A 144,179-nucleotide genomic window follows, 5' to 3' on the forward strand; every position below is an offset into this window, starting at 1 on the left:
AACTCTGCCTAAGCTTGGAGTTCAATTCTGACAAGGGTCAAGGCTGATTCAGCCTTCCATCCTTCTGAGGTAAGATGAGGACCCAGATTGGGGGCAATATGTTGACATTGTAAACTGCCCAGAGAATGTTGTAAAGAACAATGGGGTGGTACTTAAGACTGAATGCTATTGCTATAGAGATTTGAAAACAGTTGAAACAGTACTTCTGGTACTCTGAAGAATCTTCAGAAGATAACTCTTTTGTCTCTCCTAAGAATTAAACTAAGACAGAACATCTTGTAAATAAGACAGAATAGGCTAGGAGGCAAAGCTTCATCAAATTGATTTTTTGCTCTTATATCCAGCACTTTAAGGTCAACATCTTCTATTAAGAAAATGTCAACCTTCTTCAACTGGCATATTCTAAATATGCTGGATTACAAAATCCCTTATCCACAGCCAACATGGCCAATGATTATACAGGCTAAGAATAATAATCATAGTTATATCCAAGTTGGAAAGATTGATCACAGAAGATTGAAATTACTAACTCGGCAGCACCAGTTTCGATTTAAAGAGAAATGAAATAAACAAAGAAATGTTTAGCACATCATCCTTCATCTTTGAAAGAAGTACCTGGAGAAGATGCATTGGGAGCCAATATTTCTAATATTGAAAATGTCAATCTCCAACTGTCATCTAGCATAAAGAGTAGAAAATGTAAAGAAGGCTTTCCACTAAGTCATAAAAGGGGAGAAGAAAAAGATATATACATTTTAAACCTGAGAGTTTACAAGATGGATACAGCAGCATTAAATGTCAGAAGGCAATCAACTGAAGGGACTACAGCCCTGGTATACTGTAAAGATTTTTTTAGCAGATATGCCACATCATGTTTCTGGGAACTAACAAATATGTCCTTACCAACTTGAGGAGCACTTGATAGCATTACATCCTGGCTTTGAGGATGAAAGAGGTTCTTAGAGTATCACAGGCAAAGGATAACTGAAAAATTGAGAAGAAACTCAAACCAGAAAGATTTCCACTCCCTCACCTTTTCTTGCGACCCTCTCTCAATTTTTTTTACAAGAATCACTGACCTATCACAGATGGCAAAATTAACTCTTTTATAGAAAATAACCTATATCTATTTTTGTTTCTGCTTGGAAACTGCTTCTAGATTTTGTGCTCACAACAGAAAAAAAATAAAATCTTGATTTTGAGAATTGCTGATTAAATCAGTTTGTTGTTCTAGCAGTGGCTAATATTTACTAAGCATGTAAAAGTAAAACATAGAGATTATAATTTTCCTTTGTATTCTATTGTGCTAAAAATGTTGGAAGTCACTGGTTTTTTTTCTCATTTCCCTCCTATCTTTATTTTCATTTGTATTTTATATTATGAATAATCTTAATAAAAACCTTTTTAAAAAAATCACTATTTTTGTGATCCTGTTATAGGGATGACAGGCCAAGAAATTACAAATAAGATGATCTTGTGGTATTATTATGCTGCCTTTCAGGTGTAAAACCTAGAATCCATTTAGGAAGCAAACAAGTCAGCAGCAAACTTCCAAGTTTTTAAAATCTCATTTCTCTCCATCCAGTATCTCTGATTTTTTTTTCCGTAACAAAAATAGTTATTGGAAAGGGATAAATAGCTACCTGCCATTTTAAAGAAAGCATTTACTTTGTTTGTTCCTAACTTGGCATTTGAGCCTTGAGACTGAGCTAATGGTTTATAGACATACACCAATTTATTTGACAAATACATTTTTCTGCGCATGAACTTTTGGCAAACAATTTGTGAAAATGATTTTTTTTTCCCCAAGAAGCTTCCATGACTTCTGAGGGGTTATTTTCTGAACAGTTGTGGATAAATAATTAACTGCAACCTAGCGTTTACAAATGTTGTCAAAATAATTTTGGCAGACTGTTACACATACAATTCTGACTTCCAGTAACCTCAAGGGGTGCCATTTGAGCTTGGAACAAAATTCAGCTACTTGACTGAGTAGCACATTCAATAACATTGACAAGCTGGGGCTAACAGACTGTGTTATCAAGCTGCATGTGAAATGACAAAAACAGTGCATATATAGTATACATGTTACATTTTTATGGTCTGCTTTGGTGAAACATATGTGCAGAAGGATGAATTTATTCTTTTTATAATAACAAAGAACTTTGAGGCTATAACCAGAGGTGTCTACAAAATCCCATGGATTGAGCAATATGATGAAATTAGCACTGTAATATCACAATATAAACTCTCCCCCCTTTCTATATTTCATGCAATGTCACAAAGCACATACAAAGAAAGCAGAGTTTTCATAATGTGCACTCTTTGCTCATAGATATTGAATGTCAACTTGGAATGAGCTTACTCAAGTTACAGAAGTTTACCTTCAGCCATGAAAATTCATTGAATAACACCAAGACAGTCCCTATCTCTCAACAAAATTTCCCTCACAAATGTGTTGTTGTAGAGAAAAAATAGAAGGAGTACCATGCAAGTGTTCTTGGAGACAAAATAAGGTATAAATCTGAAGCAGCAGGATCAGGAGAATAAAGAAGAGGAATAGAAGAAGAATTTAGGGTTTAAGAAGAAGACAGTTCATTCAGAACTATGTGACCACAATAGGGACCAGAATTTCTGTTGCTAAATTACACAGTTGTTAAGTGAGTCATACCCAAATTTATGACATTATGTCCAATCAAATTTCTGCTGCTACTTTCCTAAGAGCAAAGTAGCCTCCATAATTCTCAAATGGAAGAAATTTTGCACAACCAGGACTCTTTTAAGAGCTGGTTGCCCAGTCAAACTGAGAAATTGAGGGAGAAAACCCTTAGCAAGATAGGTGACTAAGAACTTGATGGTCACTGTGACTGAGCTCCAGAGATGATGTGTGGAAATGGGACAGAGTTCCAGAAGTACAACCATCACTGCAGTCCTCCACCAATCTGGGCTTTATAGCACAATGGCTAGATGGAAGCTCTCCTCAATGTAAAACAGATGAAAGCCCACTTGAAGTTTGCAAAAAAGCACCTGAAAGACTCTCAGGCTATAAGGAACAAGATTCTCTGGTCTGATAAATCAAGATTGAACTGTTTGGCCTCAATTTTAAATGTTATATCTGGAGTAAACCAGGCATTGCTCATCATCTGTCCAATATAATCCCAACAGTGAAGAATGGGGGTGGCAGCATCATGCTGTAGGAGGTGTTTTTCATCAGCAGGGAATTTGCAGGCTGGTCAGGGTTGAGGGAAAGCTGAATGGAGTGTACAGGGATATCCTCAATGAAAACCTGTCCCACAGTGCTCAGGACCTCAGACTGGGCCAAAGCTTCACTTTCCAACATAACAACATTTCTAAGCACACAACCAAGACAACACAGGCTTAGGGACAACTCTGCGAATGTCCTAGAGTAACCCAGCTAGAGCCCTGATTTGAAACTCATTGAACATCCCTGAAGGAATCTGAAAATGGCTGTCATGGTCACCATCCACCCTGACTGAGACTGAGAGGATTTGCAAGGAAGAATGGCAGAAAATCCCCCAATCCAGGCATGTAAAGCTTATCACGTCACACCCCAAAAGACTCGATGTTGTAATTGCTGCCAAAGATGCTTCAACAAAGTACTGAGTGAAGGGTCTGAAAACTTATACCAATGTGATATTTCAGGTTTTTTTTCCTTTTTAATAAATTTACGGACATTTCTAAATTTCTGTGTTCCCTTTTTCATTATGGGGTACTGAGTGTAAATTAATGAGAAAAAAATGAATTGCAACAACTGTAGAATCAGACTGCAGCATAAGAAAATTGACAAAAGTGAAAGGCATCTAAACAATTTCTGAATGCACAGATATTCTTTATATAAGGGAAAAAACAGAATAACAGAATTGGAAGGGACCTTGGTATGTGTGTATTTGTGTCTCTCTGTATGTATACCAAAGTCCCTTCCAATTTTATTATTCTGTTTTTTTCTTATATAAAGAATATCTTTATAACACATTTTTATGTTCTCAGATTGTCATTATTTGAAAATTAAAAAATAAAAATTTAAGGCTTTCTTTGTCTTAATTGGAAATTCAAGGGAACCTGAAAGACATCATAAAATGTCTTACCATTAGTTATGCAGCCAATTTTTGCTTACATAATCAGGATTTAAACAGATCTTGACTAATGTTCTCTCTTGTATCCAATTTGCAAAATTATTAGCATGTGAGTAGATAATCTGAATTTCCAGCAGCCAACAACCATCATGTTTCTTCTGCAGGAATTAAATTTTATCCATCAGTGTAAAACTCATTTACAGAATTTCAACAAAAAACAAATAAAACATGGACAGGGAGCAGGCAGCATCAATTAGTGTTTTCCACAAAAGCAGTTAAATCAAAGCAAATCACTTATTGATAAATAAAATAAAATAAAATGAGATATAAGCCATTGTCCCTGATGCTGCTTGCTTAAGGGTTTCTATGAATCATTAGTTCTCCATTACTTTTTTTGCTTAAAATAAAATTTGTATATATTTCTGACAGAAGATCATAACCAAAGTTAGCTATGGTGTTTGAAGAAAAGGAGACATGACTCTTCTTAGGAAGTCAACTTTATCCAGGGATGAAAGGTTTATTTTATCCTTTCTTAAGGAAAATGTCCATATTATGTGTCTAATCTTGTTTGCTTTGTTTCACTGATCTACTCACAAGCCTTGAATATTCTGTTAGAAGTTCTACCATGTTGAGAACATTCTATACATGATAGGAAGACCCTTCCTTCCTTCCTTCCTTCCTTCCTTCCTTCCTTCCTTCCTTCCTTCCTTCCTTCCTTCCTTCCTTCCTTCCTTCCCAATTTCTTCTTATGCATAATGGGATGAATGATGAGGTCAGTTCTAGATATTTAAATATCAGGACAAGATTCTTTCCAGCTTCTTCTTTACCTGTCTTCCTGAAAGATATTCCTATGTATGTCAGCTCAAAACTCATAATAATTCATACTTGATATGGATCGTCCTCTAATACTACATCCTGCCTGAAAATATAAAAAAAAAAACTTAGATCTCTTGAGTATAATTTAACCTATAAATCAATATACTCTAAGAAAAACACCAATAACTCTTCATCCCTTTATATGATAGTTGCTTATCAACATACTTAAGACTAGCACTTCCCTGGAAGCAGGGGTGGGATTCAAATATGTGAACAACTGGTTCTCTGTGTAGATGCCATTTCAAGAAGTCCACTCTGGGCCTGGGCAACAAAAAATTAGCTACTGGTTCTGCTGAAGTGGTGCGAACTGGCTGAATCCCACCACTGCATTGAAGTTATTGGGATAATGGGACATCTGAACTACAGAACTATCACAGGTTCTTAGTTTAACTAGCTTATTATTCTTTATACTGACTGGACCATAGCTAATTAAAGCTTTAGTTTTGTTTGTGTGCTTAAACTGGAGAAATCAGGGTATAGACCTTGCACTCCAAGGCATAATGAACAAAATTCAGCATTCTACCAATAAGACAATTTCATTGCCCTTGATATGTCTTTTCTTCTTTTGCCTACAAACTATTTTTATATTTCTGGCCAAGAATCTTCCTCTTCAGATTGCTCTGGGGAAAAATGAAAATATTTCCTGAGAAAGGCATGAAGGCATGTCTCAGTTCAATGAATCTGAATCTTATGCTGAGGTTGAAAGCAAGGTACCTGGAAAAAACTTTAACTTGAAAAGGTAAGTATGTCATATTAATGTATTTGTGATTAAAATCAGAGTATTTTACAGAAATATAGCATTGTGAGAATCCAGGATGGAGAGTCAAATATATATTGTGCCGGGGAGTAGCTGATGACCTTGGTTCCCATGGGAGAAAATCTATTTAGTGTAGCGAAGCACTTGGTAAACCCCCTTCCCTCCATGCTATGTGTCAACTGAAAATGAGGAGGGAAAATGGCCGCAGCCATGCTCATTTTCAAAGTTGATAACTGTTTCTAACCAAGTTTCCCAGTTTCCCACTTTGCCCTTCATTCAGATAATGTTTTACCCCTATTACTGTTTTTGCTTCTCATTTGACTCACCCAATTATTCTCCATATCCAGCTGTTTTAATAGATTCTGTCTGTAAAGGGGGACGTGCTGGGATTGACTACCAGGAAGGGTCAATTTTCCAGGAAGGAGGGAGAACATACCAAGAAGATCTACAGCCAGAGCTGGATAGGAGTCAGAGGAAGAGATTTATATCCCCCACTTTTATATCCATGGCAACTAGTTTCTATCTTATAGAGCTACAAAGTCTATAGCCTCAGAGTGATAGAATCAGCAATTTCTTACTACCCATTGAATCCAACACAGTTAAGAGACATCAGCAAAGACAAAAGAGGCTAGTTTTAAAACCCTAGTACTAATTAAGCCTACTTGTAAGAAGGGTAGAAACAATGAACTCTAATTACTTATAGCCAAGGAATACTTAATTAGTTATGTCTCTTAAAATGCCAGGGGAGGAAAACCCACATTTGGGACAACAGTGCTTTGCAAGATGTAAACACTTTTATTTTTAAGGTTTAGCTGATCAAAATGCAGGAGATGGGAATGCTCACCTGTGCACACCTGTGTAGTTCCAAACAGCTTCTAAAGACTTTTGAATCAAACTTATTGACTTGCTGACTAGGTAAAGATAAATTTCAATAATTAAGCAGCAAGATTGGATGCATCTCTCCACCCTCCACCCCTGCAAATGGCCACTTATCCTTCAAATTTTAGCTAAAATCCAGTTCAGGATAAAGGATATTGATTGCAATCAATAGAGGGAGACACAGAGAAATTGTTATACAGGAAGGAATCAGAAATAGTGATGTTGCCCACACCATACATTTCAATAAAAATTATCCACCAACTGGAAACTGATTAAAGAGAGAAGCAATTTGGAATTAAGAGAAACCTCCTGACAATGAGGACAATCAACCAGTGGAACAGCTTACCCCCAGAAATCATAGGCACTCCATCACTGGAGATTTTTAAGAAGAAACTAGACATTCACCTGTCTGTGACAGTATAAGTTCTCCTGTTTGAGCAAGAGGCTGGACTAGAAGACCTCCAATGTCCCTTCCAGTTCTATTCTATTCTATTCTATTCTATTCTATTCTATTCTATTCTATTCTATTCTATTCTATTCTAACTTGAGCTATGAATTTTCAGTCTCATGCCCAATCCTAAAACCTGACTGAAAAGGATTCAGATAATCCATTTCCTTTAGGATAATCTACAGAAGTCTTCCTATCACTGCATGAACAACATTCTATTCTGAACAGCTCCAAATATCTGGATTCAAGGGGGCTGTCTTTAGAAGGTCATAAAGCATTCTCAAACTCAAAGCTTCAAGGAACACACTTTTTCAAAGCAAGCACTTGATATCTTCATGCATTCAGCTGACCATAGCGTAGCAGGAGAAAAGCAGACAAAAGTCTTCTCTTTTTGAGAAACCTATTAATAAGCCAGTATCACCTCATCAGGGTCCACAGACCAGAAGGAATCCATAAGTGGCATGGCTTGATGCTGCTGCAGGCACCACCATGGACTGCACCCATGAAGAGTCCAGGCTTTGGAAAATCTGAATGACTTCACCGAGACGTTATGCAAAATGGTCATGACTGCCAAGCAGGAAATCTATCAATGACTCTTTTTCCCAATAGGGAGTTGATTACCTTAAACAAGGTATCACAGAATCTTCCATTCTATCAAGTAGCTATCACCTGTCTTCATGGCCTTATATAGTATCACAGCAGACAATAGGTCTCACCCTACTGTTATAATAAAAACTGTCATTTGCTGCCTGCACTTATTTTGATGCATAACTACTTATAAGGCCACAGTGTCTTAATGAGGATGGTAAGTGTCTGATTCATTAATAAACCAGACAGCATGTAAAGCTGGCAGCCTTTCAGAGAGAAGGAACATGGTTGGTTTTATCAATGAATTTCTGACAATCAATAAAGCTTCAGCAAGACAAATGCTCCATCTTGCCAATGTGGAAATAAAGATTCACAGCAGTTTTATCACTAAATATGATGGTGATCCTTTCATGCCAAGCAACAATGACATTCTTGGGACAACTTATCATTACAGTTTCAGACAACAAGAACAGATATTGGTTCTTTCATTCTTTGGCCTTCAAGGGAATTAATGTACACAATTTTTCTTTAGCATCCCACATTTAATCTGCATACCATATCCATTACTGAGCTAAGAAGGATTCAGAGAAATGAAAATGGGTCAGAGGTGGGCACAAGGGGGCCAGAAACATAGTCATCTTACATAGACAGGCTTGGCATAGTACTGCAAATGGTGACAATTTCTATTGTTCTTCTAATGTTTGGAGCTTTGGTGTGGTTTGGGATGCTTGGCTGATGGATTGATAGCTTGACTTCTGCTTCAGAGGAAATTCTGCAAAGATATTTTTAGAACTTCCTACCTCTTAGGTCCCTTCCAACTCTGTTATTCTGTTAATTTGTCTCTGTCAAAATACATCTTTCTAAAAGGCCCAGCTTGGTCCTCCTTTTCTTTTTTCTATGACAAAAAATTTCTTCCTTAAGTTCAACCATGTAAGAACCTTTGCCAGAAAACAAATACCCCTCTAAAAGCACATTTGTACTTCTTCTCTGTCTTTGTGGGACAGAGAGAACATATTGTTCTCTGAATTCCCTTTGCCTCACTTGGTTCCATCTTCATGGTGTTTCCTCATTACAGGTGGTCTTAAATTCTATCCTACCCCAAAGACTGCAATCTTTCTAATGTCTGAAAACCAATTTTTTCAAAGTACATATTCTAAAATCATGGCACCAATATAGGGAAAAAAATCTACCTTTTGTTTCCTCCTAATTCTCCCAATAATTGGCACATTTAATCCATTCTACTAAAAACAAAGCATTTTCTCCATGGTAACATAGTGAAACAAAGCCTCATTATTATTATTTTTTTAAAAAAATCTGGATATGGGAAATGGGATGGATCAAACTATGCCTCAGGCATCTTGGAGTAGTTCAGCTAAAGCTCCAGCTTGATACTCTGATGTATATTAAATGGGGTTTGTAGAGCCTTGGTTTACAAGTTGAAGAAATGCCTATAAAATATAGGATCAAGGCCCATATATTAGAAGAAAGGGAACACAAAAGTATGCATAATGGAGTGCAGAAATGTATGGGGTTTTTTTTTGGGGGGGAGGGGTATCTTCAAGCCAGTCTTGAATCTGGCAACTGTGTGAACAACTTCAGGGTGATATTTCCAAAACCATTCCACTAATTTAGGGGGGAAAGATGCATCTTGTTCTATCATAATATTCTAGATGGTTGACACATTTAATCCATTCTACCCATATACTTTGCAGCCATTCTTATACAGAATGCTAACTACTTAGTTGTATCATTCCATGTAGGTTATTCCTGCCTGCATCATATGTCTTGGACTAGCTCTGAGGCACCTTGGGACCTGTCTAGTGAGGTATGGATCTGTGCTTAGTGCCTGTTCTTGTGCTGCCAAGTCATAACTCCAATGTTACAACTTCTTCTCAACAGTTGTTAAGCAAATAAATGCATTCTTATGGGTGTTTTCTACCAGAAACTGACTGAAAAGAAGGCTGGAAATTAGCAAAAAAGTCATAAATTGTGGTCACATAACATTTGCCAGTTACCAAGCACTCAAAATATGATCATTTGACTTTCTCTTTTTATTTGTGTGTGTGTGTGTGTGTGTGTCTGTGAGAGTGTGTGCACGTGTGCACATGCACACGTACAGCCATTGGAACTCTGGAACTGGGTTGTAAATATTTTTTTTGGGGGGGAGGAGGTCCCTCATAAGTTAAAATGGTTGTTAAGTGACTTTTCATTAAGTGAGGACTATTTGTTTTGACTTTTGCATTTTATGTAAATTTTGAAATAAAACACTGATAAGCAATAAGATGGCACAAGGGTGGAAAATAGACAAATGGAATATGAATGTGATGGGTCCATAACATCCCCTCATGGTGTTATTTTAAATGTGAACCACCATTTGACAAGACTCAATAGCCCAGCTTGCAGTGACTGGATTAGTTGCCTTTGACCATTAAAAAATATTCCTTTGCAATCAAAAATGGCTCATGGTTGAGGTAATGTAACTTGGAAGTCTGCAAGAAATGACTGGGTAGCCTAGAATTACCCCATTTCTTTCTTAAAAAATAAAGCACTGCAGCCAAATTGCCATCAACCTTAAAGTGTGCCGTTTAGGTTGTGCAGCTGTTTGAAAAGAAAGTTTAATTAATGAAGGCTGATAACAGTTAACAGCTTCTAATGTACTTCAAAAGCTATCAAGGAAATAGGGAGTGTTTTAAATGAGAATTTCACTCATTCACTTTCTAAATCTGAATGTGTTCTCCCCCACCATCATTTCCAGCCGCCTAATTTAGATTGTATATCAGGAGCCTATAATAAACCTCCCACAAAGAAATAATAGAACTCAGCTACATATTAGGAGTGGATTAACTCCCCTTCTGTAAATTCAGGCCTGGGCCTTGGCCAACTACAAAACAAAAGGAAATAAAGCCTGACAATCTTTCGGTAGCATTGGCCAGTTGGTTTTATCTGGGACTTGTTCTTCAAGAGGAAACAGTATCAAAGCTTGAGGAGACACTGCTTGGCTTCAACTAAAATTTCCATCATGGTGTCCCTTTAAATCAGTGGCCTCCAACCTTTTGGGCACAAGGGACCAGTTCCATGGAGAGAGGTTTTTCTGTGTTGTCTGCATAATGCAGGTTCACTTTTTTGCACTGTTTGGTTTCTGGCATACCGCAGACCAGTGCTTGTCCACGGACTGGGGGTTGGAGACCCTCCTTTACGTCATCTCCAGGTTTTGGCTACACATCTTTTTGCTTAAGAAAAACAGGTTATCTGCATGCACAGACACTGTTTTGCTCACAGCGAGATGGCTGTATTTTGTTACATTGGCCTAACCTCAAGATTTATAACTGAAGCATCAAAGCAGAGTATTTCAAACACACCTCATCAGAATTAAACATGAATTATACATTTCTAGAAGACTGGAATAGCCTGTTCCTAGTGTAGGATATAATTACAGCATCCTTATCTAAATAAACAGATAATTGTTTAGATATGAGACAACAGTCACATAAGAGAAGGGTAGGACTTTATTTATTTCATTAACAAAAAAAAAACATCCTATGTGAAACAACCTCTGTAACTGCAAATCTTTCCCACTTACACTCCCAATTCATTGAACATCTGATCAGATTGAACATGAATGTTTTCACTGGTGAAAATAGTAGAAACCTGTTTACAAATCCTTTTGGTTGGGAAAGATTCTGGAGCATCTTTTAAACCCCGAGGAAGACTTTTTGTAATCTGTGAATAAGGAAGAAGAAATGAAATATACTATAGCTGGCTATTTGTTATATGTTTGTGGAACATGGAGATATAGTTATGGGAAGGGCTATTATGTCAATATTGTCATACATTTGTCAGGCACTGAAAAGCTGCGGAGTTGTATTGTCCATCAAGTTAGGACTGGCAGAAGAAACATTCTTGTTTCTTTTAATCATGATTGTGGTCTCAACATGCAGATGGCAAATATATTTCTACCTGTTAGAATCTATCTGAAAGTTAGTAGATTTGGGGAAGTGAGTTTATAGATGACTAAAGTTAGTCAACTGGAAAGTTTTCAACCTGAAGAAAAAAACTACTGTTTTTTTTCTTTATATTTTTAAACACATATTTTATGAAGTATAAAATTTGGTGGAAGTTTATTGTTCTTCCATTCCTATAATTTGGAATGCTGCAAATACTGCGGTTCTGCATCCATTCAATCATGCAATTTTTTCAATTTCTGAGTCATACAAATTCTATCATTTCTCTACCTTTTTCCTATGGTGCCTGAAAATTCCTTTCAAAATTCTTCAAATCCATTTATTAAAATATTTATATACCACCAATTCCAAATGGACTCTCTCTGGTTCACAACATCTTCACACTGCGTTCATAAAACAAACTCTTAAAGCAATTAAAGTACCCATCAACATTTCTTGACTTCCAAAATCTCAGCAGCATCTGCAGATGAGAAGCTCTGCAAAACAGTTTTTTCTGCCATGGTCCTAAATATCATTAGGGAAGGCACCATTCAGAAGTTTTTCAAATGGAATGAAAGAAATAGTGAAGGTGGCTGATCCATCCTCAGATGCTACATAAAGAGGCCCTCAACATTCCATCTCAGAATGTATATGCTGGACTTATTGATTTGACTGGAAACAAGCATTCTTGAAGGTCTCTAAGTCCCAAACTATAAAAGGAAGGGGGAGGGGGGGGAGGGGGAGGGGGAGAGGGAGGGAGAAGGAGAAGGAGAAGGAGAAGGAGAAGGAGGAGGAGGAGGAGGAGAAGAAGGAGAAGGAGAAGGAGAAGGAGAAGGAGAAGAAGAAGAAGAAGAAGAAGAAGAAGAAGAAGAAGAAGAAGAAGAAGAAGAAGAAGAAGAAGAAGAAGAAGAAGAAGAAGAAGAAGAAGAAGAAGAAGAAGAAGAAGAAGAAGAAGAAGAAGAAGAAGAAGAAGAAGAAGAAGAAGAAGAAGAAGAAGAAGAAGAAGAAGAAGAAGAAGGAGCAGCAGCAGCTGGGAGAAGCTAATAACCCCTAGAGAGCAACTGAACAAGGAAAATCAGAATATTCATGTGTATTTTGGCCATTTCATCACCAGATTAGTACATTGCACATTCCACCAGTTACACACAGATACTCTTCCTCCTTGAAATGAGGTTGAACATGATATTCTTTTCCAACCAACTGAATGAAAAAACTTTAGGAAAAAGCATAATACTGCATCCAGTTTTGGTCACCACGATGCAAAAAAGATGTTGAGACTCTAGAAAGAGTACAGAGAAGAGCAACAAAAATGATTAGGGGACTGGAGGCTAAAACATATAAGGAACGGTTGCTAGAATTGGGTATGTCTAGTTTAACGAAGAGAAGGACAAGGGGGGACATGATAGCAGTATTCCAATATCTCAGGGGTTGCCATAAAGAAGAGGGAATTAAGCTATTTTCGAAAGCACCTGAAGGCAGGACAAGAAGCAATGGATGGAAACTAATCAAGGAGAGAAGCAACCTAGAACTAAGGAGAAACTTCCTGACAGTGAGAACAATTAATCAGTGGAACAGCCTGCCTCCAGAAGCAATAAATGCTCCAACACTGGAAGTTTTTAAGAAGAGACTGGACAGCCACTTGTCCGAAATGGTGTAGGGTTTCCTGCCCAAGCAGGGGGTTGGACTAGATGACCTCCAAGATCCCTTCCAACTTTACTAATATGAACATGTCCCTTCATGGAATTCAGTCTCAGGGACTCTTTGTTTTGGTCTGAAATGAAAAAATAAACTTGGCACAGCTGATCATTTTATATGGGTCATTCCCCTCCATTTCTCTTCTTTTGAGAGAAAAAGGTTGTACTCAAATCCTGGCAAGAACATTGGGGCTGAAATAACTCATTCTTGGCCTGCATTATAACCCATGGCTTATTTCTAGATGCCCCTTGCACAACACTGAACAAACAAAACAAAAGCAAGTGGCTTTAATAAAATCACACTCAAATCATTGGAATTATTGGCCAAACTGGATTCAGAAAAGAATCTGTTATTGGACCCAAAGCAAGCATTCTTCTTCTTTGTACATTTTAGGATATTTTCTCCATTCCATTCTAAATTTATTTTTGCTGAAAAAAAATTTTTTTTTTCTACTATGGTTATTGTTTGTCTATTTTTATCCACAAGAAGTAAAAGATTAATATGGATTTATTTTTAGGATGAAAGTTTTCTCCCTGGCTCTATTATGAAATATTATAACGTGTTCAGAGCTGGTACCTGTGACAAAATATTTTGATGGTTGACATTCAGTAGCAGCCAATATTTCTCAGTGTTAGTCAGTATGTCTGACAGCTGCCTTATCAGGGAATCTAGCATAGTTACAGTTAACTCTGTTCAGACCTTCCAAAGTTAATTCTTAAACTTTAAATGCACACACTTTCAACATAAAAATAGGGGCTTCTAAATATTATTTTTGGGGAAGAGGGATACAGATATAAAATAGACATAGACATAGATTTTTTTTTTTTTTTAGAGCTAGTGTGATATAGTGGTTAGGCATCAGCTAGAAACTGTGAGAATGAAAGTCCACCCCTAGCTTAGGCATGAAGCTATCTGGGTGATCTTGGGCCAGCCACCTTTTCTCAGCCCTAGGAAGAAGGCAATAGCAACAGCACTTAGCCTTATATACCACTTCAGAGTGCTTTATAGTCATCTCTAAGTGGCTTTGGATTAGATGACTTCCAAGATTCCTTCCAACATCATTTATTTATTTATTTATTTATTTATTTATTTATTTATTTATTTATTTATTAGACTTATATACCGCTTTAAGTGCAAGCACTCTCATCAACATCATCATCATCGTCATCGTCGTCATTATTATTATTATTATTATCAATCATCGCACAGTCAGCCAGGTGTTCAGACTGGATTTGGCATTTTGTCTACCTATCGAGTCCTTACCCAGGACCTGGGATAGGCAGATGTGGATGTTTGATGGTATTACAGGTATCGTCACAGGATGGAAGCAGTTCCTAATAAGGCCGCCTTTTGCAATTGACTAATAGCGAATTTGTCAATGCCAATGGTGTTCAAGTGGTGCTCCATTTGTTTTGGGATTGCACCCAAGGCGCCTATGACTATTGGTACTACCCTTGCTTGCTTTTGCCACAGTCTTTCTATTTCTATTTGTAGGTCTTTGTATTTTGTTATCTTCTCCAGTTCTTTCTCGTCTATTCTGCTGTCTCCAGGCACTGCCACGTCCACTATCCAGACTTTTTTGTCTTTCTTATTGACAATTGTTAAGTCTGGGTGTTATGTTGCAGGTGCTTGTCTGTTTGAATTCTGAAGTCCCAGAGCAGTTTAATTTTATCATTTTCTATGACTTTCTCTATTTTATGATCCCACCAGTTTTTGCTTACAGGCAAATGATATTTTTTGCAGATCTTCCAATGCACCATTGTTGCTACTTTGTCATGCCGCTGCTTGTAATCAGTTTGTGCAATCTTCTTGCAACAGCTTACCAAGTGGTCCCCTGTTTCTTCAGCTTCTTTGCATAGGCGGCACTTACTGTCTGTTGCTGTCTTCTCAATTTCGACTTTGTATGCATTTGTCCTTAAGGCTTGGTCTTGTGCAGCCAGAATTAGTCCCTCGGTCTCTTTCTTCAATTTTCCTGCTCTTAGCCATTGCCAGGTTTTATTATTATCTGCTTTCCCAGCGATTTTTTTTCATGTATTGGCCATGTAGTGCTTTGTCTTCCCATGCCTTATTCTGTTCTCTTCTTCTTCTTCTTCTTCTTCTTCTTCTTCTTCTTCTTCTTCTTCTTCTTCTTCTTCTTCTTCTTCTTCTTCTTCTTCTTCTTCTTCTTCTTCTTCTTCTTCTTCTTCTTCTTCTTCTTCTTCTTCTTCTTCTTCTTCTTCTTCTTCTTATTATTATTATTATTATTATTATTATTCTTATTATTATTATTATTATTATTATCTGGGTCCTCATTTTACCAACCTCAAAGCATGAAAGATTGAGTCCACCTTGAGTTGATGAAAATTGAACTGCTGGCAGTTGACAGAATTAGTCTGCAATACTGCATTCTAACCACTGAGCCACCACTGTGCCAGAAATGACAAACCACTTCTGGAAAATATTGTCAAGAAAATCACAGGAAAAAACCGAGGTGTGCGTGTGTGTGTATATAAGTGTGTATATAAGTGTGTATATAAGTGTGTGTCTGTGCATACAAAAACATGCAATTAAAGTTGATCAAAAATAACATCATTTAGGAAGCAAAGGAGAAATTCACAAGTAGAAAGTTTATACGATAAAGGCAAGCAGAGATTCAATTGGCTTACAACATCATTTTGTTCTTTTTAGTACAGCCTCTTCTTGAGAACAGATTAAAAAAAATTCATAGGAACTAAGGAGAAGGATCTATTGAAAGTATAGTCCATGTCCTGCTACATTCCCCATTTAATAAATTACCTTGGCAATTCTGATTTATTTTATGTATAGTTGTTATTATTGGTCCAATATTATTCCATTTATATGAACATGGACAAATTTTCAACTGAAAAGCTAGACACGCTTGATAGCAGCAATTATCTAGTCACAAACTGATTTATTTTGTTCCATCCTCTATTAATTTTGTATTCTAGTCAGTGACCAGAATAAAGCTATGTAGGTAGCTGATTGATTAAGTGCCATCAATTTGGTGTCAGCTCCATGATAATCTGTTCTAACTTTAAGGTCTTCCAATATAGCATCCATTGCCACTGTAACTGAGTCTATCCACCTTGCTGCATTTCATCCTCTTCTCTTTCCTTCCACCTTTCCAACATTAAATTCTTTTCCAGATAGCCTGATGTGTCCAAAGTAGGGTAATTTGAACCTGATGTACCTTGAATATTTATTATTTATTTAGTGTATGACTATATTTTGACTGTGAACTCTGGATTGATTTTTTGATGGCCTGTTGGTTTGTTTCCTTGGCTATCCATGGTATTCTCAGGAGTTTTCTCCAATACTAAAGTTCAAAAATGTCAATACTTTTCCTATTCCTGCTTCTTCAAAGTCCAACTTTCACTTTCATAAGTTATCACAAGGAATATCATGGCTTGCAATGTTTTGTAGCCATAGACCTATCACAGCATCTGAATATCTGATTAGAACAATTAATCAGTGGAAAGACATTTAGAAGTCTTAGTTCCACCCAAAACTAGTTCCATATAAATGGAAATAAGAAGAAAATAGACATATTGTACTGAGAAATGTCTAGAGATTCTCAGTCATCCAGGTATGGTTGTCCCAAAGGTGGCAACTGGACTTACTTGTTTTTCTTTTCTTTCTTGTTTTCCATGAAATGAGATGAGAAGCAAAACATCTTCAAAGAAAACAAGAAAGTCCAGTTGCCTCCTGAAAAAGCACCTTTGGGATTGTACAGAGAAGTTTCTATTGGGTTACTGGAATGATATATGGGAATAACTTTGGGAAATAGAAGGAAAAGCCTCAGACAGGCAACAGATAAGAAACTGGCCTTGGAGAAAGAATCAGGGCATAGCAAATATCAGAGAATGGATCACCACCCCCACTCCCAGTTTCTTGGACAGTAAATGTGAGGAGTGAGATATACTTTTAGACTGACAGGATCCTATTAAGGTAACCTTACAATAAAGTAAGAATAAGTTTATCTAGGTGTGCTTCTTGTTTGAACTACCTTGCAAGACTATTTAGCACAGTTAAGATTGACCTGGTGTCCCAAAGCAAGGATGTCTTCAATTAAGGTGAGGTTTCTTGTGACCAGTAATGATACTTCTGCAACAATGTGGACTTAGCTAAAGGGAAGAAGCCAGATGAGAAGATTTTGGATTCAAAGACTGAGTAGATTCTTATTTTCTTTCTTCATACGCATGTTGGAAGAAGATATGCCCTACAATATAATATTAATCTTACCCCCAACTCTTGCCCGCACATACCTGTGTACAAGAAGAGAATCCTGCATCTTCCATTCCAATATAATTGGCAGAGGTGGATAAGATCTGGTTAGATGAGGACCACAAATTTGTAAAAGGTTTGGGATTGTAGAAAAACAAGTAGAGTGTTCAATGAACCCCACTGAATGATAAAAGAGGCAAATAATTTTGCAAATCATTAATGGGTGGCTGAAGAGATAAAGGAACAGCAATAATAATAAGAAAATAAAGAAGTTACTTGAATTTATCAAAGCTAAATTTAGCTAAATCTTCTTTGAAAGATTGTTTATCTACCATCTATTTTTTTGTCTGTCAATCTTATGTCACTGTCTGTCTGTCTGTCTGTCTGTCTGTCTGTCTATCTATCTATCTATCTATCTATCTATCTATCTATCTATCTATCTATCTATCTATCTATCATATATATCTAGCTACTGTATCTAGCTGCAATCTATCACTCATCCATTACCATTACCGCCTGTGCTGTTTCAGTGTTATTTATAGGATCAATATTTTTATGGGATCAATTTACAGGGTCAATATTTTAAATTTATTGTTTCCTTTGTTTGCCTGTACGCTTGCTTATTTTATGATATAGCTCATATGACTAAGCATACTATTGTAAAGGAAATCTTACTGGCAATTTCACTTCTGCTTTTTTGCATCCATATCCATGCATTTGCATTGCGTTTTTCCTTTATTATTTTTTTCTTTAGAGAACCCATAAGGATTTCTGGACAAGCTTCTCCTCTAAAGTCAAGGTCCCCTTGAAAGTTCTTTTGTTTTGTTTTCAGTTCTGCACACCTGGCCTTGGATTTATGAATGCTGAGTGTCACTAAACATATGCTATTCATCAAGGGCAAAGATGCATTTTTGGAATTACTACTGGTGTATTTGATCAGCTGTTGAACAATTGACTGCTTTTGTTTCCTTCTCCCATTTCCCGTGTGTGTGTGTGTGTGTGTGTGTGTGTGTGTGTGCATGCGCGTGCATGCTTGGGGTAGTTTAGTTTATATGAGCAGAGATGGTAGACATAGATATCTGTTATAATGCTCCTATCTTTTATCTGTCCAGTTCGAGGATGAATCACATTCTAATAAATTTCTAGCAGCTTTTGTTACTCCTAATCATATTAATATTTGCATGATTTCCCTTTTATGGGTAATTAAGCTCAACAAGAACCCATTTGAATTGAGGGTGGGTGTCTGTCAGTAAGCTGGCTTTGCTTCCTTTTTATGTATGCTAATAATAAAAATGTTTTTGCTTCTTTATTGGCTATGCTTCTGTAGATCTTTGTGAGCTGGGATGCCAAATAGGTTAACCTGAAAGGGGGTATTATATTTCAGTCAAATTCTTAAGTAATGGTATTTGATACAAGCCAAATCAGTTGCTCTATTGGCCTTTTATTACTGGACAAAGCAGGGAAATTAGTCTTTGTGATGACACACTCTTTGTGTGTATTAAAGAGGGGGGGGTTACTCCCAGTTGGCCAATGCCCTGGTTAAATTAGTTTAAGTAAACAACAGGTTTTGTCCAGTGATGGGATTCAAATATGTGAACAACTGGTTCTCTATCTGGAAGTCCATTCTGCGCCTGGGCAACAAAAAATTAGCTACTGGTTCTGCCGAAGTGATACGGCTGAATCCCACCACTGGTTTTGTCCTATATCTGTCTCTCTCCTTCAAACAGACAGAATATAGCTGAAAAGATGTATGCATTGCTTATATTAAAAAGAATACTAAAATAATAAAAGAAATAGGATAAAGAAGACTGGGGAGAGACAGGGAGAAGAGACATGCTTTTGGTCCCATCTATTAAATAGTATCAAGTGATGAGTTTCAGGAAACTTGCCTTCTCTCTTGTAGATCACCTTAGGAAATGTCATTTGTTCTCCCCCAAAAATGGATCCTGATCTAGATAGCATTTTATAAAATTTGGGTATGGGTTCTGGAGCTTGTGGTTTTGGATTTAGAGTTAGATTGTACCTTGACACCATTAGAATAATTGTGATGTTGTTATTATTAATTAGTCATTTTCTTTTTTTATTGGTTTTGTAACCCCAAATGTGCTGCCCTGAATCGTATCACAATAAAGGGACTATATAAATTGATGTAACAAATAAATAAACAAGGGGGGGGGAAGAAAACATGAAACAATTGTTTGAAATGCAGGCACTCGGACATTTCAAACTAAACTGATAAAATACATTTTTAATGGATAAAACTAGAGGAAGAGAAAGTTGAATTGCTGATTGTATCCAGACTCAATTATTGCAGTGCACTCCTTATGGAGCTGCTCATAGAAACAAATTGAGAGATTATATCAGTGTTCCCTAATCTTGGCAGCTTGAAGAGATTTGGACTTCAGTTTCCAGAACATCCCAGTGAGCACCTGGAAGTTGAAGTTCAGACCTCTTAAATTAGTCAAAACTGTGAAACTCTGGATTAAACTGATGCAAAATGCCAAAGCAAGAAAACTCATAGACACTAGGCATGGATTTGTCAACAATGCATCAATTCTATCTCTGATATATTAAGTTACTGTTTGTTTTTCAGTATAATTCAAAGTATTGATATTCAATTTAAAATACTAAAGAGTTTCAGAACTTATCTCTGAGAGCCAGTTGACAACTATTAGATTTTTGGCTATCACAATAGGCCTTCTCTGTGGTGTTTCCCTATTTACTGAATATTATACAGAGGAATAACCATAATCTCATGAGGAAGGAAGGAAGGAAGGAAGGAAGGAAGGAAGGAAGGAAGGAAGGAAGGAAGGAAGGAAGGAAGGAAGGAAGGAAGGAAGGAAGGAATCATTTGATCCAGAAATAATTGATTTCATCTTGAGATTACATAAAAATCTGCCCTTCTAAATTCACTACTCACAAATAAGGTAATTATTTTTATGAGGTCTGTTGCTCATAATTCTAGGTTTGAATAGATTGAATATTATTATATGATTGTTCTATCAATTAGTTTGAAGCCATTTTGGAAACATAAATACCTCAGGACAGAATTTTGAAAAAGCCACTAAAAATAGCATTGTTACACCTCATTCTCATTCTCTCCCTATGTGGCCCAATGAGATATTATCATTTTCCGAGTGCACTGATTGGAATTTTCAGTCCTTGGCTTCAAAAATCTCTTTTCCAAAATTGTAGCTGCAGAGCTGATTTGTGACTCATTTTATTAATATCTGGCTCACCCTGCTATGGACTGGTGCTTCTGAATGTATGATTAACTGCAGCTTGGAACTAAACACATCTGCATCCTGTTTTTCTTCAAAGTGGAGGTGCTGAAAAAAAGATGCCATGAGCTTCCACAAGCATTTGAACCCAGATTTCAAATCTAATATTCTATCTACCATACCTTGATAGATCTTGTCTCAAGTGAATATTGCCTTTTGTGTGGCTGCAAAAAAAATTAAAGGAAAAAAAATAAACATCAATTTTAAACATATGGTGACCAGGGCAAAAGATCTAAGAAGTATGAAATGACTGAAAACCTGTATTAGATTAACAACTGAATTGTTTGAGGAAAGATAGGACAACTTGCTAAAAATAAATCACTGCTATAACTTTTATAATAACAGTGTATACACTTTTACCGCAAGCCATAATTTACAGTGTCTTGTCTTGCTTAATTCCCTTACCTTGTATAACTGCCATCTCTTTCTTTAATGCTTTGTCAAATAAATGACCGACTCATTTGATTGGTTATGCTGTTGGTTCTGTTTTATTTTTGAAAAGGAGAGGATGCAATCCAAGATTAAGAAGGCGAACGCAGATGCTTCTATAGGGGGAAAATATTGGAAAATGAGGGATTTTTCTAAAGAGACTTTTTGGGTAAATGGAATGTAGGGAAAACATTACATTTCATAAATACCATGTTTCCTCAAAAATAAGACCCAACTGGAAAATAAGCCATAACATGATTTTTTTAGGATGCTCATAATCTAAGCCTCAGTCCTAAAATAAACCACAGACAGACACATTTAGTGCCCTATTTCCCCCAAAATAAGACCTAATTGGAAAATAAGCCCTAAAAATTAATATAAGATCCAGTCTTATTTTCAGGGAAACACGGGTATGCACTCAAAATATGTGTTTACTGTTAGTCCTTGGTATAATCTTTTATTTTCTGCACTCAACCAATCTTCTGGATTCTACAGTGATTATGAGTTTATAGTGGCATTTTCTCCCATCTTTCTAAAGTCATTAAATTATCCAAGCCTTTCTGCAGAAGTGCAGAAAATATTTTCACCTACTGCACCCCAACTTGGCACCTCGGCGCAGAAGAAATTAAGTCCTAACCACTCAAATGGGGAGACAAAATCCACAAAATTCCTCTTGATGGTGACATCTGTTCAAAAATCATACATTAAGTAATCAATTCCTCCGTCTCTAGGATGCTTCCAATCAGTTACATGGGTTGACATCAGCTCCTGATGATGAAGTGTTCACAATGTTCCCTTTGCCATTTCTTTCACTGGAACCAAACCAGTAGCAGAGTTCACTTCATACCTGAAATGTAGTCTGGATTCCCAGGAGGGAGGGGCTGCAGGCCAGAGGCCTAAGAGACAGCAAGATGTAAATAGTTTGGTTAGGAAGAAGAAACTCAAGACATCACCTCCCTAGAAGTTCTCAAAGGATACTTTTAATGATGCGAGTTCAAGTAGTCCTCATCTTATGGCCACAATTGAGCCACACATTTCAGTTGCTAAGTGAGACATTTGTTAAGTGAGTTTTGCCCCTTTTTACGACCTTTTTTGCCACTGTTGTTAAGTGAATCACTGCACTTGTTAACAATTGTTAAGTGAATCTGGCTTCCCCATTGACTTTGCTCAGTTACAAAAGGTGATCATGTGACTCCAGGACACTGCAACCGTCATAAATATGAGTCAGTTGCCAAGTGTCTGAATTTTGATCACATGTAATGGTTGTAAGTATGAAAAACAGTTATAAGTCACTTTTTTCAGTGCCGCTGAACTTTAGACTCAGTGTGTCTTTCTTGGTTTTGGAGCCTGACTGGTTAAAATTGATAATATAAAGTATAATATATCAACTGGCAAGGTAGGGCTAGGAAATAATAGTGGAGCACTGGAAAACCGATATTTTTTTGGATGTACTTTCAGAAAATGAGTTATCCCGCTAGCCACGTTGGAGCAAGGTTCAGTTCCAATGCGGTTGGGTCCCATAAATGGAACTGGGAAAAGTGACCTTCTGGAAAGTGTAATTAAACTTTAATCAATCTTTCTGATACTTATGCTTGCATTATTCACGTACTATATTTACATCTTGTTGTGTATATGTGTGTATGTGCATATATGAACATCTAGATCTATGTATACATTCTAAATGCCCTCATAAACTTTCTATTGAAAGAAAGCACAGGCATTACATTAATACCAAGCTCTGCATTATTTATAATTTATTTTTTTCTGAATATAATATTTTATTAGTTTTCTATATTACAATTCATGTTGTTTGTCCATCGATTTTGATGAAGACCTTGACATCTTGTGGGTTATGGGCCATTAACGATGTGTCCGTAGGTGGCTAATAAGACCGATGTTAGCACGGAATGTTCTGCCACATACTGAACAAAGAATTGTAGACACTGTTACTTCAGCATTTGCAGCTTTGGCTTTATGGAGTGCTCGCTTTTCTTGTGCCAAGATTGTCCTTCTGTGTTCATATGTCTGGCAACCCTGGTACACTAAGGTGCACCATTACAAGGCACACCATTACAATTCATAGGTGCTTGGTAAACAACATATTGTCTGGGTCCATTTGTTTTACTTAATAATACACATTAAATTCCTAATCTCTACCTTGTCTTTCCAGCCATTGATAAAATACCTCCCATATTTGAAAATATTCTGTATCTTCTTTTTCTTTAATCTTCAGCGTAAGTCTATCTATTTCTGCACAGTCCAGTATTTTCTTGATTATCTCTTCTTCAGATGGTGTTTCTTCATTTTTCCAATGCTGAGCAAATACAATTCTTGTTGCTGTTAATACACGCAACATTAATTATACATTTTTCTTTATCATATTTTTATGATATTATACCTAATAAAATAGTTCCGGTTTAAAATCTACATGTTTCCTTAACATCTTTTGCCAATTTTTTTTTTTTGCTTTACCTTCATCAAAGATGATAGTACATGCCTGGTTTTTGCTTACACTTCCAACAATTACTAGACATGTTTTTAAACATTTTTGCTAATCTCACAGGCAGTAAATGCCATCTATAAAACATTTTATATAAATTTTCTTTATAGGCAGTTGTCATTGTCAATTTATAATTTCTTTTTGAAACATTTTGCCATTTTTCTAATTCTATATTGTGCCCAAATTTTTTGCCCATGTTATCATTGTTTCTTTCACTTGCTCATCTTCCATTTTTAAATTTAATAGAAAGTTAGAGATGTTTCAAAGGAGATAGCAATAGCACTTAGACTTAAGTAACTGCTTCACAGTGCTTTACAGATCTTTCTAAGAAGTTTTACAGAGTCAGCATACTGCACCCAACAATATGAGTCCTCATTTTACTCAAAAGGATGGAAGTCTGAATCAACCTTGAGCTGGTCAGGATCGAATTCCTGGACTAGTGAGTTAGCCTGCAATACTGCATTCTAACCACTACGCCACTACAGATCCCTGTTTTAGGCTATGCCAAGGGTCCCCAATCCCCGGTCCATGGACCGGCACTGGTCCGCAGAATGTTAGAAACTGGTCCGTACAAACAAGTGAAGCCCCATCCACGGGATGCAGGCAGCACACAAAACCACGTCCCTTCCAGTCCATGGAAAAACCTCTCTCCACGGAGCTGGTCCCTGGTCACCTAAAAGGTTGGGGACCCTTGTGCTAGGCCATTGAGATTATTTCATAATTTCCCTAGCAGAGAAACTGCAGAAGAAATCACCAGTGGTTCTCAACCTGTGGGTCGGGACCCCATTTGGGGTCGAACAACCATTTCACGGGGGTCGCCAAACAAGGCTGTCCGCCATTTTTCCCCCTTTTCTTTGGCCACACCCCAGTGATGTATAAGTGGTTGGGGGTCACCACAACATGGGGAACTGTATTATAGGGTCGTGGCATTAGAAAGGTTGAGAACCACTGGTATAGAGTATGCTTATTTTCAAAGGTACCATCACAAGGCTACTACACAATAGATAAGATAAGATAAGATAAGATAAGATAAGATAAGATAAGATAAGATAACCTTTATTGTTATTTTTTATACTGTGGGCACAATGGCATAGATCAAAAATGAAATTTAGTTGCCTGCTCTCAAAGTGAAACACATATATGACGCACACCTAAACATACTATGAACAATATATGTATAGACCCTATATTGACTCTGATTTTGGTTTTATACCTAAGCGCACCCTGCAAGTTCATCACTTTAAAAAAATCTTCCAATCTTATTCTAAGAATAAGATGCAAAAACCCTAATACTTAAAAAAAGTCAGAATTATTATTTTTTTTTTAAAAAAAAAACCTCTTTGTTCCTGTCATGTAGCTAATGTAATAGTGTCTAATGCTATGGTACAGAAAAAGTTCATGGAAGAAAAGTAAGGGTGACAGCAAGAAGAAGGATTCACAAATGGCTAATTGTCAATGATCCGGTAATGTTAAAAATATCCTGCTGTTTAAAATAGCACTCCTTAGAATATATGACAGCAGTAGCTAAACACTAAACTCGTATTCAGTGGGGAAAGATGTTTTCTTCTCCCTTCCCCAAAGAGCCAGAATAATTTAATCCATCTTGACAGAATGATTAGCCCCTGGAGATTTTTATTACAGGAGAACCAGTGAATAATAAAATACTCATGTAACTAACTTCCCACATGAAAAAGCATTAGACAGATATTCTGCTATATGAAAAATTAAAAAAAAAATACTCATAGCAGTTCAAAATATTGCTCTAAAAAAAGATTTTTTTTAGATTCAAAAATGGTTGTTTCTATGGGAGTGATAAGGGATAGCTTGAATATTTCTTTCAAAAAGAATAGAATAGAGCTGGAAGGGACCTTGGAGGTCTTCTAGTCTAGCCCCCGGCTCAAGCAGGAGAACTTATACCAGTGATGATGAACCTTTTAGAGACCGAGTACCCAAACTGCAACCCAAAATCCACTTATGTATCGTCTAATGCCGGGTGGGTGTGACCAATTTGCTGGGTATGGCCAATTGGGTGGGCGTGGCCCATTGGGTGGGTGTGGCTGCAATGGTAATGGCAGACTGGGTGGGATTAAAAAGTTCAATCAATCAATTCCAACTTTGCAAGATCTTTTTTTTTCTGCGAGAAGTTGAAATTGACTGATTGGACTTTTTTTTTTTTTTGCACATGGTGGCGGAGGCCTAAAGCAAAAAGATTTTATAAAACCCAGCTGAAGGCCTAGGACTGGGGAAACGGCACATGTGTCCACAGAGAGGGCTCTGAGTGCCGCCTCTGGCACCCGTGCCATAGGTTCGCCACCACTGGCCTACACCATTTCAGACAAGTGACTGTCTAGTCTCTTCTTAAAAACCTCCAACTTGCCTTCAGAAATTGCCCCCAAGTTCTGAAGGCAAGTTGTTCCAATGGTTGATTGTTCTCACTGTTAGGAACTTTCTCCTTAATTCCAAGTTGCTTGTCTCTTTGATCAGTTTCTAACCATTGTTTATTGTCCTGCCCTCTGGTGCTTTGGAGAATAATTTGACTCCCTCTTCTTTGTGGCAACCTCTCAAACACTGGAATACTGCTATCATGTCACCCCTATTTCTTATTTTCTTTAGACTAGCCAAACCCAAGTCCTGCAGCCGTTCATCATATATTTTAGTCTCCAGGCCTTGATCATTTTAGTTGCTTTTCTCTGAACCTTTTCAAGGTCTCAACATCTTTTTAGTAGTATGGTGATCAAGAATGAGGATTGATGAAATTGTTATGGGAAGAATGTGAAGTTCTTGAATACTAGATAGCAATAGCAATTGCACTTAGACTTATATATGGTGCTTTATAGTATTCTCTGGACAGTTTTACTAATAACAGCATATTGTCCCCAACAATCTGGACCCTTACTTTACCGATCTTGGAAGGATGGAAGGCTGACTCAACCTTGAGTTGGTCAGGATTGAACTCCTGGCTGTGGGCAGCGTTTGCCTATAATACTGCACTCTAACCATTGCACCACCAGCGCAGAGGTGGTTAAGGTTGTGTGTCCTCTACTGTTCACTGCACAATAATCTTGAAGCCCCCATCATGATACAATGGTTCTCCATCTTCTAATTAAAAGGGGGGACAGCCAGAAACTGATAGATGAAAGATTAAAAACAACACCACAACATCACTGGATTAAACATACTCTGACATCTCCAACAATAAAGTGAATTTTAAAATTTCAAAAACAGAAATGCCAAGGAAAGCCTTATAGACTCTGAGAGTAAGTTTCTTCTTTTACTGGTAGAAGATAAAAACCTAAAATGTAGAATGTTGAACAAGATGCTCTTAGAAAATTTTTGTACAATGAACATGCTAGAAGCTAACTTGAAGTCCAATTTCTTCACCTTGATTTTTCTCTTTTCTTTCTTTCTTTCTTTCTTTCTTTCTTTCTTTCTTTCTTTCTTTCTTTCTTTCTTTCTTTCTTTCTTTCTTATATGGCATATCATACATGAACTTTTAATGTATATTAATTGTTGTGTCCTGGGCATTCCATAATATCCATTCTGGGTCACAGGTTCCCAGGTCTAACAGGCCCTCACTAGTTGATGAGGCTGTTGAGGCATCATCCCAAGGTTCCGCAAGTGCTCCAGATAGGAATTCATTGGATAGGGGGTCATCCCACACATCCACAATTACTCCGAACAGGGAGTCACACTGGGGGTATCCACAGTATTCACATATGACAGATAATGCTCCAGACAGAGAGACTGACCGGGGGTATCCACATAAATTACAAACAGCAAGAGAAAAGGAATTTCATCAAGGGCACTTGCCTAATTCAGCAATTGCTCCCAAGAGGAAGTCACCAGCAAAGGGGGTTGCCATGGAGGCGGCTCCTGATTCTGGCACCTCTGGCACATGCTTGAGTGGCACAGAGTACTGGGGCACTTCTGCTCCCCATGCCTCTCCATCTGCTGGCCTTGGGCTCGAGGGACAGTGTTCCCAAGAGTAGTCCATTGTGGACTTGGGAACTTCCACCCCTCCAAGGTATTCTGGTCTGGACTCAGAGGGTCCAGCCAATCAGCAGCTGGGAGGGTCAACCGGGTATCCGATGCACCAAATCCCTGGCCTGCCTAGCCTGGTAGGCGAGCAGGTAGGCCAGGCACCCTCACCAGGGTCACCTGGATATTTGGGACAGCAACGCTCTGTCCTGCCTAGCTTGGTAGGTGAGCAGGTGGGCCAGGCAATCTCTCCAGGCCTTAGAAGGTCGCAGCAGGCCAAATGCCCACCCAAACATCTGAGAGACTTTGTGAGGTTGCTATCAAATCATGAGGGACCTTCTTATGAGGCCCCTGAATAAAGGGAGTAACTCGTGGTTAGATTATTTTGCATTATTTTGATTTCGGATACATTTATTTGTGTTAATAAATATTGAAAGGTGTTTGCCTGTTTGCAGACTCATGAGTTCCACACTCTTTGCATTTGAAGAATGTAGCTGTGTGTCACTCTTCCCAGTGTATGACGTACCTGTGCGTATGCAAAGTATGTTCCATCTAGGGGGGAGGGGTGTTGTGTCCTGAGCCTGCAAAAGCAGGCTCGGGATGTTGCAGTGGTCCTGGGCATTCCAAAAGCTGCCCAGGACCAGAGCGGCACCAGTCTCGTGCGCATACGCAAGGCGCGAAAACACTCTGTTCCTATTGGTTAACGTTGTCCGGGCTTCTGGCCATATAAAAAGTCCTGCGTGCCTTTTGTTTTTTGCTTGGTTGTTGGACAAGGAGAATAAAAGTAGTTAACAGTTACCATGTGTCTTCATCATTCGCATGTGAACGAAGGATTCAACACTAATATTTTGCCTAGATTTAAAAAATACAATAAAATATGAATCTTGAAAAGATCTCTATTCAGATTCCAATGTCTAGGGCCACCTAACCACTGAAGTACAGCATCATTGATATGAAAAAAGATACTGAACCATATACTTGTTTTGTTAACCCACAAATATTTTTAAGAAGTTATTTTTCAGGCTGTCAAAACTCCCACTTACAATAAAAGAATCCAGAGTGCAGTAAGAATATTTTGCTTTCCCCTCAAAATCAATGGAATTTAAAAGTGCTTAGTTAATACATACAAGCATTCAATAAGTATCTCAAAATGTCACAAGCTATTCCATCCACTTCTGAAACTATGTACTTTTTAGAAGAGAATATTTGTAGCTCACAGCTGAAATATGGGGGTTTGGTGCTCTCTGAGTATGGTGGTTTTCTTCTGTACATTTCATTACCGTTCTAAGTAACACCATCAGAGCACTGATGATAATATCTAGTTTGGTAATTAAATGTCTTGCATACTGCATAAGATTTACAGAAAAGGTGCTAGGTCCCTTTTCAGATAAAGAAACTAGTTTTTCTATGCAGTATCTATATATATCAAAAACATCTTCCTTCTGGGAGATATTCATGAAGAGGGAAATGAAAGGTGCAATGCAATTTCATTAATGTGCATAATTTTTCCACAGGGCCCTATACATATTATCTTCTATATGTAGTCATTACATTCTGGAACAATGAGTAACCGTGTCGCACAATTTTCTCCATGCTAGTTATTGTTAACAATATTCAGAACAGACCCACCAAATGTCAGAGTTTAAAGAAGAAATGATTTTCCCTCAATGAAGTCATGCTTTTTCATATCTCACATTCAATTCATATGACTTTTAAAAAAATATCTGCTGGGATCACAAGTAACTTGTGTGGATGAGATTTCAGCATGGGGTTCCGATGTATTACATGGTTTGCAACACTCTGAAAATTTTTCAAACGTGATTAGAACTCACCTAAAGACATCTGATTAAGGCTGGACGCATACTCCAAATCATTGCCACCAAATTATCAGAACTGTCATCTTTATGAAACTGATAAAGTCTACAGGAATGGATTTTGTTGTGGTTGTTGTTGTTTAGATTCATCTATACAGCCATTGCCTCCTAGGCTGTATTTTTATGTGGAAAATATGACTACTGTGTGTCCCAAGCTTGCACAAAATCTATTGCCAAAAGAGGTTCCTCAATGACCTTTTGCGCTTCTGTTTTAAATTGGAATGTCTCTTTTTATATTCACTGAATTGCTATTTCCAGAGAGTCCAAGTTATTTGTGATTAAATCCAAGTGGCTTTTGTCTGTTCTGGCATATGTTTGTTATTACAAGCAAAGGATAAAATTCACAGATCTATCATGAAATGCTTCAAAACAGGGGAATCTTATCATTCCAGCATCAGCAATGCAGAATTAAATCTTGGTGGCAATGTATTTTTTAAAAAATTGGCTCAAGACATTGCAAAACATTGCCAAGGAAGAATGTGAAATAGTACAAAAAGAAAATTCAGAATCAGGCTACAGTTAAATCTCAATTTCATGTCTTTTTTTTTTTTTTTACCAGAGATGCCAGTAGAAATCTTATAAATTCTTTGTGGATTGTAATGCAAACTGACATGATCAATACTTTTGAGGCTAATGTGGATCTCATACTACCCTGAGTTTTGCAACTCAGATCGTATCTCCCCAAAATACCAAAATGGGCTTGAAGAAAAACATTTCTGAGATAAAATCCATGCGGAAATGCACACACAGATATACATGGAGAGATAAATGAAATATATAATACATATTTAAATGTGAATAATTTTCATTCTTTTAACAATTATTAATATGAAAATAGAATACAAATGATATATAAATAAATCAATACACACAGTTTTCAGATATTAGATAGATATAGATTGAAGCACAGATTGGGTGAAAATAGCAAATGTTCTAAGGATTTTTTAAAAATGACTTTAAAATGGTCAGAATATAATTCATTTGAAATCCATCGTATTAGTATTATATTTCCTTTTAGTAATAGTTAATTGGATTTTAGCTAATAGAATCAAACATAAATGCTTTGAATAGGTTAATACCTTTACCACATATTCAGAAGACACCATCTATACCAAAATTATCTTTCTATCTTGTCAAAATGTTCAAATTATATATGATGCACAGTGGGTTAAATATAACATTATCCCCATATGATCATACTCTTATTGGGTGATGTCTAAAAATAACTACACAATGTTTTAAGTCTGTATAATCATTCCAAAGTGTACTGCAAGAGGGTTTTTTTTTGAGGGCAGTCCTGTACCATTCGTGGTTCATGATTTGTTTGCTTGCATTTTGCTATAAAGACAAAAGAAAGAAAGAAAGAAAGAAAGAAAGAAAGAAAGAAAGAAAGAAAGAAAGAAAGAAAGAAATAGCAATAGCATATTACAATGTTTACTGTGATTTTACAGAGTCAGCATATTGCCCCCAACCATCTGGATCCTCATTTTACCGACCTTGGAAGGAGGGAAGGTTGAGTCAACCTTGAGCTGGTCAAGATCAAACTTCTGGCAGTGGGCAGAGTCAGCCTGCAATACTGCATTCTAACCAGTGCACCACCACAGAACCACCACAGAAATATTGTTAGTCTGATCAGCTTTACTTTTCAAAAGCAAATCAGATCTTTTTACCCAACCTGAGCAAAGTCATGTAGTGACCAAACTTTGTTCCTGCTAGCTATTATCCCCCCTCCCCCCAATGAATTGATTGAGAGTAAAAACAAGCAAATAAAGTAATCAATGGATTCTACTCAAAAAGCTATTGTGTGCCTCTCAAGAGTTCCTCTTTTCAGGATTGTTCCCTTCTCGTTTCTCCCTATGCCTGTACAATTCTCATTTGATCACCTGCCAAACCTTTCTTAATGTTTTCCACAGAAGTAGGATATCTAGTTCATTCTCTTCTTATTTTCTCAGAATAATTTTTCCCAATCTATGACCTCACAAAATGTTCTTAAGTCTTGTTAACAAAATCAATAGACATATTTTCTCCATGGTGACTCAACTTTTCTAAGATTTTCTTATTGTATACAACAACACTGAGTCACAAAGAAGCCTTTCTTATCATCCTGAGCGTATCCTGAAAATGCCTTGTTCAGCATTTCGCTTCAGACAACAAAGGTGCTGAGTAACAATTTTTTTAAAAAGCCAGAAAAAAGCCAGCAGCATCTCCTTGCCTTTTTCTTATTTTCACAAGCATTTCCCATGACTATATTGTGTAATTTCTGTGTGAAGTTCTAAGTATTTATATGAACAAAATATGGGCTTTTTGCTTTTTTAAACCAAGAGTCACATTTTCGATTAATAATTCTAACCTGTCCTCCCCCAATTCTATGGATATCCAAAAATTGGCAAGCCCAATATATCTCTTCATCCAATTATATTATTACCAGAGACTCAACTTAAAATAACCAAGGAACACACAGAAAAGCTTGAACAGGTCATAGAGGGGAGCAAATATTCTATCAATTCCCCACTACAATTCCTGTAGAAAATCAAAAACCTAAAAACAAAATAATTACAATTTTATCAATATCACACATCATGTATTCATAGATCCAGAACTAGTGAGAGAATCCATGGCAGCACTACTACAAAGCACACCTAGCCAAATATACTAGCCAAATACACTAAGATCACAATACTCAGAATCATGGACCTCATCAGTCTCTCCTTCATTGCTACTTTTAATTTGATGGATACATGTACCAAAAAATCAGAAAAGCAGCTATAGGATCAGAAACCATAGTGCAACATCTAGAAACTATATGATAGCCCAGCACATACAACCAACAGTACAGATCCAGTATGATACCTTTGTTATAATAAAAAAGGAAAACTAGAGAAGACACATCAAACAATCAATAATGTCTTCAAAGAAATAAAATTCACAAGGGAAGAAGAAAACAACCACGTACTACTTTTACTGGATATCCTCCTCATCAAAGGAAACAACAGAAAATTAGAAACACAAGTCTATCAAAAAGCAATCCACGTGTAACTAAATAACAAGCCACCTTCCACAAGAGGAGCTGTGAAAGAATATTATTCAGATGAGCACAACTGGACTGCAGCAACTCAGAACATCAGATCACCAACAAAATGGATATCCACAAAATATGGAATGGTCAGGAAGTGCCTTACCATTCAACCCACTACAGCACAATCAACAAAAACTATGGAAAGGATAACACTATCATACATCATAAACATCTCAGAAATCACCAACAGATTATCTTAACCACAGAGCATCATCATAGCACAGAAACCAATTAAAGCTCTTCAAAAATTCTAAAGTAAACCAAAAGATCCAGTAGCCCAAGAATCAAAAACAGAAGTCATCTACAACATATAGCATAAGGACTTGGAATACTGTATCCAGTTTTGGTCACTACAACGTAAAAAAGATGCTGAGACTCTAGAAAGAGTACAGAGAAGAGCAACAAAGATGATTAGGGGACTGGAGGCTAAAACATATGAGGAACGGTTGCTGGAATTGGGTATGTCTAGTTTAACGAAGAAAAGGACGAGGGGGGACATGATAGCAGGCTTCCAATATCTCAGGGGCTGCCACAAAGAAGAGGGAGTCAAACTATTTTCCAAGGCGCCTGACGGTAGGACAAGAAGCAATGGATGGAAACTAATCAAGGAGAGAAGCAACCTAGAACTAAGGAGAAACTTCCTGACAGTTAGAACAATTAATCAATGGAACAACCTGCCTCCAGAAGCAGTGAATGCTCCAACACTGGAAGTTTTAAAGAAGAGACTGGACAACCATCTATCTGAAATGGTGTAGGGTTTCCTGCCTGAGCAGGGGGTTGGACTCGATGACCTCCAAGATCCCTTCCAACTTTATTATTATTATTATTATTATGGATCATTGCACAGTCAGCCAGATGTTCAGTCTGGATTTGGCATTTTGTCTACCTATCGAGTCCTGACCCAGGACCTGCAATAGGCAGATGTGGATGTTTGATGGTATTACAGGTATTGTCGCAGGATGGAAGCAGTTCCTAGTAATGTCGCCTTTTGCAATTGACTAATAGCGAATTTGTTAATGCCAATGGTGTTCAAGTGGTGCTCCAGTTGTTTTGGGATTGCACCCAAGGAGCCTATCACTATTGGTACTACCCTTGCTTGCTTTTGCCACAGTCTTTCTCTTTCTATTTGTAGGTCTTTGTATGTTGTTATCTTCTCCAGTTCTTTCTCGTCTATTCTGCTGTCTCCAGGCACTGCCACGTCCACTATCCAGACTTTTTTGTCTTTCTTATCGACAATTGTTAAGTCTGGGGGTTATGTTGCAGGTGCTTGTCTGTTTGAATTCTGAAGTCCCAGAGCAGTTTAATTTTATCATTTTCTATGACTTTCTCTATTTTATGATCCCACCAGTTTTTGCTTACAGGCAAATGATATTTTTTGCAGATCTTCCAATGCACCATTGTTGCTACTTGGTCATGCCGCTGCTTGTAATCAGTTTGTGCAATCTTCTTGCAACAGCTTACCAAGTGGTCCACTGTTTCTTCAGCTTCTTTGCATAGGCGGCACTTACTGTCTGTTGCTGTCTTCTCAATTTTGACTTTATATGCATTGTCCTTAAGGCTTGGTCTTGTGCAGTCAGAATTAGTCCCTCGGTCTCTTTCTTCAATTTTCCTGCTCTTAGCCATTGCCAGGTCTTGTTATTATCTGCTTTCCCAGCTATTTTTTTAATGTATTGGCCATGTAGTGCTTTGTCTTCCCATGCCTCTATTCTGTTCTTCATTCGGTCTTTCTTGTAGGCCAGTTTGGTCTCTCCAGTAGTTAGTAAGCCTTCCTGATATACTAATTTCAGTGCATCTTCATCATTGTTCTTCAGATATTCTTCCAAAGCCATTTTTTCTTCTTCAACCATCTGATGTACTTGTAGCATTCCATGCCCACCTATTTGCCTTGGTAGATAAAGTCTGTCAATGTATTATTATTATTATTATTACTATTACTATTTAAGACAAACAGGCTGAAGACTAGTAGAGCACCAAGTAGCAGTCAGAAGACACAATGAAACCTTGACAATGAAACATATTTGCAACTATCATATTATTCCCTAATTCCTGGCTACTTATTTGCCACTAATTTGATTCATGTGATCTTTATTTTTATATAATTTTTCCCTTTATGATCTAAGCACTGGCTATTCCTGCCAGATGAATTGGACTTCCAGTTATGAGGCTACTGCTATACAAGATTGAAATCCCATAGGCCAGCATGGGAAATAGCTATTCTCTTAAGGTTTACCTGATTTAAGCCCGAGAATGTCTGGAGAAAGGAATAGTCCAGGCTTCTTCTGGCCTGACCATTAGTAACCCCTCTACCAAACCACCTGGTTTTGACCTGTCTTCCTCTGTCTGGACAAAATGGAGAAGAATTAAATGTGATACTGGAAGAAGATACAGGACAACCAGTGTTTTTTTTGTAAAAAAAAAAAAGGGTGCCGGAACTCACACAACCCTCCTTGCCTACCCTACAAGGTTCCATCCCAAAAAGGTGCTGGAACTCTGTTCTGGGTGTTCTATGACAAAAAAGCCCTGACAACAACCATTTGTCGGAAATGGTATGGGCTTTCCTGCTTGAGCAGAGGGCTGAACTAGAAGACCTCCAATGTCCTTTCCAATTCTGCCCTCTATCAATGGGGCTGGAAAGATTCCATTTGTTGTGACTGTGATGCTGATATGCAAACTATTAAACATATTGTCCAAGACTGCCCAGAATGAGTGTTCTATGGTTCCTTAGAAGACCTGCATGAACCAATGACAGAGGTGATCACCTGGATAGCTGAAATGGACATGCTTTTATGAGGCTACTGCCATATCCTTGTGGAAGTTTTGCTTCTAACTATGTGGACTGTGTGTATATGGTTACTTTTCTTTGTGATGTCCTCATTGTACATTAAATAAATATTAATTTCTGCTAGCTTGGTGTCATCTGCAAATTTAATGAGTTCCCCTTCTATTCCCATCTAAATTATTTATGAAGATGATAAAAAATGCTAGGACTATGACAGAACCTTGGGATACCCCACTGCATGCTTCTCTCTATGCAGATGTTGTTCCATTGAGGATTATTGGAAACCTTTCTGTATAAGGACTTTTGGTTGAAAGAAGGAAAGATTAAATAAATGATTGCTGGATTTGGTGATTAAAAAAGAGGAAGAAAGTAGGAAAAAGAATAAGATGCTAATTACTCAATAGAAAGAAGGGTGGAAGTCATAATTGTATGTTTTCTTTTTATTCCCATTCTTTTTCTCCTTTTCTTACTTTCCATCTTTTTGTTTTGTATACTTTTGTATACCTTTATTATATTATATTATTACATTGAACAACTCTAATTAAAAATATTTAAGTATTGCAGAATTTCTTTTCATCTGAAGAACATTCTATTATGCTATCTTTTTGTTCAAAAGCACTGTTAAACACACACACACACACACACACACACACACACACACATGCATAGACATGCTACTATCTTTATCCATAATCCAAGCCTCCATATGAATAAAGCACAGCAGCAAAATGTTTGCAGACCCACTGCCCACTGAATATAAAGAATATTTAGAAGGGGGTTAAGGAAGAGGGAAAGGAAGAGGTAAGATTGCAAAGACTGGCAAAAAGAAGATGATAAATTAGAAAATGCTGGGCAATCCTTATCAGACCTTTACAACTTTCCTCTCTATCTGTGCTGCCTGGCTTGAAGCAACCTACTGATTAGGCAGGGAATAAAGATGACTTTTCAAGCTGGGGAGTTGTGGGGTGAGGGTGGGAGAAAGGAAGCCAGGCACTGCAAAAGTGAGATCTTTTGACATCTATTTCCCCAACCCAAGCTGGAAAGATTATTGAAACTGTTGGAGAGAATAAACTACTTTATCACCCATAAGAATTTATTTCCTGGGTTAGACATTTTTTTTATTTGAACATTACTTTTAAGGCCTTTATTGGGACTCCTACTCTCTAAAATCTATTCCTGATGGCTCAGAATGGGAAGAATAAATTCCAGCAGATGCTCCCAAGTCCAGAGTTTGCTTTTCTTTACTTGCTAGTCAGCTCCTCCTCCTCCTCTTTGACTACAATGGTCTCTCTGTCACAATTTTATCCCAAGACGTTCAGTTTTGGTACACATCAAAACCTGGGACCCAGTCTTTGCTGAACTGGAATTTGACAAGTGTGCAGTAACATCTCATGTTCATAAAAATAGTTGACCTTGCAGTCATCAAATTGCTCTTTTAAGACAACTTAAAAATATTCTGTCCACAGTTATTATGGAGTCTACTAACCTGGTAACTCAAGGTGGCAAACTTTACAGAATAACAGAAAAAATGAGTAGGAAGGGATCTTGGAGGACTTCTAGTCCACCCCTTTGATCAAGCAGGAGATCCTATATCATTCCAAACAACTGGTTGTTCAATCTCTTCTTAAAAGCCTTAAGTGTTGGAGCACCCACAACTTCTGGAGGCAAGCCATTCCACTGGTTAATTGTTCTCAAACATATCTAATGCTTCTACCTATTTTTCCCACAACAACAACCTTATGAGGTGGATTAGGATTAGCCCAAAGTCAGTCAGTTAGCTTTCATGCCTAAGGAAGTCTTAGAAATCATGTTGTCTCCCTTCTAATCCTGACATAAGTCTTGTTGTGTAATGTTATGCAGTTTTTAATTAATGTTCTGCACTTTTTAATTATAAAGAGATCAAAAGAGGTTAGGTGACTGCCCCCTCCCCCCAATATAAGAAGTATTTTTTAAAAAAAAGTCTGGAACATGTGGGCATCCAAAAGGATTAGAGAGTGATGGGAGGATACATCAAAACAGAAACCACCCATAGCCCCTTTTGCTATCTCTTGAAATTTGAAATTAATTTTAAAACTTACTGAGAATAAGATATAAGAAGCCATTTTTTTCAGGGAAGAAAACAGTTGAAAATTCAAAAAGCAGCTTTCAATGCAGATTAAAAATAGGCTTTGGATTTATAATTATTTCTTTAAATATCAACATTCTAGATTGCAACCAAAAAACAGTTGAAAGGCTGGATGTCCCCATGATATCAATGAAGCAAACATATAAAGCATGAATCATGTAAGCTCCTTGTTGTAAGTTCCTTATTTCGGTTACTTAAATCTTGACATTTTTCCATGACAAAAAATATTACCAATGAATTGTAACTTCTCACACACCCTAATTATTAGTCATTCTGAGTGAAACCATTTTGTTAATTCTTAAGACAAATGAGAACATCTACAGACAATTCCAGCTGATGCTTTTAAACTAGTTAGGAGTCACCTTCAGTATTATTGTATAGTCATCCACTGCAGTGTGAGCAATGCTCACCATCTCACATCCCCCTGCAACTCAGATTAACCTGAGCACAACAAAGCCCCCACCCAAACAGAACACTCCACCAACCAATCAGAGCACAGCCAACCCCCATCCAATCAGAGCACAGCCAAGCTCCTAACCAATCAGAACACACCTCCATCCAATCAGAACACAGCCAAGCTCTCATCCAATCAGTTCATACCCCCACTGGCAGTTAAAAGGAAGAAACAGCTATGATCACACATTGCTGCTCAAAGCACGAAGCTGAAAACACCAGCCTGAAGATGACGAATGGGACGTCGCCAAGACACTTCCAATTTTACGTGGGAGAAAACCCGAACAACCAAAGACCTACATACAAACACCCGCGAAAACCTCAGAAAACACACACACACACACACACACACACACACACACACACATACACACACACACACATATATATATATAGTGAAAAATAAAATGATCACCAGGGTAATAAAACTATAAAATTTATTAAAAAAGCGCCTAGCTTTCGCCGTCACCTGCCGGCATCCTCAGGGCTAGTGCGCCAGGGAGTGAGAGAGTCACTTTTATAGGTTGATCCGAGGCAACCTGAATGAGGAAACACAACCGGAGAACACCCCTTCTATGTCAGTAACATTACCTGTTGCGACCAGTATAAAGGAAGACGTGGCTGGTGGAGGAGGGGAGGGATTTTTGGATATGACGTTCCACCCGCACATGGAAGAAAATGCGTCAGCCGCTTCGGAAAGAAAGGAGAGACCCCCCTGTCGGACCAGGACGGTCAGCTTGGGAGAGAGAGAATCGCAGAGCATGATCGGAGGCGGACCCATGAGAATTGGAGAGAGAGAAAAAACGCAGGAGACCGGACCATCATACCCCCCGCTTGCGCATCCCGGAGAACTCAGGAGGACTCGTATGGTTACCAACGACGCAAGAGGGAGGAGGCAAACTGAGGAGAGACGCCGCGATGCTCAAATGGAGCGAGATTCCATCATTACCCCCCTCGGACCGATCACCTGCAGTAGGGGACGTGCAGGACGGTTAGGCGTGGTGACGACCGGAGAACCGCCGCCCCCCTCCACCTACGATCGAGCGGTCTATCCTCCAGCTCCGGACCATCGGCGAGTCGCACCCGCCTGGGAGGGACCTGCGGGATCATTTGGACGGTGTTTGTCCCAGGGGGAGGAGCGAGGGCATGGTTTCACCGTCGCTCCCCCCGGACCGACCGACCATGGTGTGGTGTGCGCGAGGCGGCTGGACGCAGGGGTGATTGGGGAGCTGTCGTCCCTCCCTCCCGTGACTGAACGACTTACCCTCCAGCCCCAGACCACCAGTGGATTACAGCTATCCCGGAAAGACCCGCAGGACTGTCCAGATGACATTTATATAAGAAGTGAAAACATCAAAACCAAAGGAAAAACTTGCCGTAGGAAGAACAATGGGACAAAGGGGGATCGCAAAATAAACATGAGATGTGTACTGCCACCTGACCCCGGGGGGGAAGAGTTAAAACATAGAGACCATTGCAATAACAGAGGCATTTACCCATCCACCCCAAGATTGAGGGAAAGAAGGATGGATGAGGATGAACATGTGATCGAAATGAACGGGAAGGAACAGATCAGCTGTGCGCAGTCATACCAATTAGGCCCGATGACGAGGTCGAGGAGTCGTGCGCAGACTTCAGTACACCTATAAAAGTGACTCTCTCACTCCCTGGCGCACTAGTCCTGAGGATGCCGGCAGGTGACGGCGAAAGCTAGGCGCTTTTTTAATAAATTTTATAGTTTTATTACCCTGGTGATCATTTTATTTCTCACCATGAATACTCCCAAGTTCATATTTTTAATTTTCTCAAATATATATATATATATATATATATATATATATATATATATATACCCGCGAAAACCTCAGAAAACATACCCTCACTGGCAGTTAAAAGGAAGAAACAGCTAAAACCACACATTGCTGCTCAAAGCAAGAAGCTAAAAACACCAGCCTGAGGATGACGAATGTGACTTCGTCGAAACGTTGCCAAGACACTTCCAATTTTACGCGGGAGAAAACCCGAACAACCAAAGACCTATATACAAATACCCGCGAAAACCTCAGAAAACATATATATATATATATATATTCTATTTAGAAAGTTGTCTTCCAGATTGTTTATAATAAAATAAAGCCCAAAATTTAAAAAAGCATTCTTTGCTTCCTCCACCCCACAAGGCAAGAATCATTTTACTTTTCAGCCACTATTTAGACGGAATTATCATTTGTTCAATTAAATGGAATGGAATGGAAACAAGTAACAAGAAAACATGTCTCATTTCTACAGCTGGACAAAACCTTTCTTTGAATCAACCAAAGCATGGCAAAAGAATCTTTTCTTTCCCCCAGAGCTGATCAGCCCAAGGACAGGAGAAGAAAAGAAAGGAAAGTCTCAGAATTAGGCAAAATCTTGCAATTTTAAGCTATGAAGCATAGAATCAAAATGCACCAGTACAAAAGAAAATCAAAGAAGACCCATTAACATCAGTATCTCCTTTTGTCCATGCCCTAGATTTATTTTTTCCAGATTCTTTTAATTAAAAAAATAAATTGTTAATTAAACTAATTAAAATTAATTAACCTGACAAGGCTGCAAAGCAGTGTGTCAAATTCTAGCATCTCTCTATGGGACAGTTAGATGTGTGCGTTCTAGCCCTTTTCCATCCTTATTGTTGCATATGCAAAGAAAATTTCTGTAACCTTTCCCCCTTATATTAGATATTTGTTCTGGGAGAAAAGAGCTTTTTTTTCTTTATCTACATCACAGAAGCTCAATTTATAAGATCAGAACTAAGAATAGTCATATCCAATGTTGCATGAATAAAAAGTAGTTCATGAAATGGACCTTTTCCTTCCTGCCCTTCCTCCAAGGCCCCTTTCTCCCAGTCCAGGTGAAAAAACACAAGGGTTGAATTCTAGGGGACCCTTATAAATCAGAATAATCTCTGAGAACCAGTTGGAGGAACTCTGAAGTGCATGTGGAAGATGCTGCAGAATCAACCCTTGGCATCTCTAAGTCAATCTGGAAAATGCTTTTGCCTGAAATCTTGGTAAATTGCTGCTAGGGAACTTAGAATCCAGGGCAACCAAGGGCCCTTCAAAAGCTTGGAACTTTTGTGCAGCAGTTTTGATCAGGGCTTAAGGGAATTTTAATATGTGAAAGACAAGTGGTCTGATGTAAGCCAGACTAAGCTACATAGAATGCTGAGATTTTTCAATCAATGAAGGCCAGTTGGGTGACTTTGGGCCAGTCTCTCTCTCTCTCTCATTCCAACTCACCTCACAGAGTTGTTATGAGGAAAATAGGAGGAGGAAGGTGTTGGATATGTTCATCTCCTTGAGTTATTTATAAAAATAATAAAAATTGAAGTACAATACATACATATGTCATGGTTCTGAAAGATGAGACCAAAAAAAGAACTCCAAGGCAAAAAAAGGATTTCCTTAAAGAACATTTTTATTTGGCTTCATAATAACAGCATGTTCAAAGGTGAACCCAAAACTGAAACACCCCCCCCCAAAGGTTACAAAGTTGCAAAGTTAAACTTCCCATCCCAACAGTGAGTCATAAATCACATTCCCCAGTTAACTACTCGCCAGGGGTTTCTAATAGAAACTACAGCCCACCAAAATGCAGTTAGCAATGACCTTGGTTCCCACAGAATAACTTATTGTTATGTCTAAGATAAAACACTCCTCTCAATTCTGTGGCAACCGAAAACGAAGAGAAAATGGCCTCAACTAATTTTGTTTTGAGAGTTGACATGTATATAAAACATATACACATACATACATACATACATACATACATACATACTAAAAGCTGTGGTGGCACAGCAGGCTAATTCTGCTGACTGCCAGCAGTTCGATCCTGACCCACTCACGTTTGACTTAGCCTTCCATCCTTCCAAAGTCAGTAAAATGAGGATCCAGATTGTTGGGGGAAATATGCTGACTTTGTAAACCACTTAAAGAAGCTGTAAATTGCTATGAAGTGGTATATAAGCTCTTGCGTCAGAATTTGGAAGAAAGGGAGTTGCCTTACACCACCATGTTCCCAGTGCAAATTGAGTTGTATCTTGGTGAAGTGAAAGGAAACAAAATGTTTTGAGGAAGGGAAAATTCATATACCTACCAGAAGCTCATGTGCTGAAGCTATTGACTCAAGTTGGTCAAATGTTTTCTTTTCTTGCAAAGGAGATTTCTTCTTTTCTACCACAGGTTTGACGGCTTCTTTTAAATTTCTTATTGTGATATCTTGGAGCTACTTATCTTATCGAAAGTAGTAAAAGAGGCTATTGCAGATTATATGGTTTGCTAGTATATGTAAATTCAATCCTTTTTACAATCTCTATGATTATTCTTGCTATGTTCGTCTGTAAAAGTCTGATGGGCAGATTTCATAACATCTTCACTTGGGATTTAATGAAGGTCTTTGAGAAGTCAAGGAGGCTGCAGATTGCTGAATGGATGGAGCTGGATGATTGGCCAATAAGTAGGTAGGACATTTGCATACACTCCTTGGCTATTTCATCCCCAACTCATGGAAAGTTCATTTGAATTCACCTCACTTTTGAAAGACATTTTAAACAGGAATTATATTCATCAAAGTGAAAAGGAACTACTATGGAAACAAATTCAGAAAAAAAACAACACACCCACAGCTCTGAATGTACAAGAGATTATTCATTTGAAGAGTGGCTATTTGAGTGATTTATTTGTTTACTTAGTTACGTAGGAGTTCCCAGACATAGCTACTCACTCTTCCTTGCCATTTCATCACCATTCTCACTACATGGCAGATTATCAGGACATAAATTGTGTCATCTTTCCACCAGCACAGTTTTGCCCAAAAACATTTAAATGCTCTTCCTTGACAATGGGCTATTTTCTCCCATGTAGTAACCTCAGTTTGTGCTGCCTCAGACCACAATTCTTTGCTGAACTTGCAAAGGAAAACCAACAGGCTGTGCTGGATAACTGTGCATAATGAAATTCATATCTGTTGCAATATTGTGCAGAGAACATCCGGCCAGGTAAGTACTGAATGCCAGCACCTTGTGGCAACATGTTAAAAGTTGATTGTTTTTTTCCCAGTTGTGTAAAAAGACACAAATCAGATGATTCATCTGTTCCAGAACATGAAAGGTGTAGCTCTAACTTCCAGTGTTTCATTTTCTAGCATTCTTGTCAAGCTATTGCTCTAAACCATGTTTGAGTCCCATTGAAAACAATGTAATGACTTATTTGCCTCACTGATTACAATTTGGTTGAGATACTCTCTGTCAAGATTATCTTGGAAGAGCTTATTGTTGTTTGCCAGAAGGAAGTGTACAGGTTCTTGGAGCTAAGTGCAGCCATCTGGACTTCCTAGTTGGTGATATGTGGGAAGTCCAAGCAGTGGTGAATATATGGCTGAAGGAGGGAGTGATTTTGCCTGTTTTTAAAGAGGCAATGTTCTTCTTCCTCAAGAAGCCAATGATAGGCCCAATAATGTTGGGTAATTTCCAACCTGTCTCCCTTACCTTTTGTAAGGGAAGGTGGTTGAGATGGTGTTTAGACTGCATCTTCAGAGACAAAGCAAATTATCTAAACCCTTTCTATTGGATTTTAGGCTTGCACACAGTATCAAAAAAGCATTGATTGTATTTGTTGATGACCGTGGAGTGATTGAAATGGAATGATGAATCCATTAATAATATTCCTTGACCCAGTGGTGGGATTCAAATATGTGAACAATCGATTCTCTATGTGGATGCTGCTTCCGGAAGTCCATTCTGGGCCTGGGCAACAAAAAATTAGCTACTGGTTCTTCCAAGTGGTGCAAACTAGCTGAACCCCACCACTGCCTTGACCTTTTGACAGCCTTTGAAATGTTGATATCATTTCAATAGCTCAAGAGGCTGTTGAGTGGGAAGCAGCACTTTCCTCCTTTCTTCAAAATTGGTTCCAATTGGCATTGATGTCAATGGGAGAGGTTCAGCTCTCAGCTCCTGCTCTGTGAGGTTCCATCACTTAAGCCAGGGGTGTCAAACTGCCAGCCTGCAGGCCAGATGTGTGGCCAAAACCACACCCACCCCATTGCCAGCAATGGAAAAAAAGTTGTGATACGGCGTGACACATCATGTGACATTGCGAGTTTGACACTCCTGACTTAAGCAATGTTATCTGATAGTACCTAGAAGATTCAAATAGTCCTGATCTACCTATTATTGGCTCTTAAGACCAACATTTTCTCCTCTAGGCATGGAATTAGGAGGATTTTGTATCCATCTTGAAAAATTGCTATTGTTTAATCATTTTGGATTAAACAAGTAAAGTTGTCTTTGGTGCAATATGCTTTATTCTATTTTTTATAGTTATTATGCGTTGTTTCACATGTTGAGTGGGTGGGCTATGTAAATTTTAAAATAAAGTGTTGCACTAAAACAATCAGTACATTCAGTAAATATGACAAAATCTGGGAATTATATTCCAGAAGAAGATCCTGAGGGCTTCAAGTCTGAATTAAAGCAACACTTAGTTTTCCTCCGACATGGTACTATATATACATTACAATCATCCCCATGAGTTAATGAGACACTCCATTTCTCTGATATATTTTGCTGATGAATCAAGTTCACCTCTTACCAGGATTTAAGATAAACATTAGGGATTAATTAAATTAGGGACTTTTCCCCATTACAATAAATCCTTTCATGTCTAAGTCTATGAAAAGGAGATTTTATATGAAAATTAAGGTATGTATGGAGTATACTTTTCTTTTTCTTTACTTCTTATTTTAGCACTTTGAATGTAGATGGAATGGAATAGATTGGTCAACTTGATTTTAAACTGGAAAATCTAAGGTTTCTAGGTTTTTGAGGTTTAAGGGCACCATTACTTCCACTTAAGATAAATATTTTGTGCTTTTTCTGGTGCTTAAGTAGTTGTTGTTCCTGGATGAATAATAGGAACTAAAGCAGGGATCTTCAGACTTGGCCCTTTTATGACTTGTGGACTTCAATTTCCAGAATTCCTCAGCCAGCATGCCTGGTTGAGGAATTCTGGGAGTTGAAGTCCACAAGTCATAAAAGGGCCAAGTCTGAAGACCTCTGATCTAAAGCATGGCTGGTTGGAGAATTTTGGGTGTTAAAATCCTCAAGTAGCAAAGTTGCCAAGATTGGACACCCCTGATCTAAAACTAATCCTTAAAAATATAAGGTTAGAAGTAAATGTCAAACTTTCATCAAGTCAGAGAGTTAATTCACAGGTTGACAAATTTGCTGGACTGTTTTGCTCCATCTCTTCCCAATCCATCTGCTTATTGCTTTATTCAATGTTTGCCAATGTATGCTCAATGACCTTTTCCAGCTTCCAGCCCTTGTAGTTAAAATCCAAAGATGTTTTGATGCAGATGTTCAAATCTGAGTCACAGCATATTAAGCCTCTTATAGCCCTTGTCCAAAATTGCCAATTTCAGACTGAAACACAAACTGAAATAGAATGGGAGAAAGAGGCTGTTCTTCTCTGTCTGAAGAGCAAACTTGAGTAGACTTTTGGCTGCAATCAAAAGAGTTTTCCCCTAGTTTTAATTTTGCTACTAAATGCAATGAGTAATTCAAAGGTTGCCTCTTTGCAAGATGGACAACATTTTCAGAGACTCTTCTAACTGTGTATTCTCACATATCCAGCTGGACACAAGGTAACAGGCACCAATGAATAAGGAATACCTCTCCCTTGCCCCTCTTAAAATGTTAGACGTGGTTTAATAGTGTGGTACTAAAAATTTATTCTATATTTTAATTTTACAACTCATCTTTCATTTGATAGGAAGAATATTGTTTCAAGATTACAATCATTATTTTATCACAAGAAAGACATTTTTTTAGTGACACTCTGGTGGACCCTATCTGGATTCTTGTACTTGTTCTTAGTTAATTAAGACAAGGAGAATGTCATCCATTTTATTCTCAATGTCACCTCTCTATCAGTCTGTTGCAGAGCAGTCCACAGGACTAGAGACTTTAGTTAAAGAAAAAACAGCATCATTGAACCATTGCTACATGTTCTCTTTGTATTGCCATTGTGATATGTTGCTTTTTATAAGTTATCTCCATCCCTCCACTGTAATCTTCAGATCTGGTAATTAGAATATCCATAGAAATTGAATCTATAGAAATTGACCATCCAATAGAAGTTGAATCCATAGAAATTGAAAACCAATTTACATTGGCCCAGTGCTAAGTTGGTCTGCTTACTCTTTATTGAGGAGTTTTCCTCAAAAGAGCTTCCTTGGTGCCAGCTAAGCTGAAACCAGATCAATGGGATCTAGTAGGAAAGTAATGTTTTCTCTGGGGACCCAGAACACATCTGGATTCACTTTATTTTTTATTCCAATTCACATTAGGAGGAATCAGAGAGAAGTCTGTGACATTAAGGATGACAGACTTCCCTACCCAGGATGCCAACTCCCAGAATTCCCTACCCAGTGTGCTGTGTAGACATTTCTACAATAACTGCAGCTATTCTTTTTAAAGGGAAAAAATTGCCATGTAGAAGGTTTTCCATTTGTGGAAAAAGAGAGAAAGAGATAGAGAATGATGAGGGAGGAGGAGGGGAGGGGGAGAGAAAGAGAGAGACAGAGACAGAGACAGACACAGAGAGAGAGAGAGACAGAGTGTGTGTGTGTGAGAGAGAGAGAGAGAGACAGAGACAGAGAGAGACAGAGAGAGACAGAGACAGAGACAGAGAGATATATAGTGGCGTATGAGAGTGATCCTTGCAGACTAGGTGAAGAGATATTGCCTAGGGAACAGCAGATAAGAAACCACATAGCCCATAGCTACATAATGGGTGGAACAAGAGGCTCAGAAGGGACCCAGTGATATTCTCCAGTGATAAAAGTAACAGCAGGAGAAATTTACTTTCAGGATAGCAAGATTCTGCTAATGCAGTTTTATAATAAAGTAGAATTAGTTTATCTGGTCATGTTTGTTGTCTGCCCTACCTGATGAGACTGATATAAGTGACGAAAGAATAGAAAACTGTAGGAAGAGAATAAGAAAAAAAGAAGCAGAGGACACTCTTCATTGGTGCACATTTTGAGCATCAAGAAAAAACAGTATGTTTACACTTGGTTAGGTATGCAACACAGATGAGGGAGGAAATATGGTAAATTCCCAGGAAAAGTACAATACCTCTGCAAGTGCAGGCATCATCCAATGAGGAATGGCTGAGAGTGGAGGGGGCTCTTCATTCAGTACTAGCAGTTGGAAAGCATGCAAATGTGGGTCAATAAATAGGTAACTCTTCAGTGGGAAGGTAAAAAATAAAACAGATACATTACTTTCTGAATAAGCCTTTCCCAAAATGAGGGAAATAAGCTGTTATAAAGGCAACAGCCTGTAACTCAACATCTTTCATCAAGAAGGAAAACACTTCCATGAAGGTGTGTAGATGGGCAAGTAAGCACAAACACACAACACTCCACCTATACACAGCACTCCAATGAGAGCATTTCTTTTGTCCAATGGAATGAAAACAAGTGAAAAGAGAATCTATGAGAAATACTCTGTCTGTTAATAGTACCATCTCAAATGGAAGTTTTGGATAATCTTTAATTCAACTCTGGTCCTTTTAGCAAGAAAAAACAATCTTTTCTTTGTCTTCCAGAAACTCTGGGTGAAGATAGCAAATGATAGTAATAATGAGTATTGCAAGTAGTGGTGATGGTGGTGAGGATAAATTGTACTACCTGTTCCTGATCTGCAAATTATGAAGCATTGGTTTAAGCAGATACACAATTCTGCAAAGTTATTCTTATTATTCTCACTTCTGCCAGAATTTTCTCTCCTCCCCCTCCCACCACCCACATCCTCTAATTTAAATACTACATGTCCATCAGGTCATAAAGATTCTCAAGAGAATGCAGGCTGAATTTAAACATTCTTTTTAGAAGGAAATTTATGCAGAGCAGATCAACACATGCATTAAATACAAGGTCATGGCTCCAGGCATTCGCACCATATCCACTGTAACAATTTCAGCATGCTTAGTGTTCCTGTTTGCTCAGCTTTTACATTCAAAGAACACACACACACACACACACACACACACACACAGACTCTGGGTATTTCCATAGGGATTTTTGGGTGGGGTGGGGTGGGGGTGGAATCGGGGGGGGGGGGAATCCATAAATAATCTCACCAAATGACAAACCACTACATTTTCTTATGTATCACCAAGTTTATAAGCCAAAATTCTACACTTCCTTCCTTGCAAACATCAAGGCTGTTGAAGAAAATCACTGCCAGGAGTATGATGTAGAATGAATTGATGTTTTGTTATGGTCAGAACTGATCTGACCATATCAGCCACTGAACTAGTACTTATTCCACATAATGGATCTCTTTGATTTCCCTATATCTTCACGCAAGCATTTTTGAATGATTGTTATGATTGTGTTTATGTCTGTCTGTATGTCTGTGCATGCAGAATTCTGTCTGGATTTCTGGTAATTTCCTGGACAAGTCCCTGCATGTCTTTTTGGCAGAAGATTTTTTCAGAAGTGGTTGTCATTGCCTGGTTACTACAGTTGATAGAGAGGGCCTGACACAATGTCACCATTGGCTTTGTGCCTCAGTTGGTACTAGAAATCACAGTCTCCTGGTTTCTAGCTCAATGCCTTAACTATTACACCAACCTGGCTCTTTCTATGGTCATATACAGCATTCAAATAAGTCCATCAGTATACTTTGCTCTTTAAACAGCACAAGAACCCAGCAAGAGCAGCAGAAATATGCTTAGGTTATAAGTCTCACTTCTCCCACATTAGGATTCTATGTTTCTTCCTAATAGCAATAACACTTAGATTTATATACCACTTCATAGTGCTTTACACCACTCTGTGAGTAATTTATAAATGTCAGCATATTGCCTCCAACAATCTGGGTTCTCATTTTACAGACCTCGGAAAGATGGAAGGCTGAGTCAACCTTGAGCCAGTCAGGACTGAACTGCTGACAGTTCAATGAGAATCTTGACATTAGCCTGCATTGTAACCACTCCACCATCACAGCTCATATCCTATCACTGTCCCAGGTTTACTGTAGCATAGTCTTCATGAGTCACAGAGAAATGGGAAATGCTGGGCCACTTTGGACTGCAGAGAAAACATTCCATTTTACATACCAATCCTCTAGGAATTTTGGAAAAAGAAGAAAATTTTTCTTTCTGCTGTGATATTCATTTCAGGGTATAAGAGACACATATGACATGTTTCGAATTTCTTTGCTTAATGAACAGAGCAATTTGGAGCTTACTCAATTTCCTTCTTGACTAATAAAATAATAATAGTACACACAAATAGCATAGGCAAATAAAAAAAATGTATCATGAAGAAAAGAAAAAGGATGATAAAAGTGTCATTTTAGTAAGAAGAGAGGAAGGGAAAGCAGGATGTCTGCATCCTACTATTAAAACTGGAGTTGAATGAGTTATAATACTGTACAATAAAAATAAAAGAGAAGAAAATCTGTTTTAGATTATGTGCTCCGTTGTGTTTATTAATGTATCTTTCCAGAGAATACTTTATTTTACCTCATCTTAAATCTTTGGGATGATTTTTACAAAAGGATACAAAGACAATATAGTTGTCCTTTGGTTTGGTTTAAAATGGATATGCTATTAATCAGTGAATGGCTTTGTGGTTACAAGGTCAGATTAGGACATACAATTTGAGGTTCACATCTTCGTAATGCTTTTAGTTGGCCTAAAATCTACGATAGATGGATATTCCAAGGATTAAAAAAAACCTAAGTCTTTATGAACAAGTCTACATTATAATGCAAGAAACCATTGCATTATAATTGCTATTGTTCTCAAGATTTTGTAGTGGGGAAAAGAAATTTACACTACAGAAGCTCTACAATATTATGGAAATTGAAAACCTCTAGATTGGTGTTTCTCAACTACAGAGGTTGAAGTTGTGTGGTCTTCAATTCCCAGAATTCCTTAGCCAGAAGAATGGCTGTGGAATTGTGGGAGTTGAAGTCTATACATCTTCAAGTTGGCAAGGTTGAGAAACACAATTCCAGATGATGACCCCACCCCTTATGCACCAACTTTCCTTTCCAAAAATACTTGTCCTTTCTGGTGCTAATGAAATGAAATCAGCATGCAGCAGCTTTCTTTTTCAATCCTGGTGTTCTCCAGATATGTCCTACATGGGGGCCATTTTGTGAGCATGCCCAAAACCTACTCTTAAATAAATCTTCCTATCTTTCCCCCAAGGAATATGAATTATTGTCTTTATGATCAGTTGATCATATCACCTTCTCTATTTTTGTGAACAAATACAATAAATATTAAGCATTTAATAGGTTGGGGAAAAATACAATAAGAATGAGAAATAATTGCCAACTTTTAAAGCCTTCTTTTCTAAAGAAAGAAAGACTGGTGACTTTATTGTCAGGGTTTTTATTTTAAAGCCCTTCTGCATACAGGTCTTTTCATAGCTTGGTATTGATTTTAATTAGAGACTGCAGAGTGTGTTTTACCTCATCTATTTAATCTCATCCATTTTCAGTCTGTCTCTTAATGCTCAGTTTTAAGTGCTTCCTGATGTACAGTTTTTAATTGCCTATGAAATGCTTTCAAAACAATCACCCAGGTTTCAGAGGGGGGCACAGTTTCCAAAAAAGCTATTTCAAAGTCACAAATAGACTGCCGTCTAAAAGCTTCACCAGCAGTTTCTGAGAGATGTGGGAAGCCAAAGAGAGAGATCTGAGAAAAGAACAGATGTGAGAAAAGAACAACCTGTGCAAGGACTCAACAATCTGTGACAACATCCTCCTTAGCCCTTTTTGTCTTAAAACAAAACCAATTCCTCAGCTATTTTTTATTTTTTGCTGTCTTTCCTAGAACTGCAGCTATGGGAGCTATTTAGAACTTTTACAGATGGAGCTTTTTCTAATTACAGATAATCCTTGACTAACAATTGTGATGGAACCTGCCCATTATAGTCATATGTCTATGGTTGTGATGGTTGCAAAGGAGGTCACCAACACAACTGACCCAATTTTACAATCTTTTTGTGGTGGTAGTTAAGCAAATCAATTGTTTGCTATGGGCTCATTTCGTCAAGAACTGGAAGCAAATGCCAGTTTTGGACAAAAATGTTATAAAATAACCAGAGGACACTGCAAACAACTGTAAATGCAGGTTGGTTGCTGAGCACCTAAAATGTAATCACCTGATTGTGTCAGGGTAGTGACGCCACTATAACTTCGGAATTGGGTCATAAGTACCCCAGGAAAGTTGTACATAACTTTTAATGGTCAGTAAGCGGCAGGATGTAAGTCAAGGAGTTTCTCTAGAAGTCTTTGTAAAATGCACCTATGATAGTTTCAATCATAGAAACATAACAGTGTCATATGAGTCAGGACATCTTCATGAAGATGATTAGATTGTGTCATTTGTAAACATTTGCCCCAATGACATCATTCTCTGTGTGATGCCATTTCTGTCCTCTTGCCTTTTTGTTGAATGGGTCCAAGTGTCCACCCTTGAGCTGTGACTTTTAAAAAAAAAATACAATGGCATAAATATTTATATGTTTGTGCACACATGAGTGTAAATTCTGCTTCAACAGTAGCCATCTCTCACTAGCTTATATAGCCTATTCCTTAAAATAAGACCAAAAATAGACTTCAAAACTAATGAAGTAACAAACCCACTCAAAATGCTCTGCCAGAGACAACCAACAAACTAAATTCAAACCAATATCTCGTTTCAAAAATTGCATTTTCCGGGATTGCAGGGAAAGGTCTTTTGCATCACCGACTTGCATTCCAATTAAACCAGGAATGCCAGAGATTGAAAATTAGAACTTCAACATGTAAAATATGTCTTCCTGTGTTTGAGCAAGACTCTCTCTTAATTGGTCTATTGTCTGTAAAAGGATGATTAAATTAAAGAGGCAGAAGCAGCGGCAAATAGGGAATATAAGGTTGAATCTGTAACTAAAACAGAAGGATAAGAAAGGCAGAAAAAAATTCTGAAGAACATGCAAGAAAGAATATAAGTATTTGAAAATCTAAGTGTCCAGGGCAAACTGCAATAGCATCACAATTTCATCACACATTTGACACAAATGATCTAATTCATGTCATGTGTATAATGATATCATGATGTGCACAGTATCATTTCCATCCAGGAATACCCATCCTTGGATTGCAAGTTAAAATAAATCTTCAGAATGTAAACCTACCTTGTATACAGATAGTGCTCAACTTATGATAATATTTGCGTTGCTAAGCAAAGCAGTTGTTAAGTGGGTCAAACCTGATCTTATGTTTCTTTGTCATGGTTGTTAAATGAATCACGTGATCATTAAGCAAATCTGGCTTATGCCATTGATTTTGCTTGTCCGAAGCGAACTGGAAAGGTCACAAATGGAGATCACATGACACCCGGGACTCTGCAACAGTTGTAAGTGCACGCTGATTGCAAAGTGCCTAATTTGGTCATGTGAAATTGAAAAGCTGCAATGGGCATAAATGCAGGGACTGATTGTAAGTCAATTTTTCCAATGCCATGGTGATTTTGAATGGCTGCTAAATAGATCATTGTAAATAAAGGTCTATCTGTATTTTGATTTTTTTTTGTTTTTAGAAAAGGGTGAGCCTCTCATGGTGCTCATGGCAAGTGGACAGACATATACTGTATATTGGCAGATAAATAAGTAAGTAAATAAATAAAACATTTGTAAGAAAATACCTATGGTACTAAATAGGAATGTTCCTTATAATAATTAAAAGCAGAAAATATGAATCCATTTGAAACTGTAAACTGATTTTTTTGTTTATTTCTTTGCTTTGGCTTTTATTTTCTTTGTTCAAACAAAAAAAAGAGAGAACAGAGAAAACAAGGGAAGAAAGCAATACAATAACAAAAATTCTATCCAGAAAGGTTTCTCACATATGAGTATATTTAAATAACTTTTTAAAAGATTTTAAAGAACAGTTACAATAAAGGATGGTCATGTTTCATTACAATTAACCACATGTAATCTACTTCAGTAAGCAGTTCATTTATAACAAGGGTCTTCAAACTTGGCACTTTTAAGACTTGTGGACTTCAACTCCCAGAATTCCTTAGCCATCATGGCTGGTTGAGGAATTCTGGGAGTTGAAGTCCACAGGTCTTAAAGTTGCTTAGTTTGTAGACCTCTGATTTATAACATCAGAAACTCCAGAGTGTATCTATTTCTTTTAGCACAATCACAAGACTTATCCCCTGCAAGAGCAGAATTACTCTCTAAGTTCTCCTTTCTATCTTGTCCTTCCAATCTAACATGGTCAGCTATCAAATGCATCAGCAAAGGGTAATGAGGAGAGGAATCAAAAAAGACAGTGGCAAATAACCCAGGCTAACAAATATGGATTAGCAATAACCCCAAAAATAGCTCTGGAGCTCATTCATTGACAACGCAAGAGGACATTCTCTGTGAGAATCAGGGACTCTCCAAATGTCTTCCTGCCAGCATGGTTTTATCCTCAGGAGTGTCAACTCAGGGATAAACTCTTGTTATATAGTTTTAACTTCCTTCTTAAAAAGACTTTCTCCAAGGTGATGCTCTCCAGATGTACTAGATTTGCAATTTTTCAAATTCTGGGAATTCATGTTCCAGAGGATCTGGAAGGTACCAACTTGAGGATGACTGTCACATAAACTCACAAGCAATAAGTTTCGTAATATTTGCATCTGGTGTCAGGTTTTAGGAATCAGGCCAGAGCCTATACTGTCCTATACTGAGAAGTATTAGCATCAGCTAATGATCAGGGAATAGTTTCTAACTCTTCTGGATTTAGTTAATAAATGCAATCCCAACCCCACAAATTGCTGTATCATTAATATTATTTTAAGCATTATGGAATGAGGTTGGACGAAAGACCATCATCAGTGGTAGATTATTAACCCTATGTGCAGAAAAGTGGAGTCCCCCAAGTGGAGGGTTGGTAAAATCCTAACATCCTAAAATCTTGGAGTTTGCTAGGTGTCCTGTGACATGGCAAAGGATCCATAAGAAGCAAAGCCTCCCCCCAACCCCCACCCAAAAAACTGGCCCAAAATTCACAGATTCAACCCAAATATCTGTTGACCTTTCTTCCTGATTTTGTGATTCACAAAACTAATAATTCACTCACGGTAAATACTGACTGTTTCCTCTATAAATCTTGATGTTGACTGAGCCTTACTCAATGTTTGGTAGTACTTATAATAAATCAATAGTTGTCATCATTACCAACTGTATAATGATAAAAAGGGCAAGGACATGGGTGTGTAAGGTATAATGATGGGAAAGCAAAACACACACACACACACACACACACAGAGAGAGAGAGAGAGAGAGAGAGAAACATATACACACAGACACACACACCTTAATGAAATTCAAGAAAAACATGTAGAACTAAAGAAATGGCAACAGGAACAGATAACGAAAGTAATGGGCGTTCCCTACCAGCCCAAACAATACGTTTCATTTTACTATGTTTCTTTTCTCTCCACCCGGAAAGAAAATTATGTCAAAAGTGATAGGAATCCATATAAGCAGTGTAAATATTAAAACTGGTTCAAAGTCAAATGTTTTCAAGGTTTATGGGACACAGATAATCTTTATGAACAGGGCCTTTTTATTTATTTATTTTCAGAAGTGCATTTGGCTAATTTTTGCCCTTGGCTTCAAGCCAAGGAGGCCTTGTGGTGTCGATATTTACAACCACAGACAAATAATTGTTATAAATATTCAGGTGAATTTCACCAAGCTATAGAGAAAGTAAATATTTTTGATACTCATTTTACTTAATAGATGTGGTTGGTCTGACACCTGGAACCCAGAATTCATGAAACTATGTAAATTCATTAAAATTATACATATGTGTGTGCAACACACAAATGTTAACACAACTCATGGAAACAGAAAATATTTCATCTGAATGGTTTACAGGGGGATTTTGCATTTGTTTTTTTCTTTCATACTTAGTTATGCCTTTTCCATAGCTCTAATGCTAGAGATGGTGAGAAGTGCTGATTTGGCCAACAGAGGATGAAAATGGTCCAACACTTCAAAAAGAAACCAATTGTTTCTCTGGTTTATTTCTCTGATTCATCAGAATATTACTTGGGAGTAAGTGCCAATCAACTTCTAATTAGTCTTGAAAAGGCCTCATTGTTAATCTCTACTTCTGCCTGGAAAGAGCCTTGTTTCCACATAAAAACATCTGAGTGTTTGCAAGAAATTTATTTCATGAAAAGGTTGACAGAATGAAACAATCCAATTTTTATGGGGAAGAAATCGCTTCAGCATAATTACTGGCACAGCAAGTCAGCTTCAGATTTGCAGATACATGTTAGGCTCTTCTTCAGTGTCTCTTATAAAAAGGCTACAATCTTCATTAGATTTCTTATCTGCAGGTAATCCCTATCTTACAACCATTCATTGAAGTTACCATGGCACTGAACAAAGTGGCTTGTGACCATTTTTCACACAACCATTGCAGCACCCCTTGTATTGTTGTAAATCAAGGGCAATCTATGATGGGTTTCCCACTTAACACTGAATCCTAAATCCATGTTGAATAAATGAATCATATTTATAGTTTAATGTGATGTCATGATTCTCACCAAATGTTTGGTGAATGTCTGGATTTAAAAAGATACAAATACAATCCCATTTTAACCTTATCTAAGTTATAAAAGTCTTTAAAAATGCAGTGTAAAAATCCTTTGCCTCGAAAACAGTAACGCTTCACTTGATTTCTTGGTGAAAAATAAGAAGCTTTGAACTGTGCATGTCCTTTCATAATTTAAAGAGGGAGATTGAAAGTCTAAATATGGATGTGATATTTATCTTCCTGAGGGTTTATGGTATTAACTCACTAGCCAGGAATGAATACTTTGGACATTTTGTCCATGGAGGGCTTCACCCATAAAGAATAATATCAATGTCCAGTATCAGAGAAATGCATCAGTTTGATATATGATCCATCATATTCCAAAACTGAAAGTACCTGTCAATTTTTAGAAGTCCATTTGGGTTGATAAATGATCTATCCATTACCTTAATAAAAACCAATGTCATTTTCACTCATCCCTTACTACTATGTTTATTAATTATCTTCCTCACCAGGTGGCAGTAACCTGCTGATCTTCTCCACCTTGGAACCTAAGATCCTGGTTAGTCCTTTCATGAATTGTATCAACAAATAGCAGAGCTAACAGTTAGACTGAAAGGTAAAAAGAAAAAGAAACATCCCATCAGAAGCCAATGGTAAAATATTTGCCATACTGCATAACAAGAAAACTGCATGGAATTGAGTTTGACTTAGCAGAGATTTTACCTTAATGTTGTGTCCAGTGCAACACCAGAAACCTATTATAGAATAGAATAGAATAGAATAGAATAGAATAGACAATATGGAAGAGAGAATAGAATAAACAATATGGAAGAGAGTAGAGTAGAGTAGAGTAGAATAGAATAGAATAGAATAGAATAGAATAGAATAGAATAGAATAGAATAGAATAGAATAGAATAACAGAGGTCTTCTAGTCAAGCCCCATGCTCAAGCAGGAAAACCTATTTTGTCTCAGACAATCTCCAGTCTCTTCTTAAAAATCCTTTTCCAACCTCCTACAGTTTCCCTCAAACTAAGATAAAAATCTGTAGAGCTTTGGAAAATGTTCCGATAAAGATTAAACAAGAACATAATTTTTAATCAAAACTAAACCCATCACTATGAAGATGTGTAGAGGGGGAGGAGGGGGAAGAGGTAATATATTCTCTATATCACATTTGTGTGAACTAAATTTAGATTTCAAGCTGAAGGAGGTTGGAGCTTGCTTTCTTCAGTCTGTTTTCAGCCAAATTGCACAATCAATAATAATGCCTGGTAGTCAAAAAAAAAAACAACAAAAAACCCCCACAGTGTTAAAATGCAAAGCAAACCCTGTAAAGATGGAAGAAAGGCACTATAAATTGCATGATCATCAAATAACCAAATATTTTGGCTTTCCTTTTCTTTTGACTGCTTTTTGCTTTGATGTGTTCAGCTTATTCAGATCTTGTCTTGTACAATCTCTGTATGGGATGAGTTATTTATTTATTTATTTAGCATGTGGCAAAAATGTTAAAAATTACATCACTACATTCTCAATGAGAGAAATATGAAACTATTTATTCTGTTTAGAAATTCAAAGGTGGACTATTTATGTAGTCAATACATGATAGATTTGCATATAGAGGGTCTCTGGGATTTGTGAGAGCACTGTTCCACAATTTCTGTTCTGTTCCACATTTTCCTATCTTTTCAAATAGTCAGTTGATAAAACAGACCACAACCTATAGATAGAAAAATGTGGGTTAGACAGCATCACCAACAGATGGATTCATAGCTGGCTGACTCAATGTGTAGTCCTTAACTTGACTTATCAGGACCACAATTGGGACCAGAATTTCTATTGGTAAGCAAGGTTGTTGTTAAGTGAGTCATTTCCAATTTTATGACCTTGTTGATTATTAAATGGTTGTTAAATTAATCACATGATTATCAAGGAAATCTGGTTTCTCCCATTGATTTTGCTTATTAGAGTCCAGCCGGGAAAGTCACAAATGGGATGCTGCACACATTATAAATACACAGTGGTTTCCAAGCACCCAAATTTTGGACACGTGACTACGGGGATACTGCAACAGTCATAAGTGTGAGAACTGGTTGTAAGTCACTTTTTTCAATGCCATTGTAACTTCAAATGGTTGCTAAATTAATGGCTGTAAGCCAAGGACCATTTGTAATGAAATCATAGGCAGCTTCAGGGTGTGGCTCATGCCCTGGCATCTGTTATTGCTATGGTGTTGATCCCTTTGTAGAGTGTCAAATTGACCAAAGGTTTGATACGGTACTAGGCAGATTCCTATTTATTTTTTGTTCTGATTTCAGGATTTCACATTGTAAGACTATCTTACAGCTCACATGCTAAATTTAATTATTAATTAATCAAATTCCTACCTGCCAGGAGAAGCTTACAGTGTCTTAACTGATATTATTGATAAAATATATATTCTTGTAAAAGCTTTAAAAGGAAATAGAACTGTAATATCCTGCATAATATAGAATTTATCCCCGATACTTGGTTGCAACTGTTTTTCTTTTAATTGTTAGCATAGGTTCTATCTCTGGGATAGCCTGAAAAAAATGTTTCATCATCTCTGTAGCAGTGCTCCAAATAAACTGAAGCTGGCAATCAATTTCCTTTTTGCTCCAGCTGTTAAAGAATAATTTCCCTATACGCTCATATTTCTTTGCTGTGTCTCTTGTTTGTGGGCTCTGAATCAACAACTGAGTAAATGGTTGGTTGAGATTAGTTGCATACACACAGGTAATGCACTATTGTGTCTATCTTGTCCAAGACAATGGTGACAGATGTTTTCTGTTTAGCTCCCATTTAGGTCTCAGTCTAGCATATCTTAGCATATATAAGATAACTATTTCATGAGAATGGATTAGGACAAACTTCTCCCCCATGCCTTCACAAATATAACAGGTGTTTGCCGAAAACATATTAACTAAGCCAAGGATTTTGGTCATCATATTTAAGAAGGTGATTAAGAAAGATAAACAAAACCTGCAAAGTTACTAGTCTCCCACAGCTTCTGAAATAGTATGTTGACAATCAGATTTGAAGGACTTTTGTATACTCATAGAAAGGGGGTGAAGTTGTAAATGCTACCATTAGCCAAGCAATCAAATAGTTTCCTATGATAATTGTTGGATGACCCTGTAACAGTCTTATCGGAAAGGTTGCTATAGTGACATTCCCTTTGATACCTTGAACAATATAAACTTTCAAGGATGAGATTGCTCAGATTTAGTTCCTTTGGAGGAAAAAGCATTGTTCTATGGAACAGAGGAAGAGATTCACAGCTGGAATCCAACAACAGCTGGACAGCCACAGAGCCATGAAGGGTAGTTGCTATTTCCTATGGTTGCCTATTAATCACACTCATAGATCCTTTGGGTCTATACTTCTGGCCCTTTAACAGATTCCCCAGCCAAAATTTTCATGGCTCATAGAAATACCCTTTTATTCAGCTACATTTGAATGCTTTGTGATGATAAATAAATAAATAAAACAACAGATTGTTCCTTGAATTATTATACAGTATATTTAAAGTCCAAGTTTAAGTTTAGGAGACTTTTCCAGAACACTCTGGCTATTTGACTATGCAACATAGAGTTATTGATGGCCTATAGATAGAACAGAAGATCTGTGACTGTAAGTTAAGACACAGCTACAGTGACTAGTTGAAAAACTGGCAACCTTGCAGAGAAATCTTAATTGTCATGCAGAAGAAAAAGAAAGCTCCTTTTCCATTTGCAAGTCACAAAGTATCCCTTATTGCCCCTGAAACTATTTCTGTCTGGCTCCTGATTGTCTGGGTCCACTTTGATTTGACTGCAAATAAATCTCTTTCAAACTGAGTTCCTGGTGGAACTTGCCAACTACTAAAGAAGGCAGAACTATTGTGGGAAGGACCATCTCACCTGGATTTTGACTGGACCATGAAGGGAAGCACCTGAGAGTGTAGATTTGAATTGCTGCTGTCACAAAGCATTCAACATGCCCACTTAATTAGGCAACTTGCATTGTTTGCAGGGCCTCAGATAATGCCCTAGTGCTTTGGCCCTACAGGCCAAGATAAACATGGTCATGTGCTAAATGGCTCAAGAGAAGAGATTGGGAGAGTCAACATCATCCCCAAAGCCCTGCAGCTAATTTATAAAGAGAGAGGGAGAAAGAGAAGAAAGGAGATTTAATTAAACCACATCCAAACGTCCTTTATTTGCATTTAGGGAAAGCATCTGTCTTTGTAATGGGATATGCTGGCAGGAATCCTTTAGAACGATATAGGAGAGATCATAAATACACATTGAGAACACTTGTTCTTTTCAAATTCACTGAAAATATACAGCCTTTAAAGAGGATAGGATCTTTTGAATCCTTTATAGGATTCTTTATAGGCACCCTTTACCAAAACAACAAAAAGAAAAGCCATTTATTCTCATGTCATTAGTGCTTTGGCTTAAAAATTGCTGACATCTCCTGGGAAAGTTTAAACACAGCAACACTTGTTTCCAACCATCTCCAGCATATGGTTCAGATGGCTACATTTTTGGGAAATGTTGATGTGGGAATATGTTCCTAAAATGTAAGTTGTGTTCCTAAGATGTAAAATGACTGGTGTGTTTCTGACAGGACTTCTAGTTCAAACTTGGTTAAGGATTTTTGTAAGATAGAGGGCAAATGAAAACAAGTGATAGAAATATGGTGACTTATTTACCTGGACCAGATGCTGGGATGTCTGTTGAAAAGTCTAGAGCAGGCATGTCAAACTGCCGGCCTGCAGACCGGATGCGTCACACCAAAACTGTGCCCACCCCATTGCCAGCAATGGGAAAAAAGTCACGATACGTTGCATGATGTCAGGTGACGTCGCGAGTTTGACATACCTGGTCTACAGCTATATTGTGATACCATTGAGCAAAGGATATCAGCTACTATGAGCTCACATTCTAGTTTAGAATACAATACATAGTAGTTTCTGCAGGTTAGAAATAGCAATTGAATTGCAGTTTGTTGAAGACTGAATATTTATTTAATTATTTAATATTGTTTATAATGGCCCTGTCCATCTCACAGGATATAACTCTGGGCAACTTAAAGTAAAATCACAAGGTAACAATATTAAAATTATGTTATTTGAAAAAGGTTAAGTAAGGGGACTTAGATACTATGAACACTGCAGTGGTGAGAATGCAGTATTGCAGGCTAACTCTGCCCATCATCAGGAGTTCCATTTGACCAGCTCAAAGTTGACTCAGCCTTCCATCCTTCTGAGGTTGGTAAAATGAGGACCCAGATTGTTGGGGGCAAAAATGCTGATTCTGTAAACCATTTAGAGAGGGTTGTAAAGTACTATGAAGTTGTACATAAGTGTAAGTGCTGTTGCTATATTATGAACAGTGGAGCCATCTCAGGAAACCACCATTCCCTTGAGATACCTTTCCCCATTTGCTTCTCTCAGATGTGAGTCCTTAGTAAACAGGACCTATAGCATCCACTTCTGCAAAACCTGATGGGATGGGCAGATGTACGTTGGAAATTATTTCACCCGGTGCCAAAATTCAAAATCAGCACCTCAGATTGAACTAGGAAAGTGAACTGGCAACATATGTATTATAACACCACCATCTATTTCAGGGATCACCAACCTTTTGGGCATCAGAGACTGGTTCCGAGGAGAGAAGTTTTTCTGTGGGCTGGAAGGGGCATGGTTTCGTGTGCTGCCTGCATCCTGCGGATGGGACTTTGCTTTTTTGTGCAGACCGGTTTCTAACATGCCACAAACTGGTGGTGGTCCATGGACTGGGGGTTGAGGACACCTGATCTATTACATAAGATGCCTGGAACCTTGGAAAGCCCATTATTCTTACCAAAGATGGCCCAGCAATTGATGCCACATAATTGATAGTCACTGAGAAACAAATCAACTCACTCTATATCAGTGGTTCTCAACCTGTGGGTCGGGACCCCATTTGGGGTCGAACGACCATTTCACGGGGGTCGCCAAACAAGGCTGTCTGCCATTTTTTCCCCATTTTCTTTGGCCATGCCCCTGGCACCCGGTGATGTATAAGTGGTTGAGAGTCACCACAACATGGGGAACTATATTATGGGGTCGCGGCATTAGAAAGGTTGAGAACCACTGCTCTATATGGAGTATCTGATACTAGGTATTCATTATATGGGTAATATTAGGTTTTCATGGTGGCTATTCTATGTGAATAAACAGCATCTTCTGCTGTTTCCTGGTCATTGATACTCAAAAGCATGTTTCTCCTAATCCCTTCCAATCTTCTAATAAGTAACAAATGAACACCAAGGTTAGGAATCATGAATGGACTTACCCTCTATGAAGTCTCCTGGTTGTTCTTTTTGTCAGGACTACTTTGCAAGGCTAACATATGAGGATGGTCCTATCAAGGTGTCTAGGATTAGCCCAGGGATTGAGAAACTTATCCATTGAAAGTAAAAGTAAATTGCTGTTCCAGATTTATTATTATGATCTGAAAATATTCACAGCATTCTATATATTTACATAGAGCAGCTGGATACCTTATTATGTTGAGAACATTTCTATTCTTTTTTACAATTTATACAAATAGAATATTATAATAGTAAAATCCAATGCAAACAAAATTTAAAGAAAAAGAGAATAGAGAGGAGTCAAAAGGAAAAGTATGAATATAATACAAAGAAAAGAGATATATAGGGAAGTAATTTCCAACCATCACAATAAGCATAAACAAATTTAATTTATACTATCTTTGAAAGTTACAAACATTTATCTCTTTGCCCCCTATCCATGCTTTATCTATAAACCCATAAAATGACATCTTTTTAATGTGTCATTGAAAAGTCCATAAAGTGTTGTCAAAATTAACTACGTATTTTGTACAACCTTGATCAAATAAACCAACTTTGTACAAGTTACTTTCACTTATAACAGTTTAAATTGTTCATTCACTCAAATATTGTCATGTATTTAATTTTCCTTCATTTCTTCTTTTTTCCCTTCGTACAGACTTCTCAAAGGCTTTAACAATTCTTTTTTTTAATCAGGAAGGGGGCGGGAATATACAGGTCATATCCTTGATTTGTCATTTGCATTTCCCTTTTAAATTTTAACATTTCTGCTCAAAATATAGTTGGATAAATAATGTTCAGCAGGTTGCATTTGAGTCTCAAAGAGAATTTTTATGTTTTGATAACAATAGATGTTCATGCTTTCTCCCATGTTTTGGCTCTATATGAATGGCATGCTTGACCTAGATAAAGACCTTTTTTCTTTGCTGGGATTTCCTTTCAGTGAACAGTTATTTCCTTAGAGATCAAGCATGTAGCAACCATATCACATTTCAGGCACAATGGTAATTTAGCTCTAGTAATTTCAAAATGGCACTATGCATCAATAGATGTTTTTATGTATTTGAATTTTCTTGTATTAACATTTGTGATGTAAATGACATTTAAATGTTATACAGGTACTAGAGCCAAACTATATTAAAAGATTACGATGTTCCTGAACATTTGAGTCATGAGGAACTGAGGATCATCTCCTCTTTTTATTAATACAAGCCACTGTTGGAACATAATTCTCTAAACAGACTACAAATAAGACTGCAAACATTAGGCTTGGAAATCTATGTAGACCTGGCATATAGGATTACAGACAATTCAGTGAAAAAGCTGAAAGAAATTCAGTTAACAATTCAGTTTGAACTCCAACCAATTATTTAAACCAAATAAATAACTGACGTTAAATTTTTCATGTTACCTAGAGGAAAATATACACCTAAAGACTTCTTCTCAAAGTGACTGATGGATATTTAACTTATATAACATTGACCAACTAGGTCACTGAGCACATGCTGGATCATTTTGAGCTGCCACTTATCTACCTCTGTTACTGTCGACACAAATATATCAGTCCACTTAATAAATTATTTACCCGTGAGATAAAAGCATCTGCCTCCACCTTTCCCTACCCTTTTCATACTCATTTTGATGGACTTACAATCTAAATTGAGAGCAGAAAGACATTTTACTAGATGAAGGGATAGGCAAAATTCATTGTGAAGCTTAGAATTTACCTCATGCCAAACCTCTGCTGGATTTTACAGCCAGTCTAGCATTTAACTAGCAATAGTAGTTGTAGCAAATTTTGGTAGACAATCAAGATTCAAGTACTCTGGATACTGGATTATTTTTTCACACATAGTTTCATGATGATGAAAAACTGGAAAGGGTACCTATCAGCTTGGTTTACAAAGAGTTAATACTCATACTATAAACCCTCTGAACACATGGAGGTAACTCACAATGTATAATCTATATTCTGCTAAGCCATAATGTGAGTTGATTTGTGCTTAGTATGATCATCAGGCACATCAGAAAGGGGGAAAATATCATTTAAAAAATGCTGTCAATGACCCACAATTTTTTAATATAATATTTTATTAATTTTCCAATTTTACATTTAAGTATTTAAAAAGCAATGTGGTGGCTGGGTTAATCAATAGTTCGATAACAAAAGCTTTAGTACACATCTCAAGTTACAACATCAAATATTTCCTCTCTTTTTCCCTTAATACTGTCTCGTATTTAAATGAATACAGTTCTTATTATATCAACTTAGTAAAAACATCACTATTACATTTATCAATAAATTTAGCTTATACGTATCTTAATTATTTTTTACATTCAATCTTCATAAACAATCCATATCCTGTTATTAATTTTTTCCCAATTTTTAGTTTCCCATCATTATTCCAATTTAACATTTGATATTTATAATTTTCAGGCTTTTATTTCAGCACAGATTATTCCTGGTATTGCTTTCTGCTCTGTCCATTAAAGATGGGGGTACTGGAAGGATGAAATGTAGAAAAGAAACAAGGTTGGGTGAGTATATGATGATTGCTTTACTCATTTACAAGTCTGATTCTGGCTTGTTCCTTCTAACTCCAAAAAACTAGGATTAAATAATGTGATTAAGTATTACGTATGAACATACTCTGTGTGTAACAATCCTTATCATCTTATTCAACACTTTTCCTATGAAATTAATGAATTGTTCATGAACTCTTTGATATTTCTTATCAGACACCACTGGGTGTCTAGTAAACACTACCAAGAAGTACTGCATTTATTCATGTTGATCTGATATTTCATTGGCTAATTTATGGTAAATTATACCAAGTCCAACATCTTTTTTCAAAAAACGATTAACTTGTTATATTTTACATATATGCCTTAACAGGAATTATAATTCCTGTTATAATTATAATTATAATTCTGAGCTGCTGCTCCCTCCAGGGCCATGGTTAGATTCTCACCTGTCCATTGTCACTGGGAATATCTTGGCCACATTCCTCCATGGAAAAACCACAGCTGCGGAGTCATCCCATCATACCTCATCCCAAGGGCGGGATTTTTTGACCAGGTTGGTGGGTTCTCCTCTTCCTGGACCAATGCCCATCTCCCCATGAGAGATGGCTCATGCTGGGGTGGCCACCTCTGCCATGGTTTCTAGAGCTTCCAATGCACTGGTAGAGCAGCCTGGGTTTGCCAACTTGCTCTCCTGGCACTCCTTTTCCGCCATCCCTGTGGCCACTGAATCCTGGCATGGGTCTTCCTCCTCCTCTTTTAGGGACTTGAAAGCTTCCACCATTAGGTTAACGGCTTGCTTGAGAAAATGGTCAGATTGGGCTGGTCTCTTGTCATCTTCCTTGCTGAGGTTGAGTGACTTCTCCATCTGTTGCTTTCATCCCAGCTTGCCAGGGTTACTTTCCTGACATTTGCCTCCCAGTCTTTTTTCTTTCCAATGCCCATCGACCACCTCACTTTCTCCCAACTTTCTCTGATCATGGCTTTGTCAGATAAACTAGAGGAATCCAAGCTGCTCCTTCTCAGGCCAACCGGTGGGGGGGGGGAACCTTCCCTGCCAAGGTTGCCTTCTCCTCTCTTGCCACCATGGTTCAACATCTTTTGCACAGTCCCATGGTGGGGGGTTTCCCTCCAGGTTGATCACTTTGAAGATCCTGCCTCAATCAGTTCTCCCAAGAAAGAAGAACTCTTGAAATGGCATCATTTCAAAAGGAACATTTATTGGGAGATGTTGACAGCAGGTTCTGAGCATTTCCCATGCGAATCAAATAGTCAAAAGAGTCCATAATAACCCCACCCCAACTATCCATCCAGATAGTTCAAACAGGCCAATCCACAGGTGTGAAATCACAGTGGGAACAGAGTGATAAGGCACCACTTCCAGGACTATTACGGATCTGTGCCATTTCTTCCATGCCCGACAGTAAGGCAGTATTCCATTCTCACCCCATTAGAGAAACATCAAAGAGGATAGAGCAAGAGATAGAGCAAAGGAAATACATATCAGCATTTCAAGCTTCCCCCTCCCCCCCCCAGGAGAATGGCAGAATCTGAAAGGAATAAGAAATCCAATGCCCATAGAAAGATAGGGTTCTGACAGAGGGTCAGTATACCAATTATATTGGCTGCTGTAGAAACCAAATTAGAATTTTATGCTGCTAATGAGATTCAGCAGCTCATGATAAAGATTTCCAAGAGCTGACATTTCTGGCTAGTTGTTAGCTTTCTTCTTGATGAGCAGTCTTTTCCCCCCATGGGACAAAAAAGAACAACAATTCTATTTTAATTCTTCATAACTGGATATAGAGAGATGCAATGGACTGACTCATTTTTTCCATATGCTATTGTCAGCGCTTAATGTTGTTCTTCCTTTTCTGGTAAATTACTACATTTCTAAAATTTTATACTAGCTGTGATTTAAATCTGGTTCTATGTTGGTTGATGCAAAATCCAAAATAACAATTAGAACATTTCTCCGTTTTCTTTTCTTAAATCATTTATGGGAAATGGACGAGAATTAGGAGAATGAATTGGGCATGTATAATGTAAGTATGGTAAGTAACTATTAGCCTTAATCCACAAGGGAAAGGACAGAATAAAGAAGAATAATTCATTAGATATTCTGTTGCAAGTGAATCCAGTGATAAACATACTGCTCCAGTCAAATGATAAAATAATTTGCTTTGACAAAATCTCCACAAGTCAGCATTTACTACATTTTAAGCAAAATTGCAGCTGCTTTTTGTTGTCATTGTGATTCTTCTATGGGATTCTGATAAAAGCATTTGACTATTTTTATACAGAACATTAAAGGTCAAGTTCAACAGCAAGAAGAATTTTTCAGAGCTCAGTTTGGGAATAAATGGAATACAATTATAGACATTTCAGTTTTGGATTTAGACTTTAAATATGAAATCTGTCCCCACCCTACCTCCTAATTTGGATGATTCAGAATGATGGAAAACAGACAAGATCATAATTCTGCTTCTATATTTATTTTTTGGGCCATTGGTGATTAATCAGACTTCTATGCCTCATTGTAAACAAAAGTATGGTTTGATATCACCTAATCCAGCATAAAGCATGGTTGATCAGAAATTTAATCTATTTTTTCCTTTCAACCATTCTCATTGAATGTAGTGGGTAAGAAAAGGATACAAGAGCCAAATGAAGAATTCAAAAATTTTATTAATTTCAAGGATCATCCTAGGGTAGGGATAGGGAACCTTGGCTCTTTTATGACTTGTGGACTTCAACTCCCAGAATTCCTGAGTCAGCATGGCTGGTTCAGGAATTCTGGGTATTGAAGTCCACAAGTCATAAAAGAGCCAAGGTTCCCTAACCCTGTACTAGGGGATTCCCAAAGACCAACTTTATCTGAGTTTACTCACAAATAAAGTTCACTGAATTCTCAACTTCTTGAGAAATATATTAGGGGATTGAACCCAAATCAGAAACTTCATTTTCTCTCTTACCTAAACATAATCCTTGACTACTGCATTTTAAACCAGAAATAACAATATTAATTCAGTATTTCCTTCCTTTCTAATCTATAAACTATTCAGGATTGTTTTCAACAGCTTGCAAATCAGCCTTCTTTTGAAGGTTCAAACCAATTAGCTGATTTGGTAAGTTGATCCTGTTCTAAACTCATTGTGGAAAATATGCATTTGATCATGTGCAAAAGCCTGTCAAATCTTTGGACCAATTTTGATTTCTTTTTCTGAATTAATTTAGAAAATCAATTTGCCTTGAGAAGCTGTGGATGCTCCATAGTGGAGGGTTTTAAGAAGAGACTGGACAGTCTCTTGTCTGGAACGACATAGGGTTTCCTGCTTGAGCAGGGGGTTGGACTAGAAGATCTCAAAGGTCCCTTCCAACTCTGTTATTCTGTTCTATCCTGTTGTGCTCTGTTCTTTTCTGTTCTGGAAGTACGCTGCTCACTCTGAAACAACTTAAAATTTTAATTGGAAAGCTAGCAGAATTGGAGATTTGATTGAGCTTCATCAACAAATGAATCTCCAGCTGAATATTTGTTTTGCCTTAAACACTTGCAACAATTGGAATCACCCCCAAGAATAGGAAGGTAAAGCAGATAACATAGTCAATTACAATATTTATTATCTGGTGAACAAATGTTTTTGTTTTTTTTCTATAAGGATGTTCTTTACAAATTAGCACCCCCTACCCCACCCCACTCTCTCCCAAATATATATCCTAAATCAATTTTCTACAAATAGTGTCCTCCAGATACGTGGACTAGAATTCTTAAAAGACATCTTGATTAGAAGTTCTGCTTTTTTTAGTCCAACCTAACTAATAAAGAAATATGATGGATTAAAATTATTCAGAGCTGCATATTCAGCTTCTTAGACATTAGCATTTTGCCAGACAAAGGAATCACTACTTTAAAAGATACAGAGACTTTAAAAAAAAAAAGGAGAGCAAAATATTGTATTTTTTCCCTTTCTCTCCTTTTCCCACTAATCCTTTCAGCGGTAAAATGTCAAGCTTGTTTGTTCTTTGACTGAATTAGGCTTTTGTCTTTTACATGCTTGAACTCTAATTAACAGCTCCTGATGGCTGATTCTTTGCTTCTCCTTTCCACTCATTTCCTGAGTGTGTTCCATAAGGACATAAACATGTTCTTGTTGGACCAAAGGAAGGACCATCCCATCAATCTTTTGTTTATAAAAGGACTTGCCAGCCAGAAGCCTCGAACTGAAGCCAACAATGGCAGACAAAATGACTGGAAAAGACATGTTGCTACTTGGATCAAGTCAGTTGGCTCAAATGAACTAAACTGGGCCATTCTATGAGCCAACTAAACTTTACTTCCACATAGGGTGGCAACAATGTGGAATAAACTGAAAGGTATTCAAAAACTGCAGAAAATGTTGATCTTCAGCTTTGACTTCAAGAAAGCAAAAGCAATTAATCAATGCCCTAAAAGCAATATATCTATTCCATACCTCTGCTATCTTGAAGGAGTTCCTTCTTATTTTTCCATGTTGGCAGGGGATGATCACTATATGCAGTCTACTAGTTCTCAGCTGAAAAACTCAGAAGATGGTGACCACTAGGATGAGAACAACATTCTAATTTGTTCATTCATATTGAACATAATGATAGAAAAACATTCTAACATTAAACTGAAAGCTTTAACTCATTCATGCATTCAATGGTCATCTAGCATGCTATCTTCTATGGCATTTTCTCTCTGGAATGATATCTCTTCAGAGTTGCAGATGGAGTCCACTCTGATGACATTCAGAAAACTATTGAAATCTGATTCTGGGGATAGAATCAACATAGAGCACCTGTTGGGTGGGATTTTGTTTCCCTTCAGGGATTTAATGTACTTTTTTACTCTTTTGGGGAGTGTTGTTCTCTTTTTAATTGTAAGATGCTCAGAGTTGTCAGGAGATAGGCAGGCTCTAAAATACATAAATATCTAGTGTTTTGCAGCCCACTAATGGATCATGGTAGATTTACCTCTATTATTATTTGTGTTGTCCTTTTTGCTTAGAAAAGAGTTATAGGTAACCAAATCCTTCTTCTCTTCACCGAGGGTTCCCCTATCAATTAAAGCCTTACTTGGATGGTGGGCACTATAGGGATAATTATCCTTTATATGCAAACCATATAAAGTCAGAATGATAAAGATGAAACAAAACTTCCATGCTCAACTGTACTCTTTTTGTGAAAAATTTACTAGCTCTTGGCAGAGAAATTCCCTTGCTTTTTTATTTTTTAGTTTGCATTCAATTTGATGAAAGATAATTTATCTTTACAAAGGCAGCTGTAGACTTTGAAGTTCTTGGACTTATGTGCTGAGGAGGTTATTGTGGTGGTGTTTTTCCTGTCTTTCATTTTAACATCATCCCTCTAATTGTCCATGGCCTCCTTGACTTTCCATATGCCTGTTGAAATTAAAGCAGCAGGAGCATCCCTTTCCCCAAGGCTTTCTTTTGGGAGTAATTCTATTTTTGAGAAGTATTTAACAACTAATATACACCAGCATCTTAGAAGAACTTTCTCTAGAGCAGTGATTCCCAACCTTAGTAGTTTAAAATTGTGGACTTCAGAATTGGTTGGGCAATTCTGGGAGTTGAACTCCCTATATTATATATCTTAAAGTTGAGAAATGCTGCTCTACATTATGTTTTGAACAACTAGGTCCTGTAGTCAGATATAGGAGGTTCTATGGAATTGTATTAGAAGAAAGACTGCGTATATATGGTACACCAGCTTTTGATGACATCATATATTCTATTTGATTGCTTCTGCAGAAAAAGCATTTCTTTATTTATTTTATATCCTGTCTTTATTATTTTTACACATAACTCCAGGTGGAAACATAGCCAATCACCTTCTGCCTCCTATTTTCCCCAAATCCTGTGACATGAGTTAGGCTGATAGTGAGTGACTGGTCCAAAGTCACCCTGCTGGTTTTCACGCTAAAGCAGGACTTTGAACCTCACAGTCTCCCACTTTCTAGCCTAGTGCCTTAAAAATTATAGAAAAAATATCAGGGTTCTCAGGAGAAATGGTATTATTTCTTGCAGGGAGAAAGCCTGCATATCCTTAGCAATTTTTATATCAAAGACTATTTTGAAGAGAGTAGACTACCTTGAACAGATTAAAGTTGATTGCAGGGATGATAATTTCTAGTGATTATATCCTACTGTTTTCTTTGTACTGTTTATTTAGCTTTTTGATTTGGTCAGATGACTAATCAATAAAATGTATTTTTGTTGCTGCTGAGAATTTTACTTCTTCCTACTGTGAATTCAAATAAATTGTTCATGCAGCTTCTCTGCCCATAAATTTGAGTGGAGTACTTTTAAAAGCTACATTATGTCCTGCTTTGGAGCTTATACCTAGTTATCATGACTGAAGAGGCCTATGGATCCATTCACCTTAATAAGTGTGTTTTAGGTTTTTGTAAGCTCAAGTAAAAAGTGATCAAAGACTTGCAGGATAACTGTGGCTGCAAATCCCATAACATTCCCCTGTGTTGGAGGGTGGTAAGTGCATCATACAAGTCATAGAATGATCCCTTGAAGTAAATATCAGCTGCCTGAAGTAGTCCAGACAAGAAATCATGAGTATTAACACCATCTCTATTGTAGAGTTATAGTCATAGAATCTTACAAGTCTGAAAGTACATTTCTCCCTACTTGCCTTTACTTTCCAGGGAAATATTCTGAGCTGCTTTCCATATGCCTATTCCTAAGATAACCAACTGTCCTCCTTTAGGGAGGACAGTCCTTCTTTTGTGAGTTCTGTCCTCCCTCAAAAAGTGTCCTCCTACATGTCCTCCTTTTCAATATTTGAAGACTAATCTGCAGGGCTTTTTTTTTTCCTCACAGAACGTTCAGAACAGTGTTCCAGCACCTTTTTTTGATGTTTTTTTTTTTTGCATGAGCTGTGCTACTCCCCCTATTGGCTTTCGAAAGCCAATAGGAATTAAGCACGCCAAAATACCCAGCTGGCAAACTTTGCACATGTAAGTTGTCTGCAGCGAAGGCAAATTGGCAGGAACTTTGCACCCCTCCTTGCTACTCAAATACACCATCTCCTAGTTAGTCCCGAAGATACCTGGAGGAGACTGGAGCGGCAATGCCATGGTAACTTTCTCTTGATCTTCAGCCCTGCTAGGGCAATAATAGCTGCGGGCATAAGAGGCAGAGGCAGCGGGGCTGCTGCGGGCGGGGCTGTGAGGGACGGCGATGGCCGGCTGTCCCCCATGCTATGGGAGCCGTGGGGCCTGCTCTACATGGGGCTGCGCAGGGTGGGCAGTGGTGCTGGCGGGGCAGCTGCAGGCAGGGTGTGTCAATGGCGGGCTGCCCCCGGGGCCGGAGCCAGTGCAGCTGGTGGTTTGGGAGCCGCGGGGCCCACTCTACATGGCGGGACAGCAGTGCTGGTGGGGTGGCTGCAGGCGGGGATGTGGCATATTAGCATAATTTCAATATAAAATGTTATTGTTACAAATGTTTTTTATTATGCATTTATCATATTATAGTGTATTCTGTATTATTGTTGCAATGAATAAAACGTTTCTTTTATTTACGATATTTTTTTCTTCAATTTATTGTGTCCTCCTTTTCATTGTAAAAAACTTGGTCACCTTACTATTCCTTCTGTGGACTGAACTGTCTCTGATATGACCATTTCCCTGACTGTGTCTTTTCCTTTTTCTGTGTCTCAAGGATATTCTCACAGACATCATACTAACCCAGAGGAGATGTTGGTAGCTTTAAGCAAACCTGGTGTTGTTTGGACTAAAATAGTTCCCATCACTAACTAAGTCCTCTCATATTTCATGAATTCACCATGGAGTTAATTGACTCATACCCTAGGAAGATCTTGTGAAACCAAGGTCTCTCTAGGAACTCCTACATTAATCTCAGGAGTAGATTTCAACTCTCAGGGGAAGAAAAGAAGTAGAGAAGGACCCCTTTAATTTGACCACTATGACACTAATCTGGATAACACTACACAGATTTATTTTCTCAGAAATAAAAATGTATCTACCAATCAACAGGCATGAAGTGGGGAGAAAAGTTGTGGCATCTGGAAAGACCAAATAAATAAATCATTAAATAAAAGAGTTAATGACAAATTCAGCTCCATTGCATTGTACTGCTGGCATACACAACGGTAAGGTGATTTAGTTGGAGAAGCTACAATATCTCACACATCATGATATCATCCTAAAATGTAGGAAAAAATGATATCTCAATATTGTGTCATTGGTTCACTTGCCTGGAGAGGATATACGGCTGCCCTATGAAGAACCTCCATCTCTCTAGTTGTAAAATATAACAATATTTAAATAATAATTTGCTACCCTTCCATAAAGCTCTGAATCTCCTACCTGTGGCAAACTGTATCATCATATCTAATAATAATAATTAAAGACTGAACATCCATGCCTAAAATCAGCACTTCTGAATGCAAGAAAAATAAACCAAATAAACCAAAACTTCCTCCTTCCTGTGGTTCTGAGTAACTTCCACTGCCATATCAGTTTTGGCTCCCAGTGTCCCCCAAAATAGATTTTTAGGGATATTTTTGATTGAGAGGCCAACAAAATTTGATAGCTTTCTACCTTCTTCTAGAGTAGGAGATTTTAAGAAGGTCCCTCATTCTATAATTAAGCATAACAAAGCAGAGGAACTGTCTTTGGCCTTAAACCATTGTACATAAAGGTGCATAAAAGTGTGCAGGGTCTAAATTAAAATCAAATTCAATTAATTGAATAAACATAATATGTTGCTTTTCCACGTGTACAGTGTTCATTTTTTTCCCCCTGCTGGTAAACTAAAATTTACAGTTTCAGAAGGACTCAAATGGTTGAAAAGGAGGCAGGGTGTGTGTCAGGTTATGTTCCCTGATTAAGGCCATAGAATGAGGGCCCTACAATTCAAAAGTTTATTTTGGTTAAAATTAATTGGAACTCAGAATCAGAGCTATCTGTCTTTCTCCACTGCCTTGTGAGACAGACAGGCAACAAAGCAGAAAGGAAGTGAGAAAAGAAAGGCCCGATTAAAAAGCAAGGTATAATTTTTCAGAAATGAGTTTCTGAAATTGGAAATTGCTTCAGTACATAATCATATGATTTCTCAGTGGTACTTAGATATGAATTATAGGGTGTTCTCCTTCATGTTCTTGGTAGCAGTGCAATCACTCCATTTAGGGTTGCCAAATACCAACTGGAATAATCACAGAATAGTTTACAGTTCAATTACACATAACCTCTGGGAATGATAAAATGATTCATTCTAACGCGATAGTGCTGTGTATCAGGACTAATTTTGCATGTAGCATTACACAGCCATCCATTTTTCCTCTTGTCAAGCAGCATGTATATCCCTGTGGTTTAAATATACCATGGACTATACATGAAAATATATGAATATGTATGGTAAATAAAATAAAATGTCTATCTATAGGATTGTTCTGAAAAACATTTGCTGTTGAAAACAATGGGAGTCATTAGCTAGAAAGCTGAACAGGAAGGTTTATTCAGTATTCAAGAAAGGAAATAATAAAGTCAACAGATTAGCTAATTCTGAAGTGGAAGAGTTTCGGCTACAATGTGCAAGTGAGTAAGTAAAAATATTTTATTACTCTCCCTCTCCCTCTCCCCCCCTCTCTCTCCCCCCATCTGTTTCAACATTGGTATCACAGGAAGCATGTTGATAATGCAAGCTTTTTCTATAAATGACACATTAAATCGCTGAGAGGAAACCCCCTGCAGAAAGTCCCAGGATCAAGCTAGGTAGGAAAGTTGAGGAATAGAACCATCATGAGCTTTAATTGGTCATTATTTTATTGGCTCAGACAGACACATTCTCTGAGAGCATATTGAGTTCTTTTTATGTGGAATGTTCCAAATTTGACCAATTAAGGACAAATGAACAGAAGAAAATTCTGTATCAAGCTAATGACCTAATAGGACCTTTTCATCTACCCTGAATTACCCAGTTCTATAATTGTCCAACTTTCCTTTAGACTTCCTTCCTAATCAGAACACAAGCCCTTTTCATGAGTCTCTAAAGGCACTGGCATAGTTCTATCGCTCGTAGCACATTTTTCTCTCTTAATGTTTCATGAGGATTTAATGTGCACGCATGGCTCCTCTCCAAAACTGTGAACGGCATCATTAAGGAACAGCATTAGAAGTCACTTTAAAAAAAAAATAGTAATAAACATCTGTAATGCTTTCCTTGCCTCGTTTTTCTGAAAACTTAGAGAACACAACAGACTTCCTGAAAGCAGTAAGGCAACTGGGAGGAAACTACAAAATCATCACCAATGCTGTCCAAAACAACATCTCAGTAGTGAGATTCTCCGTCACCATGTGCTTAAATCAGATTGGCTCAGCATTTCTTTCTCCAGCAGATGCCACCATTAAGTTGGAATAGAATACTCAGTAAAACATCATGGGCTGCCCAAGCTTATATTTATCATGGCAGCAGCATGATAAAACAAAAAATACCCATAGAGTTAGTTATGAACCCTAAAATAGTACCCAAAGGATAGAGGCCACTGGTCGATTTATAGTGGTAACAGCTGTTACTGTAGTTGCTGGTAGTTTTCCAAAGAAGACATTAATGTCATACTTAAGCATGCTTTCATAGCATCTTTTAAGCTAGCCAAACCAATATGTGACTCCGTTTGGACTGTCTGGTTCATGTGAATGGTATCATAAATGTTTGTAAAGTTAGAATATGTACCCGGGATTAGGCTGGTCTACCATAAATAATTGAGTTATTAGTTCCATGGCTAAGCAGGCTTCCCATTGATATGTCTAAAACATCAAGATGATGGGGTTTGATACATATAAAAAAAAGTGAGCAGTAAACCATTTTGACTCCCTCCCTCCCTCCCTTCCATTTTTCCTGAATATAATGATTGCTATAAAAATATCCTTCATTTGTGTATGGCATTAGCAAGAACTGAACCTTTTTCATTCTAGTGACATTATGAACCAAAATCCCAAAGTTCAAGAAGGAAGACCTCCAAGGTCCCTTCCAACTCTTGTTATTCTGTATTCTATTCTCTATTCTAAGAGACAGAAAGTACAGCGTGAAGGTTTTGAAGAAATTAACTTTTACAAAATTGTAATTTAATTTCCAAGACAAGCTGAAACAAAAGTATGTGTAGATACTTTCTTCACCAACACCTTTTTTGCACAGCACATGCAGCACAGCACATCCACTGGGAAACACCACACATGAGCAATCTGCCTTATTTAAGCAATAACAAACAGGAAATGAATTGAAGCAAAGATGCATTGCCATTCTGCTCCCAAAAAGGGGGAAACTGTTTAATTTTAAGATTTTCCCTTGAGGAGAACTTCAAATCAGAGCTTCTAGGGAGGGGGTGAAATCTGTGCTTGTACATCTTTAATCTGAAAATCACATTTCTGAAAATATGCTTCTCTGTTTGGCTCAGTTTCGCAAATTTATCAATTTTAAGATGAGTGCTCTTCAACTTCAAGAATTCCCCAGTCAGTCTTAAAGTTGCTAAGGTTGACCAACACTGATCTAGAATAATTGCATTTTCACTTGATATATGCATATACTTCATCTAGAATAAATTCAGCTATTAGAGGTAGTTCCAAATTTTTCTACAGTTGCTTTCTTAGACTCAACATGAAAACACAGCCAGCTATTGTAGAAGGAGAGACTCTTTTGTTCCTAAAATATTCTTTGTGTCCAAAACAAAATATACACAGAAACAAAACAAAAATGCCAATTGGTGATCGTCAAATTTGGTGATATTTTTCTCCTAACCATTCCTCTCAATCAGTCTCTTTATGGCTGCTTGTTACAGATGTTTCATAATTGTCTGGTTTTTGCATCTTGTTTTGTGTGGTTTCTCATCAACCGACAGTTATGACGTGGGTCAGAATTGCAAGTCAATGTGAAATCAAGGCCACACAGCGTTTCATTTTAGTTTTGTGTCTTGCATGTCCTGCAGCTTTGCTCAGAGTTTGAAATCAAGGATTTATTTATTTATTTATTTATTTATATAGTTATCCATCTCATAAGAAGTGGGTGGCATAGAGCAAAAAAATAATAAAAATAATAAATGTGTCAATCTATTTTTTTTAAAAAAGCATACATGAGATTTGATCAGTAATAGAGCCAGTTCAAGATCTCACTTCATCTCAAGATCTCAATTAAGCCTTGCTGTATAGACAAAAGCAATTTTTTGCAATTAGCTCTTTACATATGTGACCAAGCTTGAAATGACCTATCCGAATTACAATACAAATTAGGCATTGAAAAGATCACTTGGAGGTAGGATATACTTCTAATGTAAATGAATGGATCCCATGCACAGATTCCCCCTGTGATACTATAGGACAGATGGAGAGGAAGCTAACCACCAGATCACAAGAACATAAGCAAGCCATCAGACTAGGAGATCCAAACTCATTGGTAGTCTCACATTGCAATGAACAAAGACAAATATTCAATTTCTCAGGTACTAAGATTGTTGGCTGTGCAGGTACCAAGATAGCCAGGGAAATTATTGAAACCTGGGAAATCAATTTATCAAGTACTTAGGAGCTGAGACTTGGCAGCACGATAATACATAGCGTGGGATGCTTTTATGTCATTGACTCTCTTAAGGAGGATCATATCGAATAATGCAAGGTCTTGATGGATTTTGTACATGTATGCACAAGTTTGAATATAATCAGATCATATCTTGTCTAAACATGAAGTAATGAGTTACTGATTGGTGGGAAGGAATGATCAGAAGATTGACTCTCCAGGTTGCACCCATTCAGTGGGGGTCAGCACTAGGACATCTATCAATCGAAATAATACTCTAAGTGAAAACACTACAGATGAATTGATTTTTGCCAACTAGATTAAAACAGCATAGCTAGATGGAGCAATGCTCAACTTTCTGTGGTCTTATAATATGCTTGAAGATCAAAAGATTGTTCATTCTGAATAGCTGATGAAAAGTAAATATATTTCATACAACACATCCCTTAAAAAGGAGGAAGAAGGAACCTTATCATATCAACTAAACAAGCATTCCCCTTAGTTTGACCTTTTGATAGATGAGCTGAATGAGTGTTATGATTAAATGGCAATAATGTTTGATTTTCTTCTCCCTTGTTTTTATTGGATAGGCCTGAAAGATTATCAATATTTTGCTCACTTTTGTTCTGCACTTGGTTGCTGTCAAACCTTGCTCATCTTTTGGAGTACTGTTTTCCTAATTGCAATAGTCTTTCAACAGATGAAAACTGCAGATGTGAGTGTCAGGGATAGGTAATGGATCCATGGGGCATTAAAAAGTCTGGAAGTGAACAACCCATATCTATTTGGCATGGTAGCAGTGATATGATAGCACTTTTCCAATATTTCTTGGGTTGCCACAAAGAAAAGGAAGTCAAGCTATTCTTCAAAGCACCTAAAGGCAGGACAAGAAGCAACGGATGGAAACTAACCAAAGAGAAAAGCAACCTAGAACTAAGGAGAAATTTCCTGACAGTTAGAACAATTAATCAGTGGAACAACCTGCCTCCAGAAGCGGTGAATGCTCCAACTCTGGAAGTTTTTAAGAAGAGATTGGATAACCATTTATCTGCAATGACATAGGGTTTCTTGCCTGAGCAGAGGGTTGGACTAGATGACCTCCAAGGTCCTTTCCATCAGTGTTATTCTGTTATTCAACACTTTTGATTAACTGTACAGGCAGTCCTTGACTTACAGTATGATCTGTTACTTATTGATCATCCAGGTTACCTCCCTGGACCCAGATTTAAAATTCCAATAACTGGGACCTTCATAGCCACATAACCATACATATTTGGCACTTAACACCAGACCAAATATATGCCCATTTGCAGCATCCTGAGGTCACACCATTTTTTAATGACTGGCATTAATGATTGCAAACTGGCATTTATCTCCAGTTTTCAGAAAAGTGGACCCATGACAAACTATTGGTTCACTTAACAACCATGTTGGTCATTTTAGGACCATGGTATTCACTTAATGACTGTTGCAAAAAAGGTTATAAAATCAGGTTGGTCATGTGAGTTTACTACAGTCACAACTTACAGCCATATTGGACAGGTTGCATTATAATCATAACATAAGGAATATCTGTAATCAGTCAGTTCATATTGATGAATGCTGTTCATGGCTTGATTATGTAATCCCTTAGTAGCTTCATCTTGATGACTGACAGTTCAAGGTGTAAGTTGACTTTATTAAGAGATGCTGGCTGCATTCCTACAACATAGCTGAATAAATTTTTGATGCTCCCAAGAAAACAACCAACCTAGTAAACAGTGCATTAGACAATTGAAGGAACATGAAGCAGTCCTGGTTTTAATTGAAAACAGCCATATTTTTTTTGTTATAAAGGCTATCCTGCTATAACTGCCAACTTTAGGGGGAAAAAAAACTGAACAAAATAATATAAAATCTGTGGCACCTGATCAGCCGTCATGGTTAGTTTGTAAGAAGTCTTATTTCCAGCCAAATCTAGTTCCACATACAAGATAAGAAAAAAAATCAAGAGAAACTTGGTATAGAGAAGCTTCATTCTTCTGGGTTGTTATAATGGTATATGGGAATAATTTTGGGAGACAGGAGGAAGAGCCATAAACTAGTTAATGGTCAGATAAGAGACAGCTGAGCCTGCAGAAAGAATGAACGCATGGCAAATGTTCCAGAGCTCCTTTAGCTTCTTGGACATTAAAGTGAAAGGGCATAGATGTACTTTCAAACTTGCAAACTTTCTGTTAATGTAACCTTAAATTAAAGATAGAACTAGTATTCCTGGCTGTGCTTCTTGTCTGGACTACCTTACAAAGCTGATAGCTGCACACTTTATTACAGACACTTACTCCTATGTTAAACTTCTTGTTCTAGACTTGAATAATGTGACCACACAGAGGAAGGTAGCCGTATGATTAATCCTGGGTATTTTTTGGTTACTTGTGTCATGAACCTAGCTTGAAGATAATGTCAATCTCACCAGATGGGGGGACTTCCGGTGGATAGCGTCGATGATGCCGGCTACCTCGTAGCCGTCCTCCTGGAGAGCATGAGAACCGCGGAGCGCAGCAGATACCAGCTGTCCCGCGACTCGAAATCCCCCTCCTGGGCGAAGGGGGGGGGAGAGAATCACCCAAATAGAGGTAGAGCCTCTCAAACCCCCCAGGAATTTTTTTCTTGGGGGGTGAAAAGAGAGCTCCCTCGGAGTTCGGGTTGCCTCCGCCTCCCAGCTGTCTTTGTTCCTTTGGGAACAAAGCAAAACGCTGCTATCACCTCCGTGCTTAAAGAAACTTGGTGAGTTATTTTTAAAATGGACAGAGCTGGGTAAAGGATGGACTCTATTGGTTTTTATTTGATTTTTAGTTTAGGTTGATTTTCTTTTTCTCTTTTTTTTTGTTTGGGTGGAGAGTGAAAGTAAAATGGTGATTTGAAAGTTTTTGTTTTGTTTTTTTTCCGGAAGAAAGTGAGTCAAGTGGAATGTTATGGACTATATAGCTTTTTTTTTAAAACTTTTTTACTTTTTTAAGTTGGATTTGAGATTCTTTAAACTCTCCTTTGTTTTTTTATTCTTTTTGAGGATATTTTTACTGCTTTTCTTTTTTTTTTAAGAAGGAAGAAAGAAGAAACAAGATCTTTTTTTTAAAAAAAATGGCTTCAAAGAGACAAGTAGCTTCTACAGTTCCAAAGGTGGCTTCTTCTCCTGCGATTCTACCGGCACAACAACCTAAAGCTACACCACCACCTTCTCCTCCTTTGCCAACAATAACGGTACAAGATATGAAAGATATAATGGGAAATGCTGTATCTCAAATTAGAGGGGAAATGAAGGAGCTTTTAGAGCAGAATAAAATCCAAATCAGAGGGGAAATGAAGGAGCTTTTGGAGCGGAATAATACTATTCTGAGGCAAGACATAGTTATGGCATTAACAGGACTTGCTTCTGTGGTTGAGAAGCTAGACTCTAGAGTGGAAGAGGTTGCAGACAAGGTTGACATTCTGGAAGACAAGTTTGAAGGCATGGAAAAAAAGATGGAAATCTCACAAGATGATATTGTTATGTCTCAGTATAGGGAAATGTAATATGCTTTAAGAATTAGGGGGCTGAAAGAGGACATGCAGAAGGACCTGACAGAGATTATGGTAAATGACTTTGCTTTTATTTTGAATAGAAATAAAGAAGAGATATTTAGAGAAGTTGAAAAAATTTACAGAATTAACTCCTGGGTCGCAAAACAAAAAAATTTACCAAGAGATGTGGTGATTTATTTTGCAAAGAGATCTCTGTGTAATGAAATCATACAAGCTTTCTATAATAAGAGATTCCAGATTGCTGCTCAAGATGTTATTATTTTAAAAGAGATCCCATCTAAAATTTTAAGAAAGAGAAAAGACTTTGCTTTTTTAGCTAATGAGCTTAAAAAAAGAATGATGCCATTTAGATGGGAGATTCCGATGGGTATTTTCGTGAGCCATGCGGGGACACGTTATAGACTTAACACAGTTACTAAAGCAAAGGAGTTTTACAGTTCGGTCCTGGGAGCAGGCTCACCATCATCTATGATGCAGAAAGGTTTGGATGATAAAGAGGTGGAACAGCAGTCTGAAGGATTAGGTGTGATGGTTGCTGGAAAGCTACAGGCGGAGTGGTCGCGACAAACAGAGATCAAAGAGCAAAGAATGACCCGTGCAGCACATAGACGTAAGGAAAAGGAACAACAGAAGAAAGAAGTTAAAGGATCTCTTCAAGAAATTATTTCACTGCTGGTGGGAGGAGCAAGACCCAAGAGTCTTCAATGGCAGATCTTCAAGCAGTCTTCTCCAGGCTTCTGGTTAAGGGAGATGGTAAAGCTCCTGACCTGGAATGCTAATGGCCTTAATTCCCCTCAAAAGAGAAAGAAAATCTTTCATTACTTAAAGCAACACAATAATGATATTATTTGTTTGCAGGAAACACATATTACACTTAAAGATCAAAAATATCTAGTTAATGCTCGTTTGGGATCTCATTTTGTATCTTCTGCTCCTGGGGAAAAAGGGGGAGTAGTTATTTATGTTAAGCAAAACTTATCAGCCTGTTTGGTAGAATCTGATCTTCAAGGGAGATATGTTATGATTGAAATTGCCTTATATGGCATGAAAGTACTTATAGTGGGATTGTACGCACCAAATCAACAACAGGAACAATTTTATAGACTGCTACATCAGAAATTAACTTTGTTGGACTACAGATCTGTTATATTAATGGGAGACTGGAATGGTGTGTTAGATACTCAAAGAGACAAAAAAGGATCTTCTACTTCTTTCAAACAGGCTAAATTACCTAAAGCCTTCTTTGAGTTGAAAGAGGACTGGGAGCTGAGAGATTATTGGCGTGAACGCAATCAGGAGGAGAGAGACTTTACCTTCTTTTCAGATAGACACCAATCTTTTTCAAGAATTGATTTCTTCTTGATCACAACTGATTTATTTTTCAGGGTAAAGAACGTTAAAATTTTTCCTAGGACATTGACGGATCATAGTCCAGTTTGGATGGAGTTGGTCGATGAAAAAGAGGAGAGGAGATCGTGGAGGATGAATGAAAACTTATTTAGACAAGAAAAGAATGTCCAAAAATTAAAGGAGCATTTAAAGGATTATTTTGTTTTAAATATGCATAAGGGAACTTCAATGTCTATGGTATGGGATGCAGGTAAAGCCTTTATGCAGGGGATTTTGATACAAATGAATAATGCTCACAGACAGAAGCAGATTCAGAAACGTAAGGAATTGGAAAATGAGATTAAATTAAAAGAAAAAACTTTGATTTTAAATCATACAGATGAGAAGGTTAAAGAATCTATAAAAATGCTTAAATCACAATTTAATATGCTGATGGCTGATCAAACTGCAACTAATTTATTGTATATGAAACAAAATACATTTTGTAATGCTAACAAACCAGGGAGATGGTTGGCATATCAATTGAGAAAGAAACAGAGACAGAGAATTATAGATAAAATAAATTATAATGGTAAATTGGTTTATCAGAAGGAGTTGATTAAGAAATCTTTTTTAGATTATTATCAAAAATTATATAAGAGTACTAAAGTACAGGTTTTAGATATAGATAATTACTTAAATGAAGCCAACTTCCCTAAATTAACAGAAGATCAGAAACAAGAAATTAATGGTTTGATTACTAATGAGGAAATTGAGATGGTGATTAAAGAATTAAAATTAGGTAAAGCACCGGGTACGGATGGCCTGACATCTATTTATTATAAAACTTTGATACAAGAGATGGTTCAACCTTTAAGAGAACTTTTTAATAATATATTACAGGGCTCAGAGATTCCCCCGTCATGGGGTAGAGCCTTTATATCTTTAATTCCAAAAGAAGATCAAGACCTTACTTTACCAAAGAATTATAGACCTATATCTCTTTTAAATGTAGATTATAAGATTTTTGCAAAAATTTTAGCCAATAGGCTTATGAGGGTTTTGCATCATGTCATACACACAGACCAAACAGGTTTTATAACTGGAAGGTATATGAAGAATAATGTCAGACAAATCATTAATTTATTAGAATATTTAGATAAAAATAATCAAGTTTCTGCAGGATTGATATTTTTAGATGCTGAAAAAGCTTTTGATCAATTGAATTGGCAATTTATGTTAAGATTAATTGAGAAAATGAATTTTGGAGGAAAAATTCTACAAGCTCTTGGTGTTATTTATCAAAAACAAACGGCACAACTTATAGTTAATGGGGGTTTGTCAGAGGTTTTTAGAATAGAAAAAGGGACTAGACAGGGATGTCCATTGTCACCACTGCTGTTTGTTTTAACTTTGGAAATATTGCTGATTAAAATTCGAGAATCACAGCAAATAAAAGGAATAGAAGTTAATAAAAAAGAATATAAATTAAGAGCCTTTGCAGATGACTTGGTGGTTACCTTATCACAACCTATTCATTCAGTAGTAGAGTTATTACAATTGATACATCAATATGGACGGGTTTCAGGTTTTAAAATTAACAATAATAAGACTAAAATATTACCCAAAAATATGACCAATCTTGATAAGCAGACTTTGGTTAATTTGACAGATTTCGAGGTCGTTGATAAGGTAAAATATTTGGGGGTCATTTTATCTGTCTCTAATGCAAAACTGTATAAAAATAATAATGAAAAGCTGTGGGTCAAGATACCAAGAGAGTTGAAAAATTGGGAGAAGTTGCAATTATCTTTTCTGGGAAGAATTGCAGCGATTAAAATGAATGTTCTGCCAAAGTTTCTTTTTTTATTTCAAATGATACCTATTTTAAAGAATGAGGTTAATTTAAACGAATGGCAGAAAGGTATCAACAAATTTATCTGGGCAGGGAAAAAACCAAGAGTAAAACTTAAAATTATACAAGATACTTGTGAGAGAGGTGGACTCAAGGTACCGAACTTGAAATTGTATTATGATGCTGTGGTTTTAACATTAATTAGTGATTGGATTAATTTAACAAATGTAGAAATACTCCTCTTGGAGGGTTGGGATTTACTTTTTGGTTGGCATGCCTATTTAATTTTTAATAAAAAGGTTGACAGGGTCTTTAAATCTCATATTATAAGGATTTCTTTACTTCGGGTCTGGAGGAAATATTATAGAACTGATTCTAAAATTCCATTATGGGCCATACCATGGCATGCGATAGAGGGGATAAGGAGAGGAGTTAAGATGGATAGTGTTTCTTATGCACAATTACTCAGATGGGATGGTAAAAATTGGCAGTTAAAATCTTTGGAAGATTTAGCACAAGAAAATATTATATATTCATGGTTTCAGTACAGACAAATTGTGGATAGATGGAAGGTAGATTGTAATGTGGGTTTGCTTAGAGAAGATGAGAATTTTTTTAAAAAAGTAAAAGATCAAAGACGAACTCACATTAAGAGAATTTATGGGGTGTTAGTAGAATTGGATTCAGAAGCAGAATTAGTTAAAGAATGTATGATTAAATGGGCACAAAATTTTGGTGAACCAGTTTTATTAGATACTTGGGAAACTATTTGGGTGAGAAATGTTAAATTTACACAAGCCCAGAATTTAAGGGAGAATTTTTATAAAATGTTTTACAGATGGCACCTTGATCCACAAAAAATGTCTCGTATGTATCCTGACTTACAGCCTAAATGTTGGAGATGTGGATGTTTGGATGCTACTTATTATCATATCTGGTGGTCGTGTAAAAATATAAAAGCCTTTTGGATTAAGATATGGTGGAATATTCAAAGAATTTTTAGAAGGAGGGTAAAATTTACCCCACAATTGTTTTTGTTAGGTATTCGTTATTGATTGTGATACTAAGGAGATTACATTGATGTTAAATTTAATTACAGCCGCAAGGTTGTTAGTAGGGCAATGTTGGAAGAAGGAATCTTTGCCTACTTTGCAAGAGTGGTTTCTCAAAGTTTCTTATTTGGCGGAAATGGCAAAGATTTCGGCTTTTTTGAAGGATCAATCGCAAGAGAAGTATGTTGCGGTATGGAAAAAATGGATAGATTTTATACAACATAAGTTGGATATAAAAAATATTACTTAGTTTTTTAACAGTTTATATTTAAAATGGAATTTTTTTTCTTCTTTTTTCTTTGTTCTTTTTTCCTTTCCTTTTCTTTTTTTTCTTTCTTTATTCTTTTCCTTTTTAAACATTTATTTTTTGTATTCATGTTTTTTTATATATATACTATTGTTAATTATTTTATAATTTTTCTAATTAATGTATTTAGATTTTTAACTAATGTTAGATTCATTTATGGTTTATATCTTTTTTTTAAGAGTTTTTGGTGAAATTTTAATTAAGCCTATATTCAGCTCTGGGAAGGTCGGGGGAGGGAATGGGAGGGTTGTGGAGGTTGGGGGGAAGATTGTTTTGTTTTTGTTTTTGTAAAATTTTAAAAATTTAATAAAAATTATCTTTGAAAAAAAAAATCTCACTAGATGGAAGAGACCAGGAAATCAACTTCATGGGGAGATTAAAACTACTATTATTGAGATTGGCTACTGCACATAATCTCAGAAATCTGATTGTACTGAATCTCCTCCTCTTTCTCCTTATAATTTAATGAATTAGGGAGGTGTTGCCCTGGGTTTAAAAATGCTTTACTGTTTTTCCTAGGTTATGGTTTCTGCATATATAACTAAGGTCATCTTCCTTATTTTCTACAAGCATCTATATCAGGGGTGTCAAACTTGCAACATCATGTGATGTGTCGGGACATATCGTGACTTTTTTTCCATTGCTGGCCATGGGATAGATGTGGTTTGCCATGACACATCCGACCTGTGGGCTGGCATTTGACATCTCTGATCTATATAATCAGGTTCATCCAAAGCACTCAATTTGTTACTGTTATCCCATGGGGGGGGGGGTTCACATACATGAATCTTAACCTAAAGTAAAAACAAATGTTAAGGATTCCCCAAATCCAACTAAAGTTAAAATGAAGCAATCTTGGCATGTTTTGTGAATGCTAGATATGAAATGTGCAGCATGAACATGAGGTCCTGCTAGGTTTTTCAATAACTCCATTAAATAGATTATAGAATTGCAGCCATTGCATTTAGGGTGATAAGAAGAAAAAAAAATCTGTCTGTGGAGATTGACCTGAGATTCAGGCACAGATGGGACAGCCATCAAAGGAATAATATGTGTGTGGAGTTCAGCACAATGAATTATTCAGTGTTGCATTTTTTTTTCTCACTTTCCAAAGAGCTCAGAGTGACATCAGCTGAGGCTTCCCTTCAAGGATGCTATAAAACTTGCAAGATTGTGTCTTTCCCAAGGGAACCCAAAGGATTAATTTTCATAAAATGCTCAGCATTGTTATTGAATTAACCCATTTTCTGGGCTCATGCAATATGTTGAATCATAAAGTGACCAAATAGGTTGGTGCTATGTGGAAAGGAAAGGAAAGAGAAAGAGAAAGAGAAAGAAAAAGAAAAAGGAAAAGGAAAGGGAAAGGAAAGGGAAAGGAAAGAGAAATCCAGTCTTCCTCTGTGTATAGTAGCTCAGGCAACTGGAGTGAAATATATTTTCATGGAATGATTCTTTTTCATCCAACTAGAAAAAGAGAAAAGTATCCTTCTCTTCCCCAGGAGACAAGTCAGTATGCAGAGGATCAGCTTATTTGTCCCCCATATACCAAGCTTTGAGAGTTCAAAGTGATCTTACCAATCTGTAGAAACAATGGGCCTATATACCGTATATGCCGGCGTATAAGACGACTTCTGCAAGCGCTAAACTCGGCGCCAAAGACGGGGGTCGTCTTATACGCCGAGTCATCTTATACGCCAGAAATACTGGTAGTTTCCGGCGTATAAGACGACGTTCTAGGAATGCGGCTCGGCGCCAAAGACGGGGGTCGTCTTATACGCCGGGTCGCCTAATACGCCGGCATATACGGTATTACAATACTTCTAGGGAAGGTTTTCTTGACTAAGGGAAATCAGCACTGAGATCAGTTCTCAGATGTATCACTTGAATTTCTGTAAGACTTACACAGAATGTCCCCAAAAGGAGATTGCTTTGCAGTAGATATACTCTGTGTTGAAGAAGATCATGCTGGACTGGAAGACTCCAGTTTTCTTTAATTAAAGAATACCCTGTACTGATCAAGCCAAGTACAGCAAACTGATCAAATTGATCAGGCAGGCCAGTCAGAATACATTAGTATCATCCCTAATAGGTACTATCCAAAAGGCATCCAAACATCAAACAAATCCACAGCATTATAATCCCATAAAATTATATATCGAGAGGCTGCAAAATTTCTTTTTTTTATTTTTAAATCAACAAAACAAAACATAACACACACACACACACACAGTATATACGCCTCCCCTTTTTTTAAACAGCGATTTTGTAACGGTAATCTTCTATTATTTATATTCCCCCCCTTATTCTTCTTTAGAATATTTGTCTTTATTGCCCCGTTGTTTCTTATTTGCATTTTTCTTCCTTCATACATATCATTATTACTATACATTATTATACACACATTTTCCAGTTTTGACCTTTCCTCATTTATTCTCCTTTATTATTTCTAGTCTCCAACCAGTCATACCACTTATTCCATATTAGATAGTACTCTGTGTCTTCCTTTTCTTTTATCTCTTTTGTTAATTTGTCCATCTCAGCACAGTCCAGGATTTTTCTTATCACTTCTTCCTCTGATGGTATATTCTCATTTTTCCAGAACTGTGCATATGCTATTCTTGCTACCATTGTTATATGTAAAATTAAGTATCGTATTTCTTTACTATATTTTCTGTTTAAAATACCTGGCAAAAAAATCTCTGGTTTCCAGTTTATGGGTTGGTCTATTATTTCTTTGATCCATCTTCTTATTGTAGTCCAGTATTTTTTCGCAACTGGGCACGTCCACCATAAATGATAATATGTTCCATGTACTTTTTTACATTTCCAACATGTTGGCGAATTGTTCTGGAACATCTTGGCAAGCTTTGCTGGTGGAAGATGCCATCTGTAAAACATCAACTGGTTTTCCTTGAATGCAGCTGACATAGTCAATTTTATGTTTATTTCCCATATTTTTTTTCTCATTTTTCCAATTCCATTATATCCCCAAAAATTTGCCCATCTAATCATTGTGTCTTTGACAACCTCGTTTTCCATTTTATATCTCAATAGGTATTTGTATAAATTGCTAATTAATTTTATTTCTGTTCCATGTATAATTTTATCCAATTCTTATCGCTCTTTTTGTATTTCATATAATTTTTTGTCCTCTGTATATTTAAATTAAATTTGTGTAAATGTCCACCAGTCAATCTCTCTGCCTATATCTTGTTCCAATTCTTGTTTTGTTTTCAGATTTCCCTGTTCATTTACTAATTCCTTGTATCTAATTATCTTATTTATATCCAGTAGGTTTGGGTATTTCAGAGCTTCTGTTGGGGATAACCACATTGGAATTCTTGTATAATGTTTTTGTTTTATTTTTTTCCAAGTCTGTAGCAATGCATTCCTAACTATGTGTCTTTGAAAGTATCTGTGTATTTTATATTTTTTGTCCCATAGGAATGCATGCCACCCTGTTCTTCTATTGTTAAAACTCTAGTATTTTTCAAATCTATCCAATCTTTTAGCCAAGTTAAGCTCGATGCTTGGTAGTATATTTCCCACTCTGGTAACACCAATCTCCCTTTATCTTTCATATCTTGCAGGAGTTTTAATTTAATCCTGGGTTTTTTCCTTTGCCATATAAATTTAGTGACCAATTTATTTAATTCTTGAAAGAATGTTTTCCCTAATTTTATTGGAATAACTTGGAACAGAAATATATTTTTGGCAATATATTCATTTTGACCATAGCGGTCCTCCCTAAAAATGAAATTTGCAAATTTTCCCAATTTTCTAAATCTTTTTTTTTAATCTGGTGTAATATTTTATCATAATTGTCCTCCTTAATCGAGGAACATTTCGCTGTAAACCAGATCCCTAAATATTTTATTTTCTTGGTTATACTTATATTTGTTTTATCTTCCAGTTCACTATCCTGTGCCTTTGTGAGAATTTTGGTTATTAATTTGGATTTATTCTTATTAATCTTAAGTCCAGCTACCTCACCAAATTCTTCTATTTTTTGAATCAATTTAAAGCCGGTTTCTAATGGATCTTCCAAAATAAATACCAAATCATCAGTGAAGGCCTGAACCTTACATTCTTCCTTCTTAATTTTTAAACCCTTTATTTCTTGGTCCTCTCTGATTTTTGTCAGAAGTATTTCTAATGATAAAATAAATAGAAGAGGGGAAAGTGGGCATCCTTGTCTTACTCCTTTGGTTATATCAATTTTTTTCTGTCATTTCCTCATTTATAATTACCCTAGCTGTTTGTTTAGTATATATTTTTTCAACCATCTTTCCAAATTTTGTCCCAAAATCCATTTAGTACAATTGTGTTATAATAAAATTCCAATTCAGATTATCAAATGCCTTCTGGAATCAAGAAAAACCAGTGTAGCTTGTCTTTCAGGATGGACTTCATAAAATTCTAAAGTGTTCATTATTATCCTCATATTATTTTTTATTTGTCATCTTGGTAGAAATCCATTTTGATCTGGGTGGATGTAGTTATTCAAATTTTTTTTATCCTTTCTGCTATTATTGTTGTAAATGTCTTATAATCTGTATTCAGTAAAGAAATCGGCCTATAATTTTGAATTTGTTGTAGGTCTGAGTCTTCCTTAGGAATGAGGGTGATGATTGCTTCAGTCCAAGTTGTCGGTATCTTCGCCTCCTCCAGCACCTCATTGTAAATCTCCAATATTATCCGTTGTAGTGACTCTTGTGTATTGTTATAAAACTCAACCGGAATTCTAGTGATTTGTTGTTTTTTTGTTTTTTCAATGCTGTTTCTAATTCTATTGCAGTTATTGGTCTATTCAACATTTCCTTTTGTTCTTCAGTGATTTTGCTCATTTTTGCTGCCTCTATATATTGTTTGACTTTATCATCTGCTATATCTTCCTGATGGTATAGCTTTGAAAAGAAATTTTATATTATTTTCTTTTTTTCTTCCCGTCTATATTGTACTGTTCCACTTTCGTCTTGTAGTTGATGTATTGTTCTTTTGCCTTTTTCTTTTTTTTAATTTATAGGCCAACCATAAACCAGTTTTATTCGCATTTTCAAAGTAATTTTGTTTCGCCATCCTAATTTTCTGTGTGAGAGGCTGCAAAATTTCAAGTTCCTTGGATTGCCCAGAAATTCATCTCAGATCAAAACTAGACAAACTTATTATATAGAATCTTTCAATAGTAGGATTCTGTATTTTATTTTTCTCCAACCTATATATTCAATGGAAACACCTAGTATAATTGTTTACAATTTTACCTGTCTTGAAAGTGAGTGAAAAATATAACTGATTAACAATGTGCAATCAAGTCAGTGTTGACTCATAGTGGTAATACAGATAGGCCTTCTCCAGGATGATCTGTCTCTAGCCTGATCAACAGTGAATCCATTGCAATTGACTCCATCCACCTTTCTGTCGGCCATATCCACTTTACTGTCGGCCAGATAAAATATACTCCACATTAAAAAGTGCAATACAGAAACAGAATCTTCAAAGTGAAGTTTTCCCCTGTGCACTGTTTTTTAAGCAAAGGTGAAAAGGCATTCAGTCACATTCTTTCCTCATCTGCTCTTAGATTATTGTAGATTATTTTATCATATGCTTAATTGTTGTTGTTAATTGCAAAGTTGTGTCTGACCCATCACGACCCCATGGACAACATTCCTCCAGGTCTTCCTTACCATCTTCTGGAGTCCATTTAAGTTCACACCTACTGCTTCAGTGACTCCATCCAGCCATCTCATTCTCTGTCGTCCCCTTCTTCTATTGCCCTCAATCTTTCCCAGCATTAGGCTCTTCTCCAGTGAATCCTTCCTTCTCATTAGGTGGACAAACTATTCATATGCTTAATAGCAATAGCATTTAGACTTATATTACTCCCCCCCCCCAAGTACTTTATAGCACTCTCTGGGCAGTTTGCAATGTCAGTGCATTGCCCACAACAATTTTACTGACCTTAGAAGGAGGGAAGGTTGAGTCAATCTTGAGTCGGTCAGGATCAAACTCCAGGCTGTGGGCAGAGTTTGCCTTCAGTACTGTGCTTTAACAATTGTGTCACCAGTGCCCAAGTTTAACTCAACACTAGTCATATCAGGCAATTCTCATCCCAATAAATTAGACCAGTGTTTCTCAACCTTGACTACTTTATGATATTTGGACTTCAATTCCCAGTTTAGAAAGATGAAACCTGTATAACTTAAAGTTTCTAAGGTTGAGAAACACTGCTTTAAAGAAATGCATCAGTATAGTAATCCTGCTTCCAAGATATCTTTTTTGAGACTCCAATTAATGTCCTATAGTTCTGCACTGCAAATTTTTAGCAGCACAGTCAGAACATCCATCACTCAACCTGGTGCACAAAGCAGTGCAATAAATACATAACTTATAGAATTTAAGACTATTGCCAAGATAATTGGCAGAGTGGTACTGAATAAATAGAATAGCCCCTTTACAATAGAGCTGCTTCATTCTAAGAAAAAAAAAATACAGATTTTGAGGTTGAAAAGAGAACTGAACCAAATGCAAAAACAAAAATCAAGTTTAATTGTTCAGATAGCCAATATTGATAAGTAAAGTTACCATTTATCAAAGAGTATGAATAAACAACAAAAGGATAATTAAAATGGGAATATAGTAGATAAGGCAATTGGGCATCATAAGTATTTTGCAATGTGCTACAATTTCACACCTTATTTTATCAAGAGAAGTATGTTTCAATAAATGTAAAATGAAGAATAAAACAGAAATTCTAAAAATTTGAAAAAGGTAAGCAGTAATGAAAAGATATTGACAACATGACATTTTTCTCAATGCCCAATGTGCATATGTATTCATTCAAAAATCCATTTTTGTTCACTTTCTGCCTTAAAAATATTTCTATGTAAAAAATTCTGTATAAATCATTTTAAGTAATATTTTGAATAAATGTTCTTTTTACAACACATATTATTTTGTGTCATAGGCTGTAATTGTTAAAAATAACCTTGAAATTTTCTATAAGTGGTCCTCAAATTATGACCAAAATTGAGCCCACGATTTCTGTTGCTGAGACATTTGTTAAGTGAGTTTTATCCCATTTTACGACCTGTCTTGCCATAGTTGTTAAATGAATCACCACAGTTGTTAAGTCAGTTACAAAGTTATTAAGTGAATTTGCCTTCCCCATTAACTAAGAGCCGAGGTGGCGCAGCAGTTAGAGTACAGTACTGCAGGCCACTTTAGCTGACTGTGTTCAGCAGGTCAGCGGTTCAAATCTCACTGGCTCAAGGTTGACTCAGCCTTCCATCCTTCCGGGATAGGTAAAATGAGGACCCAGATTGTTGGGGGCAATGTAAATATATATATATATATATATATATATATATATATATATATATATATATATATATATATATATATATATATATATAATATATATATATATATATATATATATATATATATATATGTATTTGTTTTCTGAGGTTTTCGCGGGTATTTGTATATAGGTCTTTGGTTGTTCGGGTTTTCTCCCGCGTAAAATTGGAAGTGTCTTGGCAACGTTTCGACGAAGTCACATTCGTCATCTTCAGGCTGGTGTTTTTAGCTTCTTGCTTTGAGCAGCAATGTGTGGTTTTAGCTGTTTCTTCCTTTTAACTGCCAGTGAGGGTATGAACTGATTGGATGGGAGCTTGGCTGTGTTCTGATTGGGTGGAGGTGTGTTCTGAATGGTTAGGGGCTTGGCTGTGCTCTGATTGGCTGGGGGAGTGTTCTGTTTGGTTGTGCTCAGGTTAGTCTGAGTTGCAGAGGGGTTTAAGATTTTGGGGTTAGGGAGTCGTTTGTCAATAAGGGCAGGTTTCCAAATGGCTGGTAGGCGGGAGGTATCATCTCGCTTGTTCATGCTGTGTGGGCGTTTTTCTATCTCGATGGCTTCTCTGATTATTCTGTTATTAAAATGTTCACTTTTGGCAATGGTTCTGGTATTTTTAAAGTCAATTTCATGTCCTGTGGCTTTAAGGTGTTGGACCAGGGAAGATGTTGGTTCCTCTTTTTTGACTGAGTTCTTATGTTCTTCAATGCGTGCACTTATTCTTCTGTTGGTTTGTCCGATGTATGTGGTGGGACAAGTGGTGCATGGGATTTCGTATACTCCTTGATTTTCTAATTCAATTTTATCTTTGGGGTTTCTAAGGATGGTGGATATTTTTCTGTTTGTGCAGAATGCTGTTTTGATGTTGTGTTTATGAAGGATCTTACTGATTCTGTCTGTGGTGCCTTTTATGTATGGGAGGAGGGCTTTGCCGTTTTCTTGTTCTTTGTCTTGGATTTTGGTGGGGGTTTCTTTTTGGATTAGGTTTGTAATCTTATTTCTATGGAATCCATTGGATGTTAGTACATTGGTGAGAGTGTGTAGTTCGGGTTTTAGGTGTTGTTCGTCAGCTAAGCGTTTTGTTCTGGAGATGAGTGTCTTGGCTACAGAGTTGATCTGTGCTGGGTGGTGGTGTGAGAGAGCGTGCAGATAGCGGTTTGTGTGTGTTTTCTTCTGGTAGATGGTGTGTCCTAGGGAGCCATTGGATTTCTTGTAGACTAAGACATCCAGGAAGGGAAGTTGGTTGTTAGCTTCTGTTTCCATGGTGAACTGTATTTTGGGGTGTAGGCTGTTGAGGTGTGTGAGGAAGTTGTCCAGTTTTTCTTTCCCATGTGGCCAGATTATGAAGGTGTCGTCTACGTATCTGAGCCAGAGTTTGGGTTTGTGATCCGATTTTTCTAGAGCTTGGGTTTCAAAGTGTTCCATGTAGAGGTTGGCAATGACAGGTGAGAGGGGTGATCCCATGGGTGCTCCTTCTGTTTGTTTGTATTTTTGTCCATTATAGATGAAGTATGTGTTGGATAGGCAGTGGTTGGTCAGATCTAAGATGTGTTTGGGGGGGTTATATTTGTTTTGAATAGCTGTCAAGGCTTCTTTGATAGGCACTTGGGTGAAGAGGGATATGACATCGAAGCTCACTAGTAGGTCGCTGGGCTGTAAGTTTTGTTTCTTTATGATCTCTATAAACTGGAATGAGTTTTTTACGTGTGAGGTGATGGATTCTGCATAGGGCTGTAGTTGTTTGGCGAGAAATTTGGCTAGGTTTTGTAGAGGTGAGCCTATGGAGCTGACTATAGGTCTGAGTGGGGTTCCTTCTTTGTGTATCTTGGGGAGACCATAGAGTTTAGGGCATCTGGATGATTTCTCTCTGGGAATGATTCTTTGCTGGATCTCTTCGCTAATGGGGGAGGCTTTTATCTTGGTTCTGGTGGTTTTTTCCAGGTAGGTGGTGGGATCTGTATTTAGGGGTTTGTATGTGGAGTCTTGGAGTAGGTTGGTTAATTTGGTTTGGTAGTCAGATGTGTTCATAACCACCGTGGCGTTGCCCTTGTCTGCTGGTAGGATTATTATGCTGGTGTCTTCTTTCAGGTTACGTAGTGCTGTCTGTTCCTCTTTGGGTAAGTTGCTTTTGGGTGGCTTGCTGGTGCAGAGGATGTTGGTGATTTTGAGTCTGATTTTGTTAGCGTCATCGGGGTTGATTTTGGTCAGGCTGGTTTCAACTTCACATATAATGGTTTCAGTGGGGATGTGTTTGGGAGCGACTGCAAAGTTGAATCCTTTGGAAAGGACATTGGTTTCGGCTTTGGTGAGGATCCTATCTGAGATGTTATGCACTGTTTGTTTCATGTGTGGCTGTGAGGGAGGAGGGGTTTGTTTCTGGCGTTCTTGTAGTCTTCGGAGTTTGTTGGTGTGTGTATCTGTCTTGAGGGTGGTCTGTGTTTCGGCTCTCCAGACGGCGAGTTGTTTGGATTTGTCCCAAAGTGCGGGGTGGATCTTGTTGCTGAGTTTGAGGTGGAGTGTGAGGAGATCTTTGTTAATTCGGTCTAGGAGGAATCTTTTTGTGTGAAGTTCATTTCTGATTAGGGCCAATTCTGTTCTTTTCAGGATCCGTTTGGTGGCTGCAGAGTTGGAGTGGAATTTCAGTTGGAAACATGTGGGGATTAGATTTTGATCTCGGCAGTTACGTAGGAATGCGAGGTCACATAAAATGGAAGCTCTTTGGACTTCAAGTTTTTCATAGGTCCTGGTCAGATGGTGGATTTCCTCCCCGTAGAGGTTCGATATTTGTTTTCTGAGGTTTTCGCGGGTATTTGTATATAGGTCTTTGGTTGTTCGGGTTTTCTCCCGCGTAAAATTGGAAGTGTCTTGGCAACGTTTCGACGAAGTCACATTCGTCATCTTCAGGCTGGTGTTTTTAGCTTCTTGCTTTGAGCAGCAATGTGTGGTTTTAGCTGTTTCTTCCTTTTAACTGCCAGTGAGGGTATGAACTGATTGGATGGGAGCTTGGCTGTGTTCTGATTGGGTGGAGGTGTGTTCTGAATGGTTAGGGGCTTGGCTGTGCTCTGATTGGCTGGGGGAGTGTTCTGTTTGGTTGTGCTCAGGTTAGTCTGAGTTGCAGAGGGGTTTAAGATTTTGGGGTTAGGGAGTCGTTTGTCAATAAGGGCAGGTTTCCAAATGGCTGGTAGGCGGGAGGTATCATCTCGCTTGTTCATGCTGTGTGGGCGTTTTTCTATCTCGATGGCTTCTCTGATTATTCTGTTATTAAAATGTTCACTTTTGGCAATGGTTCTGGTATTTTTAAAGTCAATTTCATGTCCTGTGGCTTTAAGGTGTTGGACCAGGGAAGATGTTGGTTCCTCTTTTTTGACTGAGTTCTTATGTTCTTCAATGCGTGCACTTATTCTTCTGTTGGTTTGTCCGATGTATGTGGTGGGACAAGTGGTGCATGGGATTTCGTATACTCCTTGATTTTCTAATTCAATTTTATCTTTGGGGTTTCTAAGGATGGTGGATATTTTTCTGTTTGTGCAGAATGCTGTTTTGATGTTGTGTTTATGAAGGATCTTACTGATTCTGTCTGTGGTGCCTTTTATGTATGGGAGGAGGGCTTTGCCGTTTTCTTGTTCTTTGTCTTGGATTTTGGTGGGGGTTTCTTTTTGGATTAGGTTTGTAATCTTATTTCTATGGAATCCATTGGATGTTAGTACATTGGTGAGAGTGTGTAGTTCGGGTTTTAGGTGTTGTTCGTCAGCTAAGCGTTTTGTTCTGGAGATGAGTGTCTTGGCTACAGAGTTGATCTGTGCTGGGTGGTGGTGTGAGAGAGCGTGCAGATAGCGGTTTGTGTGTGTTTTCTTCTGGTAGATGGTGTGTCCTAGGGAGCCATTGGATTTCTTGTAGACTAAGACATCCAGGAAGGGAAGTTGGTTGTTAGCTTCTGTTTCCATGGTGAACTGTATTTTGGGGTGTAGGCTGTTGAGGTGTGTGAGGAAGTTGTCCAGTTTTTCTTTCCCATGTGGCCAGATTATGAAGGTGTCGTCTACGTATCTGAGCCAGAGTTTGGGTTTGTGATCCGATTTTTCTAGAGCTTGGGTTTCAAAGTGTTCCATGTAGAGGTTGGCAATGACAGGTGAGAGGGGTGATCCCATGGGTGCTCCTTCTGTTTGTTTGTATTTTTGTCCGTTATAGATGAAGTATGTGTTGGATAGGCAGTGGTTGGTCAGATCTAAGATGTGTTTGGGGGGGTTATATTTGTTTTGAATAGCTGTCAAGGCTTCTTTGATAGGCACTTGGGTGAAGAGGGATATGACATCGAAGCTCACTAGTAGGTCGCTGGGCTGTAAGTTTTGTTTCTTTATGATCTCTATAAACTGGAATGAGTTTTTTACGTGTGAGGTGATGGATTCTGCATAGGGCTGTAGTTGTTTGGCGAGAAATTTGGCTAGGTTTTGTAGAGGTGAGCCTATGGAGCTGACTATAGGTCTGAGTGGGGTTCCTTCTTTGTGTATCTTGGGGAGACCATAGAGTTTAGGGCATCTGGATGATTTCTCTCTGGGAATGATTCTTTGCTGGATCTCTTCGCTAATGGGGGAGGCTTTTATCTTGGTTCTGGTGGTTTTTTCCAGGTAGGTGGTGGGATCTGTATTTAGGGGTTTGTATGTGGAGTCTTGGAGTAGGTTGGTTAATTTGGTTTGGTAGTCAGATGTGTTCATAACCACCGTGGCGTTGCCCTTGTCTGCTGGTAGGATTATTATGCTGGTGTCTTCTTTCAGGTTACGTAGTGCTGTCTGTTCCTCTTTGGGTAAGTTGCTTTTGGGTGGCTTGCTGGTGCAGAGGATGTTGGTGATTTTGAGTCTGATTTTGTTAGCGTCATCGGGGTTGATTTTGGTCAGGCTGGTTTCAACTTCACATATAATGGTTTCAGTGGGGATGTGTTTGGGAGCGACTGCAAAGTTGAATCCTTTGGAAAGGACATTGGTTTCCATTTGGAAACCTGCCCTTATTGACAAACGACTCCCTAACCCCAAAATCTTAAACCCCTCTGCAACTCAGACTAACCTGAGCACAACCAAACAGAACACTCCCCCAGCCAATCAGAGCACAGCCAAGCCCCTAACCATTCAGAACACACCTCCACCCAATCAGAACACAGCCAAGCTCCCACCCAATCAGTTCATACCCTCACTGGCAGTTAAAAGGAAGAAACAGCTAAAACCACACATTGCTGCTCAAAGCAAGAAGCTAAAAACACCAGCCTGAAGATGACGAATGTGACTTCGTCGAAACGTTGCCAAGACACTTCCAATTTTACGCGGGAGAAAACCCGAACAACCAAAGACCTATATATATGTATATATATATATATATATATATATATATATATATACATTGCTTACTGGTGTACACCGCTTAGAGAGTGCTTGCACTTAAAGCGGTATATAAGTCTCATAAATAAATAAACTTTGTTTGTCAGAAGTTTGCAAAAGGTGAATACATGACCCCAGGACATTGTAACTGTCATAAATATGATCATGTGACTATGGGGATGCTGCAATAGTTGTAAGTGTAAAAAATGGCCATAAGTCACTTTTTCAGTGCTGTTGTAACTTTGAGCAGTCACTAAACAAACTGTTATTAAGTCAAAGACTACTTGTAGTCTAGCTCCTGATCAGCTAAGAATGTTTTTAGTATGTCTTTAGATCCGAATCATGAATTGAAAGATTAAGAAAACTGCCCGGTCTAACTAACATAATAGATTCCATATGATAAATCTAGAGAGAGAGTTTTTTAAATCTTGGTATTTCTTTATTATTGCCATGCAATTTGGAATCTCAGCTTCTCTGGAGAACATTCATATGGAAAACTCTCATCTAAGAATTATGATTAAAATTCAGTGAGACATTCTTCTATTGTCAAATGATCCAGAATGACTGTGTAGCCTCTGTCTCTCTGTCTGTCTGTCTCTCTCTCTCTCTCTGTGTGTGCATGCATTTGTATGTGTGTTTGCATATATAAAATGGCTGGGGAAAAGTCTTTAAGTAAACTGCTCAGAATTAATTGATTGTGACTCTATACAATTATTATACAATAAAGACCATTTAAGTCACAATGCTATAGATATTAAACAGGAACCACATCTAAACAGAGTGTCATTACACACACAAACAACCGGCAGCTCTACTTCCTTCAATTTCCTGTCATAATTGCTCACACTTTTGATTTAGTTAATGGTCCACATGAATCCTTTTATCTGTCCTATTCACTAACTCCAGCAAAAAATGATTTCTGATTTCAAATTCTGTGGTTGCCTTGTTCAAGCACTCTCTCTCTCTTTCTCCTTCTATAGCTCACTTCCTTTTAATTAAAAAGCTGCTCTGTAAGAGCAGGTTCTGAGAGTGGCCTTGATTATACAAAAACTAAAATATTCAATTACTACAGCAATAAAACAGGAATAAAATATGATCAGGCTGTAACAAAACTTTGAAGGGTACTTTGCTATGACAAATATTTGTGCAAAGCAGTCTTTGAAGCACCTTCAGTAACAAAAGCAAATAGCAAAGCTGCTTGGCATCACATCACTCTGATGTTTCATCTGATTATTCCAGTAAGCTACATGGACTTATGTACATTTACAGTTACTTCACAAAACAGTTTCAAAAGGGTGCTCCACAACCTTCAAAACTTGCTCAGAAATTAGATCCATTATGAAGCAGCGGGAATGATGATCTACAGGAGCTTTGAATAGAACAACAAAGAGAAGGACTGATCAGCCACAAAATTCAGGGGGCCAGAACATATAATATCTAAGAGATAACAAACATGATTATAAATATAAGTACATTAGAATAAAATCATGTCCACAACCACACATTGATAACACAAGATTTGTATAATGGATTACATATTAGTTTTCATGAGTGTCTGAAGTCTTGCTACAACTAATATGGAACCCATTGCATACATCATTATAAAAATGAAGCTCTTCTCAACATAGGAGTTAACAACAATTTTGACAGAACAGTCCTGATTACTGCCATTCATTCACTGAATTTTACTTTGTGGGGAAGACCATATACTTGTGTGAAAAAAAAATGGATATTTCAGGATGCTGCGTATTAGTGGTGAACTTAAGTAAAAAACTGTTTTTTGATAGGTCTCCTAAAATCCAGCTTTCTTTCTTTCTCTTAAGACTTTGCTCTTTACTTAATCCTGAAGAGATGCCACTGATCCTCTGTCTGAAAAGTCTTTTTGAAATTGGTTGACATCAGTAAGCATTCAAGATCAGACCCCACAGTGGTTTTACATCAGGGCACTAAAATTGCTTCCATATTATTTTCCATCCTTTTTCATTCTTCCTTGCATCCAAATATTTGGTTTCTGTTGGTTTTAAACTGCAGCTGCTGTGACTTAAGAAGAACCCTTCATGGTGATATGAAATGACAATTTCAATATCCCTGAACCATTTATCCTTTTGTATGCTACTTTACTGATTGTAATGTCAATAGAAAAAAAAAACATTTGAAATAACAACATGATGGCTGGAAAAACAGAGCTAGCAAACATGATTAGAAAGGGCCATTTCCTTCAGCTGGCTTTTACAAGCTAAATGTTAACTCTCAATTAGAGTTGAAAAAGAAACCACAGAGAATGGAAAGAGATGGCTGATGTGAGCCCCTGGTTATTGTTCCATGCTAACTGTATTTTCTTGTAAGGACAGTACAGTTTCAGAACTTGGAAAAGGATACACTTGAAGAGAGACCTAAGAGATTTAAGGAAGGAGGATAATATCAGCTGAAATTCTCAAGCCAGATCAAACCTTGACCTAGGTATTCACTATTTTTTTTTAAATTCTTTATTTTATACAAAAGATTAAAATACAAAATACAAAAGAAACAAAATTATGGAAGACAAAACAAAACTAGACAACAACATTAAAAATATGAATTAAAAAGAACAAAAACCGAAAACATAGAATATTATTATTTTTGCAATAGATTTGTGAGTGTTTGGGGCGGGGGTTGTCCTTTTTAATTCACATTTTTAATGTTCTTGTCTAGGGATTCACTATTACTTATTCAGAAAATGCTCCAATAGTTTTGGATTTGGAGTATTGAAGACCCCAAATTAAAAAAGGCAGGGCAGATTTGGGCAAAAGGGAATCTGAGAATTGTGATCCCAATATTCTTATATTAATGTAGAAAATGCTCTCCCATTTCATAAAGTCTCTAGAAGATCTGAGCTGACAGCAATGCATGGGATACTACATTTTCAGATCAGTCGGTTCCCTAAAAGAATACTACTATGCATTTAGATCAAATGCACTTATAACAAATAAGAGATTAACATTATGGAACACATACTGTCAATATAACACATATTGTCAATATAAATTCCTGATTAAAAAAGTATTTTATATTCCAAGGCATCTCATTTATAATCAATTTATTTGTCAAAGAGTCTTACATACTGCAGCCTAAATATACATGAAACCAGCCTCCTATGAAATCCAAATTATATCCTCCTGGGGCAGAATAATTGAAATAATTGTAATCCCAATAAAGGAAGCTATATTAGAAATCAAGATAGGGAAAGAAACCCTCATCAGCTGGATTGTGGGCTCCCATGAATTAAATGAAATCTATACGTAATGCATGAATTCAGTCTCCAAAATACAATAAAAATGTGATATTGTTTCTAACCTTTCTGCTCTATCTTAAAATCAGTTTTGGAAAGATCCTAAGTAGCATGGTCACACAGAATTTAATAAAAGTGCTCAGTTAGACATTTATCAACTATGTTGTTGTTCAGTCACTAAGTCATTTCTGACTCTTTATGACCCTATGGACCAAATATGTAACATAAAATAAAAATAAGTGAATGGTGAGTTAAGACAGACAGATGGACAGACAGACAGCATATACTCACACATGTATTCTCTATGCATTGTTTTTCCTAAGTACATTATCTAGTCATCTCCTCCTGTCCCATCACATTCAGAGTCAGCAGATAAATAATCATTTTAGGCAAAAGTATTTCTTAACACTTGTTCAATGTTGAAAAGACACGATGAAAATTCCTTATTCTCATAACACATGGACAGACTCAGCCACAGATTCAAGTGGGAATCTATGTATATCCTACACCACTGGTCGCCAACATTTCCAGCTCTGCAGAATGACGGTTGTGATGGAGGAAGGGGAGATGGAATAGTTTCATGTGTGTGTTCACTGCTTGCACAAATGCAGCTTCACGTGCTTGCCCACCACTTGTGTGACCCAGTTCCCAATGAGCTGCAGCCTGGTAGTGGGCTATGGCCTGGCAGTTAGCAACCACTGTCCTAGATCAAACTAAATCCAAAAATGCTAGGGAAATCCAGAAAGCTTACCATTCTGACAGATTAGCCATCAATAGACACATAGAGAAAAGCACATTCTCCAGCATGATTGGATGGTGAACCCACGGATGGGTTGTCTTAATCTATCTGCTCCAATTGGACTAAGTCTGAAATTGGTAACGCCCCCTCTGTGCCAAGTGCACCCCAGTTTTAGACTTAGTCTGTTTGCTCTAAGACGCGTTTTGTCTTTGCTCCTGGAGCAGAAGACTGTTTAATTCTATTTAATTACTTAGCTCAGGCTATTATTATTTGTTATTTTATTATTGATTCAGAATCGATAATATCTAGAAGAAAGATCAATTATCCCAGTCTGAAGCCTATTCAGGCTGACAGACTCACAACCCTCCCATAGACACATAGAGAAAAGCACATTTACACACCATTCCAAAGAGAGAATAAAGGTTGATATGGATCCCATGACGTGATTTTGTCAGGTGCGAACAACCAGATCCACAAGTTCAATTAGCTGCTTTATTGCTTAAGCCTAAACATATAAATCTTCCCAGACTGACAGTTTGTACCTAAGTAAGACTAGGTAAGGTTCAATGGCATTCAAGGGGGCCAGACTTCACTCTCTTGGGCCTGCACAGGGATTTCAAAGTAATTCCCAATGTGACTCCTCCCTCCTTCTGGCTCCAGAAGTTTTTTTTTTTTTTTTTTTTTTAATATTGTCACCAAAGGGATTGGGGGATTGCTGAGTTTTATGTTTGAGGTTTCAGTTCTGGTGGCTGCTTGGAGTAGTTGAATGAGTTGGATGGCCATGTACATTTTCTTAATAAATAAATAAGCCATGAAGGAAACAAAAACACCCCCTCCAGAAAATATTCCCTTCAGTAGCCAATACCCAGATAAGTGGGGATTTGCACCAGGCAAATAATTCAGTAAAAAACAATGTTTTAATTAAGAAACTACCAAACCAATCCTCATCAACAGTAAAAAGAGCAAACTCCACCCTCCCTCACACTGATGATATTATCTAGTAGGGTGATGAAACTTTTGTAAGCTAACAACCAAACTCAGAGAGCATCAAGGATACTACAGTTCAACCCCAAGCTACAGTTATTTTTTTCTAAAAATGCTTGCATAGATACTAAATGTCATGTTTTTATTGATTTAGTTCATTTTTGCTGATACAGTATTTACACTGCTATGAGTATTGGTTCCATTCTTGTTTTACTGGGTTTTTTTAATATTCCCAGCATGAGTTGTCCCATTCATTTAAAAAAGAGATGCTGCTGTTCAATTTCCTCTTCCCAATATAGTCTATCTTGTATCAGATTGTCCACCTACCCTCAAGGGAAAATCCATAGAGAAAAGGGGCTGCAAGGGAAGTTGAAAGGATGGGAAGAGAAATCACTTTGTTGAGCTTCCTTCTGCTCATTGTTCATAGAATTCAAGCCTATATTTCCTGTTACAAATTCACACAATTCAAATCCTACTTTAAGAATATATTCCTCAGAATGGCTCTCAAATAGAGAAGTATGAATATCAGTTCTTATCCAATTAGAAACTGCAGCAATGATTCTTTTTATTTGCTTGAAAGAAATTGATTAATTTTCTTAATGATAGAAAATAAGTGTTGATTTTCAAAATATACACATTATTACTTAGGGGTGCTTACAACATTCTGGGTTGAAAAGCTACATTTTAAGATATTTAGATTTAGTAGCTGGAGCAGTGAGGTTGTGCAGTGAACCAGAACACACAGTTATGGCTGATGGGTTGAAGAATGCTGGCTCCTGAATGAAGCAATCTGCACTGTGATTGCTTGTTGTAGGTGTGGAAGGGAAGTTTCCTTTTTTTCCCGCCTTTTTCTTCTATGTAGCCAGTGTGCTTTGTAATTTACCTCATGATGCTCCTGTTTGCCTGACTACCTTGTTTGATGTATATATATATATATATATATATATATATATATACATGTAAAATATATTTATTTATATAAAACTACAAGTTTGACTCAGGGTCTCTGATTCCATTTGGACACTTGCTGCACAATTCTCTGATACTACACATGACTGTTTCAGGTGTTTCAAACACAGCACAATATGTGCTCAGAACAAAGCTTTTAGCTCCCTCAAGTGTGGGGTCGGGAGGAAGAGAGATATTGAAACAAGACAGTTATCTGGTTCAGGACCAAAACCCCATTCTGAAGTTTGCTGTATTGTTGTAGATGCAGGAGCAGGATTGTGGCAACTATTTAAGTGCTGAAGCAACTGCATGGTTGCAAAAATTGTAAATTTTAAATCTATTACAGTTGAAGTCTTTGGGTTGGTTTGTTGAGCTTTAATGTGTGTATGAGTATTCTGGCACATTTCAAAGCCGTTAAGCTTCACTGAGCATTTCAGTGCAGACTATGCTAGTTTTTAGAGCCTTGGGCAGGAGGACTTTCTGTAAGTTGGTTATTTTAATGCTTGAATTATGCTTAATTCAAGATTAAATAGCAACACTTTTTGAAGCTAGACTAAAAATTCAAACAAGCAAACACTTACTTTTTCTTTTCAGGAAGGGAGATGTATGCAAAACAAAAACAAAACCTTTGACTTTGTTTAGTCAGTGGAATAGATCCATGCTGACTGTTACCTGCTATGCAAACTACATAAAAAATGGCTGGGATAATTTACATTTATTCATGCATTTGGTAAATTCTTGGGGTTCATGTGTTTCCTATGAGGATTACAAAAAAAGAAAAAAACCCTCTGGATAATTATTTCATAAATTGTTTGGGAAAAGGCATCCAGTATGACATAAGGCTCACCCACCTTAGCAACATTGACATCATTGTTTTGTATATTGTTCTCTTCTTTGTATGTTATGGAGGGGCTCCTGCTGGATCTTTTTTTAGATTTGATGAAAGTCCAGTTGGGATAGCCACAGGTTTTGAGGGTTTCCTTGATGTGTTTTAGTTATTTTTATTTTCCATCTTTGCTGGTAGGCAGGCCTTGAGCCCAGTAGTATAGGGTTCTGATCATTTCTATTTTGTGCTCCGATGGATCGTGAGAATCAAAATGTAAACATTGATCTTTGTCTGTGGATTGTCTGTAAACTTCAGTGTTAGACTTCTGGCTTCCTTTGTGTGTACTGCATAGTCCAGGAAGGCCAGACTATTTTCCTTAGCATCCTCCTATGTGAACTTAATGTATCTGTCCACAGAGTTGACACACTTCCTGTGTTTTAATCTTGACCAAAGTATCATCCACATACGTGTAACAGTGAGTGAGTGGAGTTCCCGTGAAGAGTTTAGGACCATGGTTTCTTATGATGTGATTTCACTCTTCACCTGCATTCCAATAATTGAAGCTGTCATGGTTTCTGTGAAAGAGTTTAGGACTTTGGTTTCTATCTATTCCATGTAGAGATTGGCCACAATGGGGGACATAGGTGAACCAGTGGTGGGATTCAAATATGTGAACAACCAGTTCTCTGTGTGGATACCACTTCTGGAAGTCTATTCTGGGCCTGGGCAACACAAAAATTAGCTACCAGTTCTGCTGAAGTGGTGCAAACTGGCTGAATCCCACCACTGAGGTAAACCCATGGCACAGCTGTGTTTTTATCTGTAGAAACTATCTTTGTATTTAAAATAGATAGTGGTCAGGCAGAGGTCCAGCATGGCACATATGTGGTCTGGGCTGAGGTTGGTTCTGTTTCCTAATATGCTGTGTTGTAGCAGTTGTTTCTTCATTATTGTGACAGCTTCAATTGTTGGAATGCAGGTGAAGAATGAAATCACACCTTCATTCATACCAAACATGGTTTATGAAAGAACTGTATGTTAGCTAAAACACCCAACGTATTGATTTACATCTTATGCAAACTAAACATTTTATTATAACATGGGAAGTATTATATCTTAGTCTCCATTTTGTTCAATATGAAAATCAACATCCTATGACTATGAAATTATGATTGGTAATTCTCAGGTGCTAATTTTATCTCACCAGAATAGGTTTTCCTCAAGATTTAACCAATTGTTTAGTCTGCAGAAGGTTTGGGATGATTATGCTATTAACACCAACACTAGAATCTCTGAAACTGGTAACATGTTTTTTTCAGAAAGCATAGCTGGTTGTGTAGCATTATGAAATTTATTTTCATATTCTCTTTTGATCCCCCAAGGCCTTGTGCTTTCTTTTATCTTCAAGGGGTAGATAAAGCTGCCCCAAAGAGTAAAAACATATATACACAATGATCTGAAAACAAATGCCATGTTTTTATTAGATTTCTCTTTAAGTGCTTTCTAGACGATACAGCCCATTACTGAAGTAGCAAGAAAAATTGCCACAGAGAATGAATTTGAAGTTTGAAATGAAAATATGTAGTGCTACTGACACAACACTTTAATGTGCTGAACATTTTAATTATGTCAGAAGGTAAAAGCAAATTTCTATTCATCATTAATCCTGTCATATCTACTGTATACTGGAATGTTGTACATTTATCTGTAGACTTAACCAATTCATTTATCTTCCGGGAAAGGTTAACCTTAAGATAATACCTCATATTTCTCTTCCCTCCATCCTCACCACTCAACCTTAGGTAAAAAGATGGGAAAGAAAGGAGGAGAGCTTTCACAACATATTAATCCTTGCTGAGACTTATCTCCAGAAAAGAAACAATAGTCCTACTAACATTAATCAATCAGTCAGAATAGAGCTCAAAGGGACTTTAAAGGTCTTCTAGTTCAAGCCTCTGCTCAAGCAGAGACCCCATACCATTTCAGACTGGTGGCTGTCCAGTCTTTTCTTAAAAACCTTCAGTGATGAAGCGCCTACAACTTGGCAAACTGTTCCACTGGTCAATTGTCCTCACTGTTAAGAAGTTTCTCCTTAATTCCAGGTTACTTCTCTCCTTGAGTAGTTTCATCCATTGTTTCTTGTCTTGCCTTCTAGTGCTTTGGAGAATAAGTTGATCCTCTCTTCTTTGTGGCAGCCCCTTATCTTTCAGAGGTTTTGAGTTTCCTTAAATAAAATTTCCCACCCAAATGCTAAGAAGGCCCAAACCTGCATAGCTTCAGAAACTAGAAAGATCTTTGTCATTCAGATATCTATTCCTTCTTTTCCATTTATCCAGATAGATTTTCTTATTCTGCTATTATCTATTTGTTAGAAATTGCCTGCACATAGGTAAAAATAGTGACCAATGTTTTTTCCATTGTGAATTTACTTGTACTTGATTATATTCAAGCATGGTTTGTTCATCCCTGCCCAAAAGGCACTAATTAGCTTTCAAATGGACTGAAACAGGATCTTTAGCAGAAGTCAAAAACATTTGATTTTTCAAGAGCTCATACTGTGTTTATTTCTTGTAACAGTAAATCAAGATTTGACTCTCAAAAAGCCTGCTCATAGGCTCAAGTTTACTCTGTTTGTGTCTGATATTAAAGAATGTCATTTTTACATCTTTCTTAATAATATTAGCCCAGTCACTCCTTGATAGTGAAGATAAGGATCAGAATGGAAACTATCAGTAAGAAAATAATATTAATGTATTAATCAGTAGAAAATATAATAATGCTTTTTTAAAAATCTAAATGGACATAGAAATGTTATTCTGATATTCCTCTTTCTTTTTCTTTCTGCCATAGTTTTTTAAGGGTGACAATACTTCAGCTTCTAAAAAAATAAAAAAAAATGGTCATGGCAATGTCTCACATCCTAAAATGCTAGATTGTTATCCTCAAACTATAAAATGCAATAGTTCTTTCATTTATTGTGCAGTATTTTGACTGCACAGTAAATTAATAAAATAAATAATGAAGCCATTTTCCTTTTGTACCATGTGTCCTCAGCAAGAAAACTGATAGGTAGCCAGTAACAACAAATCTAAGTTCTAATAGTTTCCTTTACTTACACATTTAGATTAAAGCTCTACAATAATTTTATTGTAGTCAGTGCTGCTCTCTGCTTACATTTCCCCCTTGATGCTCTCCAAATGTTGACTGCCAATGGAACAAGACTGCTCCCAGCTCAGTCACCATGGTGATTTTTGGAATGGCAAACTAGCATGTGGGCCTGGGGAGTGATGAGTGTTAGAAAATGAGACATTGCAAAGCAATGCTGTCTCTCCAAAAGCTGTTCAGAAAGCATCAGAGAATGTTGCATCTCCAATGGTTGCAAATAAAGAAACACATTTTAAAAATGGCCACTCTGGGGCTTCAAATGAAATCAGTTCCTTAATAGTTGGTAGGGTCAAGACTGAAAATTTGTAAATTTTTTAAAACTTATGCTCAGAAACTTGAAATCACATTCAACTCCCACATCTAAATTACTGTTTCTCAAATTCAGGAGCTTTAAGGTGCTAACATGGGGAATTCTGGGAGTTGAAGTCCTTACACCTTAAAGCTACTGAAATTGATCTAGATAGGAAGTGAAATAATATCATCAACTGGACAGAGTTCCATCTATTACTTTCCATCTTGAAGTTTTTTTGCTGTTTGCTGTTCTCTTCTTTACTGTTTTATTGCTATGTCATAACTTTTGCCTAGCATGTCTAGATTTGGGGTCTTGCCTTGCTTTAATTGATTGATTTTAGGCCACCCTGGAAACCTTTTTTGTTGAAAAGTAAATTGAAGCGCAACTCCTTCCTTCATCCATTCGTCCATTCATTCATCTTAGGCTTAACCATTTTAGCTTTGGTTATGAAATGAAAATGTAATAATTTTTAAACTAACTGAAGGATGGTGCAAAGGTTCTGAATATTTTGGTTTGATGAAACAAATACCTCATCCCCCTGAGCAGTTTAAATTACCATTGAAAAAGCAAAGTAGATAAAAATCTGGCTGATTCTAATTCAATTAGAATAGAGATAAATCTCAAAAAACATAATCTTCCATTCATACTTGAAAAAATGGTAAATCTGTGGAAATTAGAGATTTCTTGAAGCACAAACACAATTTTATTTTGTGTTTATTGCAAAAGTTTTGGGGTTATCTTTCCTTAGTTCCAGTCTTGACCTTAACAATCAAAAGTAGATATGTGCTATGCCCTAGGAAATGCCCTCCATTTTATTTTATAAGTTGGGACTCATATATTGTCTAAGTATAGATTCTGCCTAGGCACCTGGAATTGGCATACATAATGTGATTATAGAGTTAGAGTAGAAATGATGTGATTATAGCAGTGGTTCTCAACCTGTGGGTTGGGACCCCATTTGGGGTCGAATGACCATTTCACGGGAGTCGCCAAACAATGCAGTCCACCATTTTTTTCCTCTTTTCCTTAGCTGTGCTACTCCCTTTTATGCTATTGGCTTTTGAAAGCCAAGAGAATAGACTCTCTTGAATAGAGTCTAATTCTATTGGCTTTCAAAAGCCAATAGGAATTGTCCAGACTGTCTCTGCCCTGCTGAGCCCCCCAAAAGTCCCATTCTGCAAATGGTTCTGCACCAGTTGAGTAGTCCTCCACTTACGACTGGTTGGGGGTCGCGGCATTAAAAAGGTTGAGAACCACTGGTTTATAGAATTAGAGTAGTTTTCTTACGCCATCAAGCTCAGCTCTCTGTACAGTGAAGACATAAAAATCAAAGTAGCCTTAATAGATGACTCTTTGGATGGCTTGCATACATCTAGGCAGATTTGCTCAGTAACTTTGTTAGTTATTTCCTCAAAATTGCTTTTACCTGAAACTTTTTTGGGAAACAGCTGAAAAGAGATGATGGTAGGTTTTTTTTTTTTTTTTTTGAATGGCACCTAATAACTCAAAGAATGTTATTAAAGTTGGATCAAATAAACATGGAGGAAAGACTGGAGGCTGGGCCACTAATTCCAGCCCATTCAAACCAACATCACCAATGGGAAAAGATGCTAAGTCCAGCAGCATCTGGGAGGCCTAAGTTCCCTAATGCCGAAGCATGGCAGAGTTCTGATCTACTAATTTGTTGAATGTTTTTCCCTGGTCTAATTTCTCTCTGTGCTCTTACTTCCCTTCAACAAAGACTGAGTGCCTGAGACTCATTTTAAAAATCAGATTGTATGAATCTTGTCTATTGTAATTTGGCCCGGAGATGCTAACCTAAGCTGGTATTCCTTTGCCAAATTTAAGGAAGACAAAAGGCATTCACCAAAAGAAAAGAGTGAAGGGTTAATCTGTTTTGTCTTCACTGAGAATAAGAAGCAAGGGCAGCTTTGAGGAACATAATATTGCCATCTCCTTTCCTCTAACAAATATCTTTAGGGCAAGCAAAGAGCAGTAGAAACAACATGATGGGGGGAAAGGGTGTACATATATATGGGTGAGGGAAGATCCTATAGCTTGTTGCAAGAAGGGCAATGTGTGAAGGAGAAATCACAGACACAGGACAGAGATGCAAGTAGACAGCAAAATGACAAGCATAAGGTTTAGCCAGAAGGTTTCTAATATTGCTTTTTTTGAAGAAGATAATAGAAATATGCCAGAAATTCAGGATAATAGTGTCACTTTGCAAACTCAGAATGGCCTGCTTCCATTACAAGTATAGACTGAATTTGAAAAAAGGTGGATATCAACAGATTGAACTAATTTTCATAAACTCCTGTTCATGTAAAAAAAAGATATTGAGACTCTAGAAAAAGGGATGAGAAGAGCAAAAAAGATGATTAATGGAGGGAGGCTAAAACATATGAAGAACAGTTGCAGAAATTGGGTATGTCTAGTTTAATGAAAAGAAGGACTAGGGCAGTGATGGCGAACTTATCGCACGAATGCCAGGTGGCACCCGGAGCACTCTCTGTGGGCACACGTGCCGTTGCCCCAGCCTTGCCTCTCCCCCCGTGACCCCCTCCTCTCCTGCAGCCCCCCTGAAGGAGAGTCACCCCTGAGCATGGCCCATGCAGAGCAGCGCAGCCAAGGACATGGCAGCCAAGCAGCGAAGACAAGACTCTTCCCTTACACCCCATTGTGCACAGTTGATGCTGCAGGGTATGGGCAGAGGCATGATTGCCATAGCACTGGTGGGCTGCCTGGGTGATCTGTGGTGGGCCCTGGATGGGGTGAGTGGTCCTGCGGGCAGGTAGAGTGGGGGATGGGGAGCAGAGAGGGGGGGAGGATGGGGGGGAGCAGGGGTAGGGCCAATTTTTGGGCACTCGGTCTTTAAAAGGTTCGCCATCACTGGACTAGGGGGGGCATGACAGCGGGCTGGGGGGCTTTTACAAAAAAGAGGGTGCAAACCTATTTCCCAAACCTATTTCCCAAAGCACCTGAAGGCAGGACAAGAAGCAATGGATGGAAATAATCAGGGAGAGAACCAACCTAGAGCTAAAGAGAAATTTAGAAAGTGGAACAGCTTTGCCTTGAGAAGTTGTGGATGCTCCAACATTGGAGGTTTCTAAGAAGAGACTGGACCACCATTTGTCTGGAATGGTATAGAATCTCCTGCTTGAGCAAGGAGTTGAACTAGAAGACCTCCGAGGTCTTTTCAACTCTGTTATTCTGAATTCCTATGAACATGTATATTTTGAAAGACCCCAGCCAATATATACAAGTAGTTATTATGTTACAACCATAATGGAGCCCTCCCATCATGGTTGTAACTCCTGACAATAATAAAATATTAATTTTTATGAATTTTTTGTGGTAGTCATTAAGGGAGCATCAAAGTTGTTAGGAAACCATTAACCAATGGCTTTCTATGAGTATGGCTTTGACAAAAACTGGAAGTACATTCCAGTTTTCAGCAAAACTGTTGTAAAATGTGATCACATGACTGTGGGATGCTGCAAAAGGCCCCAAGTGTGGCTTGGTTGCTGAGTGGCTGAAGTGTGGTCATGTGACCACAGGGAGGTAAACTTTGAATCCAAGTCATAAATATCACCCAAGTAGATCCATCAGAATTTCAAACTATTGTGAAGCCATAGTCATAAATTGAGGACTATCTACACTTACTGGGCCTGACAAATCTGGATTGTAAACTTTCATGTAACCATTAGATGGCAACACGGAAAACCAGAAAAGTCATTGCTGCTATCTAGTGATTCCCTGCAGTTGTCAGAAAGAAACAGGATTATACATTAAACTGCAGTTCAGAACCAGTAGATTCAGCCAAAATGATGGCTAATTATATCTAATTTGTGGAAGTAAATGGAATCCACTGAGCAATCAGTTTTCATTTGGTATGGTCAGAGGTCTATTCTTGGAAACTTTCCCTTCCTCCTTCCCTCTCTAAAAACAGTAAGATTTGGCTTTTTTCAACATGAATTTATACTAATATGATAGTGTTGTTGTTGTTGTTAATTGTGAAGTCGTGTCCGACCCATCGTGACCCCATGGACAACGTTCCTCCAGGCCTTCCTGTCCTCTACCATCTTCTGGAATCTATTTAAGCTCATGCCTACTGCTTCAGTGACTCCATCCAGCCACCTCATTCTCTGTCGTCCCCTTCTTCTGTTGCCCTCAATCTTTCCCAGTATTAGGCCCTTTTCCAGTGTGTCCTTCCTTCTCATTAGGTGGCCAAAGTATTTGAGTTTCAACTTCAGGATCTGGCCTTCTAAAGAGCAGTCGAGATTGATCTCCTCTAGGACAGACCGGTTTGATCACCTTGTAGTCCAGGGGACTCACAGGAGTCTTCTCCAGCACTATAGTTCAAAGGCCTCAATTCTTTGGCAATAGTAAAAAGCCCTAATTATCTAGTAATAATAATTGATATGCAAGTAAAAGAGGCACTTAAGCCTACATAGTAAGACTAGCCTTTCTTTATCAGTCCTGTTATTAGCAACAGTAGTAACAGTGGTAATCAGAGAAGCATTTACAAATGTGAAATAGGAACAGAAAGTGAGGCTTAAACTATATAGTGAGATTATGATTATTTTTAACTGCTTGAATTAGAAATAGAAGAAGTAACATTAAGGAGTCAAAATTGGATTCATGGTCTCTATGGTAGATTAGCAGTAACAATAGATAAACTCAGTTGATTTGATGTCCTATCAAGTGGCATTTCTAAAAAACATTTTGGTTTCCCAGCTGTAAACCACACAGGTAAGATGAGCAGGAGATAGAAAAATAACAACAGGCTTCTTTTCTAGACTTGCTCTGTCTAACAGTGAATTTATGAATCATTCAATATATCACCATAAAGCCAGACAATAGTATAATAAAGCTGTTCAATCACCATCCACACAATGGAAACCACAAAGCTCACATCCAATACTGGCACAGATGTAGATTAAGAAGTGAAATATATGCCAGAGATAAATAATGGCGTGACTCACCCAGGCATACGGGAAAGTGGGAGCCTATTTCTGCTCTACCAATTCTTGCTTGGAATGCTGAGGTGCAATGATTAAAGTTCAAGAGCTTTTAGGAACCCACAAAAACTCTTCTGTATTTGCTTTTTAAATTTTAACATGTGAAAAGGGGGAAATTATTAATGAATAATTTTAAAACAATGCACTCAAGTCTATGGCAGGGAAGAAGGAAAGAAGGAAGGAAGGAAGGAAGGAAGGAAGGAAGGAAGGAAGGAAGGAAGGAAGGAAGGAAGGAAGGAAGGAAGGGAGGGAGGGAGGGAGGGAGAAAAAAGAAAGAAAGAAAGAAAGAAAGAAAGAAAGAAAGAAAGAAAGAAAGAAAGAAAGAAAGAAAGAAAAAAAGAAAGCCAAAACTACTGAGGCAATTGAAAATCAAAATATTTTCTCCTGACTTACTCTATTACTGTACTGTATTACTGAAACTGAGAAAGCCAGTTAATTGTAGAGTTAAGTCAAAACCCCACCAAGCCACCCCATTGGAAAGAAGAGAAGAAGATAAAGTAAAAGAGTGGCTGAAAAAATAACACCATGGCCACTAGTATCTGCCTAACTAATGAAAAGAAACCCATTGATAAAATGGAGTTTTCTGGTGTAAACATCATGATATGTCATCCAGGAGTGGAAACACAGCATTTTGTATTTTCCCAAATGGCAATCATTGACCTACATAGCAAGACTGTGGGTTGCCAGACTGAATGGTAAAGAGCTACGAGAGAGTTAGGGTTTTATGTGAATAAAATCAAAGTATAATTGTGGCTAATTCTTTGTATTGCACTTTTTCTTTGTACTTTTTGAACTACTTATAACTCAGGTAAATAATTGAAAAAAATATGAAGGGGAGAAAGGATTCTGGAGGTATACAACTGCATCTTCAATTTTCTTGTTTCTATTCTCTGCAAAGCGATACAACTTCAGTGTCCTTGAGAAAAGATTTGGACACTTTACCTTGTGTTTGTTTACGTTCTCTGCATTTTAGCTTTGGATAGTTGTGGGTTAAGCTGACCATATGCATAGGAGCATTTTGTAATTGTCTGGATTCTTGTCGCCCAGAAATAGTAGATGCTTAGTACTGGACAGTGAAGTTAAACTGTCTCATTCTATCTCTAAAACAACTTTGATGTTGTTCAGGTGGTAGAAAGTATCAGGCTCCTAAAGCCATAATAAACTAAATTGGGTGTTCTCTTTCTCTCACTCCCTCTCTGTTACTTGAGTAGATGTTTTAATATCATTTTAATTTCTCCTCTTATTTTAGGTTTTACAAAAAAAAAAAATTCCCCTCCCCCATACCCTCCCACCCCTCCCCTACCCTCCCCGAATCTTCCCAGAGCTGAATACAGGCTTGATTAAAAAAAAATTTAAAAAATCTTGAAACACTTATAAACCATAAACAAATCTAAATACATTAATTAAACAAATTATAAAATAATTAACAATATATAAAAAAATACAAGAAGAAAGAAAAGAAAAACAGAAAAATAAAAAATAAAAAAATAAAAAATAAAAGAAAATATCTAAGAAATATCTTAAACTTTAATTATAAATTATTCAAAAACTAAGTAGTATTTTTTTATATCCAACTTATATTGTATGAAATCTATCCATCTTTTCCATACCAGGAGATACTTCTCCTGCGATTGATCTTTCAAGAAAGCCGAAATCTTTGCCATTTCCGCCAAATAAGAAACTTTAAAAAACCATTCTTGCAATGTAGGCAAAGATTCCTTCTTCCAACATTGCCCTACTAACAACCTGGCCGCTGTAATTAAATTTAACATCAATATAATCTCTTTACTGTCACAATCAGAAACAATACCTAACAAAAACAATTGTGGGGTAAATTTTATCCTTCTTCTGAAAATTCTTTGAATATTCCACCATATTTTAATCCAAAAAGCTTTTATATTTTTACATAACCACCAGATATGGTAATAAGTAGCATCCAAACATCCACATCTCCAACATTTAGGCTGCAAGTCAGGATACATACGAGACATTTTTTGTGGATCAAGGTGCCATCTGTAAAACATTTTATAAAAGTTTTCCCTTAAATTTTGGGCTTGTGTAAATTTAACATTCCTCACCCAAATAATCTCCCAGGTATCTAATAAAACCGGTTCCTCAAAATTTTGTGCCCATTTAACCATACATTCTTTAACTAATTCTGCTTCTGAATCCAACTCTACTAACACCCCGTAAATTCTCTTAATGTGAGTTCGTCTTTGATCTTTTGTTTTAACAAATTCTCATCTTCTCTAAGCAAACCCAAATTACGATCTATCTTCCACCTCTCTACTATTTGTCTATACTGAAACCATGAATAAATAATATTTTCTTGTGTTAAATCTTCCAGAGATTTTAATTGCCAATTTCTACCATCCCATCTAAGTAATTGTGCATAAGAAACACTATCCATCTTGACTCCTCTCCTTATCCCTTCTATCGCATGCCATGGTATAGCCCATAATGGAATTTTAAAATCATTTCTATAATATTTCTTCCAAACCCAAAGTAAAGAAGTCCTTATAATATGAGATTTAAAAACCCTGTCAACCTTTTTATTGAAAATTAAATAGGCATGCCATCCGAAAAGCAAATCCCAACCCTCTAAGGGGAGTACTTCTACATTTGTTAAATTAACCCAATCACTAATTAATGTTAAAGCCACAGCATCATAATACAACTTCAAATTCGGTACCTTGAGTCCACCCCTCTCGCGAATATCTTGTATAATTTTAAGTTTTAATCTTGGTTTTTTCCCTACCCAGATAAATTTATTGATACCTTTCTGCCATTCATTTAAATTAAGCTCATTCTTTAAAATGGGTATCATTTGAAATAAAAAAAGAAACTTTGGCAAAACATTCATTTTAATCACCGCAATTCTCCCCAAAAGAGATAATTGCAGCTTCTCCCAATTTTCCAAATCTCTTTGTATTTTGACCCACAACCTTTCATAATTATTTTTATACAATTTGGCATTAGAAACAGATAAAGTGACCCCCAGATATTTTACCTTGTTAACAACCTCAAAATCTGTCAACCTAACCAAGGTCCCCTTATCCAAATTAGTCATATTTTTAGGCAATATTTTAGTCTTATTATTATTAATTTTAAAACCCGAAATCTGTCCATACTGATGTATCAATTGTAATAACTCTATTACAGAATAAGTAGGTTGAGATAAAGTAACAACCAAGTCATCTGCAAAAGCCCTTAATTTATATTCTTTTTTGTTAACTTCTATTCCTTTTATTTGCTGTGATTCTCGAATTTTAATCAACAAAATTTTCAAAGTTAGAACAAACAGCAATGGTGACAATGGACAACCCTGTCTAGTCCCCTTCTCTATTGAAAACACCTCTGACAAACCGCCATTAACTATAAGTTGTGCCGTTTGCTTTTGATAAATAACACAAAGAGCTTGTAAAATTTTTTCTCCAAAGTTCATTTTCTCAATTAATCTTAACATAAATTGCCAGTTCAGCTGGTCAAAACCTTTTTCAGCATCTAAAAATATCAATCCTGCAGAAATTTGATTGTTTTTATCTAAATATTCTAATAAATTAATAATTTGTCTAACATTATTCTTCATATACTTTCCAGTTATAAAACCTGTTTGGTCTGTGTGTATGACATGATGCAAAACCCTCATAAGCCTATTGGCTAAAATTTTCGCAAAAATCTTATAATCTACATTTAAAAGAGATATAGGTCTATAATTCTTTGGTAAAGTAAGGTCTTGATCTTCTTTTGGAATTAAAGATATAAAGGCTCTACCCCATGACGGGGGAATCTCTGAGCCCTGTAATATATTATTAAAAAGTTCTCTTAAATGTTGAACCATCTCTTGTATCAAAGTTTTATAATAAATAGATGTCAGACCATCCGTACCCGGTGCTTTACCTAATTTTAATTCTTTAATCACCATCTCAATTTCCTCATTAGTAATCAGACCGTTAATTTCTTGTTTCTGATCTTCTGTTAGTTTAGGAAAATTATCATCTTTTAAATAATTATCTATATCTAAAACCTGTACTTTAGTACTCATATATAATTTTTGATAATAATCTAAAAAAGATTTCTTAATCAACTCCTTCTGATATACCAACTTACCATTATAATTTATTTTATCTATAGTTCTCTGTCTCTGCTTCTTTCTCAATTGATAAGCCAACCATCTCCCTGGTTTGTTGGCATTACAAAATGTATTTTGTTTCATATACAATAAATTAGTTGCAGTTTGATCAGCCATCAACATATTAAATTGTGATTTAAGCAATTTTATAGATTCCTTAATCATCTCATCTGTGGGATTTAAAATCAGAGCTTTTTCTTTTAATTTAATCTCATCTTCCAACTCTTTACGTTTCTGCACCTGCTTCTGTCTATGAACCTTATTCATTTGTATCAAAATCTCTTCTTGAAACCCAAAAACATATTAAACTCTCCCACTTTTTACAAATTTAGTTAACCAGAAAGTTGCATTGGATCCAATGTTCTGAAACAAAATTTGGAGGTAGTTGTATTTAATTTGGTTCTGTCATTTCAGAAGTTTACAGGCTCACTCATCACAGCTACCTAGTGTTTCTCCAAACCCCCCCCCCCCCAAAAAAAGTCTCTACAACAACTTGCTGGAGTCAACTCGATGTGGCCAGCTCACTACCCCCAGTTCACCACCACTAAATCACCTCTTGCTAATTCACAGCTACCAAGCTGCCACAGGACAATTCCACATGGCCAATTCAATGCAGGGACAAATCAATGCACAAAGCCAGAGGGAGAGCTGGGTAGCTGAGTGAGCAGGTCGGCAGAGTGCATCAGGGAAGGCAATGGAGAGGCAGAAGTGACTGGGGCTTCCCATTTTCACATCCCCCACTGCTGCTGCAATCACGCTGGGCTGTAAGCAGAAGAAGCTGGGGACGTGGCAGCAGTAGTCAACATGAGTGGTGGGGAGGTGGAGGCTGGGGATTTAGCATTTTTGCACACCTCCACCATGGCTGCTACATTGGGCTCCAAGCCCAGTGCAGAAGAGGCAACATCAGTGGTAGCTCCGAGCTGGATGCAAATTGGCATCTAGATCGATGGCATCAGTGATCGGCTTCTGAGCTCAGTGTGGACCAGCATCCATGCTGGGTTTGGAGGCACCACCACCACTGCCTCCCCACCAACCCACCCTGATGCACTTTGCATTCTGCCCACCTGCTTGCCAGCCCACCTGGCTCTCCCTCCAGCCACCCATGGTGAGTTGTCCCCATGGTGAGTTGGCCATGTGGAATTGTCTTAAAGCAGCTTGGTAGCTGTGAGTTGGCAGTAGCAAGCTGGCAGCAGTGAACTGACTGCCATGAGTTGTTTCATTCCATCAAAAGAGACCATCTTATTCCCTGACCAAGAAAAATAAAATAAATGGTTGGTACAGAAATCCAAGAGAAATACAAGCAAATGATTACTTCAGTTGCAGCTGTGAAGAAAGTGGAACTGTCCACTTAGGGAGAAAGTCATTGGGGTGTGACAAGATTGAGGGTTGCCATTGTCATATTTGTGGCTCCCAAAATGATACTAGATGGATGAATTATTCTGTTTGGGTTGAACAGTGTATTACACCTTGTTCATGTGAATATGGTCATTTTAAAGATGTAGGTAATTTCAGTGACTTTATATTATTACATACATTTTCTTGGCAATTGAATGGAAGTAATTCACTATTTATTTATTTATTACTTTCCATTCTAGCTTTTAGCCTGGGATTTCCAAGTGACTGCCCATAAATGTATTAAACAAGCCTGACCTTGCTTAGCTTTTCTGAGATCAGTCAAGGTGGGCTAGTTAAGTGGTGGAGGGATGATCTTGTTTAAAAAAATAATGGATGCTGGATTGTAACTCTGTAAGACTGTGTCACAATGATTACATCAGTAGAAGAATCTAATAAATGTAACTCTCAATAATTTTGCAAGCATGTTATGATATAAATAATGTCTGTAAGCACTGAAAACCTTGGCAAAATAAGACATCTCCACTTTGCCAAATTCATGTGACACACCACCACAAGGAAACAATCTGTCAAGACTGACAGTGTTTGTGACAAACTTAACCACAGTTCTCATGATCATGCTTCTTACAATGAAACCAATCTTTGGGGTTCATACAACACATTGAACCATAAACTGACTGCACAAGCTGAATTTACATAGCATAATAAGCTATGATTGGATAGTTTCCAATTGTGCGTAAAAACCACTATAGTACATTTATTAGATGTACTACATTTTGCAAGGAATCAGAATTCTAGCTATGTCATAGGAAATATACATGAAGTGTCATGGAACATGACAGCTGCATTTCATGTAGCCCAAGGTCATAGCTGACCTATGGGCTATGGCTTGTCCTCCTTTAACCTAAAGATAAGTAAGTAGTCAAGCAAAAATTAACAGTGTGATAGTTGCTCCACCTATATCATAGCAGGTGTGTCTCAGAAGCCTAACTGGAATTTTATAGGAAAAAGAAAACAGAGCTCTGTTGGACACAATGGAGTGTGTTGCTAGAGTTCAGCAAACAAATATGATTTCCCCTCATCTAAAAAAATAAGCCTGGGCAGCTAACAAAAATCTCTCTTTTTTTCTCTCTCTCACAAACACACACATACAGAGAGAGAAAGAGAGAGAGAGAGAGAGAGAGAGAGAGAGAGAGAGAGAGAGAGAGAGAGAGAGAGAGAGAGAGAGAGGGAGTCTTCTCACCCTTCTGGGTGTCTGTGTCTCCTTCAATCTCGGGTTCTCTAACAGAGGCCTGGATGTGTGAGAGCTCTGCTCAGTACCTTAGCTGTTCCTAGCATTGCATTCTTCTGGACAGGAATCTGATATCTTTTGGAGCCACTCTCTCAGCTTAGGAATCACAGCCCCAAGTGCTCCTACCGCTACTAAAACCACTTTGGCCTTTACTTTCTGTATGCTTTCCAATTTCTCTTTTAGACCTGGTACTTCTCCAACTTCTCATATCCTTCTTCCTGATATTATAGTTCCTTGGCACCACTACATCTATCGTCCATTGCTGTCTTCTAGTCCTTGTCAACTACCACAATGTCTTGTTGATTGACTAGTACCTGTCCGTCTCTCTGGATCTGGAAGTCCCCAAGATCTTATCTTTCTTATTCTCCATAATCTTCTCTGACATTTCCCATCTAGACTTAGGAGGGACTAGCCAATATTTTGTGCAGATGTTATGCAATGCCAAATATTAGGTTGTGCCATTTAGTGTTTGCTGTTCCTGCCTATACCCTGGTAATATGTGTTGAACTATTTCTGAGAACTCTCTGCATAGTCTATACCTTGGATACTACCGGTACCAAATGAAAGAGGAAGTTCACAGCAGTTCACAATTATTTAACAGCGTTACACAGGACATCTATAGTAGGCTCCATTAGTATCTAGGCTTAAGGGGAAAGCCAGATCTTTTTAGCTTCTGGAATTTAACTAACTTGCTCATGACACTGTCATGCAGAATTTTGTCAAATGCTTTGCTGAAATCAATATAAGAAAATAAAAGGATGCTTGCTGGATCAGCTAATATCCCATCATGTCTAACATCCTATATTGCATAATTGTCAAACAGATGCATAGTGGTAAAACACAAACATAGAGAAAAGGCAAATATCCTGATAGCTATTAACAACAGAATGATGAAAAAAGAAGCAGACATATAATTAAGTAAATGTTAACAAAATCCGTTAACATACCATTCAGGTATATACGATAGCAAAGCATATGACAAAGCATGGCCATATCTCCCCATACATCAAAAGAAAACAAGTGGAGTGTCAGGATTCACTTGAAGGCCTACAATGGCAGATCTTCATATACCTCAATTGGAGAAGAGAGCCATAGATGTAGTGACAAAGCCCCCAATTATATTTTATTCTATCTAGTTTTTCTCATATAAGCTTTCTTAATGCTTTCTTTAAACACAGGGCTGTATTGGGGGGGGGGGAATTCTGAGAGTTGCTATCCATCATATCTAGAAGTTCTTTTCCGCTTCTTTGACTATATTTTGCTAGGGTTAAGAGTAGTTGTTGTTCCAGTTCTAAATTTTCTGTTGAATGGATTATTGCAAAAAAAAGAGCTAGTAATACAGGAAGGTTATTGCAAAGAAAGCAAGTAAGAGTCCAGTTATTTGTCAGTAAACAGCTGATAAATATGGCTATTTGAAATTATTTCCTTTTAGCAAAATATGACCACATGTTCCTAGCCAACCCGGAGTCAAAAAATGTACACTTAGTGTATTAATCACAGGCTTTAGAAATATGTCAACTGGACCAGAAACTTTTAATCACAAGGATGTGAGGAGCAGAAAGTACATTTCTTTGGAACATAAAACAATATTGTGACTGTTTGTACAAAGTAAGGGAAAAACAAATCCCTTATCCTTTCCTTTCTCTCTTTCTTATTTTTGATTTCCCCTTTCTGTTTTGAGCTATGGCACTTTCTAATTTTAAAACCTGGAACCAAGGATGTAACCCATTAGGAAGTTTTACATTTCAGCTGCATCCCTCGAGAGAAAGGAGGAAAACAAATGAGAAATGTTTTATTGTTATGACTATCATATCCTATTGTTCGGCAGAAGATTAGCTTATACAGTGCATTTTGAAGAAACACTATTAAGTAATCGGATGTAAAATATGAGTGCAATTATAAAATATTAAGCACTTGGCTAATGTAATTCTTTGCATACAATACGCCAGTATTGTGAAACATTGGTTGCTAAGGGAATAAAATACAAATTTTGGTTTCAGTAACCTGATTTTCAGTTCCTTTAGAAATGGTATGGAATAGCAAAATAAAGTTGTAATGCCTGTATTATAACTTTAAAAAAGGAAGCAAAGCTAGTTTTCTAATTTCAAATAAGTCTTCTTCCATGATTCTAAGAAAAAGTAAAGAAAAAAAGGAACAAAAAATGTTTTTGCATGTAAAAAGCATGCTAGAAAATGAACACAGTTCTGCAATATGCTCTAATCTTAATATTTTCAGGAAGCTCTGTGCAGACCATGTAGCTATTAATGTTCAAATACCACCAAAATATTCTGGGGCACCAAATCAAGTTATTTTCCAAGTATTGGAATGACATAATTAAACAATTAAGAGAAATATTCTTGTGGTTTAGTGGCAACTCTTAGCTGATCTCAGAAAGTTAAGTAGAGCTGGACTGGATTAATCCTTGGATGTGGAATTACTAGGAAACTTCAAGGACTATGTCAGTGTTTCTCAACTGGGGTGATTTTAAGATATGTGGATTTAAACTTCCAAAATTTCACAGCCAGCAAAACTACCAAGATTATGAAATACTGTACAGTGCTATAATGGGAAGTTGATATAAATAGCCAAAAAAGAATATAGATAGTCCTTGACTTATGACTATACTTGAGCCCTGAATTACAGTTGTAAGTCACTGATATTGTTAATTAGGTCACCAAGTGACCACACTTGATTTTACCATCTTAAGAGCCATGGTGGCGCAGTGGTTATATTGCAGGCTACTTCTGCTGACTGTCGACAGTTCAAGTCTCAGTGGCTCAAGGTTGATTTATCCTTCCATCCTTCCAAGGTCAGTAAAATGAGGACCCAGATTTTGGGAGCAATTGCTGACTCTGTAAACCACTTGGAGAGGGCTGTAAAGCACTGCAAAGTGGTATATAAGTCTAAGTGTTATTGCTATTGCTTTTGTGGAGGTCATTAAATGAACATAGCAGTTGTTAAGCAAACACTGTCCTTAAGGAAATCTATTTTCTCCAATGGGCAATTTTTGCTGGAAAACTCTTTCTGCCTCTTCTAGGAAGCTGGAAGTAAATATTGGAAACTGGCAAAAAAATGTCAAAAAACATGATAACATGACTGCAAGGCACTGCAAACAGCCGTAAAAGTAAGCAACTTGACAAATGCCCAAAATACAATCATGTGGCTGCTAGTATGCATGGCCATCAAAACTTCAAAATTGGGTCATTACAATCTTTTGGGGGTGCTGTCATAACTTCAAGCAATTAGTTGGTCATTAAACAGGATTGATGCAGAATACTTCATTATTATTATTGGTAAGAAAACTTGCTGTTCAGGGAGGCATTAGGAATCAATTTGTCCTTAAAGGAAACTTTCCATTTAGTTCTATCAATGCAGGCATAGATGAGCTTTCTTCTGTACAGAGATGGTTCAAAAGAACTGGAACATGGGTTGGAAGTAAGCTTCCAAAGCCATGGCCATGAAGAGCGAAAGTGATGTGGTCCTTGGTGTTCTCTGAGTTTGGTAATTTTCTTACAGATGTTTCTTTATCAAAGTAGATAACATCATCAGTGCTGTGAAAAAGGCTCCCCAATGAGAGTGCCGTGAGAGGCTCACCAGTGACTGAGAGAGCCTCACCATTTCATACAACCAATGACCATGTTGGCATGATTCAGATACCAGGCACTTGTTCATAAGTAGACAAACATAAGTGAACATTTCCCTGAGTTCTCTTTTCTTTGGGGGCAACACCCCCCCCACACACACACATACCACTAGGCTGTGATTTCTCACCATTTTGATTCCTTCAGAATACCCCGAGGTCCTGATCATTTGTGGAAATAAAACTCATACTAGAGACCATTGCTTTTTTTTTTTTTTAATAACAATTGATTGTTAAAAGAGAGGAAACTAACGTCAAAGGCCGGGGAAATCAGGAAATTCAGGCAGTTCAAATGACTACAAATATTTATTGCAAGGTCAAGTTCTCTATAAAATTTGAGCTACTAATGGTCAAGGGAAATGAATAGGAATGAAGAGGCATTAAAGGTGGACTGGACTTAGATCACTTGTAGATGTACAGGGACTTGTGACTTATGAGGCATTTGACCCCTCCCTTGGGTTCAGCCTGGTCATCTCCTATACCTTAAACTCTAGTGGTCATCAATTGGATGTCCCAAGCTTCAAGTGAGGGAGCAAAGTTCTACTCACTATTCTCTCTACAAAGTCATCTTTACTCATACATTTGGGTGAACATGTGCATATTGAGACAGATCTAGATGTCACAATCCCCCCCCCCAGTCATGTTCTTAGCTCGTCATGTAACTTCCTGTTGAATTGGTTCATGTGAGGGATTTCTTCTATCCAGCCTCAATCCCTGTTGATCATTATATGAAAATGTTTCATATAATATATATTTCCTTTGTATAAGCTGTGATGTGGATCCCACATTTCTGGCCTGTGATGGAGGCTCTCAGCATCCATCCTAAAGTCATGGGAGAAAGTTCTCTCAATTATTGTGGACAAATATTAAATAAGAAGAGTGAAAACAGGAAACTTTTATTGCTTTGAGCTAACTTTTTTAGTTGGTACAGTACTATATTCAGCTCATTCTTTCCTTCCAGGATGCCCCCAGCTTTCAGTTCTAATGGTGAGCCTCAAATTTGCTACCTTTTGCAAAATATTGACTAGCCAAAGGGCACAAACTGGGTCTGTTCCTTCTGCAGAAAAGGCAAATCTAATTTTACACTGAAATATATTGAAAGATATGGAGTAAGAAAAAAGGTCACCCAATATTATTAAGAGCTGGCTGGGGCAAAGATGGAGACAGCTTTTTATAATGAAGTAAAGACAAAAAGACAACATGGTCTTTTCTTGAAGCAGACAGTGAGACAGGAAAGGGCTGCTTTTGAAAAAGGGGGAAAGAAGCCACTTTACAATATTTATTTTCATTTTTATGTCACTTGTAGCAGAAATAATGTTTTCTTTTAATGAATTACCTTGCATCCGATAACCCGGCCTTTCACCTATTCCTACACATCACTTCATCTCAATCTGGGCACTGTTTTTCTTGGAAAAATGTTGTGCTTGGGGATGGTATCACTTGTGGCCTTTGGTTCATTTATGTCCCAGTCACATCATTGATGATGAAACCATCTTGTGACAAATGTGCATATGTGAAGCAATTCTTTGGAAGTTTGTACAGTATATCTTTTGGATACACTACAAGACAAGCACTTATATATCAGAGAAATGGGGCAGGCAGTTATGTGAGATCCTAGCTTTATGATCTATAAAGTTAAATGATGAGTACAGAATTTGAATACATTAATTCATGTTGCCTATGAGCCAAATGGTCAGGATGATGGGGACTATGCAGTGGAAGGATTTTAAAAGGAGAATGAGTTAAAGCCATGAAAGATTAGACCATCAATGGCTATTAATCCTGATGGCTGCTAAAACCCAAGTATCGTATTTTAATAAAGAGGTTCTAGAAAATGACAGTGGAATATATTATCATCTCCCAGACCAGGTTTGTGAGTTTTACAAGTTTGCCACTGTGTGATCTACAAGATGGATGAAACAATCCTTTAGCTTGATTCAACAGAGTGTCAACATCCAGCTCAAGAATCCAAATAAAACTCCAGATTCATTCTCCAAAATCTTATTGTTTATACACTGCATGTAATGTTGAAGCAAAACTAACTTTGAGGATTCCACACCAATTCATAGATTTAAACAATATTTTTCCCAGTCAAACCCCCAACATCTTACACAGTCCATATAAACAAGTTCACTTTGTTATGGGAACCGTCTGCTTCAAATCTACACCTGTTATAGTGTCCTTGTAAAAAGTTCCAGGCTCTCAAGGTCTTCAGTGGAATCATAGAAGTTTCGTTTCTCCATCTAACCCACTCAAAAGTAACACCTCCCCCCTTACTCTAAAGGCAAGTGAAATGCAGAGGCACATAGCTGCCAAAGTTTCAACCTTGACACAGAGACTTTCTTGTGCTGTGTGGTCTGTTCTTATAACTAGATAACTATAAGAACTATGATGTTATTATATTCCAATCTCTTTTGTCATTTGAACCTGAAAAGGTCCAATTTTTGTTTTCATTTTTGTTGCCATGTGTTCTGAAAACCAGGAAAGTGTACAGAATAGTCTGGCTACCAGACAAGTGGGTCACTGAACACCCAGTTATAGAAAGATATATAAAGGACCCCACAAAATAGGTTTTGAACTACCATGTCAGCAATGGACAATCCTGAATAGGATTTGCACCCTACCCCACATGTTGTCTGCTGGGATTCACCATATAAGTGGGGCATGGTACTGTCTCCTTAGTGTGACTGCAAGGTCCCACATCAAACTGTAGGTTCCATTGTGACCGGCTGTAAGCTGAGTGCATATATTGGTCCAGTATTTGATTTTTTTTTTCATATAAACGATGCTACATTCAGTGGTTAGGTGCCTAGACATTGGAATTTGAACATTGATTTTTTTTAACATTTATATTCTATTGGGTTCTACTAATCTAGTTGAAAAGTTAATTTATAATGATAGTCCATGTATGATATGCTATATTCTAAATAAATAAATAAATAATATTCTTATAACTAAAAACTTCTACACAAACTCCAGATCCATAAATGACAGCAAAACAGGCAGTCACTTTGCATGACTCATTGCTTCATCCATTCGCTCTCCATTGCTGCAAACAAGCCTTTGGTTTTACAAATAGCTATTACTATAGCAGCAGTTGCCTAAATCAGTGTCACGTGAAGAAGAAAAAAGAAAGGTTTTTGGTTGGTTGGTTGTTTTTAACATGTGAAGACCTCTCCGAATTTTCAAAGAAACCTATCTATTATTGGGGGGGGGGGCCGAGTTACATGATCCATAGCAAACCTGTTTGCTTGAATACAGACATCTCTAAAAAGAGCTTCATTTACTGCAAAGCTCCAGTTTCTCTTCCAGGCAAATGCCAAACCTTCTTCATACTCCTTTGTGGAATACATGATTAACTCTTGGATTACATCAGAAGATGTGATGATGACCACTAATTTGGAAGGCTTCAAAAGAGTCTTTGGAGGGCTATTGACTTAACAATTCAATCTTATCCCCAATTTAGGGCACCCTGCATTCAAATGCTAGCTTCAGAGGAAGATTGGTATGACAGCAAGTATCTCCCCACCTTTTGTGTGTCATCTGACATTCAGTAGGTCTGCATGAAAAACAGTTGCCTACTTGGTGCCCACTTGATATCACAGCACCCCACCTGCATTCCACAGCATTCCCTTGCCTGCTGCCCTGCTTGGAAGCCACCGACTACTTGCAACGTCTTTCCAGCTTCACTATTGACTTTGTGAGAAGCCAGCAAGAAATCACAAGATATGGTCATGTGAGTTCTTGCTTAATAATGGCAATTAGGCATGCTGGGATTGCTGTCCCTGTGATGTGGTCACATGGCATTACACTGCACAACAACATCACTTAACAGCAGAAATTCTGATCATCATAATTGTCACAGCAATCTGAGGACTACCTGTAATAATATCTAACTATATACAATTAACATAATTTGAAATTAATTTACATTTGAAATTCATTAGTTGCAATATTAATACGGGGCTGATATCATGTGGACTCATGGTACTTTACAGATATCCACAAATGTACAATCATATAATCCTCCATTAAAAAGTTATGAATCAATTTTTGTTTATTTGTTCTGGGTATGCCTATTTATTAACTGGTTTGGTTTTTGGGTTGTAGATGGTTTTCCTCCTGCTCTACAATGGCCCCTATGCTTTTGATATTAAATATTGTGCATCACTGCCATAGATGCTAGAATGAAACACATGGAGACAAAAACAGGTTTTTTTTAAGGATAATCACTCATTCATTGAGCAGGAAAAGATGGTAGGTTGGTGAGTGATGAATTCTGTCTTCTTTATTCAAAGCTGATTTTGTACATAACTCCTTCCCATATTTTAGGTTGAATCATTCACCTTGATATAGGAGGTTCTCTCTCAGATACAAAAAAACATAATCCATATGCAATCACACAAGAATAAACTATGCTGAGTCACAAGCCCACTAATCTGACTTCATCTACAATCTTGTCTATTCACAACATTTAAAAGACAACAAATACATTGTGTAGAATGAAGATATTGTTTTTACACCAAGTTTTATTGGGCAATCTGGATTTCTTGTTGAAAGGGTTGGTGAAAGTGCTGGATAGTTTTCAGATGAATCAAATTCCTGGATTTCAAAGCTGGAAGCAACTCATTTCCTATGGTGTTCACAAATGCATCTTTTTAAAAACTATTAAATACCTAAAGAATATCAGATAAATAAACCAAAATGTTATGTTGAGTAGAAGAAAAATGTCAAAATCACCAAACATGTGCAAGATTTGGGGTTCGCCAGAAGTAATCATCTGGTAAGATGATAAATAAAGCAAGGAAGTTGGTGTAGAGAAAGAAAATAAGAATCACATACAAAACTGTGTGCTATATAGACTAGAGATGAAGTATGGGAAAGAGTTGCAGACTTCCACATTAGATTTTGTCAAATTTGATGTTAACCTGGTAGGGTGAAATAAACAATGGTAGTTTACCCATTTCTGAAAATATACATTACATTGTTCTGATTAACCAGCCAACTTGTAGAACATTGATTGAGAGACTTTTGTAAATCAGAGGAACATCCCTTGGTGACTGCCTATGTATGAAACAGAGGAGGAGGAGGAGGAGGAAAGAAGAAGAAGAAGAAGAAGAAGAAGAAGAAGAAGAAGAAGAAGAAGAAGAAGAAGAAGAAGAAGAAGAAGAAGAAGAAGAAGAAGAAGAAGAAGAAGAAGAAGAAGAAGAAGACTGCCAAATAAAACATCAGCTTACAATATTATATTTATTTTCAAGAGATTGTTCTGAGATTGTTTTAAAAATAAAAATGTCAGAGAGTGGAAGCCTAATGATTGGCTACTCATTGAAAAAATAAAGTTAGATTAATAGAAATATTCTGGGAGATTAGATGATTGGTAGAGGACAACCTCACCAGCATATTTTCATGAATATTTAATAACTGGCCAAACTTGTTCCAAGTCATAAGAGAGAACTACCTTGAAATATTCTCATTACACCAAAGTATAATATTGGTTTGAAATGATCATTTATAAGATAAGTTTCATCTACCTTTGTTTCAAGGTCTAACATTACTTCTTTTATACTTTATGAAAGTCTGGAAATAACCTGGTTAAAGGACTTTCTAAACATTTTATATCAACAGAATTGACTGCATTGTGGTTAGTCCCAATTCTAATTTCTAATTAACTCCTCAGGATCTTGAGAATGGCTTCCATTCTGGGTCGATGATAAAATAAATTGAAGAACAATTCATTTACTCAAGATACGTTCAATCTGGGCATGCCCCTCGTTCAGGAGATTTGCCACTGGTTAATATTTTTGAAAAAGATTCATCATCAACTTTTGTGAAATAATTATAGAGGAAAAAGGGATGCTTGAAGTACATTTGCTAATCAGGGATCTGAATGTTTCTTCTTTGACAAAAAGAAATTGTGACAGGGTGAACTTTGAAAGCTGTTGATTTCTGCTATTAAACCCTGATAATTTGTCGTCTTCTAATGCTGAAGCAGCATTGTATAAAGATCATCAGATGCAAAATATCTACTTTGCAGGTTTGACTACATTCAGCACTTCGGCCTGGAAGACTATGGAAGATGGAAAATGCATCTCTGTGAAGAGAGATAAGACCTGACAGATTCTTGGGATTCTCTTTGATGCCAGCTAAAATGAAGACAGAGTGTAACGCAGAAGAGTGTTCCCTGTCCCCAGCTTTCCATCTGAGTGAAAGTCCTTACACTTGGGGAAAAAAAATACAGTGACATGATTTTTTAGTTTTTGTCCTACAAAGCTGATATTTGTGTGATGAAGAGAACCAGGCATCCATGATCACTACTACATATTATGGCATTCATTATAGGAGATAGCCATTTTGGCAGCTTGAAAAACTCTGATTCCCAAAATCATTTTAAGAACATGAAGAAACACATCTCTCCATATCTTGTGTGATCTTGAAAAATTAAGAAAACACCAGATATGTTAGTACTTAGATGGGACTTGTGTTCAATGTCTTACCGTTTTGTGTTATTATCTGTTCAGAAAAAAGAATGGCAAGTTTTCAGTCTGAATCACTAATAACTTTAAGATAATTGCTGTTGGGAAGAGGAGTGGAATAAGAAACGAAGTCTTGAAATGTAAACATGTGTAAGCAGGTAGTCAGATGTTTGCAATCTACACATGCCATAATGAGCAATGTTCTTTCATTTAGTTATTCATTAAGCAGGAATTAGAAAAAAAAGACTTTAAAATAGTGGGGATCATAATTATTGATGTACATAAAATGTAAATAAGATGTAAAGAATGCTTAAAATGTATAGTACTGTTCTGTTAAAAGAAAAGATTTATGTTTATGTATTTTAAGTTTGTTTGTGTGTATGGTGAAAAATAATAAAAAAATTAAAAAAAGAAAATAGCACACTGTAGTGCAAAGAAAAAAATACCAAAAAAATAAAAATAAAAATAAAAAATAGTGGGGATCACTGTTACATAGACTGGCTCATCTATGTGTTAGGAAAACATGTAACATTTTATCCAATGAAAGGATTTTTTAAATTTGTTTTGGTGTTTCTATTTAATCATTCTCTTAACAGAAGTCCAAACTTCATACATCTCTTATCCTATCCTGAACACTCCAGAAGACAGGCTTCAGATACAGAAGGATCTGGACAGACTTGAACACTGGGCACTAACTAACAAAATGAAATTCAATGGTGAAAAAAGCAAGGTTCTACATTTAGGCAAGAAAAACCAAATGCACAAGTACAGCATAGGTGGCACCATGCTCAATAGTAGTAACTGTGAGAGGGACCTCGGAGTCCTAGTAGACAATCACCTAAATATGAGCCAGCAGTGTGCTGCAGCTGCCAAAAGGCCAACACAGTGCTAGGCTGCATTAACAGAGGGATAGAATCAAGATCACGTGAAGTATTAATACTACTCTTCAATGCCTTGGTAAGGCCACACTTGGAATACTGCATCCAGTTTTGGTCACCACGATGTAAAAAAGCTGTTGAGACTCTAGACAGAGTACAGAGAAGAGCAACAAAGATGATTAGGGGACTGGAGGCTAAAACATATAAGGAACGGTTGCTAGAATTGGGTATGTCTAGTTTAACGAAGAGAAGGACAAGGGGGGACATGATAGCAGTATTCCAGTATCTCAGGGGCTGCCATAAAGAAGAGGGGAATTAAGCTATTTTCCAAAGCACCTGAAGGCAGGACAAGAAGCAACGGGTGGAAACTAATCAAGGAGAGAAGCAACCTAGAACTAAGGAGAAACTTCCTGACAGTGAGAACAATTAATCAGTGGAACAACCTGCCTCCAGAAGCATTAAATGCTCCAACACTGGAAGTTTTTAAGAAGAGACTGGACAGCCATTTGTCCGAAATGGTGTAGGGTTTCCTGCCCGAGCAGGGGGTTGGACTAGATGACCTCCAAGGTCCCTTCCAACTTTACTACTATTACTATCCTATATTCAACACCTATCAAGAATAAAATCTTCACATACTAAAAACATTTTTTTTTTTTTGTAATAATAGGATACCCATTCTCTGAACACATGGAATGAAGCAAATGTTACACATGACCTTATGATTTAGTCCGCATTTTGAAAGTTTTCTATAACACAAGGAAATGATGTCCTGAGATTTTCAAACATTTATGATTTTACAAATGATGTCAACACAATAAAAAAACCCAACCCTAGAACTGGTGACATACCACTGACCTTAAATAGACCTATATTTTTTCTGATTTTGTAGGTTGTGCTGTATTTTGTTTTTCATTCACTACCTAGATGTAACATTAATATCATATAAACCAGATATTCCTATATCATAAAACCTTTGATTTGTTGAACTATGTGCAGTTTAGATTTGTAATACATTAGATTATAAAAAAAATTATATTGAGTAAGATATGTTTCTCTTTAACAAGGGGAATTCAGAGATTTTCTCTCTTTTTTGGCATTTTATGTAGACTATTATGTCAAGCTATTCTATTGACTGAGCACATACGGGCCCTCAAATTGTTTTTAATTTGCCCATGTTAGTGTTTAATGCGTTGTACAGACCCAGTTATAATGCCATCTCAGTTCTGCAATAAGGCTCAATAAATCTAGCATTGGATTTTCTCATGTAAAACTGACCTGCAAAGTTAAAACTTTATTGGAGGACTTACAGGGTCTCCAGAGAATAGTCATTTTTGCAAGCTTTCTTTGGGAGATATGTTAGAAGTTGCAATTAGTACAAAATATGCTAATGAGAGTTCTGGTGGGCATTTCCTTTCAGGATCTCCTACATCTGCCCTGGGGCTACTCTTTGTTCCTAGAGATATTGTTTGAAGTTACTTTTAACCTTAGATGTTTCAGGCAATGATTTCTGTCCAGGAAATCTTAAGCATACGTACTGGCCAGCTCATACTGTAAGGCACAATGAAAATGTTCTCTTCCATATTTTAACCTTGGTGATAGGTTTTCTGATGGGGTGTAGATGAGAGAGCAACCTTGGGGTCTCTTTGCTTTAGGGGCCCCTTTTCTCAAAATATATCATTGTTCAGAAAATTCTCCAGCTTAAGCAATAGTTTATCCAATAGACATCTCGTCGGCTGCATTTTTCTCTGTTGCAGTTGTTGTTCATGGTACCAAATGTTATTGCTGATAGATGCCTGGCATGTTGTGAAAGAATGGGACCACATCAGGAACACAAGTACAGTATCATAATATCTGGTTATCTGCAGCTAAAATGCTTCCCAGACCCATTGTTATAGCTCTTAGGGCCCCTTAGCATCCATTTCTGAAATGTTGTAGTAAAATGGCCATTTTTAGCTATGTGTCAGCCTTTCAAGGTCAGCCAGGTTAAGAAACAGACTCTGCAAGGATTACTGTATTGTTGTAAGGTATAAGAGAATCTTGAAAACCTCATAAAGTTTCCTTCTGCTCCCTCTTATAGTAAAAGGAATCAAAGATGTGTTTTCTTTAGTTTCTTTCTCACCTTTCTCTCCTTTCCAGGGCTAAATAACCATTCTTGCATCCTCTACACTTTTTTTATAAATAAATAGATTTTTATTTATTTAACCAAGGGCTCCAGAAAATCTGTACAGGTCTGGATGGGGTAAGAGAGGAAACATAATGGAGCTTCCTCTTCTACTCAGGAATGCCCTCAAGATTGTTGCTTGTAGGAAACTGGCAATCCATTTCCTCTCTTGTACGATAAGTTGTCCACCATTGTACACATCAGCCATTTCCAATCTTTGAGTTCAGTGGCATGTTCAAAGAGCAGGAAGCAAACAGCTGCATTTTGCATATACTATATGGTTCCACAGGGGAAATTCCAAAATCAAGTAGCCCAGGGAAGTTGGAGGAGAAAGAGACTCTTTGGGACCACAAGAGAAATTCAGATATATCTCTGAGAGAGAGTCCAATGAGAACTTTTAAATACAGATGCACAAGCTGCACTTGTTTCATGTTGTCTGGCTCAAAAATCAAGCATGGTTGGATCTCCTTAATACTTGGGTAGTGTGGTGAACCCCACACCACTGGGAATATGGAGACCATAGATTAGACTGGGAAATCCAAAAACATCCCTGAAGAAAGCAGTGACAAACTGCTTTCATAAATACACCCATACCCATGTCCCGAAGTTCATCTGAAAAGAAATACCATAATCACATGGACTTGCATTGTTAAAGTAGGATGCAATCATGGCTCCTAGGAAATATATCTCCATTGGTCCTACTCTCTGATGTTTAGATTGGTAACTTCATTTCAGTGGTTGACCATGGTTTGAATAAAAGATCATTGTATCCTACAGACTTGCAAGTCCTTTGGGCATAGGAGCCATTGTAACACGGTGGTTAGAATGCAGTACTGCAGGCAAACTTTGCTCACTGCCTGGAGTTTGATCCTGACCAGCTCAAGGTTGATTCAGAGCTATGAAGTGGTATATAAATTTAAATGCTATTGCTATTGTTATTTGGCACTCCTGAAGTTTTATTAGTTTTATTTTGACTCTTTTATTTATTGTTGTAAGCCCACCTAGTTATCTAAACTTGATAAATAATAAATAAACAAATAAATACAATTCCAGATTAAAATCATACCCCCAAACAATTGAAACACTTGAACTAGTGCCAGACTATTCCAATGCTAAATTCATCAGTGAGGGTTTGGATTTTTTGCATTATGACCACTCTGTAATAAATAAAAAGGAAATTTCTCCCCCTATAAAAAAATGTATGTTAATTTCAGTCTTCTTTATCTGCAAGTATCTATTCCTCTCCTCTCCTTCCCTCCCTTCCTTTCCCCCTCCTCTTTCTCTTTTTTCTTTGCACATTGATTCCTTCATCAGTCAATCCTGTAGCCCTGAAGCTATTCACTGTAGCAGAGAAGAAACGTATCCCACTGTGAAGATTCTGCTGTTGAATGATAAAGGTATAGTAACATAATGTGAACTGCATTTCTAAATAGTAGGCTACTAAGTAAATAAGAAATAACATTGCTCTCCCATGTAGAGTTCTCCCTCAATACACACAAGCTTAACTTTCCCCATATGTATGTAGGATTTCAGAAGTATTATAGGTTAAAATTGTGGAAAACATGACCCAGATATCATGTGTGGCTGTGGGTGGATGTGCCAGTCATACAAGTACTTAAGCATTGTGCCCATAGAATTGACTAAATCAATGCACCCCATATGATGCCAAAAATGTGAATTGAGATTTTGAGGCATCTAGCCAAGACTCAAAAAATCATAAAATAACAGGTGCATACAAAGAAACTAAATATCATTAGAAATCATTATGATCATAGCTGATTATATCCCAATAAATCTAAATTATTAATCTAAGTCTCTCAGGAAAGAATTCCATAACCATAATACCACTCCAGTATAGACCCAGTCTGGTGTTACTCATCTACCTACCTTCTCTGTGTAATTAATCATTAAACTGAATTTCTGATACAGTCCTTGCATTGATGACCATTTTACCATCCCAACAGCCACAAGATCAACATTCTGATGCTTGGCAAGCAGTATGTATGTATGTATGTATGTATGTATGTATGTATGTATGTATGTATATACAATGGTTGCAGTGTTCCTATGATCGCTATTTGTGAGCTTCTCAGACAAACTACATCAATGGGGTAAACTGGATTCACCTAACAAATCCAGTGATTTGCTTAACAAGTGTAGCAAAAAAGGTTGTAAAATCAGCCATGACTCACTTAATAATTTCCTTGCTTAGAATAGAAATTCTGGTTCCAGTTGCAGTCATAACTCAAGGACTATTTGTAATAACCATAAATAATGGAAAGTTCATGGAGACGGAGGCATCTTTTTAATGCTCTGTTTCTAAACTAACTATGGCTTTATAGGAAAGAAAGAAGAAGAATCATCACTTATCCAATAAGACATTACCTTAATACTATGTATTGTAAGAGAAAGACATTTGAAAACAGCAAAAATTAACAGCAGTACTCTTTGTTTATTAAGAATCCCATCCCAAACACAAATAAGAAGAGAATGTAATGTCAGTGTAGAAAGTCTTTGCTATTTAGAACAGTGATGGGTAGAAAACACCTCAGCTAGGAGATCTATAGAAAAATTTGCAGTAGTTTGCCAAGCCAGCATTGATTAAAATATTGGTAGAAATGTGTAAAAATATACATCAATTTCAAGCTAAATGTCAGGGAAGAAAAATTGTAAATGTAAAAGTGGACTTCAAGATAGAGTGATGAGAAATTGAGTGAAAACAGCTCTGAGGGATTTATGCATCTTTGTTTTTGAAAAAGAGATTGTTCCAGGAAAAACCTGTTTCAAAGCATCTTTAGCCTGATCACTTAATTGCCTCTCATATTGCTTAAAATAAAGGCATATTTATGACATGATCCTTTTGGCATAGGCTGGTGCTCATAATCTGTAATTTTCCACTTGGTCTTCCTGTCATGCTTACTTACGGCTAAGGATTATCAGATTAAAAAAGAAAAGTTGAAGGAAACGAAGAACTGCCAAAGGTCAATTTGTAGCAATGTTTCTATAAGCTGTCAGCCATGAAATAGGTAATGGAGCTTTTAAAGCTAAAGTGGAAAATTGTTCAAAGCTTGTGCTCTTGAAACAATTTCCTCAGCTTTATTCATTCTGGGCAGCCTGATCCTGCCCATGTTTCCTCCAAAATGAAGAATTGCTGCAGGCTATCAGGACCATCAGATCTTCCCACAAATATCTCCCACATCTTTCACTCTTGTGATCACAGAGGTTTCTGCCTTTCAGGATAGATAGGATATGCAGCTATCCAACAGGGCTGATGCTATCATTGGCCAAAAATGAAGCCACTTCTTCTAATGCTGGGAAAAACAAGCAGGATATTTGGTCAAGTTTCACTCCTACTGACCACCCATTCTATAGACATTGCTGTAAACAATTCCTCAGCATGTGCACTGAGAGCTGACTGTGAAGGCTGATTCTAAAGGAACTACAAAGCCAATTCATGTAGAGTGACCACTAAAGGGTGGCCATAGGATCCAACTGCCAACCAAAGATGGTCAGTATAATTACTGCCGATCAAAGGATGTCCAGGAATGAACACATGAATATCAGAAGAGAAGTGGACACTTCTCACAATTCAAACCATGATTCCTTTCTGAAATCTTTGATGTTCCTAGGTTGTTTTCTTGTAGACATTTCATTATCCAACTAGGTAACATCATCAGTGCTAGTAGGGAGAGTGGTTTTGTCTCTTTTTATACACTACTGGGTTTCTTGTCAGTGTTGGTGGGGATATTATTTTCTCCTTGATAGCTCCTTGTTGTTTACTATTGTTTATTCTTTAATTGTTTGACAGAGTTGGTAGTTCCTTGATTGGGATATTAATTACTTCTTGTTTGTTAGTCTGGTTTTATTTCTGGTGTTAATTGTCTATGTCATGATTCTTTTCTTATTTCAGGGTTCTGCTTCTTCTTTTTCTTCCTATATAGTTATTATTTAGAGAAGACATATAAAGGGACAATGGCAAAGAAGAACAATGAGATGAGAAGAAACTTGCTTTGGGAAAAGAATAGGCAAGTCTTTGAAGAGTTAGTGGCTACATCTCATCCTTCTACCTTTCTGGATTACTAAAGAAGTATTTCTATTGATATCAAATATCAGAAGGGATGTAGCCAAAATTATTCATTCTGTCTTTGCTTGGGAGAATGTTTAAGAACAAGGATGGAGCGAGTAAACTATTCTTATTCCAACCCTTAAAATTACTCAAAATAGGACTGAAATAATTCTACTCATAGTTAGCCATTTTGCTACCAAAAGTATGAACCTAGGGCATTAGAGCAGTGGTTCTTAACTTTTTTGAATGAATCGCTCCCTTGAGCCAATGAGGAAGTTGTCATCACCACCCTCCCCCAACATAACCTCTCAATCACAACATAGGAAATAATTCTTCAATTTATGCAAACACTTTTTTTGTTTTCTTTAAAACTGTCATCAGGACATATCGACGCAAATAATTTATTTCTAGTCTTTTTCCCATATCTCAACTGTCTGAAAATTTTTGGTGCCACCCATCACTTTATTCCCAAACTTCGTGATACATGTATTTCATTATTATCTTATTTATTCAAGACACTTAAATGTAATGACCCCTGAAAACAAAATTCAATTGCAAGAAAGTGAAATGCCCGAAAAGAAAAACAGTAACATTTAATGATTGAATTACAAGTGAAATTTAAGACGCAAAAAGAAATATAAAAAGGGTAGAGGCTGCTGTGCAATGCGCATGAAGATAAGCCATGCGTATTCACATATGTACAGCGTTCTGTACTGAAGCTAGCTGGAAAAACATTTGAAAACACAATTCAATCCACTAATAGTGAGTGATCTGATGTTTTTGTACGACAGATATGCAGCGATTCACTGTACAAAATAGTCTCAAAAGTGTCCCCAAAACTTCTCACTCCATCGCCCTCATATCTCCCCCTTTTGGTTCCTTCGCCCCCCTGAAAAACAAAATCGCTCTCTGGGGATGATATCGCCCAGGTTAAGAACCACTGCATTAGAGGACCACTAATATATTGTCCATGAATTATGTATCTATATGGGGGCAGGAATAAGAACTGGTGGCTCTTAAGCTTTGGTTTAGCAGATAAGCACCAGAATAGAAAATGGGAGTCTGTGAATTCTAGTCCTGCCTTAGTCATGAAAGTCAGCTGGGTGACTTTGGGCCATACACACTTTTTTTCAGCCAAACTCATTTCACAGAATTATTATTGTAGGGAAAATAGGAGGAGGAGGAATTATTAGATATGTTCACCACCTTGAGTTATTTATAAAAATAATAAAGGCAGGATACAAATGACAGAAAGACAGATGCTAGCAATTGGAGTTTCAGTTCTACTTTAGAACAAACCTTTTTTAAAAAACATTTGGAAAAAAAGTACTGAAGAATAGGGTGATGTCTAAGGTTCTTTTCCTAGTGCTTTTCTTTTCCCCTTTTGGTCAATCTTTCTACAGTCTTCCTTTAAATATTATATTAAATTAAAAAGGAAATATGCTATAAGAATTAAGGTGTTGTATTAGAACTGGAGTGAACCAGGATCAAGTCTACCTATGAACATAGAAGTCTGGTTTCAGGCAAGCTACTTTCTTAGTTCACAGAGCTGCTGTTTTTGAAGGAAAACATGGGAGAAGAAAGCACCACCTAGACCAGCTTGAGCTCTGGACAAGATGCTAGAAAAAACATTATAACTGAATAATTATAATTATGAATAATTAAAAATAAAACAGTGTTACTATTTTGTGTCATTCATCCCTAATCCTCTTTGTGCACTCAGAATAGCTTCAAGAAATTTAATGGGGCAATTCTTACTTTGAGAACTGGGGAACTGGAGAAAAAGTATGACAGACTTTAGCCAATATTTGCATGCAGCAAATATTCAGAACATTATGTTCTAGCCAAATCTGCAATAGCAGATAAAATGCAGAAGTCCAAAGGAGTACTAACATTTCTCCATGCAAACAGTTCTGGGTTTGGGTGCGGTTGGCTACTGTAACCACTAAGTGTAGCAAACACTTTTCCTGCCTCCCAAATAAACAGACTATAATCCAGATCAGCGGAACTACATTTTCTGTTTATTACTTGGATTGATTCACAATTTTTTTTTCCCAATCCTCTAGAAGTGTTAGATCAGGAATCCCAGCATTCCAAGTGCAGATTTTAGGCACTTGAAGGTGCACAAACAGGTGTCCAGGGAAGGGCTAACAGTTTCAGGAGCTGTTATTTATTTATTTATTTATTTATTTATTTATTTATTTATTGGGTAGGCAGACATCTGTGAACCAGACATCCCTTTCTCTCTCCTTCTTTATCTCTCTCTCTCTCTTTTTTTTTTTAAAAAAAAAGGATACTTTGCCATTTTGTTTTCACGTGAACAAAGCAAAAATAAATTCAAAGGGTCTGATAAAAGTCAAACACAGCACGATGCTATTCTGGTAAAATGGTACACAACCAAATAGAGTCTTAGCAATATTTTAAAAAAAAGAAAAAAAAGGGGGACTGGTGGCAATTTATTGTTTCTTTCCAAGGTACTTTTTGATTCTATTTCCTTGTTTGTCTGTTAAGTGACCAACAGATGCTAATTTACTACTTGTGGTAGTAGCATGTATCTTTTTCTCACCCAAGAAGAAAATGCCTCTTTTTTCAGCTGCAGTCACATCACTGCCAACTTTGATTTTAAAAGTTGCAACCATCTGCTTTTTATTATGGCCACATTGCCACATAATTTATGCACTGAGATAGCTTATAAATGAATACGGAGGTGTCTTTTTGATTCAACGTTATTTATCAATCCCCGTGGTTGCTGGAATGCTATGACAAATCTCTGGTGTGCTTTCCTCAAAATGATATTTTGTTCCATATGTTTTTAAGATCAATATGATGCCAGGGGAAAAGCCACCCAGATCTTCAGATCTTAGTTTTGTATGTAGTTCGGTTCAGTTTTTGCATTTTTTCTTTCATACTTAGTTATGCCTTTTCCATAGCTCTAATGCTAGTGATGGTGAGAAGTGCTGATTTGGCCAACAGAGGATGAAAATGGTCCAACACTTCAAAAAGAAACCAATTGTTTCTCTGGTTTATTTCTCTGATTCATCAGAATGTTACTTGGGAGTAAGTGCCAATCAACTTCTAATTAGTCTTGAAAAGGCCTCATTGTTAATCTCTACTTCTGCCTGGAAAGAGCCTTGTTTCCACATAAAAACATCTGAGTGTTTGCAAGAAATTTATTTCATGAAAAGGTTGACAGAATGAAACAATCCAATTTTTATGGGGAAGAAATCGCTTCAGCATAATTACTGGCGCAGCAAGTCAGCTTCAGATGTGCAGATACATGTTAGGCTCTTCTTCAGTGTCTCTTATAAAAAGGCTACAATCTTCATTAGATTTCTTATCTGCAGGTAATCCCTATCTTACAACCATTCATTGAAGTTACCATGACACTGAACAAAGTGGCTTGTGACCATTTTTCACACTTACAGCATCCCTGTGATCATATGACCAACATTTGGATACTTGGCAACTGGCTCATATTTATGACAGTTGCAATGTCCTCAGGTCATGTGATCAACTTCTGAAACCTTCTGACAAGCAAAGCCAATGGTGAAATAAGATTCACTTAACAATTGTATTACCAATTAACAACTGCACAGATTCACTTAATAACTGTGGCAAGAAATGTCATAAAATGGGGCAAAGCTCAGTTAATAACAGAAATGTTGGCTCAGTTGTGGCTGTAAATTGAGGACTAGCTATACATAGTCATAGATCAGCACAAGCAGCATTTAACAGAATATCAGAGTTAAAAAGGACCTTGTAGGTCATCTAGTCCAACCCCCTGCTCAGGCAGGAAACTCTAAACCATTTCAACAAATGGCTGTCCAGTCTCTTCTTAAAAACTTCCAGTGTTGGAGCATTCACCAGTTCTGGAGGCAGGTTGTTCCACTGGTTAATTGTTCTCACTGTCAGGAAGTTTCTCCTTAATTCTAGGTTGCTTCTCTCCTTGAATAGTTTCCACCTGTTGCTTCTTGTCCTGCCTTCAGGCACTTTGGAGAATAGCTTGACATTCTCTTCTTTGGGGCAGCCCCTGAGATATTGGAACACTGCTACATCACATCACCCCTCATCCTTCTTTTCTTTAAACTAGACATATATACCCAATGCTAGCAATCATTATTTATATGTTTAACCACCAGTCCACTAATCATCTTTGTTGCCCTTCTCTTTAATCTGTTGCAAAGATATATATATACTATGTTGATAAATGATAAATAAAATAAAGTTTAATACAAACTTAACATATATTTATACAACTAAATACTTCTATAAATGAGATCCAGGATGCAGATTATATTAAGCTATAATAATTATATTTATATAATTATAAATATATTCTCCTCAGTATTTTATTGCTGCCTAGCTCCATCTTTCTTTCTCAAATGAGGCTAAGCTCATTGAAGACAAGAACATATAAACACACTCAAATTGGAGGTATTGCAAGCAGTAGTCCTAGGCACTCTACACCTTAATGTTTGTTGGACTTAGATGAAAAGGAGGAGGAAGCCGTATCAAATTTCAGTTTATAAAAAATAGAGTGGGTAGCTAATACTTTAGAAAATGGAAATAAAATTCAAACAGTTTTGATACAGTAGAAAAATAAGCTGATAGTAACAGAGCACAATTTATTAGAACTGAGTGGAAAGTTATTCCACTAGAAAACAAAAATGTAATGCATAGGTATAGGATGGCAGATATCTGGCTTGGTAATAATACTTGTAAAAATATTTATTTTTATTTATTTATTAGATTATTTATCCTTCCCTTTTTAGGTAACTCAAAGTGGAGAACATTTTTACTTGTTTGTTTATTTGTTTGTTCATTCATTCATTTAATTTGTATGCCACCCATCTCTCGACTAAGTGATTCTGGGCGGCTTATAATACTACAGAAACAAAATAAATTATAGGATGAAAGCATCATAGTACTCTTTCCTCTTTATATTTCCCTCACAACAACAACCCTATGAGGTGGGCTGGGCTAAGAGACAGTGACTGGCCCAAAGTCAACCAGCTGGCTTTCATGCCTAAGGCAGGACTAGAACTCATAGTCTCCTGGAAGTTTGCCTGAATGGGGCTTGTCTGTTTGATTTCTAAAGTCCCAGAGCATATTATTACTACTATTACTATTACCATAGTACCATATGATTTAGTTCATTACCATGAACTAAATCATATTCCTGATGAATATACAGTAGAGGTGACAAATAGATTTAAGGAACTGGATCTGATAGGCAGAGTGCCTGAAGAACTATGGATGGAAGTTCGCAACATTGTACAAGAGGTAGCAACTAAAACCATCCCAAAGAAAAAGAAATGCAAGAAAGCAAAATGGCTGTCTGAGGAAGCTTTGCAAATAGCTGAGGAAAGAAGGGAAGCGAAAGGTAAAGGAGAAAGAGAAAGATACACCCAATTGAATGCAGAATTCCAGAGAGTAGCTAGAAGAGATAAGAATGCCTTCTTAAATGAACAGTGCAAAGAAATAGAAGAAAACAACAGAATAGGGAGGACCAGAGATCTCTTCAAGAAAATTGGAGATATGAAGGGAACGTTTCATGCAAAGATGGGCATGATAAAGGACCAAAATGGCAGAGACCTAACAGAGGCAGAAGAGATTAAGAAGAGATGGCAAAACTACACAGAAGAACTATACAAGAATGAGCTTAACATCCCAGATAACCACAATGAGATGGTCATTGACCTCGAACCAGACATCCTAGAATGTGAAGTGAAATGGGCCTTAGAAAATCTGAGCAACAACAAAGCTAGTGGAGGTGACAGTATTCCAGCTGAGCTATTCAAAATCTTAAAAGACGATGCAGTAAAAGTGCTACACTCAATTTGCCAGCAAATTTGGAAAACTCAACAGTGGCCACAGGATTGGAAAAGGTCAGTTTACATTCCAATTCCAAAGAAAGGCAATGCCAAAGAATGTTCAAACTATCGCACCATTGCACTCAATTCACATGCTAGTAAAGTTATGCTTAAAATCCTACAAGCTAGACTCCAGCAGTATGTGGATCGAGAACTACCAGAAGTACAGGCAGGATTTCGAAGAGGCAGAGGAACTAGAGATCAAATTGCCAACATACGCTGGATCATGGAGAAAGCTAGGGAGTTCCAGAAAAACATCTACTCTGCTTCATTGACTATGCTAAAGCCTTTGATTGTGTGGATCACAACAACTTGTGGCAAGTTCTTAAAGAGATGGGAGTACCAGACCATCTCATTTGTCTCTTGAGAAACCTATATGCGGGTCAAGAAGCAACAGTGAGAACTGGACACGGAACCACTGATTGGTTCAAAATTGGAAAAGGAGTCCGGCAAGGCTGTATACTGTCGCCTGCCTATTTAACTTATATGCAGAGCACATCATGAGAAAGGCAGGGCTAGATGAATCAAAAGTTGGAATTAAGATTGCCGGGAGAAATATCAACAACCTAAGATATGCAGATGATACCACTCTATGGCAGAAAGTGAAGAGGAACTAAAGAGCATCTTGATGCGGGTGAAGAAGGAGAGTGCAAAAGTTGGCTTGAAACTCAACATTAAGAAAACCAAAATCATGGCATCTGGCCCTCTCAATTCCTGGCAAATAGATGGGGAAGAATGGAGGTAGTGACAGATTTTATTTTTCTGGGCTCCAAGATCACCTCAGATGGGGACTGCAGCCAAGAAATTAAAAGACGCTTGCTCCTGGGGAGGAAAGATATGGCAAATCTAGACAGCATTCTAAAAAGCAGAGACATCACCCTGCCAACAAAAGTGCGTATAGTCCAGGCCATGGTTTTCCCAGTTGCAATGTATGGCTGTGAAAGTTGGACCATAAGAAAGGCTGAGCGCAAAAGAATTGAGGCCTTTGAACTATGGTGCTGGAGAAGATTCCTGCGAGTCCCTTGGACTACAAGGCGTTCAAACCGGTCAGTCCTAGAAGAGATCAACCCCGACTGCTCTTTAGAAGGCCAGATCCTGAAGTTGAAACTCAAGT

Source organism: Crotalus tigris, unplaced genomic scaffold (genome assembly GCF_016545835.1).
Source record: "Crotalus tigris isolate CLP2741 ecotype Arizona unplaced genomic scaffold, ASM1654583v1 scf7180000017548.2638350, whole genome shotgun sequence".
Classification (NCBI taxonomy): domain Eukaryota; kingdom Metazoa; phylum Chordata; class Lepidosauria; order Squamata; family Viperidae; genus Crotalus; species Crotalus tigris.